This window comes from Vidua macroura, chromosome 6 (assembly GCF_024509145.1).
Source record: "Vidua macroura isolate BioBank_ID:100142 chromosome 6, ASM2450914v1, whole genome shotgun sequence".
NCBI classification, from domain to species: Eukaryota; Metazoa; Chordata; class Aves; order Passeriformes; family Viduidae; genus Vidua; species Vidua macroura.
Window position 1 is genome coordinate 27,540,561 of NC_071576.1, and position 144,179 is coordinate 27,684,739.

The 144,179-nt window shown below is 36.4% G+C and overlaps 1 protein-coding gene across 2 annotated transcripts; it reads left to right on the top strand.

Moving 5' to 3' along the window:
• Positions 1–2,003: 2,003 nt before the first annotated feature.
• On the top strand, positions 2,004–120,509 carry PRKD1 (protein kinase D1). Of its 2 annotated transcripts, XM_053981113.1 has the most exons (19): positions 2,004–2,272; positions 61,998–62,136; positions 77,145–77,276; positions 77,977–78,137; positions 80,874–80,897; positions 90,199–90,409; positions 92,046–92,123; positions 95,026–95,230; positions 97,651–97,774; positions 98,554–98,631; positions 99,205–99,484; positions 101,781–101,833; positions 102,912–102,984; positions 103,923–104,029; positions 104,457–104,618; positions 105,968–106,066; positions 107,125–107,392; positions 117,270–117,355; positions 119,543–120,509. In XM_053981113.1, exons 1-19 carry the CDS (start codon positions 2,084–2,086, stop codon positions 119,759–119,761), a joined length of 2,688 nt encoding a protein of 895 aa, XP_053837088.1. In that variant the 5' UTR covers positions 2,004–2,083; the 3' UTR covers positions 119,762–120,509. The 2 variants fall into 2 exon arrangements, with proteins under 2 accessions (XP_053837088.1, XP_053837089.1); XM_053981114.1 differs by lacking the exon at positions 80,874–80,897.
• The last annotated feature ends 23,670 nt before the right edge of the window (positions 120,510–144,179 follow it).

Genomic DNA, 144,179 nt, shown 5'->3' on the forward strand with positions numbered 1-144,179 from the left:
GGTTTTACTCAGGATCACATCTTGTGGTTCCACTGAATCCTTTTCTAAATGGCATTTGTATATGACTGGCTGGCACAGCACCGAAGAAATCCTGCCCTCATCCATTCTGATTACAAAGGTGTATTCAACACAGCTGACCCACTAAACAAACAACCCAGCAACCTACAGCTTTTAAAAAATACTGTAACCTTTCTTTTTGAAAAAAAAAGTTGTACCTATACAGATGATGTGGAGCTGCAGGTAAGTCATAACATATGAACTCTATCACTTGAGTTCATATATATGAGAACACCAAGGACGTGTAATTCTCAATATTGTTACTGCTACCTATGCTCTGGTTATCTGAGGAACTGCAAAAGACCTGTGTCATGAATGAGTGGTTTAGGTTGCTCAGAGAATTGCCATCAAATACATCAGGAAAAGTAGGTTTGATATGAATTTGTAAAAGCATAACTTTAAGACTGATGGCAAGGTTCACTATATTACTTACTATAGGGATGAAAGACACAAAAGAAAATCAATTTTGAATTAAGCCTGCCTAGAAGACACAAAAGGGTAAGGAAGACCCTCCCATTGAGTGCTTTAGGTATTCTTTTATATTCTTTAAGATATGAGCTGTTGACCATGTCTGAGTCAAAGATTTGAACTGGCCACATCTAAGCTCTCATTGGGAGTTTAGGAAGGAAGGGACTCTGAATCTCAGATTCAACAACAAAGCAGGGCTGCAGGATCTCCTAGTATATTTCTCCCATGTTGACTCCTGTATAAAAAAGCTGGCTAAGCCATGGGGTCATGGGAAGCTTGCAGTACTTCCCAGGCTGGAAATAAGCTGACAACAGTAAAATGGGTGCTACTAAGACAGGATCAAAATAAAACAATGCTGCAGATGTAAATTTTAGTCCAAAAAAATGCAATTTGCAATGAACAAGTTGTAAATCAGATCAACTGCTGAATTTTCAAACATACATGTATTATTTTCACACTACCTGTGATCAAACAAACCTACAGGTATTACGTATACCTAGCTTAAGAGTCTTTCCGTTGGTATTTTAAACATTTACAGCTCACATTTCCACTGCCATTGCACATCTTCAAGAGGAGGTGTTTAAGACTAAATATTGCCCTGCTACGAATGCTGCTTGTGCAAACGGGTGGGGCTTGCACCGATCCCAAAAGCTGGGAAGAGTAACTCATCCTGGTTTAGGGTGGCAGGGTGTTCCTCATTAACACACACTGTACCTGAAACTGGAAGCTGGTTTAGAAAAGAGGTGTGTGCAACCTGTCTCTTGCTTCTTCCCAAAACGCGCGGGGACTGCTGGAAGCGGCGGCACGATGCTGACCGGAGCGGCCGAGGCTGGGCAGGAGATCCGGAGACAGACGGGAGCTCCCGCTTCCCTGGTACTGCTTTCCGTCCTCGGGGGCAGCTGCCGCCCTGCCCGGGAAAGGGCACTGTGCTGCCTGTCAGCAAGGGAAATCTCCGACTCTCCTCAGGCTCAACCTCCACCTGCCTCTTGAGGTACTGCCCAACGGGGATCGCGGGGGAAAAGGACTCTCGCAGCCCCGCCAGCACCGCAGCCCACTGGCTGGCCAGGTGAGGAGACCAGAGCCGGCTCAGCCAAGCTCCGCCGCGGCGACCCAGCCGACACGGCTGCGCTCGCTCCTGCCCGGGCCGCCTGGCACGGGCACGGCCGCCGTTTGGCGGCGGAGCGGCGCGGCCCGGCCCGGCCCAGCTGGGCGCGGGCCCGTCCCGGCGGAGGGCGCGGCCCGTCCCGCCCCCGCGCCGCGCACGGCGCCAGCAGCCCGAGCGGCGGCACCACCTCGGCGGCGCTGGGCTGCGCTCCCCCCGCGCGTCTTTCTCGCCGCCTTTTCCTGTCTGCATCCTCCCCGGTCCTCCCCTCCACACCCCCCTCCCCCCCCCCGCCATTTTCACCCGGGAGGAGCTCGGCGGGACTTTCCTGAAACTTCGCGGGGAAACTCGCCCGGCGCCTCCGGGGCGGCCGCAAACTTTTCGCGGCGGCGCCCGACTCTGCCCCTCCGTCCGTGACTCCTCGGCTCCGGCGGCGGCTTCGGCGGGAAGTTTCCGATGAGTGCCCCTCCGCTGATCCGGCCGCCCAGCCCGCTGCCGCCGCCGGGGGCTGCTGCCGGCGGCGGCGTCGCCTTCCACCTCCAGATCGGGCTGAGCCGGGAGCCGGTGCTGCTGCTGCAGGACTCCTCGGGGGACTTCAGCCTCGCCCACGTCCGGGAAATGGCTTGCTCCATCGTAGACCAGAAGGTAAGAAGAAGGCCCCAAAGCGAGCCCCGAGCCGCTGCCCGCGGGCGCTTTTGTTGGCTGTGAACTTTCCTTTCCCGGTGGCTCTGCTCCGGGGATAAACGAAACCCATCCCAACTTCCCTGCCGCTGGCCCCACTTCTTTCCCCCGGCGCCCCACTTGTCTCTCTGCCGTGCCCCCCACGACCCCGGTGCGGAGGAGGTTCTGTGCGGGATGCTCGCATGCGAGCTTGACTTTTAATTTTGCTGCCAGGGATGTAAGTGGCTGTGCGAACCAAAAGCCGTTATTAAAAACAAACTCCGGCCGGATCTATCCGCTGCTTTTTTAATGCTGCGGAAAGGGGGGGCGAGGGGGGCAGAAAGCTGTCAGCTGTGATGGCAGCGCGGCGCCCCGGGGCAGTTCACGCTGTCCCGGTCTCTCCTGGGAGAGGAAAGTTTCCACTAAAAAAAAAAAAAAAAAAAAAAAGGCAAAGAGTAACAAGGAAAAGCCAACCCCGACAGTCCAGGATTCAAAGCGGCGCGCAGCGCTTCGCACGCCTTTCCTTGTGCCAGGCAGCCCGGCAGAGCCGCCCCGGCCCGCTGCACCCGCGGTGCTGCCCGGCCCCGGACGGTGCCGGCCGTGGGGGCGGGCGCTGGACAGGGGTGCGGGGTGGCGCTGGGGCCAGCCCCCGGGGCTGGCAGGTGGCCGAGGCGCGGGAGGGGACTGAGTCCGCCCTGGCTGGCGGCGGCGGTGGGTCACTGGGCCGGCGGGTGGGGAGCCCCGCTGCCCGCGGGGGTGGCAGTCACCGCGACCCCTCCAGAGCGGCACCGTCGTCAGGCGCCGTTCACCTACGCTTCGGTGGAACTCACGCTATACGCGGAAATCCACCGAGCTTCTGCCTGAGCCACCGCTGCCTTTGTCTTCTCTGATTTCTCTGTTTTAACAGTCGTGTTGTATAATAAAGTTTTACTTTATCCGTGTTTGTTGTGTGAAAGGCCCATAGGTAAAAGTATAGTGATTGCAAAGGAGAAAAAGGCAGCCTAAATATTCAGGATGATTATAATGGAAAAAAATTCTTCCTCTTCCCCCTTGTTTTTACCGAGGTAAAAATATTTCAGACAGAGACTGTTTTTTTTTTTTTTTTTTGTTCTTTAAGTTGATAGCTTTGCCTTACATCTCTCCGTAGATCATCAACCTGAACTTCACTGGATAGTGAAACTTCTTTTTTGTTGAAGAGCAACTAATGAAGTGTTTTCAAAAAAGTATAAAATATGCATCCTTTTTTCTAAATTTTGCATTCTTCATAGTTTAAGAAATGGCTACCTGCTTTTTTAAATCAAATTTTTTGAGAAAGGTGTACTCTTTCACATTACCGTATTTGTTTTTAAAGCTAGGCCAACACTTGCCACTTGATGACATATACGTCTGAAACAGCTTAAATACATTCCATATTTCACCATTCAGAAGTTATTGTGCTAGCAATAATAGAAAAGCTAAGATTGTTGTATTCATTGTTTATATTTACTGTTCTTGAGTAGTTTATTAATTAATGGGCTTACTGTAAGCTTGATTTTAAACCTCATTTCCTAATAATGTACCATTGTGTAAAGAAAATGAAATGTGCTGGCCTGTGCTCAAACAGTCAAACTTACTTGAATGAGTACTGACATAAAAATTTTGAACATTAGTTTGTTGCAGTTTCTTAATTGCATAAAAGAGAGCATCATGTAGCTGCTTCCCTGCAGGGCACACTTGAATGAGGAACTTTCTTCTAGTCACAGTTTCTCATGGCTGAAATATCTGCTTTCCCAAGGCTATTGAAAGGGAAGTGGCTCAAAGAAAGGGAAAACTGGAAGAAAGATAGGCTTTGGTTTGTTTGTTTTTATTTTCTTTTCTTGTTAAATAGTGGCCTCTACCTCCTCCACCCTGCAGAGCAATTCATATGTTATTTAGTCCTTAGAGTCTCCATTTTCATCTTAAGACTGCAAGTGTGTATACACTATATACATGATTTTATTGTTTCACTAAACCTGATGGGATTGTTTGTGTTTTCAAAGTTACTTGGCATACTGGCAGAGACTTAAAAAAATTATGTGATATCTAAAACTGTTACGAGGTAACTATTTGTATGTTGTAGGTTCATGTTTTTATCTTTTACTGAAATGATTTGCAGTGGTTGCTACTCTTGATTTTACAACAAAGACGTATTTGCTTATCACAATCAAGCAGGAGACTACACTATGAATAATTTTATATTGAAATCTCATGCTATTTTTGAAGTTTGTTTGGGTCTGTAGAGTAGTGGTCAACCAGGTAACAATTTCCTTTGAAACTTTGTATTTGGTCTGGACAGTTGAAGCAATATATAAGGATGAGAAATTGTGGTTTTGTTTTTCTCGATGGTTGTCATCTTAGACTGCTAAAATCAACACTATGTCTGTAGTGTGCTGTTAAATATTTAAGCAGTCCTCTTGCATACAGCTTTATTTTTAGGATTGTGCTGACTTTTCTTCAATATCAAAGTCAGATGATCTGCTTATAAGGAGCCTCTTGCATGGTGATGTGGGCATACCTGATTTCAGATGATTGTGACCCTTCCTCTGCGCAGGTTTATGCACCCATTTAATTTACTCCTGCTCAAAATCTATGTTAAATTGAAATAAACTCTCAAAGTGTGCAGAATGGAGCATATGTAGGCCTGAGTAGGATGTTAATACAGTGTGTATGTATGTATACATTTATGTGTGTATATACATATAGAGGCTCTATTTCTGTATCTTTATATAGTGTTTTTGTATATAAATAATATACATGTGAATTCACATGTATAAAACTCAATGCTATGTATAATTTAGAAGTTTACATTTCCTTACAAACATGTATTTGCATTTACTTAGGTTAACTTTTTCACTTCAGATGCTGTCTTGTTTTTAATTTTGGTAGAGAGTATAATTGTACTGATGGTCTAATGTACATGATGTGTAAAACAGAATGAGCAAAGTGTGGCTTTTTCTCTATTTTCTGTGAGAGGCATTCCTTCAGAAGTTTTATCCTGAGATAACTGTAAAGACACTTCCTTTACAAATCTGAAGATGAAATGATACATACTGATTTCTGGCATAAATTCAAACACATTTAAATCTGTTTAGAAGTGTTCTGAAGACAACAAAATTTGATTCCTTTGAGTTTGTGTGTTTTGTTTGTCTTGCTTAGAACCAGTGACATGAAAACCTTTAGACTTGTCAATGTGGGATTATTTTTTCTTCAGTTAAAATGGATCTTTAACATTTAAATGATGATGTAGTTGACAATACATGAGGATCAACTTTAAAATATATGCCAGTGTTTGACTTCTAGGCTGACACCCCCATAAGAAGAGTGGGAGGATATTGTAAAATACAATCTTTGTTTTCTGAAGACAAATAGTATGAATTATTGTCCTTTTTGCGTTAGCTGCCCACAATAAAACCACTTCTCCAGGACGAAAGTGTAATGCAAAGCACATTTTAATTGTATGGAATTACCATATTACCAAAGACTAAAAAGACAAAGAAAGTAATCTTTATGCAACTTTTTAATACAAATTCATGCAAGTTTGACTTGAAGGGGATATTTTTATTTATATTTTGTGTTTCTTGAAATTCTTTGTCATCGTTATAGCTCACATATAATGAGTTGGGGTACTGTAGTGGCATTGCCAAGTTTTGGAAACTTTGAGTTCTCAACTAAATACATAAGGCAGTGTTTTATGACTTGAGAATGTGTATTTTATAAAATAGCTCTTAGGTCAGCTGTTAAGATCATATGCTGGTTTAGGCCTTCAGCACTTCAGAACAAGACTTAGAAGTTGTGAGGAATACAAAAATCATAAATACAAGAAAAAAACGTGATCAGAAACAGAGGAAATGAGTTGAACTGCATAGACTGTGTAGTTCAGACTGATTTATAAAAGTGGTATTGTAGATGGTTCAGTGGTTTGAATAATTCTGCAATTTTTCAATGGGGGAAAAAAAAGTAATAAAGAGAAAGGCCATTTTGGGAAAGGTAAAGGACAAAGAGAAAAGTACTTGATTCAAGTAGCATACTGCAACTGGAAGGAATACTGTGCCCAGATTCATCTTTATGTAATATTACCTGGTGTTAAATTAGGCGAATTGCTACAAATGGAATCATGAGCCATTTTAAGAGTGTTCCTGAGAATTGAACCAAACACATTCAGGAACAGGTATGCATTTACTTTTGCTTCTAGTTGTCATAAAAAAAATGTAATTTATTCTCAAATAAATAAAAAAGGAAAACAAAAATTAACTCAGTTTTGTTTTCTCAGGCTGGAATCTCTTGTGGTCTGAGCAAAGAAAGGAGAAAACATTTTCCAAAGGTTGATGTGAAAATATATTTATCTTTTTCTGCAATGTTTTTAAGCAGTCGTGGAAAACATGTGGGGTTTGTTTATATCAATGATGGGGGTTTTGTTTGTTTGTGGGGGTTTTTGTTTGGGTGGGTTTTTTTGTTTGTTTTTCCCCCAAACCTACACATTCTCCTAAAATAAACAACAGCCTGGTGGTAATGAAAGCAATTCCTTTAGAGTCGGATAGGGACTCAGTGTGCATGAGGTACTATAGAGATTTTTAACTTCAGGATAAACAGAGAAACTGACAGGTGTTTAACATGCTGACCAAGAGTCATATATCCATCCAAATATACAAATGTAAACATGTCATGTATTCACAAAAGTGTTGTCTATGTTCTAGAAAAGTTATTACAGATGTGGTGTTTATTTGTGATAGTTAAATTCTCATGGTGTCTTTCACTGGTGTGCACTGGTAGCAAAACATTAATTTTTTTTTTTCCATGAAGTGAGTTTTTCTTAGCACTGAATGTTTTTCTCTGCCTGTGTTGTGGAAGTACCAAGTTGTTACACTGAGTTTGAGAAATGCAAGGTGCCTTGTTACTATGCACATAAACATTTTCCAAACTCAAGGGAGACTTCTGATGTTTACAGTTTAATCTCTTAAATTGACTTTACATTTATTGTTCTCCACCCTGAAAACTGTAAGTCGCTGTATGTAACATTAGTTTGTAGCTTAGTTATAGTTACTTTTGGACCATATCTAAGAAGATGCTAGTAAAACGTAACTTCAGTGAAAGGGAGTGGTCTGAATTAGTTTAAAGCAACTGGGGTTTTTAAGAAATGTTAACTCTGTTATGTCATCTGTCATGATAAGGAAAATGGGTTTAATACCACAAGCTGTGTAGAGCATTTGAGAATTTCCTAGCTAATGATTAAAGACTATTGAATGCATTGTCATAGAATAAAAAATAAGATGGAGCTTTAGATAGAGGACAGGCTTGTAACCAAAGCACTCTACATCTTAATTTTTAAAGGAATTACAGAAGGAATGTGTTGATCTTGTGTTACTTCCACTGATGCTTTCCCCAGGAAATACATAATTTCCATAATGATTTAAAGAAATTAGAAGATGAATAGGCATTTGAGATACTTCTGTCACTGCTGATGAGATTCATCTCTGTTGCCGGAGAAAGGATGGAATTTATTGAATGAAGTTGCAACATTTCTCAGACAGAGGTCCCATGTGGAAATAGTATGGTATGTCCTCAGTGAATTTGAAATACCCAAGGTCTGACTGTCCCATAGAAGACTTACTGGGTGTAAACCACATGATGACCTGAGAATGCACAGAAAGCCCAGTGTGTCCTGAAAGTAAAGTGGGTTTGTGAGATCTCTGCTGTGGATCGTGTGAAACACCTTGGCACGTGTCAAATCCCTGTAAGGATTTGCTCAGACTTTGACTATAGGTGTTTTCCTGTGATTTCTGGAGTTTGCTCACAAACATCTGAAATTAACTTGTTCTTCTTACCTAGATTTTCTTTTCCCTCCTCTGTGTTTGGAGAAATCTGCCTGTATGGTTACCGTATGTTTATACAGTGGTTACTTGCAAGGAAACAAACACGCTTAATGAAGTCTGCATATTGTTGCTTTTGATGTCTTATTTTTACTGTATTTTGCATATGAAACTATTTCAGTTAAAAATTTATGCCAAATATTTGTTTGCTTTTTTAGTGATTATGCAAGCAATTATTTTTAAGATACAGAAGTGTAGAATTAAAAATTACAGTAGAGACAATTCTCAGTCTCAATGTACTCGGTGTATATCTCAAGCAACCTCTGATAAGCACATGCATTGTTTGTAGATTTTTAAAATTACAGTTGTGTAGGTTATCTCTGGCTTCTTGACTGGTTGACATCAGACATGTTTATGTTGACATTGTGTAATATGGTTGCAGTTACATAGTTGCAATCAAGTATATAATTAAAATGTCTCTTTCAAGTGTTTATCCCAAGTGCAGGTGAACTGTCCTCTAAAATACTTGATTAATCTTCCCTGTAGAACAGTGTGGCTGTATATATGGTATACCTTTATGTATATCTTTAGTCAGTGCTAGCAGTTGGCTTGTATATGTTTCTTGCTGCTTGGAGGAAGATTTCCCTTTCTTCTGGAGCTATTACATGCCTTTTGCATACTGTCAAATTATCATTTGTAAGTCTCCCTTATGGTGTGTTCTGGTAAAATCATAGAATGATTAGTGGTTGGAAGGCACCTTAATGATCACAGAATCACGGAATGGGTAAGGTTGCTTAGAGTTGGCTTCTGGGCTGCAAGTGTACATTAGCAGCTCATGTTGAGCTTTTTGGTCCACAAACATCCTGAAGTCTTTCTCCCCAGAGCTAGTCTTGATCCCTTCTCCACCCAGGCTGTATTTATGCTGGGAGTGCCTCGACCCAGGTGCAGGACTTTGTACTTGGGCCTTGTTGAACTTCCTGAGGTTTGTACATGTCCCCATCTCAAGTCTGTCGGGGACCCTCTGGATGGCTTCCCTCCCCTCCAGCTTGTCAACTGCACCACACAGATTGGTGTCAGCAGCAAGCTTGCTGAGGGTGTTCTCAGTCCTGCTGTCCAAGTCACCGACAAAGATGTAAAAAATGCCCATTTCAGCGCCACCCCCTGAGGAACATCCACTCCTCACTGCTTTCTGATGGATATTGAGCTGCAACTCTGATTGCTACCATCCAGCCAAATTTTATCTACTGAAAGGTCCATCCATTAAATCTGCATCTCTCCACCTTACAGAAGAGGATGTTCATGCAGGACAGTGTCAACTGCTTTGCACAAGTCCATGTGTATCATGTCTTGTGCTCTTCCCTCATCCACTGCTGCTGTAACCCCGTTGTAGAAGGCCACCAAATTTCTCAGGTATGATTTGCCTTTAGTGAAGCCATGGTAGCTGTCACCAATCACCTTATTATTTTCCATGTGCCATAGCATAGTGTCCAAGAGGAGCTGCTCCATGATTTTGCTAGGCACTGAGGTGAGAAAATAGTTGTTTCATTTTTCCTTATCAGACTTGAGTGTCGCTTTTGCAGGATTGATTGTAGAGGTTCTGCTAGAAAGGCTACCTAAATTTTTTAGTTGTGTCTCACTTGCTGCAAAACAACCTGCTCTGCTCTGGCATCCATTTTGTTTACATTTTCCTTGCTTGTGGTTTTGGTATGAACGTCCAGGATTTTGCAAACCAAAACAGACTTTTTTTCACAGGTTTTCAACTTTTTTCTTCTTCATATACTTTTAGTACTGCTAAATGAGCTCTTGCTTTTTGAGACTTTTCTTTCTTTTTAAATATTTCTATGCAGGAAAAGGTCTAAAATGATGGCAGACTTGTTGTCACTCAAAAACTATGATTAAAATAAATTGTGCATATCAGCTTTTGATCATTGAAAGTATGGAATATTGACATAAGGACTTCAAGTCAGCTAGTTCATGAGGCAGATTTTTGCTTTCTAAATGCTCTTCTAGTTTTATCTGCCTAAACAACGTGTAAGGTTGGAAGGGTAATGTAGTGTATCACACTATGTTGAGGTAATACTATGGATATATTGCAGTGATTTATGCATAGACATAAAGTTAGGCATAAATTACAGTGTATATCTCTATTGTCTACTTTCTCTTCCTCCACTTATTTGTGGCTTCCTTTTTCTTGTTCCTTGTATGTGTGTGTTTTCTTCTTCAGCTGAGGAAGGTTTTGTCAAGAGGTAAGCTTTTCACTTCTCCAACTATACAATGTTTATATTTGTGTTGTGATTGTATCTCTTATGTAGCTTGTGTGTGCCTCGTCTGCAGTCAGAACCACATCAGAAACAGTATTACGGCATTCAAGATAAAACATAGGTAATTATTTTGATAAAAAAATATCAATTTTATTTTAAATTAAGAAGCATGAATGTACATCACCTAATCTGGTTCTTGGCTGTTTTCTAAGAGAAGTAAAGAGGCGTTTAGAGACTTTCATTACTGGTTGGCATAAAAAGGTTTTCCTAATGTGACTTTATGCAGAAGGTGTATACTAAGATCTAAATAAAGATCTATACTAATGATCTACTAAGAGAAGCTGCAAACCATGACCACAGTTGCCAGCTCTAAGCCTCTACCTTGTGCATTTTAAAAGAGCTGTATCTGAACATGTCCTGTGTAGTTAGAAAGAGTGCTTTATTTCTTCTTTCTTCAAATAATTTTTTAAAAGTCACCCTTGAGAAATAATTTTTTCCCAAGTGTTAGAAGGAATTTTTCTCAACACCTTGTTAGATGCAAAAGCACAGGCAAGACACAGCTGGATCTGGGAGAAACATTCTGGCAATGAGGCAATTTACCTGAAAGATACTTGTCCTTAAAAACATCAACTTACCTATTACTGAATCTTTCCTCCTGAGAAATCCCTTTACATAACAGTAGAAATACTATTGGGCCATATCTGTGGCTATATGTGGGCCATAGTGGTCAAGCATATCTTGCTCTCCCTCTCAGCAGTGCTGTATGTCCTTATCTAATTTATGGGTGCTAGGCTAGGGCCTGATGCAGGCTGAAACATTTCTTAAAGCCCCATAGAACCTTGGGCCACAGAGGATTAAACTTCTTAAATTGTGTTGTTAATCCATGGAGTGAGGGTTTGTGCCATGAAGGAAACCTCACTGATAAGGAGAGGACAGTATGAGCTGATGTTTTCTGTTTAGCTGTAATAATTTTCCCATTTTGCTCTAAGTTCAGCCCCCTTTCATGTCAATTTTTAAGGACTGGGTTACAGGTTTGCTGTCTGTTTATGTGACAGGTCTCCAGGTGTGCTGACCATGCTGTCTAGTGTTGCAAGTACTGTTCTTACCTCTCTGAGAATTATGTGTCACTACCCAAAATCAAGTACATCTAGGAAAATGTGAAAATACCAGAATAATAAAAACACACATACTGTAGATATCTGAAAGGTTGAACTCATGCTTTTGTTCTTTTTATTATACTTACCTCTAAATAGAAGGAATGCAGCGAAATATGTAGAATATGAGTAGGAGTTCATTCGGTTCCAAACCCACATGGTTTTCACTGCATTTTTTCCTAAAGAGTTGGCTGTCCTACCCCCCAAAAAAAAAAAAAAAAAAAAGTTGAGTGAAAATTGAAACAATCTGGTCAAAGTCTGTGTGCATTTGTAGGGATGGAGGGAATTAAGTTAGGGGAAAAGATCTCTTGATTTTAGACTATGTGATTTCCTGATTTCTGGAGGAAAATTAAGCATTGCTGTCTGTATGTTATCCTTCTCATGTTACAGTATGCCTGCAGACCATTTTGTCGCAAGGCAAATCAGGTAACTGTAACACTGTCAGGCAGAAAATATAGTAAAATCAAATAGTTCAGAAAATAAAAATACTTGTCCTCTACATCTAGAAATGTCTCTCTAGTATATCTCTAATTTATGTTTATGATCATGTATCATGCCATGTGGACTTGACCCAGGGATTGACATGTTTTTCAAACCTTACAAAGAAATGCCAGTGTCCTGACTTCCAGTTCTTAAACTAGCTTAAATGATTAATCATTTATGATAATATCACCCAATGTAAACCTCCTCTTTCTTTCTTTCATTTGACTACTTTTATTTAGCAACTCCCACTCTGAGCTGTATTCTGGTGCTAAATTGGTTTTTGATGTGAATCCTTAAGAGGAGTTTACAAAGCAGAGGCTGAAACTAAGAACTGAGGTTTCAAACTGAGGTTTGAAAGAGATTCAGATAGGACATTAGGTAAAAATCTCTTTGGTAGTAGTGCAGTATTGCAACAGGTACCCAGAGAGATGGTGGAGACTTCATCCTTTATTTTTGGACTTGGGTAAACAAAACCTTGTGTCAATGATAGTTCAGCTGCAAGAGAGAAGTCAGACTAGATAACTTCCAGAGGTTCTGATGTTTCTGTGATTCTCAGAGTATGCAGTGAATCTTTGTTTATATTTGTCCATTTGTTACATTAATGCCTGATAGATATAAGGTGTCCTGTAGTATAATAGAACCTTATTATATATTGCTATATTTTTGTGTACAGGGAAGAAGTCCCTCCCTTCAGTACGTTGCAGTCAAGGTGTACTGGACAGCTGGTGATTTCACCACATCTTAAACTGCATTGAATGATATCTCAGCATATAAACCCAGATGTTTATTGGCAGTATCTTTGAAAAAAACTCTTATGAGAAATCCATCTTAGGTGGTGGGCAAAAGCACGGTAATTCCTTAGGCAAAATTGTTAATAAAAACCACACCAACCCTTTCCATGTGAAATAAAGGCCTCAAAACTTACAGATTGGACATAAAAAATAGAGGAATGGCCTGCTGAGTTATCTGTTGTTATGGAATGGTGATGGATTGGTCTGTGCAGAGATTAAAGGAAGGATTGATACAATGAATTAACACACCCATCTGCTGCAAAATTTGTTTCAAATGGAGCAATGTACAACTTTCCAAAGAAGGAAGATGATACACTGCTTGAGAAGTGAACTGATGAGTACATGTTTGATTTATCTGTCTTTGCAGGGAGGACACGTGCATGTTAAAGATGTTTTGCAGGGCAGAAGATGCATTATTTATTAGGGCTTAGTGGGAAGACCAAGGTAACAGCCCAGCTAAAATTGATGTTTGTTGTATTGCTTCTTGTTTTAACTCCTCTTTCACCTGTGCTCATTTTTTCTGTGCTTAACAGGATCTTATTGACTGGTGATACTATGTAATCTAGGCATCTGAAGTTAATATCCTGGACTGGTAGACAGTTGAGTAAACTGAGGGCATGCAGTTCAAGCTAAAATTTGGCTGCTGATTTTTCAATATATTTTAATGTGCTGTGCATTCCCAGTTAACACATATGTGCAATTCTATGTTTAAATTGAAGAATGTTAACAACGCTTGGTAACATTCAGAGCATGGTTTCGTACTGTATTCACATAATTTTGTTAAATACATTGGTCTACCCAGAAGTAAATTATTTATGTTGTTAAAAAAGGGGAAAAAATTTTGTATTAGTTATATTAACAGTTGAGCAAGTCTCATTTTTTTGGGTATAGTATAGTGAAGAGGGTAGAAATCCTTTTGAAGATTGATGTGTGAAACAAGGATTTCTAAACTTTTTTTAAAGCTACTGAAAATCGCACCTGTTTTTTCAAAGGTGACTTAAGAATGAAAAACTTAATCTCATCAATTTAAGAGGTCAGCAAATATCTGCTTCCTTATTTGAGAGGTAAATAATCAGTATGTAAATACTTGATAGAATATATTTGGAGATGCCTCAGGAAAAGATCAGAAGAGGAAAAATACTTGTTTGTTGGTCTCACTGATATATAGAGTATATCTCTATCAATTGCTTGTGAGTGAAGCTAAATTTAATTTAGAAAGCATATGTTTAATTTAGAAAGCATATTTTTATTCTGTTAACTCAATTTTTGAGTAATAATGTCACCATTTCCCCCCCTCTATTTAGCAGTACAAGAGAGAGTTTCTGAAAACAACAAAAAATTGTTACATAACAAGAGGGGTTTTCCAAAGAGCAAGTCAAAGCTTTACTTCCATCTTTTGAATAGGAATGCATAAAATTCTTTCATTAGTGTGGCTTGATTGTTATCCCCTTCTTTTTCTTATGTGTTTCAAACAAAAATGAATGTTAAATGTCACTTGCCATGTTGAGAACATGCTTAAATGAGTACAGATAAACAATAGGACAAGAGTTAAAAAAAAATATTGAAACTGCATTTTAGGATTACTTATGATAACATTTATAAATATTACTATTTCCTTTTAATCCAAGAATGATGCTATTTTTTGATTCCAAAGTTTGCATTCAGATTCTTATGAAATGATGATTGACCAGCTCTGTGACAATTTGAAAATGTATGAAGCTTTAGATTGGAATAACCTGTATTTTTGTTCTTTCTCTGGACATCAGTGGGGGAATGGGAACAAATGACAGGTGAATTGAGTGGACACTATTGAAAGAACTAGATCTTGTTTTTTTTCAGAGAATTAAATTGTTTTTTATTCTTTCATCCCTGTCCTCTCATGCCCAGTTTTTTTTTTTTTTTTTTCATATTTATCAAGTTAGTTACTTTTGATGAAAAACTAGTAATAGCAAAGAAAATTTAGTTCTGTTTCTCTCAGAGGCCAACATCTGGGTAGAACAAGGAGCCAGGTGATATTACTGAAGGTAGGCTGCCTTGGACTTCAGGCTTTTAGTTTGGAGAGAATTCGTATGGGATTCAAACATTTCCACAGGCTTAAGCATAGAAAAATTTGTGTCAGAATTCACGAACTATTGTGAGACAAATACATTGGAAATCAAGCTTTATTACCAGGTTAGATGGGTGCAAATCATTGGACATCCTTGGATTTAGTTTTCCCTTCTAATTTGCCTCAGCAGATAACACTAAAGAAGCTTGCTACTGGGTTCTCTAGTTATATGTAAATTCTTAAATATTGATAGAACATTAATATGCTTTCCTAAATTAGTTGTTTATTATAAAGGCTTTTCATCACTGTGCTGCTGGGGGACTGTGTTGCTGTTGTACCCAATGCTGCATGTATACTCAGCTTACAGGACTGGCTCTATGGAGAGTACAGTGATGTTAAGATGAAATTTAACTTCTTGCAGGTTTTGACAGCTTTTTTGAGCTTTCCTGTGATACCTGCAGTGTTCGAAAGTTTAATTCTGAAATTAATTTGGACCAATTAGAGGTACAGAAAGAGTAGTCTTCCATGTTAATAAACAATCTAAAAGTTCTAATAAAGATCTAAGTTAGTGATTTGTTCTCAGCAATATTCTGAGTTTTTACTGTCTTACTTTTAGTCTTCCCCCTTTCCCTGTCTAGTCCCTAGTGTATTTGGGGACTTAAAACTTATGTTTTAAGTTTTGATTACTTGGGTTATGTATGATGTCAAGGATTTCTGAGTATTGTTTAAGTCATTTACAGAGCTGCTGAGTGCGAATGAGGTCTGGTGCACTCAGCCCAAGAAGGCTCTGGGTAGCAATTGTGTGGAGAGAGGTAGATAAATGGCCATGGGAGATTTCCCTTATTAGGTGTTTTACTGTAAGTGAACAGTATATTGGCAACTCTTGTCCCTGCTTTTAGGTAATGATCAACTGATAATGTTTGTTAAATGCAAAAAAGAAACCAAAAAGCCTTTGAATACATACATTGAAGTAAATTGTCATGGTGAGGGGAGGAAGTTTTTAAACTTTTTGGTTGTATTTTTATTCAGGAAAAAAAGTGAAGCACACTTGTTCTTAGTGTAATATGTATGTATCTGCTGTGTGTCTTCAGTTATGCGCCAGTTTGTAGTACAGCCAGGTAAGCAAGCTACTATTGCTACAAAGCCAAATTTCAGCTAGCAACTCTAGAAACAGAGGCATTATTTGGAAGTGGTTATTTGTCTTAGTAGATATTTGTTTTCTTCTGACAGAAGGAGAAAAAAAATTTTTCCACCACTTTACCTGTATTTATTTTCACATTTCTGTTTCCTTGTGTGCAGACTTGCTTATGTCACACAGTTTCAAACACTGTTTATCTTCTACCCTCTTCTTTCTGAAACTACATTGATGTGTCTCAGCTGTCTTTTCTTGTGCCAAATCCCTAACTAATGACAAAATGGTGCTTTAAAAATTAATCAGACTGTTTCTGGGGGAATGAAAGAGTGATCTGCTTGTAATCACTTTATCCAAAGAGAAGAAAAATAGTCAAACACATAAACTAATAGTATATAAAAAAGCTCACGACTTAGAAGTGTGTACACTGCTGTATCTTGTTAAAAGTTCCTACAGCTCCTCAATTTTATTTTTCAACCAACTTTTAAAATGTATTACTACAAGTGAATCAAATGTGACTTATGAATGTGAAGGCATATTGGATGTAGTTGTGTTAGAGTATTCAAAAATTTATTGAAATTCAAATATTGAATTTTGAAGTGTTTATAAAGCTGTGTAGCATCATGGTTTTCAAAGCAAAATGTTTTCATTTTCCACTTTTTTGGTCTTACTAGAAATTTGAAAATTAATTATATATTTTTATATCTTATCAGCAAGTACCAGCTTGCTGCAGGTAGGAAATAAGTGACTGGTTTGTCTTGTGTTATTTTTCCTACTGAATATATGTTGTAATTTTTTAAAGTGTCATTATGGCTATGCTGACCCCTTTTCTTAATAAAAAATAATAATAAAGGAAGTCTTAATTTCACTGTAACCAAGAGCCTGAAAGAGTTAAGAAAAGATGATGAATTTTATATTTTTCCACATGTGTTTCCCCTGCTTGGTTTTATATATGGATTTGAGTGAAGTTATGGATCATCTGAGACAGTAGATTATCTTGTCTGGATTATGTGGTGCGGCTTTGCGTTGTTTTCCCCGGTCCCGGGCAGCTCTGGAGAGCCCGGCTAGGGCGCTGTTTCTTGGCGGGACCGGGGATGCTGCGTGTCCCGGGCACTGTTGCGTTCAGCGCACCTGCGGTGGGGCTGGCCACGCTCTGTGGCCGGTGCTTGGGTGAGACAAAGAGGCGGAGGAATGTCCTGTCTGTCTGCGTAGTTGGCTGGAGAGCTTTTATTGTCACGTGGAGCTGCGATGGAGAACCGCGGCCGCTCCCTAGCGCCGCATGGACAAAACGGCGACGGGACCGAGGGCGCATGGGGTTTTATAGGGGGCGGGCAGACGTGGGCAGAAGCCCTCCCGCCCAATGGAGACAAACAACAGTGGAGTGACGTAGACTGCGGTAACCAATGGGGACATGACAGGGGTGTGTACAGATTCCGGGACGAATAGGGGATGCGGGGACGGGGCAACAGACACAGAACTCTCCGGAGTGGACAGGGGGGTGGTTACAGGACTGGCGTGGTGATGCTCCAATGGTGAGTGACCCAGAGAGGACCACCGCGGGGGGAACATGGGGGGTGCACAGGGGTACCCTGAACCGGCTAACTAACATATATCAGAACCCCTAATCTGAACCCAAATCAGGGATGGAACAATGTGGAAATCAGTTGTATTTTCCCTGAAGAATGCCTGTACCTTACAGTTTTTTTGGTAAAATCTGGCTGAACTTTTTGCCTACTGATGAAATGTGAAAATGTGCTAATTTTGCATGCTTTTTCAATGATATTTTGTGCAATCTCTTTAGAGGCCTTTTAAAAATAGTTTTAATATAATTAAGACTTATCAACAGAAATCCATCCATATATATGAAAATTATAATGTGATGTCTCCTCCCCAAAATCAAGAAAGTGAAAATCAGTTTAATGAACCTGAGGGCTACATGAAGACGTTTCAGTGACTTCTTATCCATCAGTAATATTCTCTGTAGGAGTTAAGTAAATGGGATGGTTGTTGAACAATGCTTATTCAGTCAGCTTGATATCTACAGCCTAAAACTATCAAATCTGTCTCTCAGTATCCTAATGGTCTCCTTTTTCCTATTTCAGAATAGGAAAGTTTCAGAAAAGTGCAGCCTTGACTTTTGCTAAAATATTTAGGATGTCTCCAAGATTAGACTTCACAATATTGTAGCAGATGCAGATATATTGCGTATGGTAAGGCATACTGTATTTCAGTTGTAAACTGATTTAAGTTTTTTGTATTTGTGAAGTTGCTTCTTAAAAGGTTGGAAAATCCTTCTGGTTGAAAACCAGCAAGCTGAAGTGATTTTCCAGAATATTCTGATGTAAACAGACCAGCACATCTAAAAAGAAAATTGCCATGCTTTAATAGGATAAATTGGTTCATGTTTCACATATATTGGGCACTTTACAATATAGCAGTAAAATATATATTTATACCCATTGGTCATATTATTTGTGCTTATAGCCATGAATCTGAGCAAAAACTAGATCCTCTGAAGTTCTCTTCAATTTGAACATTTTGTTTTTATGATATTAGGATGCATGAATGCTTATGAAAAAGGGTGTGCAGTTGAATGGTTGTATTCTTACTCATATACTAAACCTAATTTGTTTGGTCTTTGTCTCATGAAATGTGAAGGAAGTCTGAACTACAGTTCTAATATTTTCTGATTGCATCCATTTTTTTCCTCTCTCTCCAATTAAAAATGGAATTACATTTTGTGTGACCTGCTTGGGATAATCATGAAGCAGAAGCTGTGTTGTCATGACCTTAGAAATCAGTTGAGTAAGCAATGACCAGTGCAATTAGAATAAGTAACTTAATTTGAAAACTAGGGGGCAAGATGGGAAAAAAATAGCTGGAAATGTGTTTATGTTTTGGGAATATTTGACTGAGAGCTAGGGCAATTTGTTTTTGAACTACAGAAACTACAAAAATACAGGACTAGTTTAGATATGTAGCATTTTGGAGAATTTCGGTTTGTCTTTATGGAGAAAGGATTCTAGAGGAAGAATTCGGCAACAAAGTTCAAGATTCGGCTTAACAAATTAATTTAGTTCAAAATACCTTTACAACTCAATCTGAGGAGCATAACTGAGTATCAGTTACATTTTTATTTCCAGCTTTTTTGTTAAGAGGATGCAATTTATTCCCAAAGACAAACATAAATACTACAGTTCATGCAATGGACAGTGTATAATTAAACTCAGAAATAGTATGCTAAAAAACATACAAGGAAATGCTGTGCACAGTTTTAGTCTAGGATGAATCTTGTGTTTTAATCTTGACTGTATTTTTCCAAGGAGAACAAATTTGATTTAAATTGACTTGGAAAACACTGCACTTTTACTTTGGTTAGACTTTGAAGCTGTAAAACTTCAATGTGATTTGACTTTACATCTTAAGAATATAATTATATTTAAAGCAAGACTTTTACTGAATATAAACAGAGTAATGTCCTTAATGCTTTCTGTAGCTGCCACAGGTTTTCTCTTCCTGTCAGGACAAGGATAGTCACCTGCATTCCTTAAAGTAAATTAAGCAACAATAAAAGAAATACTTGAGCCTGAATGGAAGTGGTCATTTTAGATCTGATCTCAAAGACTTGAGAAATAGTTGCCTGTGAGCTTTTTAATTTGCCATACACTTCCAGTGTTAGGTTGTTTTGTGTTTGTTTTTCCATTAACTGTTTGCACATGCATGCTTCTTGCATAGCTCCCTGAGCGTCAGCCAGCACTTGAGGGCACTTGAGATTGTGTATCTACAAAAGGAATCTGTTTCCTGGGGAACCTGAAGTTTTTTCTTCTTTTACCGTTTAGAATTCTTTTTGTGTGAGCCCAACAATTGTTTCAGAGCTGTAGAAATACTTAGATACCAGTTTTAGGAGACACATGTAATGAGTGAGTGAGTTCTTACTAGTCAGTTCATGTCCTACTGTAGCTGCAAGAAACAACTCTTGGAAGAAACATTTTCAGAGCCTCTCCCCAGCATCAGATGAGTGAATAGGCTTTTTGGAATGAAAACTAGGGAACAAAAACATAGTGGAATTTACTGTCTGAAATAATGTATGAATAAGTGTACCCATTTAAAAAAAATAATAATATCTATTATTTTTTTTTTTAACCTGAGAATAAGATACTCTGTAAAATGCACATTCTGAGGTTGACCTTTGAAAAAGTTGAAGACAATTAGGGCAGAGCTGCAAAACTGTTGACATCTGGTTCTTTATGCAACACCTGTATCTGGAACCACTTACATGCTATGTTCTAATTTATTTGCAATGGTAGAGCAGGAAATCATGTTTGTACAGCTCACTGCACAAATACATTGAAATAGTGAATGTGTAGTAGATTTAAAGTGATAGGTCCATGCTAGATACTTCACTGGTAAAGAAAGCAATTCCCATTGCTTTTTTTTTTTTTTTTTTAAATGAACAGAAGATGAGCAGAATTATCTCTAGAAGAAGAGCAGTATCATGAACCACAGTACTTAACTAAACCAAAACTTGAAACACACACAGGAATACAGATGTGCATAAATTTTAGGGCTGTGGCTCTGGGGTTGAACTGGGACTGGATAATGAAGAAGGCCAACATGAAAGCATAGAATCATAGAATGTTATGGGGTTAGAAGGGCCCTTAAGGATCATCTAGTCCCACCCTGCTGCCATGGGCAGGGGCACCTCCCACTAGACCACGTTCTTCAACACCTTGTCCACTCTGGCCTTGAACACTGCCGGGGTTAGGGAACCCATCCTGGGCAACCTGTTGTCTAACTACCCTCACAGTGAAAAATGTCTTTCTAATATCACACTGAAGTTTCCCTTCTTTCAATGTGTACTCACTGCTCCTTGTCCTGTCAGTAGAGTTCCTGATGAAGAGTTCTCTCCAGCTTTCCTGTAGGCCCCCTTGAAATGCTGAGAGGTTACTGTGAGCTCTCCATGCAACCTTCTCTTTTCCAGTCTGATTTGTTGCAAATTTTGAAGTGTATCTGGTGAATAAGGCAGGGGAAAAAACTGGTCAAACAGAAGAGATAATGGCATAGTTTATAAAGTTGAGTGCCATTTTTGTGTTTGTGTTTATCCCCATACCTGCTGCTAAATTGTTTTGTGGAGCAAGTCAAGTAACTATTACTGCACTGTTGCTTTCTGTCTGCTCAATCCATGAGACCTGGCTTGCTGAAGCATTAGAGTCTGCAACTGCTACTTCAAGAATGCTTCATTTTGAATGAATAAACATGATGTAACAAATACAGACATATTTTGGGTGTAGGGAAGGAGCAAAAGGAAAGAAAGTGTTGTGGCTTTATCTTCTCAATTACCTTCCATCACCCTTCATCTCTATAACCATATATATTTATATAACTGTATATATTTTTATAACTGTATGTATAACCATATATATTTATATAACTGTATAAAAAGTGTTTTCCTTTAGTATTCATGCTGTGCCTCTAACCACATCCCTTCCTTATATTTTGTGACACAGAGAGTGTGCCACCTTAATTTCTTGGTTTGCATTTGCTACATATAATGGCAAGTACTTTGGAAGGCAGACAAATATGAAAGATCAAACTGGGCACAGGCAACTACTTTTGGCTTATTCTTCCTTGGACTAAGTTCCTGACAATTCACAAACCTAATCATATTTCTCATTTCATGTGCCTATTATTGCAGCAATATTTTTAAAAATATTAATATACTCTAGCAAACAGTAATTACAGAAGTAATTGAGAAATTTTTTTCAATTGTTATTAAAAAAAAATGATCAGTATCTTCAAATAAGTTGCTCCATACTGTATCCAAACAGTAATGGGAAAACAAACCAATTAATCCAGGCATGGATTGATGGAGGCATCACAAGTGGTATAATTATAAGTGTAGTGACTCAGTAGTATGGTCCTGTGGAGCAGATGGAGTTTTCATAGACAGCCTTAATTTTGGCACTTTGAATTTTAAAATGTCTGGCTTTGCAAACTTAAACATCTTTTTGTGTATATTCAGATGCATATACTGTTATACTGATTCAGAAACATACAAAGGGAATGGAAGTTATTTGTACCAATGTCCATGTGCTTTATCACTGGATTTGAAAAACTGAAATGCTTCTTGCAGTTTGCCAATTGACCTAATAATCCAGAGAAATGTGTGTAATGTTTTTGTTTTCATCCTGCAGCTGATCATATCGTCACATTCAGTGATGAAATATTCTATGTTTAGAAAATATCTGTAAATCCTTCACATTTAGAGAAATTCTGAGATAGTGTTGTAGCTAAATACTTTTGCCAAACTGGTTTTGGGTAAGTAGTTCAGGTGATCAAACTTTGTTTCTCTTTTACTGGGTCATTTGTTGAACAGTATAGCAGAAGAAAATCAGTGCCAGAAAAAAGACTCTTTGATCAAGTCATATAATTCTTATGAATTACATTATTTGTACATTATGAGATTCATACTCAGAAATAATTCTAATGTGTACTTAGGTTCTCTAATAAAAAAGTATATTGTATGCATTTGGTTCAAGAGCACTAGTATCTTAAATGAATGTATTTTATATAAAATTTTCTCCTAGTATATGGTATCCAACGCTAATGAGTGGCACAGTAGATTGAATCCAGCCTCATCATCTTAGGTCAAGTCCATCCATCACTCATTCCAATGACTTGGAACTACGTGGTGCAATTGACTTTACTTCTTCTAGGCGATTAGATGTGTCAGCTGTCCCTTCTGCAAATCTGTGCAGGCCTTCAACGTTTCTTTAAAATGGATCCCCAGGGACAACTAGGCAACTACTTTCTGTGCTAGGAATAAGGTTTAAAAAATTGTCTGCCTCATGAAGGACGTTAAGTGTGGATGCTATTACTGACATTCTTCTACTTAGAACATCTGCAGTAGGAATTCTGTTTTCTTTCTCCTCAGTTGCCTTCATTTATTTTTGCTTTAGGGGGGAACACAGGAAATGAACTGAAATGACCATTGCATATGTAGCTCTGGTGGTGAACAATTAAAATGTTTCTTTTGGGTTTTTAAATTTTTAAAATGATACTTTGTTTTTCTTGTCTCCATGCTGCACTCATTTACCTCTTGGACCTAAGTTTTTCAGTACATCAAAAATCTCACCAGTGAGACTGGCTGTTTGTCTACCCCAGTACACTGGTCTCCAGCAGTAATAGGAGAAGCTCATTAAGGAGGTGTCTCATGCCTGGCCCCCTCGTATAAGTTTATTTCTCATGCTGCCCCCCAAGTTTCTGTCATTTATTAGGGATTTTAGAGAGCATATCCATACTTCAGGATCTGCTTTGGACCTGTGGTCCATTTATTTGTGTAATGTGTTTTTGATTCTGTTTATACTTCTGCTTCCACACTTTTTTCATATAATTTCCAGAAGATCCCTATATGATCTGTAGAAAAAGAGCTTATACATTTTCTCTTAAGTCTTGTGTGCTCTCTGTGTAAGGAACCTGAGGCTTCACTTGCTAGAGTGGTATTTCCAGTTAGAGGGAAAGGGTTGTAACTGTGGGCCTGAATAAAGTGAATGATCAATGCAGCCAAATCAGTTGGTCTGTAATGTCAAAACCGTGCCTTGCACCCTGCTTCATGAGCTCCTTGCAGGTATTCAAAAGTTGCATGTACAATTTTAATATGGGGGAAAGAGCAGTCATCCTTTGCTGTGTGATGGACATTACTGGTAGGGTATGAGGATAATCATGTGTCTGAGGAGTAGATCAGTCTGCTTAGGTTGATTTGGTATGAGCTAGCTGGACAGTTAATGAAGCATGGTTAAATTTTCTTAGCCACATTTGATGCTGTAACTGTGTCTTTTTAGCTCATCTCAATTTCAAAATAAAACATGTTGTTTCAGCCATAATGTGAGCATTGATCATTTGTTTATCCATCAATCAAAATTCATCATGACTTGGGTTCTTTGGTCCTGAATTGAACATTGCAAGAATACTAGATTTTTCAGTGCTTTTTTTTTTCCCCAGGAAGCCTGAAAAACTCAATACATGTGATACCTCACTGTGGTAATATATAGAAGCCTCCTGTATATTTACCATAATTGTTGCTTCTGAACAGATTATGAAGTCTCCTTACATTTTTGGCTGGGTGGGGGTGTCATATAGGAAAACAATAGTTTCCAATTTGATATTTGTCATGCCTTTTTTTCCTAAGTTTTATTCTTCCTTTTATTTTGTATTTCTCCTGGATCTAAATTAAATGTTTCTTTAAATTTTGGAGTTTCTGTATGCATCTCTAAGGCATCCTAATTCAGAAAAAGATGTAGAAAGAGATATAACTGAACATATATACTAGCAAACATTCTTGCTTTAAAATTATGTTTATTAATGTAGGTAAAGAATGGAGACTGAATTGTTCAGGAGGAAAAGTTTCTGGATGGAACAATAATCTGCAGCGGTTTTTGTATTGTGACGTATTTGAAGTTTGCATTATTTTGCAATTCAGTTGATCTGCTGTCAAAAAAAGAGTGACTTTGACAATTACAGCTTTTTCAGATGAGGTAATAAGGGGAATGTCCACACTGCAGTAATGTAGAATTTGCCTTTTGAAGGCCAGTGAGGATATATGCTGCTCACAATGTGGTAGCATGACTGTACACTCTAAGTGGCAATGGGTAGGCTATCAAGATTTTTATGCATTTTTCTTTCCCCTCATCTCCCAAAAAAGGCCACCAATTAATTTTTATGTCTGTCTTATCAGACTGAATACTCTGTGATATGTGCTGTACAGATATGGTTCCACAGCTGAAAAAGACAATCTGGCAGGTTGTTTTGGTTTTCAGCTGTTTTACTAAATGCTATGTATATAAAAAACAGTAAGTGGAAATAGAAGTAGAACATATGAATTTTCATTATCCTGAAATAAAAGCCTCTAGTCAAGCACTGTTTTTTAGAAAAAACAAAAAAAAAAAAATGATTTTGCCTACTGATAGAGTGGTATTTGTTTCTTTCATAGTGTAGATTACATTCTTTCTTTGTATATTTAATGTGGAATTAGTGTCATATTATGACCTTTCAGCTTTTGAATCACTACTTGCTTGAAAAATAATTACTCCTAAGAAGTTTGGCTATGTAGCAACAAGGCATTTCAATATGAAATTACTGTATTTGGGTGGTTATTTTTTTTTAATTTTTCTTTTTGCTCTTGCACCTTACTGGGATCAAAACATACTATTTTATATTGAATCTCTTATAAAAAATTTTTTTTTCGCTTCTCTCCTTTGGTAAAGAATATTTATTTCACAAACTGTTTTATGAAACTCCGTAGGAAATTTCCTTAACTGTCTTGTAAAGATTACACTTAAAGAAGAGAATGTACATACTCTTGTTTTATATGTGTCTAGCTAATGTGTTTCAAAGTGTGTCTAAAACCTGTAAAAATTTTAAGACATAAGCCTTTCTTCCCTAGGTCTTTCATCTCTCTGTTTTGACATATTGCTGTAGATAGAACTGACCTTACATATGGACTGTGATGTCAAATGTGGCATGAAAGTGCTGAGATTAAGTTACTATTACTTTCAATATTTTGTCTCCATTGTGAAAATTTTGCTCTTTGACACTTTCATGTAAACTCTTTGACTCTTTCACCTTACATCATTCAGTGCCTTGTATTTATTCATGTTTGTAAATGACAATTATATTTCAGTCTTTCTTCAGTTGTGTACTTTGAGATCAATGGGCAAAACTTATGGGACCATTACTGGTAATAGTACTAGTAATTAGCTATTAAAAAAAATTATTTCTATTCAGAATAAGAATAGGTGGTTAATTAAAGGTGTAGAAACAACTAATGCTATTAGGGCAAAGTTTATATGTGGAAAATGGGTGTTTTAAAGATGTATAGTTAATCATTTTTATAGGAATACAATTAATTTGTTATGGTGCATATCAGGGAAAAAAACCTTTGAATTTTAGTTCATATCTGTTCTGAAATCATAAAAGGTAAAGACTGATGCTTTAGGCTTTACTATAACCAGGTGACATTTCTGTTTAGATTTTGGAATGCTAACATGTATCTTTGTGCTATCATGTCTCTTTTTGTTATAGGTCATGTACTTGATTCCTTGCATTCACACCTCTTTCAGTGGCGCAGAATTTAGAGTTTATATAAATTAAACTGGGGGCCAATGTCACCGTTTCTGCTTGTTTCACATGGTGTATTGCTAAGCAACGTGTACAAACAACAGTCTTTGCTTTCATTTTATCTCTTTCCTGTCCCTCTTCAGCCCCTCACTTCACTAAATAATAACACAAATTTGAAAGGTATGTATTAGCTTGTCAGGCAAAACAGTAGTTTTAGTTCATAGTCTGTGAAAAATGAAAGATGCAGTAGATAGTGAGGATTTCGGATGTTGTATGCTGTTCAGTTTCACTTCTTAAATGGTGATCACATTCCCAGCAATTACTTTATTTTCCTTGCAATCACCTTTTTTTTTCTTCTGGAAGCAATGACTCATTAGGATATTTTTGCACATCCTCAGCCATGTTCACTGAGGAAAATAGTTTTGGAATACTGTTGTTCTCATGTACACACCTGTTATATTGTACCTGTACAAGGTATGGATAAATTATAGATGTGAGTGTCTATTTTCAATATTGTTGAAGACATTTTATTGCACTGTCTGGATTCCTGAAGTGTAAATGGTAGAACATGATACAAATGTGTGTGTGTGTATATATAAGGAGAGAGACAGGATTTCTTGTAACTAGAGTTTATGGTGTATTACATTTTACATTCATACATAGCAAATTAGATTCTGGTGAGAGAATTGAGGAAGGGAACCTCAATAACCAGCTGAGTTGAAAAACAACTCATAGTCAACAGAGTTGAGAAAAATTGGAAGTAAAGGGCATGTTTTCTTGCCTGAGCTATCACTAAAGGCAAAACTCAGGAAGGGGATATATTCAAAGGTATTTCATCAATTTCTTTTTTATTTTCTGGGCAATAACTTTATTTTTCAGTATTAATTTTATTTGCATAGTGGAAAGAATATCAGATTGCCCCCCACTGTGTGGACTTCCCTGCTTATGTTTTGCTAGGTTTTTATATGGTGGTGTGTTCTGTCTACCTTGTCTTGTTTTTCTTGGTTTTCTAGAAGGAACTGTTTGTGAATTTCTGAATATGAGCTGTCATTGCTTGTCCTGCTAGATTTGGACTTGGAGCAGTTGAGTGTATTGTTTACTGATAACTTGCTTTGCAACTATGCTGGATTTTATATCTGGTATTCAAAATCTGAACTGCTTTCTCAGATTTCACCATTAATATTATCTTACAGAATTTAAATCTTGTACATATTTGATATTAATTTGCACGTAACATATAGCTAAAGGCAATCAGTAATAAATTTATTTGATTTACAGTTTCTACATTTATTGGGAGACTGCTGGTAGCCTTGTTCCTATTTTGCCTTTGCTTTTATTTTTTCCATTTTTGAGGGGAAAAAGAATGTCTTTCCCAGAATGTTTGATTATACAAAGGTGAACTCCATTATTCTTCTCATTTGATATTCATCAATTTGCATGTTAATGTTTTCAGTGGAGACTAAATATGCTAATTACATAGCTTCTTAGCAGATTCCTTAATCACAAAGATATTTATTTGTGTGTTTAAAAAGAAATGAGGTAAACTGCCAACATTGCTTCATAAAATTATGTTACAGGTCAATCTGAAAATTGTGACTGCTGCAGGGGCCTTGTCTCCATAGGGACTAGAACCAGCTATCACTGAAGTTAACTATAAGATTTGGGCTGGTTCTGGGTTGGTTGATTCCTCTGTCTTTTAGCTATGGTTTATGTAAACAGTTAAGCAAATGTTCGGTCAGCAAGTCAGTCAACAGGTCTTCCAATCTTTTTTGTATATGTTCTTAAAAAATATGTTTGTACACATAGTAAATATACGTAGCTTCTTTACATTCAGTTGTGATTAGATTGATAAGGACTTCAATGCTTTTGTCTGTTGTAAAATGGAGTTGGCATGATGAAAGCCAAGAAGCAATGTTTAGAATTAATATACATCAGAAAAACTAAGAAGGAGTTGGTAAGACTTTCAAAGCTCCTCTTATGAGGCTAACTGAATTTTTTACTTAGGGTGAAGTTAATTCCTTCCATGTCTGCAGAGATAAGACTGTAATGTCAAGGTAAAATAAGCTAAAATGCATTAAAATAGTAGTACAAGTAACAGGTTTGCTGTCCTGGTAGCACTGTAAGCAGGTCCACTGTAGGGTTGGGAGGATATTTGAGATATACCTAAAATACACTGGGCTCTTCTGCATAGTGATGGGGGAAGTAAGTTTCAGAAAACAATTTAGAGTACTTCTGTTAGGATTTGCCCTAATGGCCTGTATTACCTCTAATATAGTCATCCTTCTGGGCAGCTGGCAGTGGTGGGACTGAGTCCTATTAAATGACTGGGAACTCTTTTAAATATATTGAGAATTTTTTCAATAATATTAGATCATAGAGCAGTTTAGTTTGAACTGCTTGCAGAATATTATTTCTAACACTTGCTGGATATCGTTTGTGCCACATTATCATTGTATTTAAACTTGATTAATATGTCTTCTGACTTAATTTTCTTATACTGTATGGTAAATGCTGAATAATCATGTCTGTAAATTCATGCAGTTTAGACCTTATTCATTGCATTTCATAGTCAAATTTTACAATTGTCATTCAAATGTCCTCATTTCAATGAGATATGCATCTCATGAGGCTGTCCCAATATGAAAAATTTAAATAAAATATATGTTGTCTTGTCATGATGATCTCTATGAAGAGATTTTTCTCTTCAGCTGTATTTCAGTGTTAACCCAATTCTCCATAGTAGTTCCAGTAACATTGTTGTTTAGGAATAAAACATTAATTAATATGCTTTTTCTTTAAAATGTACTCCAACCTTTAAACAATCTATCTATAATATGTATTAAGCACTGTTGTTATTGTATTTATAACTAATTAAACCTTGACTATAGGCTGATATCTGGAAATTAATATTTTGGTGCCCGTTAAATTAATTAATGGTGACCCTTGTTGCAAAAAGATTACGAAGGCAGACTGATACCGTGCAGTCTCTTGGAGCTAAGTTAATATTTAAAAATGACATTTCTTAAATAGTTTCTTAACAGGAATAATTTGGTAACCTTCAGTAAGTAGATTCGATGAGGTGAATGCCCTTTTCCAGACCAGATTTCAAATAAGACTAAGTAAAATCAATACTTTAAAAAAAAACGTGTTCAGCAGAAATAAGTGCAGTTTGCAACATACACTGTTTCAAACTATTTCTATGAACAGACTAACACAGATTTTTATTCTCTAATCATATGTTTAGGGGGTTGGCTATTTAGCAGATTTTTAGCTTTCCAGATGCTCAAACAATGCACTCTTAAGTACAGTATCCATAGATTATCCCCAGAATGCTGTAGATTAGCTATTTTAAGATTTGAATTGTGACTAAAAGCTGAGAAAAAGCAACAGCAGTTGCAGTTGCAAATGTGTTGTCTCCATTAGCTCATTTAAAATGTATTTATCAGGGAAAGAGACAAAGTAGGCTGTGTCTGCATGTAACACTGTTACTTCATTAATATTTTACATACATATGTGTGTGTCTATAAATAAAACCTTTATGTGAATTCTGTCAACAACAAAGAGTATCCAAATGAGAGGCCGGTTTTGTTTGTTTATTTCACTAGGAGGGCAGTACAAGTTGTGATCACCAAGGACTGATTAGCAAATTTTGGACAATAATGAACATAGTTAAATTATAAGTAGAGCTTCTTTCTATTTGTTTAGATGCTCAGAATTTTACAGTTTTGGCAGATAGGTTATTTCATAAACAGTGAAATACAGTACTTTTAATTTGCCTTAATTTAGTAATTGTATCTCTTACAAAAATATCTTTTCATTGAATACTTTGTAACATGTAATTTTTAATCCTTAAAATTAAGGATAACATGTGTTTAATGTAAGATAATTGCTTTAAATGTTTCTCTTATTAACAAACCCTACTTACTGGATCTATGTCTTGTTGGGTTACCTGATTTAGCCAATTTAAGGCAAATCAAGTTTGAAGCTCTGCTTCTTAAAATATTTAGGTTGAAGAAATATTTGTTAATTAAATGGCTTTTCTGATAAAAATCATTTGCCTCCAAACCAGTAAGCTGCACAGATACTTTAATGAGAAATCAACAGAGCTGTAATAAGTCCTCTACACAGAGTAAAGCCAACCCAAATAATTTTTGAATGGCTTATGTTTGAGTTACTAAAAGTCTAAAGTGATACAGAGCTTAATTTCAATTATAGGAGCTATCTGTACTCCAGTTGAGTATGTTACCAAATACTTTTTTAAAATGAGGAATGACAGGCCATTCAGTAATGGTTTGATTTTATGACTTAGTTTGGGGAATAAAAATTGTATCTCAGTGCACCTCTCCTCCCTGATACATAGTAAATACATGTGTTATTTTAGCCTTTCTGAATTCAAGAAATTTAGAAAGGCTAAAATGGAGCCTACGCTCAAAGCGCATAGACTTTGAGTGGGTTCCTGCAGAACGTGATGGTTCCGGTACTTTTCAAATTGATGGAGAACAGCTGCAGAGCAGGGTTGCAGGCAGAACCAGCATATGTAAACCCAAAAGCGCTGAGCGGCATTATTACCCTGCTCTAGTGACAAAAATGGTATGAAAAATTGCTTTACTTGTTCATTTTTTTTTTTTAACCAATAATGTTATTTCAGAACCATTACTGGTTGGTTGTTAACAGCCTTGACAATGTTTTGTGTATGTTCCTTTGTTTCCTCTTCCTGATGGTTAGATTTTCATGTCTTACAGTCATAGAGCAGCCCAGGTTGGAAGGGATCTTGAGAGTTCATCTGGCCCAACATTTTATGGGAAAAGCAGCCTAGGTGACATTTTCTAGCATCCTCACCAATCACATCTCAAAAACCTTCAGTGATGTAGCTGGGGAGGTGGTTGCAGTGGGTTGGTGCTGGCCTGATGGCAGGCACCCACCAAAGCCACTCACTCAGTTGCCTCCACAAACTGGAGGGAGGAGGGAAAATGATTGAAAAGTTCATTACTTAAGTTCTGGGAGAGAGATCACTTATCAAATGTCATCATGATAAAAAAAGGCTTAACTTTGAAATACGCATTAAATTTATTACACTAACAGAATCAGAGCAGGATACTGAGAAGTAAAATAAACCCTTAAAAACACCTTCCTCCACCTCTCCCTCCTTCCCAACTCTACCTCTTGCCCCAGCAGAGCATGGAGGCAGGGATTGGGGTTTATGGTCAGTTCATCACTCGAGGCTTCTCCTGCTGCTCAGGGAGAGGAGTTGTTCCCCTGCTTCACTGTGGGTCCCTCTCACAGGAGACAGTTTTCCATGAACTTCTCCAACGTGAGTCCATCTCATGAGCAACAGCTCCCTGTGAAGTGCTGCAGTTTGAGTCCATCCCATGGGGAATAATCCTCTCAAATCTGCTGCAGCATGGCTCACTCTGGGTGCATGTTCTCCAAGGGGTGCAGTTCTCCAAGGACTGGCTGCTCCAGCATGAGAGCAGGGCCCCTCTATTCACAGATCTCTCATGGGGTAACAGGCTCCTTCCAAGCATCCACCCGCTCCAGCATGGGCCTCCTCAGGTTGCAGGTTGATCCCTGCATCAATGTGGAGCTCTATGGGACCAGCCAGCTTCACCATGGTCTGCACCACAGGCTGCAGAGGAATCTCTGCTCCTTTTCCACTGATCTGGGGGTCTGCATGTTGTTCTGCTCACATATTCTCACTCTTCTCTTCTCTGACTGGAATTAAAACTGTGCAATGTTTGTTATGATTTCATCTTAAATGTGATATCACAGAGGCATCTCCACCATTTCTGACTGGCCAGCCTTGGCCAGCGGCATGTCCATCCTCAGAGCCATAAGGGATTGGCTCTGCCGGACATGGTGGAACCTTCTGGCAACTTCTCACAGAAGCCACCACTGTAACCCCACAGTTCCAAAAAACACACCATGCAAGCTCAATGCAGTTTGACTTCTCTCACTGTAGAGAGCACTTAGGTTGAGGTGGAACATTTTCTCATGCAGCTTCTACCTGTTGCCCATATTTTTCTGCATGGCTCCTTGTGAAGAGGGACATTTCTGTCCTCATTGTACTCACAAGTTCATTGTACTTTAAGTACTCGAGTATGAAAGGGTAAGTGCTGTTAATGTTTTTGCCTCTATTGGAGAATTTTCACCCAAGTATCTGGGACACTGCAAAATATAAAAAAAAAAATCTCCAAGCAAAAAGAATATGATAATTAAGACATTTTTTGCACTTCTTCCAAATATAAGATTATGTAATATCACCATGCTGAAAGCTAAGCTTCGCTATTTGTTGAGCAGTCCAGCTGCAGTTACTGGAAACAATGATACAGATAGATCAGATTTGTCTTGTCAACCTATAAGCCAAGTGTCTTATTACCAGCTGTATCTCACATCCAGTACTGACCATGAGTTAAATGCACTCATTTGGAGGCAGCGAAATCTCAGCTATCAGTGCAGCACTGATAAAAAGTATTAAAAAAAAAAGGATTGTGCCATTTTTTCCATACCTCACATTCTCTAATATGGAAACATTTTTTGCTCTCTGTTGTTTGCTCAGAATAACACTGTAAGCACTGCTGGGACTATAGGACAATCGTTGTTGCAGATAACTCACTTGAAATGCGCATGGATTGATTAAACTGCTGAAGTGCCCTGAGCGCTGACTCCCAGCTGTGCTCGTTCTGATTGCTGCTCACGGTGTGCTGGGAACTTTGCTCATGGAGAATTGGCAGGCATTTGGTCTAACCCTGTTCAATACTAATTGTGTAATAAAACTGGTAATGGGGAAGAATGGGGTTAATATTTTCAGGTATGAATGGCCTTCTGAAAGAAAAGGAAAAACCTGGCATTGCTGCATAATTCAGTGTGGAGATGTTCAATTTTCATATACTTTCTAAATATAAATGCTAGCTGTATAACTAATAGCACAAACTAGATGGCTTACTGAATCCTGCTGTCATGGCTGAATTTTTCCTCAATTTTGCCTATCAAGACTAATTTTTTATAAGGTCTTGTGAGATTTTTTTATTTTTACTGGGCTGATTTTACTTGCATTGTTTACTGAAAAATACTGAAGGCAACATGACAGCAGTTTCTAAATCAGGAGCATTAGTTATTTGTAGTATTAACCATTACTATGAAATTGGAAATTACAGAAGGAATCCTGTTATCGATTACCATTTTTTATTATTAAGGTGCAAACTATGTTGCTGGTATTTAAGATGGGCAGGTGACTGTCAGTGATATCAGATTATCACATTGTGAGACTTAGGAGATCAAAAGACTGTAGTACAAGCCATTGTGTTAATTGTTGGAGTTACTAAATTTGATCTGCTGGTGACTGAGCTCTTCATCTTGAATGTAATGAATACTTAGCACGAAACAACTATGTATTATTTATTCAAATCTTTCATCCAGAAAACTAGATAATTTTCTATGATAATGGGAGAAGAGTGACTGTGAGTATAATCCATGAGCTAGATAGTAGTAGAAGCAGAGTCAAGGAATAAATATCCTTAAATATACAAAGAATTAGATTCACTAAGTTTTCAGCACTAGTTTATTACAAGTAGTTGATTACAAGTACGTATTTGTTGTACTGATTCTGACAATAAATTGGTGTGAGACGTGAGTGAAGAAAGCTAAGACTAGTCCTTTATTTTATGGTACGTTTTTTTGGTTTGTACATGTGCTTTGGTTCCAGTTAATTTTCTGGCTTCCTATTTTGTTTAGTACAGACATATTTCAGATTTTGCCCTTCAAAGAGAGAAATTTTATGCAAACTACATAGGCTTTTTTCTTTTAGAAAATCTAGCTATTGGCTGGAGTCACTGTTTTGAAATGTGAAAGATTTCTCGCCAACACTGGGTTGGATTTTCCACTTAAATAAGCTTCTCAGTGTTATTACTGAATTAATAGTAAACCTACAATCTAAAATCTGGTAACTATTCCATGACTTTATTTTTACTTCTACATGCATTTAACATTGAAGTTAAAGTAATTAAAATTAATGTTATATTCAAGAACTGTTTAGCCAACCCTCTTGCTAGCAAATGGCTGGCAGTACTAGTTCCACTTTCTTCATTAGCTTTTAAGGGAATTAGATTTCAAATAAAATTAGTAATGAGAACGAAGCCTCAGATCTCTGCTATAATGATCATATATGACTTAAAAATGAGTTTGAGACTAGCAGCTGTTCAATAAAATTGCTTGCAGTTTCCTGATTAGTAGATGAACTTTTTGGAGATCATCATTTAGTACTGTCTCCAGTGGACCTAAAACTGCAGAATGAAAGACGGCTCTTATTTCAGTGAAGCTTTGCTGTCGTACCTTTCAACTTTTGAGCCTGCCAGTGTGTGTGATAGAAGGCATCAAAATGTGTGAGAAATGACCCAAATGCAGAGCTGTTATTTGCAGTTATCAATACAAACTGTTATTTTGCCATAATTGACAGATGGTTTTGCACTCTAATATCTGTTTTTAAGGATATTTTTACACTGATTTAGACAGAGTTGTGTTGCGGGTTGTGGGGGTTTTGTGTGTTTTTGTGTGTTGGGCTTTTTTAGTTTTGTTTTGTTTTTGTTGTGGGAGGGTATTTTTTTTTTGTTTTGTTCTTTTTCCCTCTAACGCAACAGACACAAACCCCACGAATTAATGGTGCTCAGCAAGAAGGAATTGCACTGTAAAAAAATTGGGGGCATATAGTAACAAATTGGAATTTGTTATTTGAGCTGGGGAGCACAAAGGCTGAAACACACTCTGAACCCCCCTAAAAGTTCTGGTGAATAGCTGGATGCTCTAGTTTGAAATACATATTTTTCTTTCTATAAAACTCTGTAAGATCTGAAATTTATTTTCCTTCAGAGACAAAAGATACTTGAGAACTGATTTGTTTCTAGTTCCTTGTCAGGCTCATTTTGTTAAAGCAATAGCAAAGTCTATTGCTAAAGTGACTTCACCCAGTTCTTCCCTTCTGTCCAGTTACTTACTTGGAGTGAACAAATGGTAATTGTAGCTCTGCTTGAACACTAGCATTAAAATTAATGTGTTCTTAGAAGTTCTTATTTTCATACAGGGCATGTCTTGTTTTCCTTAGGTGTACAATTTCAAAACTGGTGTCATAGATTTCTCCAATTTCGTGTAATTTCCACTGGAATTTTCTCAGAACATTAAACTGTATATTTTAAAACTAAATTAACATTTTCTTGATTGAAAATCAACAGTTTACAGTCCATTGTTTGAGAACAGCAATAGCCAGATGTTTGCAATATAGAAAAGAATTGCAATTATTAGGGAGGTGGATGTTAGGGTTTGCTGGCCTGTTACGAATATTGCTGAGTTTCGGTGGAGGGTGTTGTTTTTGGGGAGCTGTGATTATGTTCTATTACAGAGAGTTTTATAACTTCCATTGTGCTCCTTGGATAGATTAATAGATGATCTTTTTGGCTCATGTCTTAACTGTTGATGGATAAGCAGATAATGTGAGCAGTAGAGCAATGTTTCTGCAACACCATAAAATTTCCATAGATCCTTTACTGGTGTTAATTACAGCAGAATTCTCCTATGAGAAGAATTTAAGTGACTGATTTGAAACATCAACCTCGCTATTAGCAAAGTTTTCTTCTAAAGGTTACTTCTGCAAAGTAGAAATACAGGAAGCTGTGTTGGCTGTGGAAGCTGTGGTGTTGCTGTGGCTCTTGGGTGAAATGGTGATGGAATAAAAGAACCTGCTGATAGTCTGAGGACCTACCTAAATCTGGAGCTTGGGAGCTTGGTATTCCCACCTAATTTTTTTTTTAATTTTATTTTATTTTATTTTTTTTTTTTTTTTTTTTTTTTTTTTTTTTTTTTTTTTTTGTAGAGAATAGTAGAAAGTTGATCTTAAGAGACATATAAGTGAGGTAAAATGATAGGGTCCAGGTCAGGGAGGCAACTGTTCGAAAGCAATCTGAGAGGAGAAGTAGAAGCAGAAAGGAAGAGTCATGTAAGATGAGAATAAGATGGTAAGAAATGTTAAGCTAGTGTACAACTACAGGAAGTACAAACAAATGAGCTCTGAAATGTTTTATTTTTGTCTATGAAACAAACCATATGAGGTATTGTGGAGAAGAAAAGACAAAGCCCACAAAGAAACTCCAGAAGTAGAGGGAGATAAGAGGCATGAAGGCAGACCATTTGGGAATACTGACTTGTCACCATTTCTTCATACTGCACATCCTCACAACTCTTATTCCTTAACATGGCCTTCTTGTATAATTGCTAGTCCAAAGTTGTTTATAGACAGATCTCTCCTCAGGCCCTTCTGTATGTCAGTAGAGCCATTTCTGGTATTTGAAAGTCCAGAAAATGAATTTCTGACTACACCTACCCATCTGTCCATATTCTAAGTCTGCAGCTTTGCTTACTCCCAGTGGGTTTTAGGGGTTTTCGTCAGCATTTGCTGAAGGTAAATGTTAGCATGTATCAGTGACAGTTGCGTGGAATGTGTTCATAGCAGCCACCTTTAAGCACTATTTGAAATTGTTAGATGCATTTCCTGAAATTTTAGTAGAAAACTGTCACCCAATATGTTTAGTGTTTTTTGTACACACATGCATATATATATATTTTTTTTTCTCTTTGTGTTTTTATTGCCTTTAACCCATTGAAGATCTAATGCTTGGAGCTGTCACAGGAGGTTGCTTTGTCTCCTGTCTTTTGCTATAAATATTTCTGTCATAATCTTAACAACAATCTGTAATGATACAAAATTTGCCAGTTTGCAAAAGTATTCTCAGAGCTACATTTATGAGCTATCAATGAGTTTGGTATTAAAAGAATAAAGAATGAGCCCCAGAAATAGCTTGTTTGTGATCTAGTATCACTTCCTACCCTTGGATTTTTTTTATACTGTGGGTTGGTTGTTTTTTCTTCTCTGTTTTATATACCTTCTGGGGGACTACTGGAACCTTTGTACAGGGATTAAAAAAGTGATAAAAGCAAGTGTCAAATATGTTGGTGCTTTATGTAAACCAGAGTTTTAATATGATGAACAGCAACACCTAGCCTTTAGGCATGAATGTTCAGCTGCTGAGAGCTTCAGCATTAGGTACTAATGTGGGCATTCATACCCATTGCCCTTTGCTGTAGTAATTCCCTGTAACTTATTTACTTTATCAAAGACACCAACTCTAATCTGACAGCATTTGCAATCTGCCAAAGTGTAAAACTGTCACAAGATGCATTTACATATATAGCAGAATCTGCATAGCTGTACAGGAGGTGAAAATCAGTCGATATAAACCTGTGTCAGTGAAGATGGGATTTTGTGTACAAAATCTGGCAAAACAATTTATCAAATTTTGAGCTGTCCTTGGTGCCAGATGAGAAATGGAAAATTTTACAAGGAAAAAAAAGACAGAATTTTGAATCAGTTTATTACAGGAGAAAGTACAAACAGTAAACTAGCCACTCAAGTATTGAAAGCTTACAGTACATGGATATTAATCACTGCCTAGAACATGTTGCTAAATTGTAATTCTCTTTCAGAGGCTAGCTATTTTTCAAGGTGACCATGCTTTCCTTCAAAGCTCTGACTTTATTTTCAGGTTTGATATCTTGATATAGTTGTTGAAATGCTCAAAGATAAAAATAAAGCAAGTGAGAAATCCCAAACAATTTTATGATACATGAGGATCAGACTAATGGTGTTGATTTCTATTTTGGTGGTGGTTTTTTTTTTTTTTTTTTTAATATCTTCTCTAAAGATGAAACTTGGATTTCTGTCACATGCACAGATAAAGGAGTTTATTAGCAACACATGTACCTCAAAATAAAGTTTAGTGCTATGAGCTGTTTGTGCTTACTTATATATAAGTCTCTCTTGTAAAATAATATATCAAGACAAAAAAGTTGAGGACATCTGAAGCATTGTGCCCCTTTTTGCAATAGAGGAGTTAAAGTAAGGGCAACTTCCATAATATACCAAATCACCGGCAGTTACCTTTCCAGCTGTTTGTTATTTGCTCCGTGTGGATCAGAAAAGATGGAAGAGCCATGCTCTGGATTTTAGTGCTCCTTCTCTGCTTGCATTTGGGAAGATGCTACCCTTTAATATAACCTCCTGAAACTCCTCCTGAGTTTATATCCTCCTGAAATATTCCAGTGATGCTCACAATATAGGATGGTGTCATGAAGGTAACTTAAGTTTAGACCCCAGGAGACTAAGAAATGGAACATTATTTTATGTATATATACACGGTCTATGCTGGTACTGGAAAATAGTGTAGAAACTTTGGCAGAGCAGCTGGGGGGTGGGTCAAGGCACATGGCAGCGCAGTCCTGGGCGATCCCAGTGGGGAGGCAGATGCAGCCATTGCTCAACACGTGACAGAAGCTATGTAGAGGAATGCTGTTCTGGTAAACTCTGTCATTACATCTGCCAGGAGCAGCTCTGTCTAATTGCTAATGAATTGGTAATGGACTAATAAGAATGAAAATGTTAGGGAATATAGAAGTAGCCTGAAGCTGCAATTTGGACAATGCAAGGCGAGGTGTAGGTTGCCTATCACAGATGTAAAATTGTTAAAATTGTGCAATAAAATGCTTCAGATATTAAAATACAAGGCACGTCTGTGAATCCTCTGTCTGGTAACATTAGCAAGTGAAAAATGAATGTTGCATGGTGGGACTATAAATACACATCTATTGTGGTAAATTGTCCTGGATGGAGGAGTAGCATGTGGAATTGCATAGAATCACATAGCATCACATAGCTTTTTAAATGCAAACTTGTGAAAATTGTAACTAATAGAATCATCATTAGTTTCTAAAATTACTATTTCTATTAAAAGATGTTGAATTCACTGACTTTTTTTTAATCAAAATGTGGCTGGTTTTGCTAGATAAAATTGTGAGTTGTTGCAGAAAATAGAGTGTCAGGAAACTGAAACTTTGGAAAACAGGAGATTAACCACCATGCTGACATAGGAAGGTCAAACCCTTAATTTACCCACAGTTAGCTTTACTTAGAAGGTGGAAATAAATGTGCTTTATATTGTAATGAGTATTCATGTAGATTTGTTCGACTCACTAATTAAGTACCACTTGAAATTAATGACTGTTTTGTGCTGAAAGCATATTTATATTTTTTCTTTTTGTTGTGGCAAGGGATAGTCTAACATGAATATTTATTATAACTTTTCAAGTTATTTAACGTGCTACACAGTGCTTCTTTTAGCAGTTTGTTTTTCCCATATCAGTTTTAGAGTAGGAATGCGAGAAGATATTTTTGTTGGGATAATGAAATTGAGCAAAAAGTTTATTTCTTGCCCCCCTGAGAAAACAATGTGAAGTTATGCGCTTGGTTTTTTTGTTTGCTTTGATTTATTTTAATGTTTATGGATTACATACATAATATTTTAATAGATGTCAGACCATGTGCCTAGAAAGCATCGGGGTTTTTTTTTTTACATAGCTAGATAACACATCATGTATTCACACCTTCAAGTTAGTAGTCATTGACCTTTCAATTTCCAGTACCTTCCATTACAAGAGACATTTAATGGCATATGCATTACTTATGGGGATTTTGAATGTATGTTCTTCAGATGTACCCTGTTTTAGATAAAAGCACTCAGAAATTGCTTCTAATTTTTCACTAACAGATATCTAAGAAGTGGGATGATAGATCTTAAAACATTCCTGTTTAATGGTCACCTTAAATTTAATAAACCTGAAAATTTAGGTAAGTTCTAGATTTGGTAGTGTAATATACTTACTAATATACTATAGTTTTTTCCAAGACTGCTACAGAGAAAAGATACATTTTGGTCTCTGTCCATTACTTTGGAATAAACATCTTTCTGATACTTTTAGGCACTTGATTTTGCAAGAATACTAGGTAAAAATTTGTGAGCAAGGAATACAGAGGAAGAGCTTACAGGAGAAGTAGTCAATATAATGCATAATTTATCTTGGACTGTGCTTTTAAAAACAAAAAAGATAATACTTTATTATTTGACACACCATTGAGAGGGGACTTTGGTAAGTGAAGGAAATAAGGATTTTTCTTCTCCTCATCCAGAGTGTTTCCATTGTGTTGCCTGTGTATTCAGCTTTAAAATCTTGTGCTTTGACAGTCCATGTTTTCTGCTGTTGGTTGGTAGAACTGACTTTATTTTTCCAAGCTATTGTGTACTGTTGTGAGACTCAAAATCTGTTTTACAGGTAAGCTGTGTAACCTGTATCATTGACACAAAATATGAGTGATAAATGCTTTCCCCAGCTACCAAAACAAACAGAAATGTTATAGTGGAATGATGGCTTACAGTGAAATCTAGTCTTGCGCAAATATGTCTTTGTCTTGTCTTAGCAAAATGAATCTTAAAAAGATGTTAGATTTTTTTTATTTAAATTCTGCTGCACTGGTTTTGGACCAGGTGGCCCAACAGGTAATTAAATTTGTTTGTTCATTCCATCATGCTTAATGTTCTCTTTTGTATCTCAGTCATGCTGTTAGAAGATGCCTCCGATAAGCGTCAAGCAACGTAAGTCCCTGTGGAGAGTTACATGTATTATAGAAGCTTACGATGTGAGGCTGTGGACATTATAAGCTTGGACCATGAGCTCTTGTATGGCTTCAGATTTGAAAGACTTTCTTTGGTGTAATAACATAAAAACCAGGTGACCTGACTGTCCAAGTATTTGTCATGTGTTTAAAGCATAACTTCAGTGAGTCTTTATGGTGGGCACTAGGTGTGTGGGACAGGTGAGAAAGGACTGGACTACCAAGATGTCTACTGACTGATGCTGTGGTCTCTCAGGCTGCTGGTGGATGGGTCATCAGCAAAATATTCTGCCCAGATAACACAAGGGCTTTCCCATGAACTTTACCCTTCTCCTTTCCCCAGTCTTTGATGAGGTGTGAGAGTGCTGGTCCATTTTGGCTACAAAGATGTGGCAAGCAAGAGACATCAGAAAGTGCCATCAGTGTGGTGTTTCTTATACAGCAGAGACAGAATAACCAGAGTTGGTGCTTTCCTACAGTATTCTGTGGCTAAAGAACCCTTACAATTCCTTTTTCTCAAACTTAAGCTGCAGGCTGCAGCCTGTCTCCTAGGCAGGACTCTGCTACTGCTCTATCCTTCTGCTCTTAAGGGAACTTGTTTGGACTTTCTCACTTGGACTTCTGGCACTTATATTTCTATTCAATGTAAATTTTTATGTTGATGTGTGAAGTAAGACCTAAGTGTTGGCATACCAGAAAGATGCCAGTGTCTTGGGGAGGCTGGACTGTGCATTGTGTTCTGGTTTGTAGTGGTTTGCCAAAGGAAAATAGTAGTCCTGTGCTAATGGGATCTCTTTCATCCCTCTCTTCATGCTTACAAATACTAAGCCTAAACATACTTTATTTTGTGTATACAAGCATGCATTCAGATGTAAATACCTATGTATATGTGTATATAACAATGTTTAAACTTTTGTCATCCACAAGAGAGGGCTGGGGGGGAGTGATGTTAAGATGTCACATATATTCCACTGGGAATAATTGGTGTTGGAAAGTCTGTCGGGTAAAATCATGTAGACAATAAGCTAAAGTTCTTACTAAATTATTTTTACTTTTCCCATAACTCTTTGTGTCTGATGGTACTTAAATTATTGGATGTAGTACCAGCGAACTCTGCTCTATGGTGGCATATATCCACTGATGGTGTTAGCTGCTGCATAGATGTTCACTTGTTGCTGTGGTAACCCTGTTCTGAGGAGTAGGAGAAAGAACAGGGAGAACTTTGTATAACCATAGTTTCTGGTTTCCTTGTGATGCTGACTATGTACAAATGTCAGAGCAAAATGAATATTCCTTAGACCACCATGGATGTTTTAGAGATCATATTCATTTAAAAGAAAAATGGGAGATTTGACTGTCTAGAAATTCAAACTCTATTTTGGTTTTAGTTTCTTAGACTGAAATGCAACATTGCTTTGCCTTTTGTTTGCTTCAAGGCTGAAGTTCCCATGGGGAGGAATTTCTGGCAGGAAGTGATTAGGTATTGTGTCAGGTAGCTTTAGCGGGCAAAGAAATACACTGTTTATTCAGAGGGCAATCAAAAGTTGTGTGATGTTACTGCAGCTTCTTTAGCTTGAAGTGCTTAAAACCCAAAGTGTTAACTGAATTCCCATAGAGAAGTGTAAACCCCTCAAAGATTGATTGAAACCCCTTATTGTTTCTCAAACTGTGACAAAATGCTGCTTGTTGTTTCTGTGCAGTGGTATTGCTAAGCATGTCTGCATTCATTGTGGTGTAAATACAGGATGTGGTTGTGCTACTGTAGCAACTTTCTTAAGTTTGGTTTGACTGTTTTCAGAGGTATGACTAAGATGGTGTTAATGCAGAAAACTGCCTTTAAAAAAAAACAACAGTAGATCACTCTTTGTGTAACCTTTTTTCAAATGCAAGGTTAAGAGCAGATACATGTGACTAAATGCAGTGATGCAGCTCTGTCAACTCTCAGTCCCAATTAATTTGCTTCATATTAGTTTACTTTGAGTCTCTTTAGATTACAGTTGCTAAGCATGTGGGGGGAGTTGTCAGTAGAATTGATGGAGATGAAAGATATGAGGTTATGAAAATAATTAGATAGGAATAAATTATTTTAAAATACTAAATAAATGTATGTTATAAAATTTCAAATTATTAAAATTATAATAAAATCAAAAAAACTATAAAACCATGAGAATTGTATAGGCAGATTTAATAAGTCTCATATGAAGAATGCAGAAAGCATTAATAAGAATTTCTTAACAGATGCCGATTGGTATGGGAAATTGCAATATCCAGCCCATTGAAAAAGCCATACTGTCACACTAGAAGAGAATAAAACTTAAAGCAGGATGTAATGACAATTTGAATATTTGAAATACCATAGAAGGAATGGATATCAGTGCTAGGAATGAAGCTTTATTGGAAATAAGTACTTAAGCCTGGTGAAGATAGCACCTGTGTTGTAATGGCTGAAGGCTTTCCAAAGTATGAGGGAAAATTTATGTTGTTTCATTGTGAAATTAAAAAAAAAAAGGACAGAAAACTGTGGTCTTTGACTGCTGTGGTAGGAAGCGGTGACATTTTTGTGTATATATTTGGTAACATCATGCCAGCCCTTCATTAGGGCTAAAACAACTAAGTGGCTGTACAACTAAGTATAACTGAGAGCATCTGCTCTGAATTTTTGTTAGTTATGTTAATCCAGTTTTAAGTGAAAAGAAGCTTGGAACCTGTGGGCAAAAAGAAATATTCGCAAAGAGAGTGGCAGTAAGTTTGTCAGCCTGTGTAAAAAAAGGGTGCAAGACAAGTAGTTATTGCTTGTACAACACTAAGAACTGTTTGAAGTTCTACATCATCACAACTGCAGCACTAATTTATTTTTCTTCACTTCTTTCTGCCAGTAGCTCATTTGCTAGCAGTGATAAGTCAGTCCAGTTTGAGATTCCAGATCACTTGTGGAATGGCATCTCAGAAATAAATCATGTGCATACAAAAAGCTCACTTGAACATTACTATTAACAGAAGTAGCTTGTTATAAAAATACCTAAACCATATTCAAACAATGTTTAAAATTTTCACTTAGTAGATAGATAGTGAAACGAGAGACTATAATAGACATATTTTATATATATTATATATTACCATGATGTAATGCAGCTAGGTATATAGAAGAAGGTTACAAAAGTTCTCAGGTCAATAGGAAAGAGTTTCTGGGCTGATGAAAGTAGAATTAATGAGTTTGGTTTTATATTTCTATTAATTGTTAAGATCTTTCTGGAGGAAAGCTGCATTGTTTGAATTATTTATCGTACATGTTAAAGTATTTGCACTTAGCAAAAGTTAATGCTTTCTACATTATTTCTTTGTCATAAGCCAGTATAAAACGTGAAAATTTAGCTCTGGGAGATTTCAGCCGATTTCAGCTTTAGTATTGGCATGATTCAAAAGATTTTACATTGCTTCAGCAGCTTATCTTTTATGCCTACTTCTAAGAGGATAAAACTGATTAACAGATTAGTAATAATTTAGTATTTTGGTAAGATTAATAGCAATGTGGATGTCTTGGGGTTTTTTGGGTTTTTCTCCTTCTTAAACTCTAAATAGGATCCTAGAACTGGCAAGGACCTCCTGTGTTTCTGCCTGCCATTGCAGACAACCGTGTCATTTAACTTGTGTCGTAAAATTGTCAAACTTGCTTTAAAGAAGATTTGGATTTCTACTCTTGGGGCTTTACTTGGAAAAACTGTCCAAAAGATAAATTTCCTTGGAGCTATGGAATTATTTTTAAATATGCAGCCTGATTATCTTCCTAGTCACCTGATAGTCACTTTTGTTGGCTGTATCATGGGTTTTCTTGTTATTTTCCTTCTGTTCTAGATTGCTACCTCTGGAAGCTTGTCTTACTTTCTTTTTCAAGTTCATTCTGACAGATTAACCAAGCAAAACTTTGTCTCACCCCATAAGATACGTTATGTATTTCCTTATTTCTGTTCATTTTATCTTATTCCCAAAGAATCTATTTGATATTTTATTTATTAATTTATTGGCAGAGGAGTTTAGGGGTTATGCATCATACCTTGAATTCTACCAATGTATGCATCATACATTGAATTCTACTAGTGCTTTCTAGTAAAGCATGAACAGATCACTCTACTGAATATACTTACAGTCAGAGGTACAGAATTTTTGTCTGTAGAGGCACACCTCCATTCTCATACTTAGCTTCTGTTGAAGGTGAGGTCAGCTGGCCATTGTTTAACAAGAAATTTCTGCTGGATATGAGGCCAAATGCTGATGTCTAATTTAGTAAGAGATTGTGAACACAAAAGTTGTTTCTGAAGGAGTTTATGATGTGTTCAAAAGAAGGTTAAAGAGGTTACTCAACATGACCTCTTTTTTGATTTCCCAGTCTAAATCAGAATTTTATTACTTCTGTTGGTCGTGATAGAGGGGGCAACAGTATCTCTGCAATGTACTGGTAACACATGTGGAGTATATGAGATGACAGCAAGAATCTGCTGAAGCTGAGATTTCCATTGCATTTCACAAATTATACAAATTATGAGACTTAAGAAACCTTAATGGTAGAAATCAAAATTATATATGGCATATATCAGAAGTCAGGGTACAGCTGCTGGAAGTCTTTGGATTTAGTCCATAAGTATGTCTGTCCCAGTTTCTAGCCTAGCATTTTATTTTCTTTTGAGCAATCTGTAACACCACTAGCTTGTCTTGTACTTTTATGCCTCATTCATTCCTAGGATATTTTCTATGCCTTGTAGCTGCTAGTAGCCATGCAAAAGATAACGCTTTCTAAATAGGTCTGGTGTGCTAGGATTTTATCAGTCTTATTAAAAAACAATCAAAGAGTATTTTTATGTTTTATTGCTGAGAGGATAGATTGGCTCATATAGTAGGTAGTGATGTGTAAAGGAAATCACTAATATTTTAAAAAGAGTAAGCATGGCATAAATGAAACAGCTAAATAAAAACATCAACCTTAGATGTCTTTGAATTTGAACTATCAGTGGCCTTTGATATAATATAATTGTGGATAGAAATGTGAAATTCATGCCCTTTTACATTCTCAAGCCTTGCAAAGAACCCTAGTCAGATGACAGAGTCTGAAATGTTTCTTCTTTAGGGGTAGGAGAGTGATAGTTGTTGAATATGAGATTACGATCTTTCTTCGTTGTAATTCTGAAATCCACGTTCAAGGAATTTTATGCCCTGTTCTCCTCGTATCACACTCATTCACTGGCATTGACCAAACTTAATGTTCTTGTTATTTAAATTCATCTTCAATATTCCTTTGTTTTTCTTCTTCCTCTAATTGTAGTTGTGGAGGTTAAACAATTAGAATTAATTAGTGAAAATAATCTATGTAGCAAGTTTGCTTTTTTTATTCTCATGGAAGATGCTCTTTGAGCTGATCACCTACTCAAGCCACTGTAAAGAGATGCATTGTATGCTTGTATGAAGACATAAACTTGCCTTTTTTAGTAAAGAACAATTAATTGTTAAAAGATAGATTTTAAAATTTTCTCATTTAATTTCAGGGGTCATTTTCCTGTATACATTTTTATTTATTTCAAAATCTTGAGGGAATACATTCATGTAAAATGCTGCTGATATATGGCGAGTTATTTAGCCATTGTGGTTGGCAGGCATGGGACCCTGTGGTTTCGTGGCTTCTTATATCTTTGTGCAGGCACAGACTTTGGAGGAAGGAGAAGGGGGAAGGGAAAAGTTCATTTGTTTCCTCATGATTATGTTTTTATTCAAAAAGAGTTTATAAGTTTTGTTTTTTTACTAATTTGCTTCTTGCTATTTTGAAATTTTATTGAAGACCCTGTTCCAGAGATGACTACTGCATTTGAAATACAGGATTGAGTGTCTCTTTGAAATGCCATTCTGTTTAGAAAGAACACCTACCATTTAAGTAAAATTATAGTGCTCTGAAAGCAAAAAAAATAGCCTTTTGTCACTCCTGTATATTTATGCATATTTCATTTAAAAAAAAAAAGGATAGTTTTCCCGCTTGGCAGAAGTAATCATTGGCAATTTTTTTTTTAATTTTTTTTTTTTTTACTTTTTAATATACCAGTGTGAAGACTTCTCTTTCTGTTTCATAATTAATCTTAACAGCATAGTTTTTTTGTTTTTTTTTTTTAACTTCAGCTTTTTCATAAACACAACCAGTTCTATTCAGAATTGGATGATTCCATTATTTTGGTTGTGTGGGCTTTTGGGTGAAATTAAATGCTTTTCTCTTGGATCCAGCTGTAGTTCAGGGGAAGGGAGGAGGGGGCTGATGTGATGTGGGGAAGTTGGCATGGACTCTTTGGTTGTTATACCAAGTGGGCAGACTAGCTATGACTGATTTGCCCAGCTTTTTTTTTTTTTTTTTTTTATGAGACAACCACTGCAAAGTGGTCACCTTCCTCCACTTACATGGTTATAAAATCTTTAGAACAAAAAAGAAACTGGACTCTATTTAGGATAAGATTTAACAAAATATAGATACGTTTGCAAATTGGAAACATCCTGAATGATGGTGAGGTATGACAGATGCATTATTGCACTAAAGAACATTAAACATTTTGTCTTCTTCCCTTTACAAGTAAATAAAAGTATACAGTTGCAAAGAATATTTCCAGATTATTTCTAGACTGCTCAAACCTTGCATATCTGTATTTAAAGCTGTATCATTGTAAGTATCCAGTTATTACAACTTTCTCTGTAATTTACCTTTTTCTGAGTGGTGTGTTTTTTGCATGTTGAGGGAGATTATCTGCACAGACTTCCGTAGGCTGTAAACAGAACTTTTTGCTGCAACCAGGTTTGTGGCTGTGGGCTGAGATGATCTTCAGTCTCTAATCAGATCAGTCCAAAGAGGGACCAGTGGGCAGGAAGGGAGGGAATGGTGAGGAAACAAGAAACACAATGTACATGTGCATGTAATTTAAATATGCACCTGCCCATGGTGTCACAGCTGTGCATGCAAAATTGTTCCTGGCCCTAGAAATTTGGTCTATATTCAGATTTGGCTTTATGTAACAATACAGGCATTTGATTTTTACTTCTTTTTGCTACGTGTTAATTTTTGTTCATTTTTTACTAGGTTTTGAGTGTGAATAAAAAAAATCCCTTTTTCCTCCATGCATAATTGCCAATCATAGAGATTATGATGCTGGTGAATTTTCTGTGGAAATCTTTTCTGGAAAATGTTATCCAATATACATAGAACCTTTGCTTATATGCTTCCATTTAATGGACAGGTGTGACTTTTTTAGCTTTCTTATTACATTTTAAATTTTAGAGTGGTACAGGTTATAATGCTCAGCACAGCAATAAGAAATGAACGTAAACCAAATGAATTTAGTTCCTAAAGGTCAATTTTCACTTACATACATAAGAGCAATGATGCTTTTAAAAATCATGGCCTCAGATATTATTTTACCCTGCTGAAGATTCCAGAAAGTCAAACTGGTATGTCAGTGCATTGTATCCAGTTTCTAGTGCTCATTTACCTTATTGGAGCATAGTAATTAATGACCCCTGTATGCTTCTAATGGTACATTGCATAAAGTGAATCAAAGGTGACGTATCCCGTGAAGCATTCTTCAGCAACTGCTTTAGGGTTTTAAAATGTCATTTGTTGTTACTGAAGCCATATATGTTGACAGTTCAACTCAGCATGCTGGATCACTGCAGTCAGATCAGTGCTTATTTGAAATGTTTATAGCTTTGTTCTCACACAGTTGTGCACTTGCTGGTTTGAAAGGCAAAAAATAATTGAGGCAAAATTTCCTACTATGTTATTAGTTGAGTACAAGTACTTGTTGGTGTGAGGCAAAAAAGAGAAGCCATTCATGAAGCACAAATGTTACCTCTTTGGTAAACATTGCAAGGACAACCCCCCCCCCCGAATTTTCTTTATGCAGGTACAGAGGATCTGATACAGTGAAACAAATCTGTTTGTCATAATAACCCATCCATCCATTATTTCATGGTTTGATTATGCGTAGTAAGAACACTGCCACTTACAGAGAATCAAAACAGTGGAACAAGTAATGGGAAACTACTTAGATTTATATGTCTAAATTATTATTGAAATGTTTTTATGGTAATAGTGACCCTTTCTGTGCTTGAGGAGAGAGTGAAGTATTGGAGCTGGTTGGCATGAAGAGTATTAGGTAGCATGTGGCAGTAGGTGTTTGTGTATGGAGCATCTTGAATGTTCAGTACTGGGAAACACTGGTGGGTTTCACACATAAAGAGTATAGAGCAGAAAGCACCCAGCTGCAGCCGGGCTGGCTTGGCTTGGACTCTGGCATATTGTCAGAATCCATAGGTCAGGAGTCTCCTTGTGAGGGGCACTGAGAATTCGTGGCTTGCTGCCATGCAAGTAAAATGCATATGGTCAGAACTAAATGGATTAACCACCACTGTTTTTCAATTAAAAAATGGCATTACTTCTTTTTTTTTTTTAACTTGTCATGCTACTTGTTGCCCCTTCTGCAAGGGCAGGGGAAAAAATGTGAAAGTTCAGACAACAAAACTCAGAATGGTTTTTTTGTCTTGCCAGGAAAGATGTGTGTCTCAGCTATGAGAGGAAAATTCAAGCAGCTTAACTGTGACTAGATTTTAAAATGGTGGTGAATGAGGCTAGCTGTGTTGGTCCCTCTGTTTTCCTTTCATCAGAAGTTAGTCTCCTAATGTTTTTACTCACATGTATTGGGTCACGCAGTTTACTGGACATACAGGTGTCTGCCCCCTTTGACTATGAACGTTACTGCCCATCTTCCTGCCTCTGATCTATTCCAAAAGACAAAGGTGGCCCAGGGACACCTAATTTTGTATATTCCTTCTCAGTGTATGAGATCTTGATCACTCAGCTGCTAGCAATACAATCCCCTGCTCCCTGCAGACTTCTAGTTGCTAGGATCTTTGTATATTAAGTGTCTGTCTTTCCACCCTGGCTGGCTGGGTGCCAAATGGCTGGGACTTCAAGCAAACAAGATTATTTTACAATGACTCGTTTGTTTTTAGAACTTAGAAGGGTTTCTTTATATGTTAAATTAAGGTCTAAAAAGTTTTCTTACTTCGTGACAGCTGCTTTTTCCCTGGCAGGAACAGAATTTTGACGTTGCTTGTAGTGCTCTTCAAATATTGTGGTTAATGCCAAAGACTTCAATTTCTCTATAAAAGGCAGGAAGCCATAATTTCCTTGCTCTAAGCAATGTATTTTTAATACGGTATTCTGTATGAAAATACCCTGTGAACCAGAAGCTTCAAGGAGCTGATTCACCTTTTTGTTCTCAGTGTAAATTTCTTCTTTGCATCATTTATAAGTCAACCATTCTGATTTTAAGTAAGAAAAAAAAAATCTTTATTTTATGGCCTTGTTTAAACAATTGTTAGGAAGATGACTATAAAAGAAGAAAAAAGAAGCTTTCTTAAAAAGGTCTAGCATCAGTTGTGGAACACAGTCCTGCAACTGAAAATTATAACACTGCTTAATGAATGAAAAGTGCATTAAAAAAACTTTTTTAAAATAAAGTTTTCAGGAAGGCAGGAGCCAACAGTTGAAATTAAATATTCAGAGATATGATTAAGTCAATATCTTTTCACAAAAGCATTTACAATTTTTTTAGCAGCAGGAGAACTTCTATCTCTTCAAAAACAATAGGGAGGAACCTACCTAAAGTCCAAAATCAGAGGGGAAGAGCCATGAGAAAAGTTCTAGTCCCTTGTTGTGCCTGAGAACAATAGTGTCAAATATCTTCTCTATTGTAGCAAAAGAGGTGAAATTTAATGAGGATGAAATTCTGTACTGGAAAAATTAAGTACTTAAGTAGAGCAATATAGAAGTGGATATTTGAACAACCAAACCCATGCAGGGGTTTAGGGCTGACAGTGTGTTCATTTCGTGTGTTAGATACATGATTTTGAAGATGCACATCCCAGACACATTGAACTCCAAGACAACTTTTGTGTTGATGTTCAAAAATATTCTTGAGACAGATAGGTCTGACTGAAACTAAACTGTCAAATAATCTGTCAGTACTAGCTGGATGGGGGTGGACATGTATTCACCCACGCTGAGATGCAAATACTTCCCTTGTGAAATGTGGCAGCTATTTAGGAGCTCTACACAACCGTTCAGGATAAAAAATGGGGAAGTATTTATCCAGTTGAACTTACAATGGGAATTTTAGATAATCAGAGAGGAAAGTCACAGGAATGTGATTTGCAGAAAGGAACATTAAACTGTAGGAATGTACATTACATAGTTTTCTTACTTTGCACTGAAATTTGGGGGTTTTTTTATGTCTTACAGGAGAGGTATAGGCTTTCAAAGACCCAAAAGGATTTCTTCCTATTTAAAGTCAGAATCAGCTCTGTCTGCACCTATCTTTGTCTAACCTGCTCTGGGAACATCTAGTGATGGAGATCTCACTCATGCCCTCCAAAAGACATTGCTGGTGTTTAAACTACCCTTTTCTCTTAATATTGATCTTTAATTCACTTTATATGCATGAATTACTGCCTGTCTAGAGGCAGAAGTAAGGACTGTCAAAGTTTCCTTCTGACTATGTTCTTTCACCTAGTCATTGGTTAGCCCTTTACATCTTGCCTTTTGTAGCACATTCTGCAAAATTTTTTCTGCTGATCCTTGGAATGTATTTGGACACACAGAACTAGACTGTGTGTTACATTTGAGGTGTTGTCAATGCCAAAATGAGTTGTATTAAATACCTCTTTTGTTGTCTTGAGACTGAAAGAAAAGGATGTTCTGAGAAGAGTCCCAAGAAATCTGTTAGCCAATCTCTCCAATTTAGCCTGACAATGAGTGTTGTTGCAGGATATAACATTATAGTAATTTGTTCTAATACGTTTTTGTATAAGAAAGCCATTGGAGTTGTCTAAATTAACTCCTTTTTAAATAGAGTATCTCTGTTAGAAACAAAAATCCTATCATGTGGAAATAGCATAGCCATATTTGTTTTTCAGTGAGCACTTGTTTTAGATACTTAAATTAAGCAAGAAAAGAAGTTGGACCAGCAAAATAATTGTTGTGTAATCTAATTCTACATAGCCTCAGCTGCTAGAAATTGGAACTTGCAGTTTCTTTGTGTGCTAGGCAGATGAATCAATAGAAAATCAGATTTCACTTTCTAGTACTGATGCTTATCAAAAATGATCAAATACTGATGTGCCTTTAGAAATTAGAGTTTAATCCCTTGCTGCCATGGATGAGAGAGTACGTCTTCCAGTTCCTTAATTATTCTATTAGTCCTTGCTGAATCCTTTTGCCAATGGCCTAGTTTTTAAAATTTTAAATGCCAGGTATGAGAAGACTTCTGATTGCATTTATATCACTGCCAAAAGCAGAGTTAGTAAATCTACATGCTTTTGATATTTCCCAATTTATGGCAAAAAGTATGTTCATTACATGTGTTCATGTTCACCTAATGATCTACTACACTGGCTAAATTTCATTGTTGCTTTTCAGAATAGAGTCCCTTTTACATCAGAGCAGTTTATATTCCATGTTTCCACATGTCTGAAATAATATTTTGCAAAGTCTGAGTCTGTGTCACTGTTAAGCCACGCTTGCATTTTCCTCATTACATAACCAAGTTATCTAGTTCTGCATAAGCCAAGGTAGTTAAATAGTAATAGTGTCCGTCATGTTTTCATTTGCTCTATCATTTTGAGGAGCCTACAGCTCTGTGTCCCTTTATGAAGAGCAGCAAAAAAGTTTTCTTCATCTAGATTACTATAGAAACCGATCACTGACTTTTCAGCTATTTCAGTTTTGCTTTTTTGGACTTGACAATATGTGTGCAGTTTTTGTGAATCCTCTTCAGCATATCAACCATAACAACTGATCCTAGAGTACAAAGTGTTTAATCATTAATATTCAATAATATCTTTTCCCCAAATGAGAAAGTGATTGATAAATCTTTGTGGATGGTAGAATTGTTAAAGTTCTTTTTGTTCCTAAAGTATTAGCAAAACTTTTAGTGTGCTTTAAGTGTGCTGACAGTGATATTTCCAAATTACTTTGGGCTTCTTCCTTGGTTTTCTACAACTCTAATGTTTCTATTTATATCTGTTGCTATCAAGCTTCTGTTTTGAACATTATAATTCTATATGTATGGGGGACATACCTTAAAAGCTCCTTTTTGCGACCTGTCAATTTCTGTGTTTAATGCAGTTATTTTTTGAAAGCAATAAAAAATGAAAATTAATTATCCTTAAGGTTTATTCATATACTTATCTTTAAATTGTTTTCTTCATTTTGTGTGTTTCTGGATTCACAGAAGGCTTAGACATATGTTGAATCTTTATGCCTCTTTGTGATGTGTGTTCCTGCAGTGAGTACGTGCGATTAAAGGAACCACTGGATATGAATGGTCCCATTACAGAGACAGAAATTTTGTTATGATCTGCTTGTGATCCCATTCTTCTTTCTGTGGTTTCCATTTCTTTACTGCCAGTGTCCTAGTATCATGATTAGGAGTCCATTCAAAAAGTTGTACACTCCACCTTTGAAACATTAAGGTAGGAAGATGTGGAGCCCAAATGGCCTCTCCCCAAGTGATTCACTCTCTAGAAGCCTATATATAGCCTCATGTTGTTTTCCTATCTCTAAACAGGTGTTTGCAAGGGAAATCCTTTTGGGTTTTAGACAATGAAACTCAGACTTCCTATGACATAGCTTACTCAGAGCTACAAAGTAATACTAAGTCTGCATAAAACAATAATTTACAGGCACTTTTGTCCTAATGTTTTTTACTAGCTCTTATGGACAGCTTCCTCTTAGTGTTTTGGAATAGAGAATTAATGTGTATAACATGGCATTATGAGTTGTTTATTCTAAGTTAGTCATCTGATGCCCAATACAGACCTGGTTCTAGGTATGTGTGCTCATGCTTAAACTGGTGTCTGACATGAGTGCCCTCAGCTTTTTCTTCTGCTAGAATTCCCTCCTGAATTCCTTACAGTCCTTACAGAATTAGGAAACCCAGTAATCCTGTTACTTGGTGGCGTCACTTTATGCTTTATTAAAAAAGGGTTCTAGATATTAATAATTGAAGTTTTATCCTTTATTAATAAGGATCCTAGTTAATAATAAATGGAATTAAAACTGACAACTGACTAAGGAGCAAACTAATTATTAGTACTAAAAACTGAACCAAGATGATCATTAAACATTCACATTTCTATCACATTCAGTATGAGAGTGCCCTTTACAACTATTTTTCAAATGACTCTTAGTATATTTCTTGAAATATAGAATCAATATTGGGAGTGGATGAAAGAGAACTAATTTTCAGATTCTCTCTTAATGCTTTACTTAAAATGTGCGGGAATACTTTTTCAAGAGTAAACCACATACTTGGGAATACTTTATTTAAAATAGTACTCTTGATCAGAGATACGTTGTTTTCTGTTTCTGTGCAAAACAAAAATTATTTTCAAGCAATTATGTAGACTGGCATCTATCTTGAAGGAAATGAAGTTGATTTTGAAAGTACAACAGAGGTATAAGGAAGTGAGAGTGATCTGTAGGTCTCTTACCTTCATTAGATCTTTTGAGATCTCTTACCTCAGGAACAGAAGCTTTGACTGCATGTAAGCAGTTTGTGTTGCTCAATCTGTAAAAAGATCAAAGTCACTTGTTCTACATCTGTGTATTCTGTTGAGTGAGGTACGTGACTGGTGACTGAGTCTCCTGAATTGATGTAATGCATCAATGATGCTGAAACGCATCTGGTGGTAGACTCTTACAGAAATGGGGGGTTTGTTTTGTTTTGGTTGTTTTAATCACAGTGTATGGAATTGGCTCTTGAATTGGTTTCCTTTCATCTTTCTTAAATTAGGAATCCCAGACGTAGTATATGGCATAGAAGTAGTAAGACTGCAGGTTGAGAAGCAGTCAATACTTGTAAGCAAGGGGCTCTTTAGATGGTTTTATGTTAATGGAACTAGAAAAAAAATCTTGATTTTGTTAGTGATTCATCATCCTTTTTCTGCCTGTTTGCTGAAGGGCATGAAAGTTTCTGCTCCATTTCTCAACCTCCTTGGTGAGAAATGCAATCTGTTCATGAAGCATTGACATAAATGGATGCCTGTCAACAATCTGGCACTTGTTGTCACGTTCTTCTCCTAAACATTTCACAGGAAGCTCCATAATTCTACACTGAGTTGGACAGTGTTGAGCGGCACAGAGAACGTGTACAGGAACTGTGGGAGCCTTACTGCTGAGGTCCCCCTGTTGTCTTAGAGAAATGTGGCATTAATGGATCAGTGTAGATCTCAAACTCTCAGCAAGAAAAAACCAAGAAGACAGAAACTCTTAAGTGGTCTCCCTCAGTGCTTCTGCCCGCAAAAATTTTCAGTTCAATAATGCAGTATATGCAGATGTAGTAGATGTAATAATATTTTTGCCCCCAACGGGATGCAAAGACCAGTTTATATTCTTAGTCTCTTTGTGATTTAATTACTATTACTTTTCTAAATGCGTCTTTTGAGTTAACCTCTTAATCTACATGACAGAGCAGTCAGCTGTACAAGTGTGCTTTGATTTGCATGGTGCATTAACTTCTAGAATTTTTATGTGACAAAATTGTTTTCTCAGTTTCTGAGTTATTGAATTCATTCTTTCTTTACATCTTCTTGACTCTGCATCGTCTCCATTGCATTGGAAGTTGTAATAGAATATTCACAAAATGCTGAGGAAATAATAGTAAAAAAGATTAGTCTTAGAGAAGACACATTATATCTGACAGTCAAAGGCTATTTTAAATTAAGGTAGTCTTTTTATGGTATTAATGAAAATCAACTTCCAACACATAATTAACATATTTTTGGTAACCCATTGCATGTGGTAATTCAGAATAAAGTACTTGCATAAAAGTTTCAATGAAAAATATATCCAATATTTTTAATGGAAATGGAGATGTATTTGTATCTTTTGATAGAAAAAATAGAGTGACACTAATTATGCTAAAGTTCTCTTTGTTTGAGAAAAAAGTGTTATTATTTTAGATTTTTCATGTTCAATTGCCGTGATGGATTGACCCCAGCCAGCAGCCACTTGCCAGACACAATTCAGGAATAGTGAGAGAAGACTCAGGTCTGGTTGCCCTGAACTGGGAGTTCTTAAGGTCTGCACAGAAGTAGCATGAGTAATGTGGTGCATACTCAGTAATTTTGGCAGTGAGCAATTTGAGTGACAGGAAGCATAGGTAGCAAAAGAACCTGTTTGTTTGAAGAAATACAAAGGAAACAACTCCTACCCTGAATGGCCACAGGAAACAACCTGTACTAAAAAAGGCTGGCGAATAGGTTGTTCAGAGTTCAGGCTCTCTCCAAAAAAGCCATATTTCCATGTTTCACCATGGCCACGCTTTTTCTTTTTCATAGGTAGTTCTGTGAAGGAGCTCAGCCATGTTTTAACTCTGTGGATCTTCATTGTTCCACAGCCAGTCCAAGTCAGTGTGTGTGGGCAATGTCTTCTGTTCCTGATCTAAGAGAGATGAAAGAATCTGATTTCTGCAGCAGATCACTGCTGCAGAGATAGAAAAATATTTGTATGTACGTATTTGTTAACTAAAATATGTTTACATCATAAAGCAGTCATTAAGAAGTTTCAGGTGTCCCATTTGGAAGCTGCTTACTAACTGCTACTTCGCAGGTAACAAGTCCTTTATAAAACATTTGTACATCAAGCATTGTAGTAAAAATGTAAAAGGAATAATGAATGCTGTAAATAAGGAATGATGCTGCCCAGAGTAAAGCATTAAGAAGCTTAACTCATGTTTGGAATGTACCACATGGTGATAGCTCTCTGAGGTTATATCTAAAAATATATTTATAAATAAACTGAAATGAGGATACAGGCTCAAGCACTGGCCTAAAAATCACATAAGCTTTTTAGTTGTTTAATTGCATGCTTCCTGATACAGTTTGAACTATGCCAAATCACATTCTTTCAGATGATGCTTAGACAGTTTTGGTCCTAGCATGTGTAAGAGACTGTTTAAAATAAGGAGTGGCAATGCCATCTCCCTGCTTCTGGGGAAAGAGGTCATCTGTGTGACTGTGAGCCACTTCAGTGCCGCTTAGCTGTGGATGCAGAGAATGGTTCCTGGCTGGTATATTCTTAGTAACTTGTCTGTTTCACTTAGCAGTTAGATTGGAAGAAAATTGCTAATATATTTTTTAGGAATGCAAAGGCAAAAAGGGATCAAAGACCTATATTGCTGTTCCCATTCACCACTTTAACCCTTGTAAATCTATCTCTTGGCTATCCTCAAGGGTCATGAGACAATCAAGGCCTTTCCTGTGTCTTTCTCCTTAGTGTATTTTCCTTGCTCTGGTCATCTCTTCTTCACCTTTCAAGATTACTTCAGTTACCCCTTTGCCTTTCCAAATCAAGATATTTGTTTATCTATCATTTGTCTGTTTTTCTGAACCTGTGACAAATGGGTTTGACCTGTGCCTGTCTTGGGTAGTACTGCAACATAGGCAGCATCAAGCCGATTGGTACTACTCCTTATATTTTCCTTTTCCTTTCTGTATAACTGAGGACTGATTGCCTGGGAAAAATAAAAAATAAGGAAAAAAAAGATAAGGAAATAGTTTGTTGCCTATGCTTGCTGTTTGTGTGCTTGGCAAGTGCAAATGCAGTTACTGGAAAGGTCTAGGGTGAGTCACCATTTCTGAGATGTCTTAAGCACGGTATGTGATATGCTGGATTGAGGTGGAGATGCCACTGCTGCTGGAACAAGCTCCACCTCCTGTTTGTACTCAGATGTTGCTACATATATTCTTCGTAGGCGTCCTGTAAACTTCTGTTTAAACTCTGGAGTTTGTGTTACTTTGGAGTAACTGTAGTGGTGTAAATGTGGATAAAGTCTTTGAACACTAACTGTTGTTTCTTACAACAAAACCATGAAGTCTTGTGGTATTTTCTTTATGCATAAGACTAATATTTTCATGATTGAATTGGTAAATACAGCCTTTTAAAAATCTCTTGAGTTTTGCAAGTGAGTTAATAATGACTGCCACAAACAAGTGAAAATTTAGGCAGTCCTCTTGATGAAACATTGGCTTTTCAGTGTCATGATTTTACTGTGTTCTGACCTCTGTAGAGAAAGGAAATTCTGACTCCTAAAAATAAAATGAACTCTTATTTTAGGAACATAAAAGAAAAATGTTTTAGTTTGGTTAATATGATTGTTGAAGTTTTGTATGTGTATATATTTATACTAAAACAGTGGTATTGATGTAAGACTATTTATTTACTTATTTATTTATGTACGTTAGGGTCAGGTCAACAGTCTTGTTTGGGTTAGATCAAGGTTACTTGTGTTTTAGCCAGTTAAGTTAACAAACATTCAGTGTGACTCAGCTTCTCCACATGCTATGAAGACATTGTTTAGCCCACAGCCCTTATATGTGCTGGATCAATATCTTTGTGCTGTAAAAGACTTCCAGGTTTTATCAAAGTTCTTGTTGCAGGTGCTGGTATGATAATCACTAAGGGCTTCTGAAAACCTAACTAATCTAGAAGAAAAAAAAACCAATCATCACTAAAAGAGACAGTTAATTTTAAATTTAAGGAAAAGTTCAGTGAGGACTGAAAAAATTAAAAAAACAACTGTCATGAATGAAGCAACAGAAACTAACCCTTATAGAAGATGTGCAAAATTGTAGTAGCATATAAAAAGACAAAAACAGGAAGATAACTTTTTTTTTCATTCTTAGCAGTGAGAATCCGTCTGCCTGTATGCTTCAATTTTATTATGTCAAAAGAAGTATTTTTGCAAAATTACACACACAGCAACAGACTTTTTTGTCTATTGGACTACATTACTAATTGCAATGAAACATCATAATTGTTTAGAGTATATGTTTTCCAGTTCTTCCAGGTTAAATTTTTCAGTGGAAAGAATTTATTTTTCATGTGGTTTTCATTTGACATAGCTACTATGCTAATCTTTCTAATACATATTTATTCAACTGAACTGGTGAAGAGTTGTCTCACCTTAGAGAGTCTTATCTTTCTTTGAAGTTAATTTCCATTCTAAATTGTGGTTTACCAGAAAAAAAGGAGGCAGAGTAGGTTTCCATTTGGATAACTATGTATATGATTTGTTATTATTAATTATTTTTGAAAGCTTCACAATTCAATTTGAAAATACGTTAGCATTTAGATATATCACTTCTTGTAAAGTTTCATTTTCTTATAATAAAACCGTTTGATTGTCATAATAAATAGAGTTTTAAATATAACTAACATTTTTTTCTGTCAGCTTCTCTTTGATCCTTGTTTTGAGAAAGACTGTTAGTAACAGGATGTACATATGGATATGTACATATGTACATATGTATGGATGTACATAGTTCAGCTCATATTTGCATGTGGAGGGACCAATGCCATTGAAATTACTGACTGATGTGATGGATACTGGATTAAATGAATTATTGAATACTTATAATTAGACATTCTAGTTATTGAAATTTGAGTCTACCTTTTTTTTTTTTTGTAGTAACACTTGAAGGCTTTTTAATTGAAAATCCAGAATTTGCATAATCATTTGGCTTCTATATATTAGTAAAATATTTTGGTGGATTTTCTTGAGATTTACAGTTGCTAAGGGTAAAAACACTTCATTGCTTTTGTGTTGCATCTGCTCTGCTGAGGAAAACTTAGTGCTGAGGCTCCTTTTACCCTGTGTTTTATGGATGATCTGCTGCCCACAATCTTGGCAATAACTTGACTTATAATATCTTGAGATCCTGATCAGCAGTCTTTTTCATCTGAAAACATAATTTTATTTTGTATTTCTTTAAAGTCTTATGGGTAGATAATTGTGATGTAATATTTTTTAGAAAATGAAAGAAGCACACAATTTCAGTTATTACAGGTGACTTCAAATGCTAGTAACATTTACTCTTTTTAACGTAAAAGCTATTATAATGTCATATAAGACATGTTCTATACGAGTGTTTAGACAGCATTTTTTTTAATGCTCAATGTTTGGAATAGAAGTCTGTTATTTGCCTGTTGAAGTTTCACTTGTTAGTAAATTTATTTTTTCACTTATATCTACACATATTTTGTTTCTGCTTATTGGTGGAAAGGGATTAGTTAAAACAAAGGGGGAGAACTCATTTTAGAGTGTTTCCCGTGACATTTTCTTAAACCAAGACACGACTATCTAATAAATAACATCAAGACTGGGGATAGACTTGAGTTGATTTAGAAATTTTGCTAAATTTTAAATCTGGAACCTAGAATTGCTGGTAAGTGATCATGTTAAAAAGCTAATATTTCTATTTCTAAAAAGGGGGAGGCAGGACATGTTTGAAATACACAGCTAAACTGTGGCAGTTAAGCAAGTTATTATGCTGTAAAGGTCATTTATCCAGTTTGACTTGTAAACTAAAGCACCTTTGACTGAAGCACACTGAAAGGCCATTAAAGTGATTAATTTTATTTCACACTTGGACTAGGCAAACAAGGTGTTTATGGACAGCTTTGATATCTTAATTGCTACTGATGACTTGTTAAGCAGCCAGAAATACATCCTGTTTCTGAACCCCATGTAAGCAAGTCTTCCACTCCTGATTCTTACAGATGTACTGTATTTCCTCATTATGGCAAAAATAATGACCATTTAACTCTGGTAATTCTGCTTTAAACAGCTATTATACTGAAACAAGGCCTTCAGATAGTACTGGGGAATTTAGCTCCAATACCATAGTTCTCCTGTTTTGTCTCGTGTTTAGCAAAACTCAGTGTAATACCTTCAAGCACCCTGGCTTCTTTTTGTTTACGTTGCTCTGTGCATATCAGCATTATTGTTGGCAGGAATAAGCTTAGCTGAGGGAATTTTTGTGACTGTTGCAACAGTTGGTCCTTATACAATGTTTGAAGAACCGCACCATCAAAACGACTGTTTTGACATGAGAGTAGTGTATCTGGGGAAAATGAATTCAAACAGAAGATATTTCTTGTATGTAATTTAACAAAAAATGCTGTGATTGAGTTTACTTTTTTCTACAGAATATAAAAACTTATACACATATTTCTACATACATAGTATGTGTAATATTGAAAATATTTTTTTTTAGGTAGAAAAAGTATAGCTATTTGAAAAGAGCAAATGGAATGGGAACATAAAGAGAGAGCAAGCAATTTAAATAATAATTTATTTACAGGGAAATGCCTGTGGTACTTCTGAAATCCAGTGAAATGAGAAAAACTTTGCAGTTTTTGAAAAGGATCAGCAGTTGCCATTTGGAAGAATAATATTTTACTGCCTCTATAAAAGAAAATTCTTAGGAATGCTACAGTGTTTGCGTATAACCTCAAAACATACCAGTTTATTTCTCTGGCTGTACTTGTCATTGTGTTTTTTTCATTGCATGTTGCCAAAACATGGAGTAGTGCATTGGTGTAAAATTGAGTGGATTCTTTTGTAACATAGAAGGGGTTTCTTGGTTGCGTTTTCAGAACAAAGTCTTAGTTCTTTAGGCTGGGAACATGAAGAAAAGTGCCAATCTTTTTGCTGCAGGAAAAAAAAAAGAAAAAAGTTATGTAGATAATAATATCCAGTGTATAACCTCAGTTTTTTTAAAAAAACTTTTTTTAGTTTAAACAGAATTTAATGTGATTTTGAAGCTCCAATTTCTCTGCATTGAAACAAATGATTATGATTAAATTTTGAAATACTGTTTTGAAACATGGTTTTATGTGCCTGGTAACTTCAGTCTCAAAAAACAGATATTTCATATTGAGTTGTCATTTAAGCATTGCATCTTAGGCAGAGCTGAAATATATTTCTTTTGGCTTCAAAGCATCTTTTGGGCAGACATCTGGGGAGAGATCATAGAATCCTGGAATGATATGATATGATATGATATGATATGATATATAATATAATATAATATAATATAATATAATATAATATGGCACTCCAAAGGACATCTAGTCCAAACACCTGCTCCAGGTCTAATTAAATCATCTTACTCATGAACTTGTGTGAGGAAAAAGTTACCAGTAGTGGCTGCAGGATACATTTACTTCTATCTCATTTCCTAGTGGATACTGCATTGTTCACAGGAAGAGAAAGGCAAACGAGCTTACTTGCTTGGAGGAAAAAACATTTCAGAATATAGTGATAAATATTTTCATAGATGAAAACATATATATCATATTTGATCCTAGTCTGAGAAGTGGCCCAGTCTGCCCTCAAAATTTCATTATACATTCATTGTGTTTTACATTTTTGTATTTTACAGTTATGTGTTTTACAGCATAGTAAATTCTCATGGGTTTGCATTTGCAGTTTCCCGAATGTGGTTTTTATGGAATGTACGACAAAATCTTGCTCTTCCGCCATGACCCTACCTCTGAGAACATTCTCCAGTTGGTGAAATCAGCTGCAGATATCCAAGAAGGAGACCTAGTTGAAGTTGTGTTATCAGGTAACTAAAAAACAATGAAAATTACTGTCATTCTTTTGCAAATGAAAATATCCAGAGTAGTTTTCTCCCAATTAGATTTTGACCCAACATACGTGAGAGTCCATACAACCAAAATTTCCTTTTTCTTGATTCCTTTCTCAGACATATATAGGCGTATTATGCCTTTTACTTTTTTTTCTGTTGCCCTGCATATTTTGTAACAACTCCTTTCATGCATATTACTAGTTAAGCAACAGGTTAACTAGTTAATAGTGTTAATAAGCCAGTTAAGTAGTTAATGTTAACATTAATAAGCTTTTTGCTCTATGTAGAGTGCTATGAAAATGTCCACTGGAAATAGAGTAATTGCTTTTTCAAAGTCCTGCATAATTATGCTTGCCAAAACTGCTCTGACTCTTCACATGATTTATTTTTTTTAAATTATGAGAGGAAGGGGAGAGCACAATTATGTGACTCAAATATAGAAGAAGTCTGAGGATGTCACTAGGTGTCAATAGGACTTGTCAAAAGCTTAGATGTAAGAAGATGTGAGCTTTGTGACTTGGAATGGTGCAAAGTTTGCATGGGTGTGCAGTAGAGTGCATGCTGGAACCTTAAAGATGTAAAGGTGCTATTTGGCAAGTAAAACTTGGAAGATGGTTGAAGGGCTGATTTTTTGCAGTTGGAACATGCAGTTAGAACATCTGGAAAGATGCTTAAAAGTACAGAGACATGTATGCCATATGAAAGTAAAAATTGCAACTGTAGAAGAGTGTAGGATTAGTGAAAAGAAAGGCCAAGTCCTCAGGAATGCTGAAAAGAATGGAAGTAAGAGTTAGGTCACATTATCTAAGCCAACTGAGCTTTTAAACATAGGGTTTTTTTTTGTGTTGGACCCTATTCCATATTCTTTGTTTAGAATAGGAAAAAGTGAAATAAGGAATAATGCATGTCATTCCTGTAAGTCATCATTCATCTTTTCCATATCAGGAGACAAGTTTTTCACTTTCAAAAAGATACCAGTAATCTGAAGGTAATATGGGATGCAGTGAAAAAAGTTAACAAGGACTTTAGTGCTTTATTTGGTATATTGTTTATATTGTTTATATGAAACGCAGATTCTTCTAGGTTGCCAAAATTAAGCAAGTAGCTGTATAAATCTTTAGGAGCAAAGGACAGCTAATATGTCATGGCCTGACTGATGGCACTATTACAAATTAAAACCTTCAGTTAGATGTCTCAAATTAAACACGTTTCCTCACTAAACACTTGAAAGCATTAGTGTCCTCCCCTAAATGAGCTTAAACTAAATGCAGCAATTCATTTTTGCAGACAATTCCTGTGTCATGTAAAGGGGGGGAAATATTCCCCGTCCTGCAACACTGAAAATGAGAAAGAAATGTACAAAAAATCTGTAAGGTTTAGGGAATTATTCAAACTAATGCAGGCAGTTTTTTATTGAAAAATATATAGACATAGTTTAAAATTATTATGGATTTTGGGAATAGTACCTATCAAAGTATCTGTGGATGGGTTATCTCCTTTTTAATTAAAGGACAAAGTCTATCTAAATACAGGGCCATAAGATGTCTTTTTCAGGATGTTTAATAATCACTGAAAATTTATTGTGAAGGGATTAAAAAAACTTGGAAACAGAAGAGATTGGCCTTCAGCACTACAGCGTATGATATTGAGTGCTTGAGTGGTGGAAGGACAAATGAAATACAATATGTGTTCAGATGCATTTGTTAAACTGATTGAAGTGTTTTATTTCTAGCCTTCATTATAGAGAACTAAACAGATTATACATTCTAAAGTTCTGTAAATTCAAGGTATATTATGGTAATTGCCTTTGAATGTCATGTCCAAAAGAGGCAGTAGTTTGGACATTGTTACTGCTATACCTTTGCTGCTGAAAACTCCTTGTGCTTTGGGTCAGCATCCCCCGAGGCACTGATATCTGATGTCAAAAGCTGTACTGATCGACTGCATTCATTTTTTATTGCTGAGGTCAATACTGGTCAGAGTAGAGAAAGCTGAACTGTCAGTCCTTGTATTCAGGGTTATACAATCAGTAGTATGCGTTTTCTATTTTTCATTGTTGTTTACTTAAAACTTTTATAAAAAAGGCTGGACCAGCCATGTTTTTTTTTTTCCTACTGGACATATGTTCTTGGCAGTTTAAGGATTAGTAAATATGATTGTTTTATGGTTTAGAGCTTATATTACAAGTTCCTGAAAGAGCTGAAAATTATCTACAGAAACTTACAGAAGAGAGGTGTTGTTCACTGTAGCTGAAGCACCTTAGTCCATTTTAGTGAAGAAAATTGTATCTGCAGTTGTCATGCAATGTAACTGAAACAGTTCGTGTTAGAGCAAAAGATTTCTGGTGAAACAAGAAATTTACTCAGCTTATATTGCAGCAGCTGCTGTGTTTTTGTATTCCTAATGAATATTATTACTTGCATTTTGCATTGGTACAATACAACGTAGTATTTTAATCGACTGCAAGAATCATGTAATGCGCTGAACAAATGTTGTGTGTCTGTCTGCTGTCTCCTCCAGAGGAGATAAGCATAGGCTGTTGCAGTCAGCCAGATGAATTGTGGTTCAATGCTGATATAGATTCTGGCATTTTGGAACTGGAAGGTCAGACATTATTATAAGAGTGGAAGCAAAAGTGTATGTTGAGTGTATGAGATTTAGTTATCTGCGAAAAGAGGAAAAGGGAACTTTTATTATGAATGTACTAGCCCTAATAAATATGGGTTTAGTTCTACTTCTATTATTTTTTTCCTTTTATGTATTTTTAAAAAGATCTGTTTGAACATTTTATTTATGGGATTCTGATAGTGTTTGTATAAGAATATGGGAACACTAGAGAAATATATTAGAACCAAAAATTTGTAGGTTGAACACATATGGTTTGTTAGGCTGAACTCCTGGACATTCTTTGAACAGTATCACTAATACCCACTAATATAACTCACCATGTTTCTGTTTTCTTAGCAGTATTTTTTATTTAATTTTTTCTTCAAAATACTGGAAAGTTCATCTTGTCTTCAGATGCACAAAGGAAGAAAATTCTTTGCTACTTCTGTGGAAATCTCCGCTAATGTGTTCATTAAATCCAATATATATTTCTATGCATTTCAGACTGCAAAGCATCTGAATCTTTGGAGAAAGGATTTTATCAAAGTGTATTTGTAGGAAGGGTTCCTTTTATTAGAATACCATCAAAAAGTAGTAGGCAGCCCAAAATCAGGAAGCAAGGTACAGAAGTTGCAGTCTAAGTTACAATCAAAGATGGCTGGAAATGAGTAGTCAGTCGATCATAAATACTGAAAGGAACAGAAACCAGAAGTTACATCTTTTTAGATCTCTCTCTCTCTCTCTCAAATGTAGTTTTCCTGTTTGCTCAAGAAAAGGAAGCATGTTTATGTAAGTGAGTTTAAGCTGAAAAATGTCCTTCAGTCTTGATGTGATCAAGTAGTATTTGCTGAAATCTTCAACTGGATCTCTGAAAAGTTAACTTTCATGTTCCACTCATGAAATAAAGGATGCAAACATTAATTACCAAAGTAACATAATGTAAAATTCACAATAAATTTGAACAGAATGGTTTATTGTGATAAACTCTCTTCTTTAAGTTAACCCCTAGTTTTTTGGAGATCTTCAGTGTTGTTTTGACTAGCTTATAAAAATAATTTATTTCAACTGCAATTTGTTGATGCATTGATATTAATGATAGATGCTGTCCTTCATACGCGTTCTTTGCAGAGAAGTTAAATAGTTAACAGGTTTTTACTTTAAGTTGTTACATGAGATCTAGAAAGTAGATGAGTTAGCCCCTTTCTGAAATTAATGATGTGTTGAAGATGTTATTTAAAGCTGTCTGTTGATGCAATTGCCACACTTCATCTGTGTATCTCTGACTTTTTTCAGAATAACTGTATTTGCTGTTTTTTTAAATGGAGGCACAGAGTCTATAGAACAAGCTGACAGATGAGAATTGCTGTGTTTCTGTACATCTGTATTCTCTTTTTGAGTTGTGTTTTTTGAGGACTTCAAGGAAACAATTACTTTAGACTTTAGACAATGTCTTTAGACTTTTTTTTGTCAGTGTAGTTTGTCCTCTTCTGTACGTTGTTCATGAAGTTTATTAAAAACTGCTGTGTAAATTTGCTGTGATATAAAAGAAAAAAATAGTATATTTACAGTTTTAATATGGGTTTGTTTATAAAAATTCTATCTTGTTTTTACTGGGCAAAGTTCCATTGAGATGTAAGAGGTTTTTGTCTGCTGCTGGAAAGCAGACAGTGAAACGTTAGCATCTTGTGTGAATTAGTGGAATGTACTTCATCTGCTTGCTGTGACCAGTTGTGCTCAACTTGGCAGGATTCCTAAAGCAAGAAAGTCAAATAGCAGCTATTTTACGTTCCCTTGCTGAGCTGATGAGGGCAGGAATTGATCCAGTGCTTTTGTTAAGAAGCTGTTTCTGTTGCAATATCACATAGATGGTAGATCACCTGATTGTTAGATGTGGACCTTTTATTTTGATTTGGTACAGTATATAGTGCCTATGATAAAATATACTGGGCTGAATAAAAGCTGTGGATAGCTGTACAATTACAGTAAATACCATTTATCAGCACATAACTGGATTGTAGTGTTCAGCTTGAGATGAAACACTATGATATTGTATCTCTGAACTTAATGTTATAGTATTTATATAGTTGGTCACAGTTTGTGATTCTGCTTTGTTGTGATTGAAGAGCATCCTTCTCTTGGTGCCTTCATGGCTATGTTAACACGCTGTTTTTTGGTATCTTGAGAAATACAAGTATCTTTATTCTGTCTAAGATGAAATTTTACAATTATTCTTCCTTTATGTCCTTTCAGTTTTCTCTTGCTGTCATTTTTCTTGTTTCTGTAGAGATAAGCCTCATTCGTGATTAGGTTAAAGTTGATTGATTTTGTATCCCTCACTTTTCATTAGTCTAACATTTTTCTTGGGTCACGAATTTCAGATAGAGGACTGTGTTTGCAGTTGTCAGGACTGAAAGATTCTTTCATTTTTTGTTTATGTTTGCCTCATTGCCTTTTTTTTTTTTCCCCATATATAACTGTGTTAATTGTTACTTTCTGGACAGTGCCTGTATATGAGAGGTCACTGTTCCGCTGCTACCTAATAGATCAAACATCCAACCTTATACATCTCTAATTGTCTGATTTTTTACGAGAATATGTTTTTGGTTTGTATGCTCTTTAATGAAATTGTCAGTTCATTTGAGATATTTCACCAGATTTAATGCAAACACTTTCAGTCCAAATGCTCATAAAGAAACGATGCTTTCATGAGAGAACAGGGTAAATGCTCAAATGGATGAATAACTGTTTATGGCTTAGGAAGCAAAGGGTAGAAGTGCATGCTATTTTCACAGTGGAAGCAGATTACCAGCAAGGTACTTAAGTCTGTGCTGTTAAATACATTAATGAATGATCTGGAAAGCATTACTAGTAAAGTGTCAGGTGTAGCAATGGAACTGAAAATGGCTTGTAATGTCACTGCCCTTGTGTCATCTGCCTTTGTCACCTTCTCTGCTTTAGAGAATGCTGATGCTGCTTTGAGAACTCCTTTTTCAAAGACAGGATTCCAGGCTTAGTGGATTTTTGTCTCATCCAGTAATTCTTATGCTTTTGTATTCCTATCACATGATTTCACTGTTAAGAGACATAATTCATTTCATACCACTTTAACAGGCCTCACCTCAATAAGTTGTACAGCCAGCTTTCCAAGAAAGGTGGAATTGAAGCTGATTAGCTACATTAATTGCAGTTAATGTGTTAAAAAATGCCTGTCAACTTCCAAAGTGGACCAAATTAAATCTTGGTTTTATTTGTATATTATATTTATTTTAAAGCCTCTGGAGTTAAACCCCCCCCCTTATTCTCCTTAAAGTATTCTGAGTTCAGTGAGGCATTTTTTTTACCTACCTTATTAATTTTTTTCTCAGTTTTCTTAATATGATACATATCAGATTTACAATTTAAAAAAAGATTTTAGATACTATAATTTTGACTGAGTTTAACACAATCCACTTAGTAACAGTAACTCAATATGTTATTCAAGATTTATACTTCAGCAGCCCTCATGTCAGCTGATCCTTTCTTAAAACACTTGAGGTGATGAATGAAACTTGGAGTCTGCAAAATTTGTCCTATATTTTAATGGATATTTGTGTGCTCATTTAGACTTAAAATGCAATACTGTAATCTGATTAGCATTCGGAATCAATATGGAACGCTTATAATTAAAAAGGCATTGATGGAAAAAAGTGCATGATAATAAAAACCATATTTTCATCAAAGGACTCTGTTTACTGTTTTACAAATTTATTTACTACTTAGTCTTTCTTTACATCTATGGTATGTGAAACTTGTGTATAGCTGTAAATTATTTCACAGGATATGCCTTTAACAGCACTTGAGCTTTTCTTAAAGATAGAGTGTCAAAGTTCAAATTCCTTTTTGTGCACCTCATCACTGAAAATCTTCAAGCATATACCTTCAATGTGTGTGTGTGTTTATTTACTTGAAATTTATATATGTAGTTGAAGTTTTAATATTTTCTTTCTATACCCTAATGGATTGTCTTTTGCACAGCCAGAGGTGTGTGCACCTCACTTTGGAGACTGCTGCTGTAGGTTCAGTTGAAGTTGTATATAAGGAAAAAAAATAATCTCTTTATGAATTTTTTTTGATATTTGGTAAGAAAACTTCAATTAATTTTTTTCTCCTTTTCACAGTTCTTCATATTCTGACAATTGTTTTTGCTGCTAACACAGATTTTAATTATAAAACTGCCACCATTCAAAGAATTCTCTTTTCCTCACCAGCCGCCATCCCCTTTCATCAAATAATTGCCTCCTCAGTAGGTAATTCTCACTAGCTACAGATTTAATGGGGAGCAAGCCTTGCTTCAGCTAAGCAGAAAACTCTTTTATTTGTCATACAGTTTAATTGATTTGTTCAATAGTTTCTTTTACCAGTACGTGCTTGATGAAACATTTGTATCAGTGTGTTTGTTAAATGACAGTAGTGGTCCTGAATAGAGAGTAGCTATAAATGATTCAGCACATTGAAAAATAAAGGGTAACCCACTTGGAATAGCTTGCCCACTTGGAACAACATAAGACAATTTATATCCATGGTCGACAGTGTATTCTACACTGCTCAGATATCAGGGAAAAAAATGTAGTGTTTGGAGGAGCTCTCTGCTTTTTTAGTTTTTCTGAAGTTGTTGTCTCAATAACTCAATGCTTCAGTAGGCTTCAAATTAAATATGGCTTATGTAAAAAATATATCTTTCAATATCAATATTGAACTCATGAATTTATTTTCATTGACTGACTGCTGGCTTTGACTTTGAAAGAGCAAATAGAAATACACAGTGTCATAGTAATTTCCTAAAAATTAAGTTTGCAGCCCTTTGTGGTAGGATACGCATCATCTTCTAGTAAGTGCTTGAGGTTTGTAGCTAAAAGAAGTCTGAGTACAAACAAGCAAGCCTCTTCCCTTGGGGAATATAACAATTTGAAATGGCAGCTAAGGGGAAGGAACTCAAGGACCGCTGCAGATTGCAGTCTGCTAGTTTTTATATCTCTATGGTAGTTGTGACTCAAGCCTGGAGATACTGTCATTCCAGCTGAAATCTGGCTCTGGCTTTTAAAGAGGCCCCAAGAATGTTTCTGTTTAATATAGTCAAGATGTGACTTGTTGCCAAAAAGAAGGTTGGAGAGCTTTCCTGCTTCTTAGGACATGAAGACTCCTATCACTCTTGTTTGGTAGTGCAGAAGGTTATTCTGCAGCAGTTATGTTTGTTTCCTGATTTGTTGGCGGTTTTTTGTTGGGTTTTTTTTGGGGGGGGGGGGGTTGTTTGGTTTTTTTTTTTTTTGCTTCCTCTGCTTCTTGAGTTTAGTAAACTCTTACTCATTTCCTCTCCAAACAAAAAAATTCCAGTCTTCCAGTCTTTTAATCTCTTTATATGCAAGTCTGTTCCATGCCTCTAGAGGTTTTCCTCATCTGTCACAGCTGTTCACAGCGACTGAACACAGAATGTCATATGGGGAATATTAGTATCACCATTTCCTAGTGTTAATTTATAGTTATTTATGTGCATGGGTGAAATATGGGGTAAACATCTTGTGAGTAGAACACTTCTGTTGTCTTTAGTGAGCAACTAAACATTTTGCTTATGTAATTTTGATCTTCTGATCAGGTTAGGCACTGGAGATGTTTTAATGATGAGTCATTATTGAAGTTTTGTAAACAATTTTAAATAATCAACCACAATTCAGAACAATAATTAATTTATTTCTTCTAGGTTATGTCATCTTGTGCATTTCTTTAGCATTTTTAATTTCCCTTTTCTAGTATTATCCTAGAAAGATTCAAGTGGGGCTGAGAAAACTGAATGGTTATATACAGTCATTCTTCTGTTCCATATCTCTGATAGTCTCATCAAAAATCTGAAACCTTAAGAAAGCATTATTAATCAGACAGACACTAAAGTATATTCCAGAAGTGGTCATACTAGGATTTGTTGTTTCATCACATTTCAGAGGCTTCAGGTGAGACTGTCTGGCATTTAGTTCCCTTGTGTCCTTTTTCTCACCCTTCTTGAAGTGGAAATGACATTTGCTTTCCTCTAGAATTGGGGCATTTCCCCCAGTCACCATGATCATTCAAAGATTGTTGGGAGTGGCCTTGCAAGGACATCAGCCAGTTCCCTCAGTACTGCTGGGTGCATCCCATTAGGGCTTGTGGACATCCAATAAAACTATGCAAAAAAACCCCCAAAACAACCCACTTGTATTTGTTCTGTAATGGTATATGTTTATGAATTCTTGGGGTAATTCTAAAAGATATCTAAACCTTTGCAGGTAGGTAACAGTATAGTTAAAAATAATTTAATGTATGCAGAGGTGGTTCCTTCGTTCCTTACTGAGTTCAACATAAGATTGCACTTCTAATTTCATTATACTTTTAGCCAGTAGCATTTATTCACCATATAACAAAAAGAAAAAAAAATCTTAACCTTTTATGAAAGAAACTTGTTGGAATTAAATATGTTTTACAAGTGCTATTAATTCTTTTTGAGCACCTCTTATTTTTGAGCTTTTTTTCATAATCCTTGGAAAATAACTATGAAGATCATTAAAAAAAAAAGTCAGAGGAAATAAAAATGTAAAGGACTCACAGTATTTCCTTTAAGATACTAATTTAGATTAGTCAGAGCATGGAAAAGGAGCAAGAGCCTTTTTTTTTTTTATTTGGGGTTGCTCCTTAATGCCAGTAGTCAGAATCAATTTTGAACACTGCATCCATAGCTCCAGTAAACCTGCAGAGCATTTAATTTTTTTTCCTATGCTAAATTGATACCTTTGCAGGGCCTGAAGCTGTGATGTAAGGTATTGCTGTTTTTTCCACTTGGGTGAAAAATGGGTAAATCCATAATGAAAGGATTGTGTGATGGGATTTCAAATTAACTTAAACCTAGTGAGCTATATAGTTTGTAAATCTAAAACTGTGGAATCATTCACAAATATATAGAAGTCCATCAAAACTGAACTTTAAAAATTCAGAGTGTACAGATGAATCAAGCATATTGACTCATAAATATTAATCTTTTATTATCACTTCTTAAAATTCTGAGCTAGCACTGGACAAATGCTTGCAAATGGCTTATTGTCCTCTTCAGTTTATTACTTAAATCTCATGTCACTGTTGAGACAGTGTAAACAACAGCCCATAGTGAATCTGCATACTGGGATTCAAGAAGGAAGGAGATGAGAGCCTTACTTGGATGCCTCCCATGCTGACTCATTTGCTCCCACTCAGCCTTACATTTGCCAGCTTCCACTGCCCCTGTAAGTAAGGAGGTAGCTGCTGGCCAAGGAAGACTGGGCACAAAGTCTTGTTTGTTCATGCTGTGCCACCACTTGCAGCTACCAACCTTGGGCATCATGGATCAAAATTATGGAGGAGGTTCTCTGGCCTCCATCTCTCTCTGATCTCTGGAATCTTCCCCTATTTCCAGCATCTTCCCCTTCTTTCTGGCATTACTGTTCTTTTTGGGGATGTTTCTTTTCCTTCTCCATGGCTTTCTGACACCCAAGCTCATTTTTCCAAATAAAATAGTCCAGGTGCAGCAGCACAACATTTTATCAGCCTTGTAGCAGGTGATTCGGTTTCTTGTATCTCTGTCACTGGAGGATTGAGGACCTGCAGCTTTTGATATGTCTGGTAAAAAAAATTGCAGCTAGCCTGTACCAGTTGCTTTTAGCAAGTAGCAGGCTTCTGCTCAAGAGTTCAAAATTCAGTTCTGAAAACATATCTTCCCTCTGTCCCCACCTCCTACCTGAATGTCAGTTTAGCATTCCTAATTAGAACTGATTTTACCTAAAGCATTGGGTTAAAATTATAATAGGTAAAGAAAACAAAATGAAATTTATTATATTTGAAGGATTTTCCCTGTATGTAAAATTTAGAGTGGCAAAATATTCACATTCATATCCAGAAAGGATTCAAATTTTCCATATCGAAGTTTTCCTACTTCAAAGCAGAACAAATAAAGAAACAGAATGATTATAAATGTGCACATGTATAGATTTAGGAAGTAATTATTTCTAATCAGTATTAAGGTTCTGATAATTTTAGTTTCGTTTTTAATTCAGATTTTAGGATGGAGATCAGATATGAAATCTTTGGCCTGTATGAACTGCCAGAATTCTGCTAACTTAAATGAAACTCTGGAAACTCAGACTGTATTTGATTGCCAAGTTTGGAACATTGAAACGAATAAAATGGTTTCCTTTCTCTTAGTCCAGCTGAGCTGTATACTCAGTCATTAATTGTTATTGTTTAACCAATGCCTGAAGTTTAGTAGTGTATACTTGTGAGTTATATTATTTTTTTTAAGTGATGGTTGCCAGCACTTCTTGTAAGTAAGGACTCAAGTTACAAATGCCTGTGGGAACTCAACCAAATATATTACTCTTAAATGCATTCCAAATGGGAGAAGGTAGCAGGAGAATGCCTGCTTTTTGTAGCTGCAAAATATTGCTAGTCTTGTGATTGATGGTTTCTTCTGCCGTGTGAGGCATGGATGCAAGATGACAGTGCCCATTATGTGAAGCTCTGTTACTGATAATAGCAGGATCTCACCTCTGCTTATAGTTTAGAGCACTTTTGGACCTGGAACACAAAATGCTGAAGTAAATAGTTTGCCTCTTTCTGAATGCAATGCTTTTTCTCTCTGATTTGCAATGTCTTCATGTTTTACCTTCCAGCTGTGCTGAATTATAGATCTGCTACCGAGCCCAGAACAAGGAGTACTAGCCATTAACAGCCAAGTCATTAATAGACCTGATGAAATAGTCTTGTCAAAACTGTTGCAGTTTCAGTGCCTGTGTTTTGGTGATACTAGGAAAGCTTAAATTGATGATGATAAGGTAATCTGAGAGTTAACAGTGTAATGGTGTCATATAAAGAACATAAAATCGCAAACTTTTCTGCAGAGTAATTAAGTTTCTTTGGATGTGCTTATAGGCATATTTGGAGGCCTCCCTTTTTTTACAGCACAATTTTACATACAGCCACAAAATTGTCTTCATCCCATCAGTACTCTGTCAAAGCAAAAGGGTAACCTGATTACAGAAGGTTTTTGTTACCAAGAAAGACCTCAATTTAATCTGGAAAAAATATACATATCTTTCTCTTAATCAGCAGGGCTTTTTTTTTTTTTTTGTTTGTTTGTTTGTTTGTTTGAGTGAATAACAGGAATATTCTGAAGGTTAAAGCTTTGAACATTAATGGCTATATGAAAGGCTTCCTAGACGTGTAATTTTAAAAAAGTTGACTGACTAGGTGGTAGGAAGGAGTTTGAAAGGAGGACCGAATTTATAAATCACTTCCTAAGGCAAAACTACTAATGGGAGATTTTGATTTCAGGTTTGATTCTACAGGGGAAATTATATATACTTCTCACAATCCCCAGGTTTTTTTAAGCTATTTTAAGATAATATATTTTTAATCCATTATCTAAATTATTAAACTAACTCAAGTTAATGGAGTTACTGATTTTTAATAGCTATTTGTGGTTTTGATGCACTGTTCATACTATTTGTAAAACTACCCAGTAAATCAATGTACAACTCCTCTCCAGTCTTCCAATTTAGTAAGCATTATTGATTCAAAACAGAACTTGACTACAGGCATGATGTTAGGTTATTCAATGCAATTGTAATGAACTTAGATACATAAATCCTTTGCTATATTGAGATGTAGACTGTTTTTATTGTATATATCCCTTGTTTTAATAGTGGTTTGGTTGTTTCTTGTATGCTTCTAGAAACAACCTCGGGAAAGTCTATTTTTATAAACAAAAAGTTTGCAATATTCTTCCTAAAGCTGTAGATAAATATGCTATGCAAAATCCATGAACAGAAGTCCGGAACAGAAGAGATGAGGCTCGAATCTCTAGATGGAAGGTCTGAAGGAGACAAGTGGAGAGGTGGGAAGGCTTAGTGATATGTTTATAGCTGAGTTCCTGAGCAAATGTCGTAGCATGTTGTAGTGTGTTGTGTGACTGGAGTTCCCAAAATACTGAAGACCATGTCTTCACATATATGTCATGATTTCATAGACCAGGCTAGAGAAGAGGTAGTGAATTATTAAGGGTCAGTATGATTTGCATCTATAATTTGATCTTATCCAGCTGCTGACCCATCACAGCTCAGCTGGTAGACATATGTGGTAGGACCAGAAAGGTGTCTGCTGCCTGACTGTGACAACAAGAAATCTGTTCAACATCTAAAATGTGTTCTGAAGGGAGGGTGCCAAGAAGCTGGAGCCAGCTCTTTTCGGTGGTGCCAAGCAATAGGACAAGAGGCAACATGCAAAATCTGATGCATGGGAAGTTCCACCTGAATATAAGGAAGAACTTTACTGTGCAGGTGACCGAACACTGGGGCAGATTGCACAGAGAAACTGTGGAGTCTCCCACACCAGAGATATTCAAGAACCATCTGGAGCAATCCTGTGCCACGTGCTCTAGGATGACCCTGCTTGAGCAGGGAAGTTGGACCAGAAGACCCACTGTGGTGTCTTCCAAACCCAACCCATTCTGTGATGAGCTGTGTTTTCTAGCAGACCAAGGAGACCATTGTCATTACAGGGTGAGCATTGTCTGAACAGTGAATTTGACAATTGTAGTATGGAAAAAAATAGAAAAATAATATGTTTGAACAAGTATTTGAAAGTCCTTGAGAGAAAAATATGCCTTACATTTTTAGATAAATACAAAACTATTTAATTTAGTTTCAGGACATTTCTAATATGTTGGACTTATGAGGTGTTATGAGGTCCTAGTGTTATGAATTAAGTAAACTTTTGTAATATAGGTTTTATTAAATAATCCCGAGAGAAGAAAGGAAAATCCTGAAATAAACAAACTGTTAAATGATTTGCATTGTTCTAGTAAAAACATTTTGAAAAAGTGAAATTTGATATGATTAGAATCATTGGATCCTACTTTTGGGATGGTATTCTAAATACTTTTGTTAACAGATCTCAAGACTGGTTGAGACTAGAAACTTATTTTTGTGTGGACAATTTTGGAGAAGAGTAGTGGGTTTTTGCAAAGAAGCAACTGAGACCAGGGCATAAGTCTTTATTGATCCCCTCCTCTTGTTAAAAGTGTTTTCTTGATCAGTATGCAGATTTTTGGTTCTCTTTTCATTAGTAGACAAGCCAGGGTATTTGGATCTTTTAGGAATTCCTTTGAATTGAACCATTAAAAAACAGGGCTGGAAGGGGGAAGGGTTGTTTTGGTTCTGGGTGGGGTTTTTTTTGGTTTTTTGTTTTTTCTCTCTTTCTTTCTGTCAGTTGCAAATCAGGAATGTATTTCTGTTGAAAGACAGTATTTCTGTTAAATGCCTACATACTTATTGTATTCATCCTGATATCTGTGAAGAGTAAGCACACAAATAACTTGTTTAAATGGCAGTCTGAGTGAGATCAAATGTTTGCATATGTGATTAGTATTTAACAACATTTGACAGATATTTCTTTAGACTATTTGATGTATGTTTGTTAATAAGAAAAGGAAAATATTTCATTTAAATCTGTTTTTCAAAGTGTTGTGGTACTGGTTGTCTCTGTATTATAAATAGTTTTTAAAACATTTTAGTTAGTTATTTTTAAAGGTTGCACTTATGCCTTTTACTAGCCCCTCTACCTTTTGCAGCTGTTACATCAGTTGCAGGCTCATGTCACTTCGTAAAGATTTGGTACTTCAAGAAATGCACAACCATCTTCCAGGCTGCCCTGCAAGGTTTTTTTCTCTATTGAAATTTGGACATAACATTACATGTTTTGTTTTTAAGCTCTAATATACGTTTTTAACTTGTGTGATCAGTTCACTGATACCAACAAAGGCTGCTGAATTAATTATACCAAGTGATCAGCAGAAACAGACTATTTTAGGCACAAAAAAAAACCCCCAAAAAAACCAAAAAAAACCACCAATAAAACCCCAGCCTTTACTGGATGTGTTCAGTTTATTTTATGTACATATTACCTTCAAGATGTAGCAAGTAAAGTCTGTAAAAGAGTATTTTGAAAAATTTCTGATGTTTGATTGAATTCTGACAATTTTGGTAAATACTGATATGCTATTATACTCCTGTGTTTGATTGAAAAAATGTTGTCAGAGATGTCATTGCTGCAGGTTTGTAAATGCAACTTTATGCTTTTTCCACTGGTCATTGTAGTATGAAGATATATCATCACTCTTTTTATCTTCAAAATATTATGCAGTGAACAATTCCAAATTCAAGGTTCAGCATCATAGTGGCCAAAAGGAGTTTTGTTTTGTTCTGTGGTGAAGTACCTAATAAGTGAAGAACAGTAGTTATGTTACTTTTTATTTATCTTAATTTTTTTGTATGATCTCACTGCTATAGCTTCTGCTACATTTGAAGACTTCCAAATCCGGCCCCATGCTCTGTTTGTTCATTCGTATCGGGCTCCAGCCTTTTGTGACCATTGTGGAGAGATGCTGTGGGGGCTGGTGCGTCAGGGACTCAAATGTGAAGGTAAACTGCAGTGAGATGTAATTTTTCAGTCTAAAGAAGAGACTTTTCCATTCTGCTTCTGTGTGTTGTGTCTAATGCTGCTTTAAAATTAGTTAGAGACAGTAAGAACTGTCAAAGGAATTAACTGATTGAAGAACTTATCTTTTTGACTGCTCTGAGGCATCTTAGATACGGCTCTGTAACCTTGAGTGTAAAAAGCTTTGGTTGATATGTAGTTTTAAGAAAAGGCTGCATGTCTTGCTCTTCCCTTACAATTTTTAATGAGCCTGTGTCTCATTTTGTATTGCAGTAATTCAGATTATTTAACTGAAGTTACTGTCAATCCATATGAAGTTGTAATAGCTAAGCTTTCTCACTTTGCCACAACTATTTGACTTCTGGTAGACTAAATCAAATAGAATATACCACTTGCAGTGAGATTTCTTTACCTTCCAAGTGCTGGTCATAGAAATTTCCTGCTCTTTGAGACCACAGGTTTTGAAAAATCAGAGAAAAACCACTGGTTGTAGATGTATCTATTTGGAGCTGATAACATTATCTCTCTAACAATTTGCTAGAATAAAAAAGCAGGGTAGAGTGAAAAGTTTCATCAAAATTAAGGCTAAAGTTTTTGAATTTGCATTTTTTTAGAAAAATCCAAAATTACTTGCTTTTTTGAGTAGTAAACCATAATCAGATGGTTTTAAATTTCTCTTTTCAGGATGTGGTCTGAACTACCATAAGAGATGTGCATTTAAAATTCCTAACAACTGCAGTGGTGTACGGAAAAGACGCCTGTCAAATGTATCCCTAACAGGACTCAGCACAGTTCGAACAGTTTCTGCAGAGCCCTCACCCAGCGTGACGGATGAAGCCCTTCTGGTATGGGATTCCCTAGCTGCAGAGGCCATGGGAGGAGCTGAGAAACAATGATATTTAGTGCTATAGAATCTGGTTTTGCCTGTTACAGTCTACTGAGGAGAGTGGTATGTAAATTATAAATTAAGAGAAGGCATCTTGAAGTAAAGGGGAGGTCACCAACTTAAGGTATGTGGGTTTAAGGTATGTGTCACTTCTGATACTCCCAGGTGTATCATTTGTCAAGAATTACGTTATTTTTAAGGCCTAAAACTGCTACCCATGCTAATATAAATAGTTGGATCTTGAAGAATCTCTTCAGGAACTAGTTGAATTTCTTCTGTATCGGACCATTATTTCCCTTGGCTTATTAAATAGGAAAGGTTTGCCTCATTAGAGCACTGTGACCCAGACACCACAGCACTAAACTGAGTGTCTGTCACAGTCAAGTCTGTTGTTAATTAGTTGGAGCCTGCATATTTAGCATATTTCTGGGTGTTCAGAAGAAAGTAGGAGAAATCTCTTTTAGATCCTTAAATGGCTCTTTGTGGTGAATGTATTTATATGTCTGAATTCAGACGTGTTGATGTATATATAGATGTACAGTATACACAAAAGCACATAAATATATGGTATACTTGTATATTCATTAATATATTCATTTCTGAACTAAAAGCAGAATGTTCATTGCAGTAAATGACAATTTTACCTATTTTTTATTTTTAGCATGTTTGTTCTTTTTAGCACTCATGGTCATAATATACTTGAATAGTTAAGATTTTACACAGTGTACAAATGAATCCACTCCTAAGTGAAGGTTTTGAAAACCTTAAGGTTTAAAAGAGAGGAAAGAATTTATAAGTAGACACAACAATTATCATGTTTTCCTCTCAATTAGAATATTAAACTTATTAAACTTGACATACTAAAAGGACACTATTGCAAATTATGTAGACATGGTGTTAGATGCAGTACCATCTACGAACCATAATTATGTACTTATCCTACTGATTATCATTAGTCTAAAGCTACTTGGAAATTAAGGTTAACATTATGAATCTGTATATTTAATTGAAAAGCTGCATAAATGAGTAAGGCGCTTAAGTTCTGCAAACTACAGCAACAAATGTTTATGGATTAATCATAATTCTCAGCAGGTTGTTTCAGAAATTACTTAGACCAAGACAGAAAATTTTGAGGAAGACTGGTCCTAATTCTGAACTCATTTTTAAAAAATTTTTGTTAAAAAAATTGCATGAGTGAGCATTCTGGTACACCCTCTATAAATATTCACTGCGCTGTACAGTTAAAATGCATCAAAAATTTTTCAGTTTGAAAAGATTTTAAATTATATGACTGTGTTGTTTGCTGACACATTCTTATACAAAATACCTGTTTTGCAAAGCTATATATTTCAAAATGTTTGACAGCATTAAAATTGCCAGTGAATAGATGTAGTAAGTGCTGTCTATACTGCAGGCTATACTTCTCTGAGAACTTGTAAACATTGGTGTCCCTGTGTTCATGATTCAGAACATCACACATGCTCACACACACGTGCACACCCAAAGAAAATATATTTGCAGTAGGTAAAGGGAGGGGCCTGGAGAAATCAAATAGTTTTCTTATCTCACTTTTATTTCATGGAATCCTGGTATCATTTACCAGGTTTTCAGAAATGCTCTCACACACGGCTTCCGTATGTCTTTTGTTCTGTTTAGTTTTTTTGCCCTTTAAATGTATTTCTATTCCTACCCTCCCACCCTGCTTTTTTTAAGTGGCATAAGCTTTGTCAGTTCTCATGTACCAGATCTGTCCTTTGGACTCAGTTCTTCTGCAATGCTTATGAGATAAGTTTTATGGCAGTTTATATGGTGATGCCAATCAAACCATGCACTTTAGAATATCTCATTTTTCTACAGTCTATGTGAATACACTGAAAAACGTCAGCCTTGTTCATAAAAGTGTACTATTCATTAATAGTATGGATGTGTTACTTGAATCACTGCTAACAAAATATAATCTCTGTTATATCTATCAGTTCTTCAAATAGGACTAAAATAGATGTATTTTTACCTCTCGTTACCATGTAGAGTCAGAGCAATTGAGAAGAAATAATTCCTGGAGATCTTTGATAGATGTAATTATCAAACTGAGTTGTTTCTTCTTTTTTTTTTTTTTTTGTTGATGTGTACACCTGTTAGGAGACACAGCATGTAAGCCTGCTTTCTGGAAATATGGCACTTATAAAGTGAATAAGTTATGCCCTGTCTTATGAAATTTTGTCATCTAAAAATCTTCGAGACAGGATTATGTGAAATCATGCAAAATGTACCTATACTTTAATTATCTTTGCATAGGGAATTACCATGCACATATACAGTTTCAGTTTGTATATAAATGTTTTCATTAGCCAATAAAACATCTCATTTGAGTTGAAAATTGAATGGGGACTGTATTTGAGTACAGCTTTAAAAATCTACTTCCAAAGAATAAAATCTTCTTTTGATTCTTAACTTAGTAGTATAAAACTCATCAACAGAAATGCTAAAAACAAAGTAGAACTGGGAGGATACAGTGCAACCCGGATTTTTACATGTCTCAGCTCAAATGCAGTTCTTAAGCATTTACTCTGTAAAAAAGAATGAGAGTATAATATGATCCCACATTCATGCTTGCTTCTAAAATAACATTATTTTCTGTCTTTTTGTCCCTCTTATTTCTTTGTTCTGTTTTTTCTTCTTTCCAACTACCTGTCAGTCTCCTGTCAGCCCTGGCTATGAGGTATGTACTGAATTTACTCCCTACCATGTTATTAGCAACATCCTCTTTTATGATTATCAGTATGAGTTTGAAGGCGTGCAGGACTTAATTCAGATTAGTAAAGTCCAGATTCCAAAGTGAAGATCATAATTCTTATGCTAAACAGTAAAATTAGTGAACACTAAAATATTTCAGTACAATAGTGACTTTTGCATTTCTTAGGTGTGAAAGAGGTCATTCGTTAGACTGAAGCCCTATTTTATAATGGTAGTAACACATAGGAAAAAAAAATTAACTTCACTTTCAGGACTTGGGAATTTGCTGGAGTAATTTGCTGTAGTAATATAATAAACATTATATTTTTAACCTGAACAAACCTCACATTCAAATTCTCACCAGCAATAAACTTCTGACACCATACTACCACTGGGGTAGCTCTTTCTTTCAGACTGTGGTGGAATTAAAAAAAAACCCAAACAGTCTAGGATTCTATATTTCTGTGGAAATAGCCATGAACAGTGTACAAATAAGTTACAGCTCTATATAAAAAGAGTGTCACGTCTAATTAAAAAAAAAAAAAATTAAGTGGGTGATTCATGTCAAAGGTTGCTCTCTTTGACTTTCACTGTGGATTTTCTAAAGAAGTTTGGTTTGTGTTTAAAGTTTCAAAAGCTTTTGAAACAAAGAAGAATTGGCATTTTTCCCTTGTAGCATGTATTTGGGATGCAACCAGAAAAGAGCAGGCTTTGCACATGTTAAAAATACAGCATTTTAGAAATATGACATAGTTAGTCTGAGGAATATTTTGTTATGGTAAAATGAAGATTTCCATGGTCAAACATCTATTTCTTTGGAAGAAATAACTTTATTTCCTATAATCATAGAATGATTTAGTTTGGAAGGGATCTTAAAGACCATATGGCTCCAACTCCCTACAATGGTTAGGGTCATCTTCCACTAGACCAGTTGCTTAAAGCCCCACTGAACACTTCCAGGGATGAGGTTTCTATTTCTTCCTAAAACACATACATTCTTACTGTGTGCTCCAGAATTCCAGCTCCACAGACTATCCATAAAGCAATACAAAAATGTATATATAAACCACAGTTTTTGTAATATCTGAGATAATTGTATTCTAAATATGGTGCTGTCTAATAAATTATGAATCCACCAATCTGGATGATGGTGGGTTACCCTAAAGTAGCAGTAATTAAAGGTAGACGTGAAAAAAAAGTATTTGGAGGAAAACCAAAATTTTGTTCCTATTGTGAAAAGAAAATGTGTTAGCTATCTGTAGCTTTGCTTCAAAATACATTTATATGACACAATAGTATTTTATTTCTATTTTAAATATTATTTTGGGAAGTTTTATTTGTTTTATAGAAGTAACAAATATAGTAAGGTCATTTTATAAACACACTTGAAGTGATTTCTCAGAAAAAGTCTACCTGAGCTTTGCTTTTAAAATAGGAAAAATGTGTCTCGTAGGGCATAGGTAAGTGGGATGTTACATATTATCTTTGCTTTTTGATGAAGAATCAGGATTTACAGTTATTTTTTGCTAAATAATTTAAAATTTAAAATGTATATAGTTCTAGTTGAAAAGACTATTTATATATCACTGACAGAATACAAAGCACCAGGTGTTGCTTGCCTCTGTAGATATGTTATAAGCAGAGCTGGCTTGAGGCTTTTTAGCTATATATAGAAGAGTGATTCTGCAAAACTAGGACAGTAGATGCTCTGGGAGGGAATAGTCTTGAGTCGTGGGTGGTCATTTTCTCTTTCTTCCCTCACACCCCACACTTAATACAGATGCCCTTTTGTCTTAGCCCACTGAAATAAGGAGTCCTTGTTTCCAGTGACTCAGAAATAGCCACTCTAAGAAGCCTTTGTTTTCCACACTCCTACAAAAGATGCATCTCCTTTTCCCAGTTCCAGTCCCTACAGAATCTTGTGTAGGGACTCCCTCCCCAGCTCACTGAACTGGAAAAAAAAAGGCCCTTGAGGGAGGGAATAAGAAAGAGCTGGGGTGATGCAGCTGAGAGCGAGCGTCTTGGTGCCTTAAACCACTTCTAATTACAAGTCCCTTTTTAATGGCTGAAGTAGAGTTCATAAGACCAAAGATCCTCAAAGGTAAAATTAATATTTTCTTTTGAAGGCACTCGAGTTAACTGTGAATTAATACTGTTCTGTTATGATTTATTCTTGTCACCCTCAAGTTATCTTTCCATGCTTCAGTGATACATGCTGCACATTCCTCTCTGAATGGGAATTTACTTACGGTGTGCCCATATGTTTAATAAAAACCCCTATGGATAGAGCTCCTGGAGTTTGCTCCAAAATCGAGAGTTCATTTAAAAATAATAGAAGGTGAAATAGAAGCTTTGAGTAATTAAACTGATCCTAAGTAGTGTTCACATTGATCTAGTGCCAGTTGCACCAGGTGAATGAATATAGGGTCATACACTAAACAGAACTAAAAATTGAGAACTCAGTGAATCTGACTCTGAAAGTTGAATATAGGAATTTAAATTCCACAATATTTTATGTATTTTTTAGTTTTCTTACTTTTTTACAATAACTTAGTTAAACATGCTAAAGGTCAAAATAAAAAAGTATTTCAAATGTAGTTCTCTTTTTTCTTGAAGTGTTGCAGATCTATGATCTATGATATTCAAAGTGGTACATCTAGGGAAGATTAGGAGCTACGTTCTTGTGGTTTCTAAGTACTAGCATATTGAAAATTGACAAATGCTGCAGCACACATTTTGCTTCCCTGTAGTATCTCTAAGACTTCATTTATGATCATTTGGGTTATTGTGAATTGTGAAAACGTTACTTTGAGGGATAATGGCAATCAACACAACCTTTTATCTCCACTTACGTAGCCTAGGTGTGTTCAGTGGTGCTTTCCCTCCCTTCTAATATATAATCTTGTTTTTCTGTATTGGTTACATAGTACTGCCCCCAAACTTACTTCAGGCCTCACCAAGTAGGTTTGTCTGTGTCTCCTCTGTCCAGAGTCAAAACTTTCCAAACCAGTGTCTGTGGTTAAGCCTAAAGACCTGTCAGTTATCCCTGATTTGGTAAGGATGGTATGTAGACAGTGACAGATGGGACACATTTATATAGGCATTGCCGGGGGAGACGGGGGGAACCCCAAGATTTTATATGATAGGATACGTCAGAATAGTGCAAAGACTATCCGAAGGATTTTGTATTGAATTATAATTTGGCTGTGATACCTTTGTGTCATCATGTGTGCTTTTTCTCTCCCTTTTTATTAGCTTTATTCAGCAGGCATAATGAAGCTGCCAGGTCTGGCTTCTGATGTGGACATTCTAATACTGCACAATACTTGTATGAAAATAACTTATTAATTAATATACTTAAAATTATGAAGTACATGATACAAGATCAAACTAAACCTAATATTTTTGAATTAATTTTTGTCTGTAAGATGCTGGAAAAAAAGCTTTGTGCTATGTAAGTCTTACTATGGCTGCTGGTACTAGCAAATCCAAAAATAAAGGGTTTTTGTTTTGGGAATTCCCTGGTTCTGAGAAGTCAGCATAGTCCCACAATGCCTGCTGAAACCCAGTAATCTTCTATTGCTACTTTCCAAAATAAGGCAGGTTACAGACAGAGCATTCAAACCACTGTCTGCTGCTATTGGTGTCTGAGTAGAAGAAAGGCGTATATAATAATAGCTGTCTGTGGATAGTTTAATATTAAACAGCTTGTACTGAAGTCAGTTCTTTGATGTGTTTACACATGTGAAAGTGAAATGTTTTTCAGACCATAGCTATCTAACTGTGGTGCTTGTAGGATTAAATCATACACTTGACTTAGAGAGTAGTGCAGGAAGCCTTGAAAGACAACGCAGTTGATTGCAGTCTAAGTGTGGTATTGCAGTATATTTAACTGAAGATTTGTTTCTTTGAATTCACTTAATTACAGTCACATAGTTTAATTTGTAAAAGAAAGTCAACATTTGCATTGCATTAAAAACAGAGTTCCTGTGGTTACATAGATATCTATCACCTCACTTGACAGTAGCTTCCTGTGAAGAAATTGTGTATGAACGTATTAAGGCTTTATCATCTGCCTTTAATATAGGAAGGAAATGCATGTTTCAACAAGTCTGTTTCAACACTAAAAATGAAACTTCATCCAAACATTTATTGCTGTTTGGTATTTTTAAAATAGATATCACTTTTCTCTGTTGTCCAAGTAAATAAAAAACCCTAGATTGTAATAGTTTATTCTTTTGTTGAGGCAAACATTTCAAAATTGTAGGAGTACTTTTGTTATTTCTGATTGAATATCTCAGTGTAGACGACGGGAATAATGTTGCAACACTACTTAGATATTGAGCCTGCAAAAGGTTAGCACTTCTTAGTGTAAGTTTTGAAAAAAACATATATTTAGGAGAGTATAAGTTGTGTAGCATGTTCTCTTTTGAGTGAAGGTTACTAACTTGAGCATGTTTCCACAAGCATGATTGCCAAAATGGAAGTAGTTGCTTTCTGACTCTTAAAAAACATGAAGCTTTTTGGTGAAACTTCTCAGAATCCCTAGGAAGTATTTAGTGGGACTGTCAAAACCTTTTAAAAGGAGTAAGGCAAACAGCAGTCTCTTTTACATTTTAGACTAGCCCATGCAACTGGACTGCAGAGCTGGTCCTTGTCTTTGTTCCTAAGTGGCCACCTCTGTGTCCAAGCAGTCAGCTTTTATTGCTTCCCATTAGTCCTTTCAGCATATCCCTACAGTTTCTTTGATTTCTGTGCCCCGAAGGAATAGATGTGAATACTACAAGATGGTCAAACTCATCCAGGTAATAGGAACAGCTAAATCCATTGGTGGGGAAATCAGTATTTATTTCACTTTCTTAATTGCATTTTGCAGTGTATTTGGACAAGGTAGAAAAAACAGGAAAGATCTGCTGAGCTATTTTTACCTTTGGGGGTCTGTCTTCTTCCTGCAATGACTGTACAATGATTTTATGCTTCTGGCTAATGTAGACAAATTGTTGTGTCTTCTAGTAGCTTTCAACAAAGCTCACCAGAACTCACACGAGGGGCTTCAGTATATTCCAAAAATTCAAAGAAATTGAACAAGAAGAGGAAGCAAGGCTTCAGTTAAACAAAAGTGATGAGGAATGCCCCATGTTGGGGAAAAGATTGGCACATCTTCCTTCTTGGAATTAAAAAACCAAAAAAAACCCAACTTTTTTTTTTTTTCCCCAAATAAGAGTAAGCAAACTGGATTATATTAGATATTCTTACAGTTAAAAAACATAATTGAAGTATCTGGATATGATCAGTGTGACTGGCTTAGTTGGACAGTCCAGTATTCAGTAAATGCACGCATTTCTTGGTATTTGTTGTCACTTGAAAAATCAGACTCTTGAGCTCTTGAAGTATAGATTACCTTGCTGGGATGATTGTTCTAAAGGACTGTTTAGTATTTGGAACTGTGCAGGCTGTTAGTTTCCATGGTGTAATCTGGTTAAGCAATCATTTCCTGGGAAGTTTCCAGACTTGCTGAGTCAGTAGTCTGGCTGGCTACCAGGAAAAACTCATTTATCTTTCTAACAAACCAGGCACGCCAGCTGAAGGGGAAGGTGCTTTGTGGAGGAGATTCTTGCTTTTCCAGTGAAAATAGGATAGTTCCTGGTTTCCTATGCTTCCAGGGGCTTAAAATTGTGGCATCTATCTGATGCTGGGAGTGCTGGAAGTTAGAGTTGAGGGATCTTGACAGGATTTTTGGACAATGTTGAGAGGAGAAGCTTATCTGACATGAGGGAGGAGGTGCTCCTCTTAATCAGTCAGTCATGAGAGGGTGTGGAAGATGCTCCAGCTGCTGCTGCCATGAGTTATCTGTCACCAGCTTCCCCTCCCCTGCTACCTTTGAGCAGGACCCAGGAGGCACAATGTCTCTGGCTGGAAGAGTGAGGGAATGGAGACAGGCATAGCAGGACTGGGCATGCAGGAGTGAGGCCAGATCCATGAATTCTGATGTCTTTTCTTGCATGGGAGAAGGTGAAACTTGGCGTTACCTCTTGACCTGAAGGCACTGTAAGTTGAGAAGTGCTGGTGCCTTACATGGTGTGCTACGCTGCTGGCACACCAGCAGCCCAGCACTTGTGGAATGGCAAAGAAAACCTGAAATACTTTTCTCTATAAATTGGACTTGAAGATTGACATCTTACAGTAGGTTTTCCAGTGTTTTATCTTTTGTTTAGTATCCATTACTGCTTGAGCTGTAGAGAACACTTACGATTTACTAACAAAAGCCTAGTTAATTGCCTGTTCAGGAGTACAACTTGGCAGCCATGTGAAATGAGACTTAAAGTAAATATTTCAGAAATTATAACTGTGCATTGACTTATACAAATTTTGAGAAAAAAAACCCTACCAAACAACATGACAAAAGCTTTATTAATGGTAACTCTATTTGATCAAGGTATGATGAGTAACTGCTTCAGAGTTATCTCAGAAGCAATCAACTCAATGTAGAGCATCTAGAATTCACTTTTTGTTCAACCTGACATTTTCTCAGAAACATACATTAGCACATTAAAACTGAAAAATTTGCCATCAATCTGAGCAAAAAATGTAGCAAATAATTTGTCCCACACTTGTACTGTACCACACCTGAGATTTGACCAGACATCTGGGTCAGAACCAAATCTGTAGGGAAGACCGTCTCTCTCTGTTAATCATAACTGCCCAAGATTAGTCTCAGTACATTTCAGCAATACCACGGAAGTTTCTAAAACCTGCAAGGCATTTGGTGAGGAAAACAGCCAAACCAGCTTCCTAAAATCCTTTAAGCATGAAGTCACCTAGGTATAAGTAATTTGGACTTTGCTTTTAGCAGTATTCGGTTGCCAAAATAATTTTTGATTAGGCAATTATTTGGAAAATGAAAGCAAAGTGTGATCATAGAAAATAGGTTTAATTTGGATTATATTAGTCAGGGTTCTAAGAGAAATGATGGCATTAGGAGATATTTGGATCACTTTTACTGCAGACAAGGATAAGATTGTCAGGAAATATCTCTAGTGCTAAGAATGGTAAACTGAAATATTAGTTTGTTACAGTGACATAATGAAAGCAAGCACTAAAACTCTTTTCCTTACATAATCTCACTCCTTTTCGATTAAACTTCATTTTAAGAGAATAGTATCACTACATGCAAAATATCCACCAAATGTCCAGATTCAAGAAAGAGAGAGCAAAGTGTTGTGACTAATGCATTGCAAGTCATGATTATAAGGAAGATGAACCCTTTAGGATTTTTTTTATTCAAAAAGAAAATATTTACATTAAATTGTAGTATGCCACAAGTAAAACTCTGCTTGTGGACACTGAAGAGCAAACTCAGGGCTAAGTCTCCAGTCATAGGGTAGGGTTGAGGCTGTAACTTTTACTGAGGCAGTAACTGAACTAGGACTATGAAATAGAGTCAATCTGGACCAAAATTGTTTCTGTTCTACACAGGCATAAAACTGAGAGAACTGCATCTCTGTTTCTCACTGTTCCTTGTGAGCCCTGTCCACAAACACTGAGGGTTGTAATTTCCAGGTGGTTCATACTAGCTGAACAATGCAGTTTGTGCAGAATATGTGTCCCATTCTTCTGTCCTGATGGTCTTCTGCTTCCCATTTTGAAGGCCTCTTCATGTGGACTTCATAAAACTTAGTGTAATCTGCCTTAGAAATATTAGGCAAATTTTATTAGTAGTTAACAAATACGAAAGAAATTTATTCTCAAATTGAGACTAATTAATTGTTTGGGGTTTTTTACTATGCATAAGTGGTTTGCAGAGCATGAAGATTTAAACCTCAGGAAGTAATAAACCCATAATATCAGAGTATGTACTCATACTTTTTCCAATTTTATTTGTGATATAGAAAAGACAGATGCTTTCTTATACTTTCAATCTAGTTTCTTTGTGGTGACCATATGTACCTGGCTCATACAATGTATTTTGCATATTTTTCCTTTATTTGAAAGGACTGCATTAGTACAGTGGATCTTTATGCTTCTTGGAAAAGACACCTAATTCTACAGTGTAATAAAAGAATTTTTCTTCGCAGTAAGAAATCTTTGTAAGGAATGGATGAACTTTGTAAGGAAGAAATTTATTTTCCCCCCATGGCAAATACACTGTGAAGGCAAAGCTGGGAACTAATTCCATAGGCTCTTCTGCCATTAAAATGACTTCTCAATTCCTTTTTACTCCAGAAGTCTCAGAAAGAAGCATCCAGAAATGTATTTTTCTATATTTTTGTGACTGGGAAATAGTAATCAGATGGAGGAATTTCTATAGCATTATGTGTTTGAATCTAAGCAATGTTTCAAGTTAATGTCTACCTGAAGCTTCAGCTACTACAATTTTTGAACAGTGCAGGCTCATTCTGAGTGATTTGTTTTCTAGTGTTCAGTTATCAGATTATTTGTGGATAGTAATGAGAAGATGGTGAGTTTTAATTAATCAAGCTGCATTTTCTCACTTTTTTTTCTCCTTTCAATGTTAATTGTGGGTGTAGTTTGTTTGTTTCTCAAGGGCAAGTATTAGGAGAAAGCAGTTTTCTAGGTGAGTTGTTTTCTGGGTTAATTATCATATGTACATCTAAATTTAGTAGAGAAAATAAGGTAACTCATTTATTCTAGAAATTCGTTGGATTTCATGCCTTAGACTGTGTATCTCACATCAAATATATATATATACACATACATTTATAAAATAGGTATTTAAAGGTGTGTGTGTATTTATATATATATGCACACATCTTTAAATACCTATTGTGATCCATTGTGTAATAATAATATAATCTAAATGTGGTGCAGTTAGCAATAGCAAAAATTATAAATAAATAGTTTTTCTATCATTAATCTATATGCATGTAGAATCACGTAATTTTTTAATGTTTATACAAAAAGTACAGCCTTTTAAATTTACTTTTGATGTAAAACAGAAAATAAGAGGTAAAAATGGTTTTTATCAGAATGTAAAATGCTTTTCTGAGAAATTTTAATGAGCATTTTAATTTTGATTAATTTTTTAAAATAAAAACCTGTTTAAGTCACAATATGAAGTATATGATAGTAGTATTGGCAAAGGTGGTCAGTACCATTCAAATTTTTCAAAAGCAATCTGAGAGGAGCATTGATGCACGTTATATTAGTATTTAAAGGCACTTACATGACTTTTTATGACATATGACAGTGTTATTGAACTGAGGGAATATATGAATATGAAATTCTTTTTAAAAATAATACAAAACTCCTTTTTATGTATTTTATAGCAAAAGACACCATCGGAGTCATACACTGGGCGAGAGAAGAGGTCAAATTCACAGTCCTACATTGGACGACCTATTCAACTAGACAAGATTTTACTGTCAAAGGTTAAAGTGCCTCATACTTTTGTCATCCACTCCTACACACGTCCAACAGTTTGCCAATACTGCAAGAAGCTTCTCAAAGGGCTTTTTAGACAGGGTTTGCAATGCAAAGGTAAGTGAATGTCCTTTAAGAACATAAAAGCTAAGCATAATAAAATTAATAAATTAGTGTTTGAGTGGTTACTATGTAGCCTTATTCATGATTTCCTCGCTGAATTGTCTAGTTGTAGGCACATGTACAATTACACTGTATTAAGCTGCAGTCAAAATTACAGTAATTGGTGTTCTGTAGGAGATGGCTGAAAGGCTGTTCATTCTTACCCTTTGGTGTATGTGCAGTAGCTCGCATTTTTCATTCAGGTGTAAATGATCTCGTATTTGGCATAGGTGAACCTGTGCTTACAGCAGAATAGTTAACATAATGGACTATATTCTTATCTTCATTGTTTTTGATGTACAAAGTCCTGTGTTTGAATTGAAGCATATGCCTGAGCCTCAACAGCTCAGTGTTTTGGGGAAGTTGTAATGGAAGTAAAATAAGATGGGGTTATGAGAATTTAAACCCACATTTTTTCAGTGTGACTAATGTGCTCTCAAGTCGCATGGCATTGTGTAACTTAGTAGGTGCTGAAGTGAGTCAGGCCCCTTGGATCGTAACCTAGATTGCTGGCTCACCTTAGCCAGCCTTAGCCTGTAAATACAAAGCATTGTGCATGCTATGGGGTTGGAATGTTAGCTAATGGATGCTTAAGATCACCTTCCTTCTATTACAATAAATAATAACTGTCAAAAAATTAATTACTTTGTGTTAGTTCTTTAAACCCTGCAAAATTCAAAGTTGTATTCATTTAACTTAAAAAAAGTTGTATTCAATTTAACTAAAGTAAAATATCTATCAAAGCATCCCTATTTCAGTTCATTTCAGAATCCTGGTGACCTAAGCAAATATTAACCTAATTAAAAAAAAAAAATTAAATTTATCTGTAGTTTGGCACTGCTGTACCTCTAGTTGGTGTTTGGATCAATCTTAATAATTACAAGCATATGGACAACCTTAGTATATTTTTTCCTTCCTGACCCTGGTTTTCCTGGTATGTTAGTAACTTACAGCTCTTAGTTTAAGTAAAGTGTGCTCATAAGCCAAAAGAAAACAATTCCTGTGACATCTAATGAAGTGCTACTTACACATATGAAAAAAAGTAGAAAAAAAAAAAAAAAATTGGAAAACAGGGAAAAGACTGAAGGAACCTGTAGTTGCAAGCTATCTAGAATTTGCCTTGTGATGTAAAAAACAAATATTTTCTCACTTAATATTGTTGGCTAGGGTTCTTCTGTTTCAATTTTCAGTCATCAGTATTTCCTATGTAGTCAGTCCCTTAAACTGCAGCTGATACACTACAGCCCATTCTTCTTTCACTGGAAAGGCAGCTCTGGCTTTGGAGCCAAGCACTTGTGTCTCCTCATCACTCCCCTAGATGAGCTGAGCATCTCTTTGGCTGCTGTAGTGCCACTCCACTCAGCTACCCTTGGAAAGGCATTTTTTCCCCTCAGAAATGTGCTTCTAGCATCTTCATCCTGTCCCTTCCACTGACAGGCAGCATGGCGCCAGGCTAGTGCACAGTCTCTGAACATATGACCTGTATTAATGAAATGATAGGGCTTAATATCTATAGGCTGGATAGCAGGAAAAATATAATTGTGTCACAGAAAGAGAAATAATTTGGCTGTATCCTTTTTTCACTTACCAGACTGTAGATTCAATTGTCACAAACGCTGTGCTCCTAAAGTGCCAAATAACTGCCTGGGGGAAGTTGCCATTAATGGAGGTAAGTTGCATTAACAATTGTTTCTGTCACTGTTTAAACCATCAGTTAAATAAAAGAAATACAAAACTGTGATGTGTACAAACACATTTTTCCTTTGCTTGGGAGTGGCCTTTCCTCTGCAATATTTCTGTTGTATATTGAAGATGAAGTGTGAGAGGAATGCTGTGAGTAGCTTATACACCATCCCTTCTGAGTGTTTCTTCCAAATGGGTAGCACTGGCAGACAGGCTAAGCTCTGCCACAGAGGTGATGTCAGCCCTGTGATAGTGCCTGGTAAATGCAGAATGCCAGAGGAAAGCCAAAAGCCACATGTGAGAAGTTGGCACTTACCTGTCAGCTAGAAGCACAAAAATTTTCTTTTAATGTGAGGGGAGAAAAAAGTGGTTAGGGATGATCTTCCTGAGAAGGGAAAAACATACCTAGAATAACTAGGAATGCCCTTCAGAAAAAAATTCCACCGTTTACTGATGGCATAAAAATAATCATACCAGTTGCCCCAAATCAAGTCTTGACTATCTGCTGATTTTCCCATGCATGTGCTACTGGTTTTGAGTTAAGTATAAGGGTGTATGGGTAGGCTTGACAGATGGTACTGGAGGAAAAAAGGAGTGGCTGTAGATGAGTTGTTGATTGCCTTGAAAATGTCACTTTCCTGTGTGATAAGGGAATGAGAAGTATGGTGAAGTGCTCAGTTTCTAATGTATATTGTGTGTTGTCAGCCTAAACTGCTTGTGAGGTTAATTATTACCTTATGATGCATTCTTTTTCCTTTAAATCAGTGGTCTACTTTATTGAAGACATATCAAGAAATTCCAAAATTAGGAATATTAACTAATATTTTTCATAGTATTTCTCATAGTAGTGTTACTGTATCACTAGGAAATTTTTATGTTTAATAGGAAAATTCCTACAAGTACTAAGTATTCCACTTGAAATGTGACAAAGTGCATGATTTTCTGGAAAGTAGATGATGTCTTCCTATTGAATGTCCTTTCTGATGCATCTCTCACTGGACTCTTGGAGTCACTGTTATTTTTTCTTTTTTTTTAATCTTGCGCCATTTATACCTCATTTAACCATTAACCACCCCACAACACAACTATTTCTTCAGGAGTGCAAGTAATGTTGCTAATGGAAATTTGTGGTTTGGTTTTCAAAAACTAAAATATACACTATGAAATGTTCATTCCATTGATAGGAGTGTAAAGTTTTTCCTGAGATTTGTAGTCTGAGACAGTACCTAAATCTGCTTATAAATTATAAACTTTTTCCTGCATAGATGCAGTTTTAGAGAGGAGTGATCTAAAGTGCTGTGAGAAGACAGGAAGGAACATAAACTTTGTTTCTGCACAACTGAACTAAATGAACAAAATTTACATTTGTTTTTGAATTACTCCTCCAAATTCCCTCTTTCCATCTGAGGCAGGTGTATTTCATCCCTACAACACATCCCCTCTTCCCTCTCCCCACCTTTGCTTCACAAGCAACATGCTACTTTTGTTTGGACTTTCCTCCTTACACGTGAATCTGATGCTGAGCTGATAGGAAGCGATAGTTTGTCTCAGGAAAGATTGTGCAGAGTCACTTGGGGTGAGAATACATATTCTGGGCTTACTCCAATTATAGTCCTTGAAGACTGCAATCTTAAAATTTAATAGAACTTGGCTTTTATACACCAAATAATATTCGTAGTATGATATACATAGAATCCTCATAGAACTCTGAATTGTGTGTCCTAAATGATTGATAGAGGGCCCGGGGATTAGCAAAGGCAATTTTATCTTGTATGTCATTTGTATTTTGACAGTAATTTGGTTCACATTATTTTCAAACTTAATAAACAAAATACAGTATCTGTCATTTTGTCCATCTGCTGTGTGATGCATTTTCCCTAAAATAGTAAGTGAAAAAAGAGTTGAGTAATGAAATTCCAAGAGTGGTGTCATTAGGAAATGCATTATATACAAACTGTAAGGAGTTATTTTTAACTGATTGTAGGTTTATTAAAAATAGATATTTTAAAAGTGTTGTAAGAATAGCAAAGAGAGAGCTTTGCACTGTGAAGTATCATTCATGACTGAATGACTGGTTCTGCTAGAGATGAAGTATGTGTCTCTTAATCACACATCAGTAATTTATATCCAAATATCTTAAGACTGTTGCACATGAAAACAAACTTTTCAGATGTGCGCATCTAATTTCAGTGAAATGCCATCAATTCCAAACATTTTGCTGTCAGACAATTCAGTGTGCTTCTTCTTGTGTTACATTGCCTACACTGGCTGTCAAGAGCCTTCCTCCACACAATTAGGCAAAAGTTGCTAGGAGAAACTATTTGATGTGTTCCATGTGATTTTAACCTTACTTCAAATTTCTGAAACACTGCAGCATCCCAGAAAAAACTAATGCTGTCTTTACCCTCTGACTGGACTAATGATTTTATATTCCAAATAAATCCATTCACAAGCAACAATGCAACAAAAAGTTGTCTCTTACTCTGATTCCTTGCTTAGGCATATTGAATTTGGAAACTGGAAAGTTTAATGTCATTTAAATATAAAATAGATTATGCTATTAAAGCCATGGTATAGTCAAATCAGTTAAACCCTAAGTCTTTGGTTTTGGTACTTGTTTAGTATTTCTTTTCTAATGGCAGGAAGCATTGTTTCAGTGGTATTGATTATTGTGCTGCTTTGTGCAGGCTTCACAGAAAACACTGTTCCTGTGCAAAGGAATATAGAGTTCACATTTTAAGTAATTGTCTACTTTTATTGTCTAGATGCAGGCAATAGACTTCCAAAGAGAACTTGAGTTTTTTGAAAGCTTAAAATATGCCAGGATGTTGTAGTTGGAGTTTTGTTGCACGTGTTTTTGGATAATAACTTGCGAAATGGTATTCCAGACCTTCTTAGTCCTGGGGCTGAGTCTGACGTGGTCATGGAAGAAGGGAGTGATGACAATGATAGTGAAAGAAACAGTGGCTTTATAGATGACATGGAAGAATCTATGGCTCATGATTCAGAGATGTCAATGACGGGATGCCATAGTGACAATGGAGAAATGCAGGATGCTGATCTGGATCACGATGAATCTAACAGGATGATCAGGTGAGCTGGGGACTGAGTGTACCTTCCATCTTCCTTTGTATTTATTTGTACCAATCATGTCTGGGGCTCAAGGGGGAATGTACATTGTCACTATTCTCACTCATTTAGAATGGGCAACACTGGTGAAACGTTGTGTGTTTGAAAGTGCAGTGAGAATGCTTTGCTGATTTTATGCATTAGTAATTTAAAGGAAGCTTTATTGTCAAGTTGAAGTAGCATTTGAAAACTTATGCAAAAGTAGTTCTTACAGGTCTGTTCTTATATGAAAATGATGTGAAATGATATGAAACTCTTTGCATAAGTACTAGTAAAATATTTATATATTGTTTACTTATTTTCCAAGGTGTTCTTTCCCTGGTTTAACAGTGCAATGCCTGGACATTTAGATAAATAAACAAAATGTATAAGTGGCTATGGTATAATTGGATCTAGATTGTTTGTATTTTTAGATGTCTTTATTAAAAAGGAAAGTTTGACAAACTTAAAGTAGTAATTTGAGGCAAGTTACAAAATAGATTAGTGCTTTGAAATGACTGTTCAGGAAGGAAAACAGGAACTGAGTTGTGCAACATACCTCAGAAGTGAATTAAGAGAAGAAATATTCACTTATTGGAACTGCCCAAATACTGTGGAAAAAATAGGGATTATTCATTGTCGGGGAGCCAAAAATATATTAAGGTAATTTCAGCTGTAGTTTCCTTGATGCAAGGGATCTATACCTTTAAGGGATCTATACCTTATAAAACATTTTTCTTTCACAGGTCTGTTTGACCGCAATTTCCTCTTTTATTTTGTTGTTGGGAGTCTCTCTCAGTAATATATTCCCCTTATTTCTGTGTTACTGTCCTACACCTGTTGCACTAATAGGAAGCAATCCATTTCAACAATATGCAGTTTTACTTTATGCAGTGGTAAATTACTGTCATATTTATCTGCATAGGTACAATGTGTATGATGTATAGACACCTTGTATAATTGGAATATGAGCCTGTGGTTAGATCGCGAAATCATTGTCACAGAACATTTTAGCTTTCCAAGTTTTATGAAGCAGACAGCATTGCAAGTTTTCAAAATAAAAATACCCAACTGTGCCAAGAAAACATCTATAACTAAGGTACATGTTTTACTTATGTAAGCGACATTCCTCCAGTAATACCTCTATGCAGTTATTTCTAAGGATAGTTTCCATATCCATGGATATTTTTTAAGTGATTATAAAAGGCAAATAAAAAGTAAACCTTTTGTCAGTACAGACAAGAATATCTAAATAGAAACTGCAGATGATTAAATAATTTTTAGGCAGAAAAGAGATGTTAACTATATGCTATATACTTAATTAAACTTTCAGACAGCACTTTCTGCATTTTGATGGGAAACTACCAATTCATAAAACTTATTTCCAGGATGCATTACATTGAAGCAGGGCCATCTGCAGACATCTACATTCACAACAACTTTGGGAACTGAATATATTATTCTTTTCCTAGACGCGATCGGCCCTTTTTTGTTGGAGTTGTTGCACCAATAGCTTTGCTAGCAGGGCATAATACAAGAGCAGTATTGTGCTCTGTTTTCACATACAGTGCAGCATCACTGTTTAAATTTCTGCCAGGAATAACTGAGTATTCATGATTAGGACTGAACAGATTGAGACCATATTCCATTACACAGAATCTGCTTTAGGAGTTGTCAACTCTAACAGCAAGGATGATGGGCTAGGTTGCTTCTGGTTACTACCAGATTTTATCTAATGGTGCTATCAGGCATGCTGTCACATTCCCATGGCTTCCCATCTTACTGTGTGTTGGCTGAATGGTAGAAAGTTACAGTGTGCAGGCAAATGGTTTCACCTTAAGTCTTTGAGCACAGAGTGGCTTAAATCTCTTTCTCTGAGAGGTTCCAGCAGATTCTCTGCTATGCCTGGCCAGGGTGGGTGCAGCTGGGCAGCTGAGATGTTTTCTGCTCTCTAAACTGGCACATCAAACACTGGTGTGTTTGAGCCTAAGCAAGATCACAGGACAGTAATCTGATGTACAGTGTCTGTGTAGGTTATGAGAGATTCAAGATTAAGTACTGCTCTGAATCATACAGGGCACAAGCTTGAGCAATGGCTTCCACAGCCTAGCTAAGGCCCTAGTCATTTGCCCCTTTTCTTAGCTCATCTTTAGAAATATTTTTGGAATGTAAGCCTTCAGAAGGTGTCTGACATTCCCTTGGTGTAGCCTTTTTTCTTTGGAATCTCAAGATACTTGGAATGACAAAACAAAATAATGTACAAACCAGATCTGCTAACAATGATAAAAATAAATGTGGATATTTTCTCTGTGTGTGTATACATGTATTCTGATTTTAAAGATTTTTTTTTTCTTTTTGTCCAAAGTTATCTTCTTTTTAAAAGCCTTTAATGATTTATTCTTAAGCCCTTCAACCAGTAACAATATTCCATTAATGAGAGTGGTACAGTCTGTGAAGCACACAAAAAGGAGAAGTAGCACAGTAATGAAGGAGGGTTGGATGGTTCACTATACAAGCAAGGACACACTGGTAAGAATTGTTACAGAAGACCTGTCTTCCAGTACATGTTATGTTATAGCATAGAAACAAATTCTAACAATACTCTGATAATTTACAGTTACTCATGTAAGGCATTTTTTGCAATTTTTATGATTCCTAAAGTCCCAATTCTTATCATAAATAGGACTGGCGCTGCTTGTAAGAACAGGAGACAGTTAAAACATGCAAAAACCATCTGAATATATCTGTTGTATTATCATAGGCAGCCAAATGTAAAATCATTCTTAAGGAAGTGAAACATAATGTTATGTAAACATAATGTTCTGTAAAATAGCTTTACTTTCCAGCTGCACTTTCCCTGATACATTACTGCCAGTTGAATTGAGACTTTTATAAAGTAGATTTAGTGTAGAAGAAGGCTATTTTCGTTTCAACCTGCTAGAACATGAATAAAGCCTTCAGTATGTGACCTTCAAAAGTGAGCTAGGGTGTTATAAGAGATACAAAAAGAAATTTCAGTTGTTTTAGGATCATATATATCAGCAAATTGTGCTGAATGTAATGCAGACATCAGAATGACATTTTAAATTTTTAAACCTTGTACAGTTTTAACAGAGCTATTCTGAAATAGCAGAGCATAATAAGAGGTCTATAAATTCTAAATTCAATTAAAAAGTCTTCATTAAAATCTTATAATAGTAATTGGGTCTTTATCGTTCACAGTACGTCTCTTCAAACTAAGGAAACATTTTGGCAGTGGTGCTTTTGCAAAATGACCATTTCATTAATTTACTTGTTTTTCATTGCAGAGAAAGCGACACTACTGGAGGCTGGACAGCAAATGCATTACACTTTTTCAAAATGATACTGGAAGCAAATATTACAAAGTAAGGAATATTTTTCAACCTCTTTTCATACCAGCAGAATATAAGGACAAAATTGCTAAATTGATGCTTACTAAAAGTACACTAATAGTGTAACTTCTGTCTAGGTTTCGGGGTTTTTTTATTTTTTTCATTATTTAAACTGCATATGTGTGTTCTGCTTTTCAAAAACAAGTCTCTGATCAGAAAGGTGTCAGCTAATGAGGACCTATGAGATGTGTGTTGTGGAAATGAAAAGTTTTTATATGAGAAGTCAGCAAGGTTTTATTTTCTAATGGAGTTCTCTTGATATATGGATGGCCCTGCTTTTTCTCTGAGGGTACCTCACTACTCTCTTTGATAAGCTCATTTAAATAATTAAAGTTCTATTTAGTCTTGGAGAGAAACATTTAGTATTTTGCCATCAACAGCCATCTGTGTCACAGAGTTTCAGGTTACAAGAGCCTTTTTGTTTGTACAAGAAGCATGTGGTAAAAGGCAACAACTGATATCATAAACTAATCAAATAAAGCTCATGCTGAAGTTTTTTATGTTGATAATCTTTACACAGAAAGTAAAATATTTTTTTCATTTTAGGAAATCCCATTGTCTGAAATTTTGTCTCTGGAACCTGCAAAAACTTTCACTTTGCTGCCTCAAGGAGCCAATCCTCACTGTTTTGAAATAAGCACAGCAAATATAGTCTATTATGTTGGAGAAAACATAGACAACCTCTCAAGTGTTCCACTGAATAACAGCGTTATCAGCAGCGGTGTTGGCATTGATGTGGCACGAATGTGGGAGATGGCAATACAGCACGCCCTGATGCCTGTCATCCCTAAAGGGGCATCAGCTGGGTCAGGACCCAGCCTGCACAGTAAGTCTGTTCATTTCCTCCATTTCTGATATTGAGAATCACGTCTCAAATGACATTGCTCAGTCTTTTGCACACATTGAAAGGATGTACTGCACAGCTGGTAAAGGCTATTCTGTCATGGCTTGTCACTTGCCTTCCATATTATTTTAAACACCACAATTTCTCATCCATGTGTTTTCAGTTTACAGTAGGACATCTGTATTGATATACAAGATGCAGATATTTTAGTAAGGAAATAGCTATGAAATTAGTAAGGCTTCTAATTCAAATTTGCATTGCTGGTGTGAGGAATAGCCTCCTTGTGCACAGGGTTGAAGTTTTCTGAGATCTACTTCAGAACTTATAGATGTTTTTTCCCATCCTGACTGTAATTTATGTTTCTAGCTGTCTGCAGAAGTAGCTCCTCACTCTTTGGGTCACTGCAGCACAGATGATATGCTCCCTTTCATTATATTTGGCTGTACAGCTGCCTCAAACATTGTCCCATGCTGAGATGAAAAGAGCTCAAGTGTGAAGAACAGCTATTCTAGGCACAACAAGGCATGTGTGTTATCCAGGACCAAAAGGACTGAATATATCTTAGCTTCCAATTTACATACCTTTGTGTAATTCTCTAGCAAAGTGACAGTTTATGTAAACCAAATATGAGACCTGTTTAAATCTGTCTTGGGTACTGATAATGAAGTAGCACAGAGCAAACAATTCCCTACTACTAGCCATGTGCTGCTGTGGTTGCTCTGTACTTCTGTTCAGCCTAGTGAGTGTAAAGAGAATTTGGATATGTCTACATAATTTGGATCAGACCTTTTGTTGCAATGTACACCCACTTTAGCACTTGACATCTGGATGCTATTAATGTAGCACAAAATGCTAATGAGACCACAAGCCCTTCAGAAACCAAGTAATACAACAGGCTGTGGCATTGCATCTCCAGGCACAAAAGCTCACATATCAGATTAGATCAGCAATGTCCTTTGCTTTCTCGAATGGGATCTTGTATAAAATAGTGTCAAATTCTGCATGTCATTTCCATCAGACTAGTTGCCTAGTGCTCCTGGTTTGAGTCCAGTGTAGCTAAACAAATCACCTAAAATACTGGACTGGGCATGACAGCTGTCTTATCTCCCTCTTGGGAAGTTTGAAAAATTTCTTTACAAGTTAGTAGCTATCTTTGGGTTATATGTGCAAAAATTAAGTTCATTTGAGACGTTTAGAGTAATTTCTTGTGGACAGTGAGAATGATAGCAACCTTCTTTCTTTTGCTCAAAGTCTAAGACTTGTCTTTGTCCGTGCTTTTTTCCCTGTAAACACAGCAGTACATATTTTTGAAAAGAAGTTGGCAATGATTAAAAACCTCTCCATAACTGAAACATTCTGTGCCAAAAGCAGTCCTTCTAAGGAAAGGGAATAAGCCATGTTACTCATGTTTACTTACTGCAACTAGGATTAGTGCTGATGGGTAGTAGCAAGTGTCTTCAGTGTGTAATATAGGCCTTATAATAGGAGACACTGGTTTTGAAATTTTTACTTAAACAAATGGAAAGCCAGCATGAATGGGATTCTACACAGAAGTAGGAGAAAGAAGTGACTGTGGTCCCAAGAAGCATGCTTTCCTTCCCAAACTATTTCCTTTGTGTAATGCAGTTTGCAGTAGGCATATTCTGAATTTTGCCTCAGTAAGTTTGCAGTTCAAGTGCTTGTGACATGCTTATAACATCCTAAGCTCCACATTGATAGAAGTTGAAGCATGTGTATTAAAATGCAGGTGCAAGGTTTTGTTTCCACTATGTCTGTTTTAATTTTTAAGTTTTAATAATGTTTGTTAAGCTAGTTGAAATGTGTATTACTTGTAACAGTATGCAGTCTAATTTGAATGTGTATTTGCCTTCATCTGAATAGCATCAAATATGTTGTAGGTGACTAAATAAATCAAAATTATTATTAAATCCACTAAATAAAGCCAGTTTAGTTGCAGTTGTTACTTGGGAGAGATACAAAGCATCAAAGTAGAATTGGAAAAAGCAAGTAAGAAGCTTATTATGAGATTTCATTATTAAAAATTTATTAATGAATTGTATAATTCTAGTTTTTCCGTACACTGCAAAGCTGTTGTTAAATTCATGTGTTTGTGGGCTGTTATAATTTTATATTAGCTGGTAGACAAACAAGCTGACCTAATTGGTCCAATTTCTAGAGCTGTCAGTAGATACTGATGTAATATGAATGTCATTTCCTATTACTACACGTTTGAACTAAAAGCACAGCAATCTAAAGTGTATTTTGCTTTCTTCCCCAGGGGATATATCCATCAGTATTTCTGTGTCAAACTGCCAAGTCCAAGAAAACGTGGTGAGTGTTCTGTGGATGCTGGTGCTAGACATGCTATGATTAGGCTGGCAAAGTCATTGATCTGCTTTTCAAGAGGAGTGTTAGGGGAATTCCCATCAGCCATTTCTCACTTACTTTGAAGAAATTAACAAACAATTAACTTTTTAAACTTTTGACGAAAACCATCTTCCTGGCACCTTTTCTCAAGATGCAAGAATTATGTATGGGTAATTTCACAGGCTTTAACTGTGGGTCTGTGTAGGATGTTAATTACCAAATGGAAAAGCGAGGTGTAGAAATTACTAGTTCATGGAATTTGTCAACTGAACTTCGTAAAACTGACCACAAACCTTGATAAATATACTATTTCCTGTCACAACTGAAAGATCAGATTTTCTTTGTTGTACAAAGATGAAACTCTAGCCAAAGGAATAGTTGTATATATCAAAACACATACATAGAGAATTCTGGGCTTCTTTTACTCTAGGACAGTTAGACATAGGTCATGTGGACAAGTTAAGCAGTCACACTGCTTGCTTTCTATCTCATGGCAGATGGAAAAAATAGATATTCCCTGCAGCCAGCTAAATTTTGGGACAGTTCTGGTAGTTGTCAGAAAAAGTTTGCAAAAAGATTGCCTGCTAGGGATGTGTCCATTTGTTTCCTAACAAAAAACAAGACAGCTTTTATTATGAATTAGACATTCTTTTACTCTGTTATATATGCTGCTGGTTAAATATCAGGAAAATAAAGCTGAGCTGCAAGGTTTGATGTTTGTTTGAGTCTCCCAAATGAATCTGCTAACAGCTTGTGCTTTAGCCTGTGTTACAGCAATGAGAAATAGTGAGACATGAGACTGCCTCTCTGGCACAAATGGAATATTTTACTCCTCTCAGTGAACCTTTTGAAGATTCATCAGCTTTTACAGCAATTACAGTTACTATGGCTTGTAAGAAAACACACCTGAATTTTTTGGCAGATAATATATTTTAAAATGTACTGTACTAAAAGAATGCAACTTCCCACTAGAAAAAGCAAATGAAATACAAATTTTCTTTTCATATTCTTAGGGCTTAATATCTATTGTTTGTATAAACAGGATATTAGCACTGTATACCAGATCTTCCCAGATGAAGTATTGGGATCAGGACAGTTTGGAATTGTTTATGGAGGTAAGGCTTTGGTGTATTGTACAATTGTGCATAAATTGCACAATTTATAAAGATAAAAATTTTCTTGAATGGGGAAAATATTTGGACTCTGAAATGTTTTGTTGCAGAAATTAGCTGTCTGTTGTTTCATTTAAGACACATATGTTCAACAAAATATATGTTTGTGTTTTATGTTGATGAATCATTTGTAGATTGAAGTTTTCTGACCAGTGGTGGGTCAATGTCTATCAATAGCTTCATATTCTCTGTAAGTTCTAATAAAGCTGTTCTTTTTGAGAACTGTAATACATGAAAAAAAAAAAAAAATATTCTCCCTCTGTGTTTCTTTATATATTCCAGTGAGGCATTTTTTTATTGTTTCTTCAGTAGCTTGTTAGAATTGTTTCTCTTTTTATTTTCTTATTAATTTTTCCTCTCTCTTCTCATTTTTTCAGCAGTTTTTTGGGGGTGTATTTAGGTACAGCTGTTGTTTGAGACAGTGTGAAGTGAGAACTAACAACAAATTTCTCACTGAGATATCTCTGACTCTCTGATAAACCTGGGACATGCACTAACATGCCTAAAGGCTATCACATATTTCATTATTTGCTAGTGTGGAGCTACCAGTGAAGGACTAAGCCAACTACCAGCCAGTTGCACAGAATGGAGCTGCAGCTTACACATATATGAGAAAATTAACTTTGCATCTATACTGTTGAAATGTAGAGCTAACTTTCTCATATGTTTTTTTCTTACATGTTTAAATGGCTTTGTCAGGTGATAGTAAGTTCTGTTGTCAAAGGGTAGAAAGAAGAGAAATGACAGAAAACTTTTAATGTCTTATCTGCAAACCAGCTCTAAGGATTACTTGGTTACAGCCATTTGTACAACCCATGAAAAAGAAACACTTTTTATAATGAATCATGTTAATTGACAGAGCTTTTGTTTTATTAATGCAGGAAAGCATCGCAAAACTGGAAGAGATGTTGCCATTAAAATAATTGATAAACTAAGATTTCCAACTAAACAGGAAAGTCAACTTCGTAATGAAGTTGCCATCTTACAGGTACTTTTCTGTTCTCTTTTACTGTATTAGCTCCATTATTTATTTCTGTAAATACCAGATAATAATATAATGATTTTAATTTATAATCAATGGGGCTTTTGCAAAAATATTAGTATTTTTGCTGCATATTTTCCATAAAAAGCCAAAATCAAATGTATCAGCAATGTCACACTAGGAGTTACAATTTCTGCAGTTTTAAGCACCAGACACAATAAGGAAAATTAATGTCAAACTAATTTGAAATTCATAAATTCTCCTGTACTTCCCCTAGAAATTTTGTCCCTGTTGCCTACAGGTTAGGCACACAGTTTAAATTACGGAATACTGAAACATTGTCTGGTTTAAGTGGGGGTGTGAAGTCTGAATGTGTAATGATAAAAGCTACTGATCATATCGAGAAATCTAGTGCTGTATTTATCTTTAATAGAATCTTCATCATCCTGGGGTTGTAAATCTGGAGTGCATGTTTGAGACACCAGAGAGAGTCTTTGTTGTTATGGAAAAACTCCATGGAGACATGCTGGAGATGATCTTGTCAAGTGAAAAGGGCAGATTGCCAGAGAGAATAACTAAGTTTTTAATCACTCAGGTAAGAAATTAATTATAGACCTAGAAAGAGATTTGAGGTCAATTATTTTCACTGTTTTTTTGTGTTTTCCTTTTGACATAATTTTCCTGACTGGTTTATGAAAATCTGAGTAAAACAGGGGTGGTAAAACAGTTTTCTTTACATTATTGTATGTTACTATCTACAGTATAGATAGTAAACCATTAAGAGGACTTAAAACTGGACACATGTAGAGCTGTTGGCTGCTGGATGGAGGGGACATCAACCTACAGTTTCTCATATGATGGAAGAATTAAGCACAAGAAAGGAAAGTACTAAAAGCAAACTATTGAAGAACAACAGAAAGAAATTTGAGCTTCTTGAACTGCCTGATATCAAACCACTGCAGTTCATACTATGCACTGTTAAACCTATTTTCTGTGCTGAGATTGTATCTCAGTGCTACCTATGTCCGAGTCTGGATTCCATTATTACTTCTGTTAACAATTTGGTATGGGATTTATTTGAGCTTCCTGTTGTTATATTCCTGTAACATTATCACACTGCTTCTTTGGCTGCCCAAAATACTGGTTTAAATTTAGATACACACATCGGTAGTGAGCCACCTCACAGTCAGAGAAGCCCATGTTTCAGCAGTCAGGAAAAAGGAAAGAGCAGGAGCAACAGTATTACGGTGTTTATTATTATCAATTCCTTATTTGATGTAGAACTTAACAGGTTTCCTAGTTTCCAGGCTTTAATGGGCAAAACTGCCACCAGCTTTAGAATTTGATTTCTTCTGTTCACAGGTTCATTCGGCCTCCTCACTGCTCACTGCTCTAATGCAATGGCAAATTCTGTTGGCCCCTAACCAAACACAAGGAGTTGAGTTAAAGCCACACAAACAGGATGGATAGCTGTCACACTGTTGCTATATTTATATGTATGTAACAGAACAGTAATACATTCAACAGTCTCCATTCTTTCTGTTGTCAAGAAAACACTTCAATTGGATCGTATAATATTTCTGTGAAATGTGTTTAGTTGAATCTAGATATGAAAGGTCATTCTGCAAATGTTACTACATTCAAATATTTCATGCACAAAAAAGTAAACAAATACTTAGAACCCAGTTTTTAAAAGATGTTTATAGTGTAAACTCTTGGAGAGGGAAAAAATATTTGATGCAGTGAAACATCAAGAAAACTTGAGGCACAGCATTTTGGTTTTTGTTGGGTTGTTTGTTTTTTTTTTTTTCATTGTTGACATTCTTGTAAAAGGTACGTTCTTGTTGGATTGTTTTTCTTCACATCAGTCCTTGCTTCTCTGGTTACTGATACTGTTCAAACAATATAAAACAAACAACCATAATTTGATTTGTTTATTCACAGATCCTTGTTGCTTTAAGGCATCTTCATTTCAAAAATATTGTTCATTGTGACCTCAAACCAGAAAATGTGTTATTGGCATCAGCTGATCCTTTCCCACAGGCAAGTAGAAAATGCCCTTTCTTAAGGTAATTTATTGTAATTAAAAAATGTTTATGTAACCTGTCTGCACAGAATTTTTAGGTAAGAAAAAGTTCATCACTTATTCAAGCTACTTCATAAAGAAGTTATGTCTGAAAATCCTTGACTCTTGTCATTTGTTGAACTAAATATAACTAAAATATTGAATTAGATTTTCAAGTGTGACATAGCTACTTGTGTGATCATTTCTAATTTGCTCACTATTAAGCACAAATTACTTGGCTGGTTGATTTGCTCCCAAAAGGAAGTTATTTTTCTGAAAGTTCGGGTAGGGCTCATGAAGAACAAGAGCTGCTTCTTTAATTCTATACATTTAATTGCCATGTAGATCACAGGATATTTAAATACACGTTCTGACTGGTTATATTTCTCATTAAAAGGTATTTTTATCAGCTTCTGTTACCTTCACTCTACAGTGTTCATCTATAATGTCCCTCAATCTCCCATATTCAAAATGAGTACTACTGATAATTTAAAAACCATATCAGTATCAATAACTGGAAGCGAAGGATCTGTACTGAGCTGTTTTAAGTGAGATTTTTCAAGCTGCTTAATCTGTTACTTTGTAGAACTCAGACAAGGAAGTTTGCAGAGAGGCAGAGTATAACTAAATCCACAATAAAATAAAAATGGAAATTGAAGAACTAAATTTTGTCAAGTTACTTGTTTTAGGAAAAAGCCATAGGTAAAACATTTTTTCTGTTTGTTGTGTTCTTATGCTATGAATGAAAAGTATTACTATTTATTACAACTTTAATCTCGAACCTGAGTTGTTGAGCCTATCCACAACTGTGTTTTATTCATGGAATGAAGGAACAGAAGAGATACTATGGACTGGTATTCCAGTCTACTGTTTCAGTGGAATAAGAATATTCCTCTCAAAGAAGAGTTTAAAAAAAAGTACCCTTGAAGGAACAGTAGAGATACATTTTGCAACTAATTGATGCTAAAAGTTCCCCAACAATGTATTGGATAATAAAAATAATGTATGTATTACTATAGCATTTTTCTTTAAACAGGTAAAACTTTGTGATTTTGGCTTTGCCCGAATCATTGGAGAGAAATCATTTAGGCGTTCAGTTGTAGGAACACCAGCCTACCTTGCTCCAGAGGTTCTGAGAAACAAAGGCTATAACAGATCTCTGGATATGTGGTCAGTGGGTGTCATCATTTATGTAAGCCTCAGTGGTACCTTTCCATTCAATGAAGATGAAGACATACATGACCAAATCCAGAATGCTGCTTTCATGTATCCACCTAATCCGTGGAAGGAAATTTCTCTTGAAGGTAATATCTGTTTGTGTCTGTTCTTATTTAAGTGCTCAAAAGAGTAGATGTATTTTGCTTTTATATTTTTTCCTGTATGAAACAGAATTTAAAAAAAAAGAAAATCCAGTAACGTGAAGTGTCTGTTTTGTGTTATCAGCTGCTTTAGACATTTCTTACAGAGCATGTATAGACTGCATATGGCATAATCTCCTAGCATGGGATTGCTCCAGGAGGTGTTGAAGGAGGCACATAACTACCTACAGATGATATTGCTATAGAATCTGTGGGGAGTTTAAGCTGCTATAATTGGTCTTGTATATGTTTATTTATCATTCAGCTGTATTGCATCTGCAGCCTGTTTTCTTGTTCTACTTGTTCCAGTAATTGAGTTTGGTTTCAATAGGGTGCTGTACTCTGATACCTTTGTGTGGAGAAGATAAAAGTGAACAATCCCATAGATGAGATTTCAGGAACAGTGTGAGAAAATGTCATACAAGAGACTTTATGCAGGGGCAAAAGGCTTGGAGATAACTGTGAGACCTTTGAAACTCGAGTTCTGGTCAATGGCTTCAAAGACTTTTGATAAAAATCAAAAGAACAATGTGACTAGTTCACTAGGAACGTCTTTAAAGAAGGTTAATTAGTTCTATTAAAAATATGTCTAAACACAACTAAGTAGGGCATTTAAAAAAATAGGCACTTCTAGTTTCACTAACATTTTCACGTACATAACATTTTCAGGCAATTTGATTTTATTTGAGATTTTTTTTTTTTAGTCCAGAATTCTGCAGGATTATAAGTCTTAAAGCAAAGAAACATTATAAGTATCAGACTCTTATATACTTTTCTGAATTGTAATATGTGCCAAACTGAATTACAATATTAGCATTTATAATTTCTGGTATTTATAGTACCATTTTTCTGGTTTTCAGGTGATATGTTTAACATACCCATTAAGCATAGTTTAGAGCAGTGTGCCTAATGCTTACTATAATATATATTACAGCCATGTGAGATTCTGAAAATGCTCTGAGAGCATTGTTTGTTATTTTATCTCAGTGGCAGATGAAGTTTGAAATCTGTTGGAGGAAAAAAAAAGCTATAAATCTGCACAATTACACACTGAAGTTCTCCTGAACCTCCACACACTTTGATATGTAAGCTGACAGAATCTGTTGGCAGCAATGCTTTATCTGTCGCTAGAGATAAGCAAACAGCAATCAACACAGGGGAAGCTGCAAGAAATTGTCTCCCACAAGTTTCTACTGTGGTAGACAGAAGATCAATTTTTGCACTCAGAGGTGAAGATTCAGTAGAGCACCTACAGAAAACTCACCTACTTGGGTGTTATCTCTCCATTTGTAGAATCACAGCCTTCATTAACAGTTGATGGATACCAGGCTGCAAGCATGCAGAACAGAGGGAAACACACTTTAACAATTTACTAAATTAAAATCTGCTTATACATTGTGATTGTATTACATATTTTGGATTGCTAGGTCATGAACCACTCTATTGTGTTAAATGAAAACCTGGAAAATATCTGAAGAGATTCCATTACATCAGGGAGTTGAAGTCTGGATATCTGTCCAAGTATTATTTGATAAGGCTGATTTTTAGAGCTCAATTTTGAACTCAAATTCCATATTACTTAGGGAAAATAAAGGAATGTTTTTCTCATGTCCTGCTCCACTCTCCTGCACAGCTTGTGAGAGAGCAGCTTGTGAGGGGAGCTGCCCCTGTGGACCTGCTGGCTCCATCCAGTTTCTGTTACCTCTGACAGTGCAGCATGGTTAAAATGCAAACCTGTCCTGGTGTCCTAATGCTTCTAATCTGGATTACAGGTCTGAACAGTGCCATGTTAATTAATGCCACAAATGATTGGATCATTTAGAGGAGAAACACAGATTATTTTAAAGGTTTTATGAGGGAACTTCTGCATGCCTATTGCAAAGACTGGTGCTGAGGAAACAGCAGTTAAACCCTTTGTGTCTTGTCCGTGATTATTACTGTGATTCAGAGAGCCAAATGTCTAAAACTTCTTGCAACTGTAGCTATTCCAGTGCTCTCTTCAGACCACTGCTCATGTAAAAAGTTTAAGAATAGCTAAACTTAGTTATTGCCATCTTCTATTTTTATTGTAATCAGAGAGGGGAAATCATATATTTCTTTGAATTCAATAGTGCAGCAATTAGAGTGAATTATGCTGTGTTTACCACCACTTCGGTTTTAGTGCAGACTACACGCTTTTCCTAATACTTGCTAAACAACATATTAATTTGTGAGCTAGAATGCAGAGGGTAGCAAAATTTTAAAGGAAAAAAAAAAGAGTCTGATCATGTTTAACAATGTGACTGGAAAAGTAACAACAATGGTAAAGTAGCCTAAATATTCCAATATATGTTACTTAGTCAATTACTGGTCTTTTAAGTAAAATTGGCTTTTCAAATTTTAAATTGCACTGATGAGGTGATAGATTTATAAAAAAACACATGACCCATAACAATTTAAACTGCATGGTAATATAAATAATATACTTAAAGTCTAACAGATTCAGAGGAAAAGAACATGGAGATAAGTTGTGTTTTGGAGGAAAAGTGTGTCATATTGGGTAATATTCTGGTCTGTGTTAATTTTCTTGATAGTAACTATCTCTGTAGCATTTTAGAGCAATTCTTAAAATCTGCAGTCACAGGCCAAGGCAAAATACAGAACCTATTTGAGGATAATATTTTCTGAGTGCTTAATGTTTTTAAGTCACTATCAACAATTGTCTTCTTTGCCTGTCATTTATATGGTCTAGTCCTCTCTTTCCATAATGTGTCTGTCTGATATCATAACTCCTGGATTAATTTCATCAGCTCTTCCTGATGGGAAATTTAGCTTTTTTGTGTAGTGCTTTGTCCTTCCTTTTATCCATTACAATGTAACTTACAAAAATGAAGACCTTTCAGTTTTGTAGGTCTCAGATTTCTCCATAGGGAGTTCTGATTTTTACCTAAGTGGCTGCATTTTTCGATATTTTTCCAGTAACTTCACTCTTTCAAAAGAACACATCCCAAAACCTGATTCTGTTTTTGGATGTCTAGATAGGTAATACATTACTGGAGATAGGTTGTTTTTGTAGTAGATGTTTGGTATGTTTTAGAAAACCAGTTTTTTTCAGAGCCATTCAGCATTTCATTGTCCAGTCTCTTTCTGCTCTCTCTTCAATGTTTGTCAAGCCAAGCTGCATTTCTTAAGTCACTGAATTGCTGTATGACAATTTGAACTTAATTCAGTCTTCATTGTGGCATTTTGCTAGATACTGATATAGAGTAATCTACTTGCAGAATTCCTATCTATTTTATAGCTTTAAATTTCACATGTCTCAAACATGGAACCTGTTTTCAACAGCTTTACTGTTTGTTTCCAGTTTTGACCTTCCAGTCTACCAAATTTGCATCATCTCAAGAGATTTATTTTTACTTATCTACGTGATACAAGAAATAAATGCTGCTAAATATAAAGATAGAACTCCATGATGATTTTTTTTCTCTCTACCTGTTAGTATATTTTATGTAATGTCTTCACTGTGGTAGCTATTCTTTTGAATTGTATGGTCCTAAAATGTGCTGTGTCAAGACTGGAATTATTCATAGTGTGTTTCATTCTGCTGTCATATTTTCATAAAACATTGTCTTTATAATTGTTTTTTCATCAGCTACCACCAGCACAACTATTGCTACTAGCCTGATGGGCTGTGTGATATATGTCACACATCATTGATTAGGTTCTTCACATTACTTAATATTATTAAAATAACTTGGGAAGAAACAATACAATTCCTATCATGCATTAAATTTGATCATGATGTCCCTGTTACAATGCTTTGTAGTCATAAATAAATACCACAGCTGGCTTTGAGTCAGTATTTATTTATACTTGTTACAACATAATGTGAATAGAAACTCTGAGTGCTTCACACATTAATGAGAAAGTCACATGAATGAGTGAACATTGAGTATGAGGAGGTCAATGCATGTTATAGCTCCAAGATGCTCTCTGCCTCTGTAAATGTTTTGCTAGCTGTTGAAAAGGAGGTCTTGACTCTACTTACACATTTGCTTGGATAAATTAGTATTAGGAAGCCTGTCTTGTAGGGTACAGCTTAGAATTGCCAAGGATTTCTTTTGAGAGTACAGCTGAATCTATGTCCCTGAAAATCTCAGCCAGCTGAAGATAATTTTATGCTAAAATAACTGCATGTACACTAGAGCATTTGTCAACAAAGCTGTATTGACCAGCCGCAGGAAAGGGATTTGTGTGTATGAAAAAATTATAATAATGATGACCTCTAATCAATTAACCTATTCTTAGAAAAATCCAGGGCCTAGGAGGTCCTGGACCTTCTATATTAGTGGTAGCGGCTTAAATTTGTACAAATGATGGCAGTAATAGTAGGTAGTATTCTAGATGTACTTAAAAGCTTCTTAATCAATTATAAATTTATCATTAATTTAGGAGTGCTTTTTAAATATCCTTAAGGTGATTTCTTGTTTATAACTTACATAAAAAGTTTAAATCTGTAGGGAAGGACTAAATGAATGATATGTGTGTAAATAGGGTTTTCAGATATTTCATGGACTTTTGCATTTATGTGCAGGTCACATCCTAATTGAGTTAAAGCAGTCATTCCTTTGAAAAGCAATTATTGTGTTAATTTGATACTTAGAGTGAAAATTTTGACTTTGTCTGCACTACAGTTAATTGTTTGCCATATTAATAAACTTGCATAAGCAGTATAGAGTAATGAACCTCCTGACTGTGGAGGTTCTTTCCAGTGAATTGAAACTAAAGAGCCATCTTTCCTAAAATCAAAGGGATACAGAGCTTTCTGAAGTTTGCATTTTAATTTTTCTGTTGGGGATTCTGCTGAATGATCACCTATCTAAAAGGCCAGTATTCATTCTACTGGAGTAGTTGGCTAGTTTATTCCCTTTAACAAAGTCTCCAGCTCCTGGAACTTTAAGTCCTCAACTGACTGCTTACACTATCGTAGAAGGTAAGCAGGAGCCCATAAAAGTGTTAGTAAAAGCACTTCCATAATCCTCTCAGAACTTTCACTCAGGTTGCCTTCTTGGTGATAACGTGGTGCATTCTCATAGATTGTGTGCAGAGCATAGGTGGTCTTCCTTAATGCTCTGAATTTATTTAATTATTGATTTTACAGAGGAATACTATAAAATTTTATAAAGCTCCTAAAATGTCTGATAAGGATTGCTTGAAAACCTGATTTTAAAAAAAATCAGTGAAAACATTTAAAAATACTATGTAGTTACTACCCTCTCCTCAAAACTGCTTTATCTTCATAGACAGAATATTTAATTTTGTAACAGATGATGCCCAGATTTGGCCCCCTTAAGTTGTATGTCTAAAGTAAATGTTAATGCCTTCCAAATTTTTATCTTCAGTGTTTTTAAGCAGTGCAACTGAAAACTTAATTATCAATTACGTGATTTTTTTTTAATTCAAAAATTGAGTCAACATGAATCTAACTATTCATTCATTTTACATGAATTGAAGCCAGACTAAGCTTTGTAAGATAGTGGCTGTCAGGATCTGTCAGAACAGGATGGAGGTTTTGTGAGTTTAAACACAGAGAAAAACAGTGAACTTTCCACATGTCTTTTAAGCATTTTAGTTCCAGCACTCACAATGTCATTATTAAACTTCCTAGATTCTTCTTTGCTTTACACTGCACTGTTCTTTTGTTGCCCTGCTTCTATCTATCACTTGCATCTTGGATTCTGTTACTCAGACAGAACTCTTACAAGTTCAAGAAGTGGCATTTCTTGAATTGCATGATTCCTGATAAAAAGTAGGAAAGACTCTTTGCTGTTGGAGCTTGTATTTTCTTCCTTCACCTAAGTTTGAAAACTTTGAGTAATAAAGCAAATAAAATTGTATCAGATAGTTTGAGTTTCTACTTCATGTGTACTTCTAGTAGTCATGTTGCATTTCTGCTTATTTATTTATTTGGGCTTATTTCTTAAGAGGCAAGGGATAGGCAAAACTTTCCTGACAAAAAGAACTCTAGATAAAAAGCTAAAAACAAACAGCAAAACTGGCTACAGAGAGCAATATTCCAGTGGTGAAAAAAAAGACTGTCTGTGTAAACTGTTCGCGACTGCTCAATACTGACAGTTATAACCATCCAGAGGAAACTGCCTTTTCACTCTCATCATAGTTTGCTTCAACAAGGCATTGGTAATTTCCCCCAAGAATACAAAGAAATGTGTTATTACATGTAAATACATCCTTGTCCTGAAGTGAAAAAAGGAGCAAAGGGGCCCCTCGTCCTGTTGTATCTTGAGGGAGATTGAATAGCTCAATATGTTTTCATCACTTGTGAGGCTCACAGTCATATCTGCTTCCAGTGGGTTGCACAGAAGGAATGTAATAGAGACATTATCAACCCTCAGTGGCAGGAAGAACATTCAGTAGGTACTTGACAGTTACTGAGACTCATGCTGGGATATGTGCACCTACATCGCAGCAGTTACCAGGACAATCCACCCATTCATCAAGTTCTTGACCTATTTTCCAAGCTGAGATTCGTAGTAAATGATTGAAAAATGAACTCTGAAGATCATACACTCCCAAATACCACTAAAAATAATAAAGAAATGGTAGCCCTGCTAAATTCACATTCAGCACTGGCTTATGTATCAAAAGACAGACTGAAGTCTTACAGTAATTCTGCTGAATTTAACGGTAAGTTGGACAGTGTTGCAGAAGATGCTGATGTTTGTTGATAACCAGATATACTGCTGTAGGTAAGGGATTATGTTTTCCTCTTTGAAACATGAGATGAAAACAATGGTCACTACTTTTTGATAGGTGGTATCAAAACCATTGTGTATGACTGATTCCCGATCTCTTCCCCATAGCTTGAACTTGAGAATGTCTCCTGTGAATAAAGAGGAAGAAGATTAACCCCACAATTTTGGAAAACAAATGAGTTTTAAGAATGATGCCATCTGTCAGTAATGGTCCTACTGGATATCCACTGACTTTCTTATCTCACATAGAGTTCGCCAGCATTTTGAGAGGGAACAAAATAAGCACGAGTTAGAGAATTTAGCACTAACTGTACTTGATACTAAAAGAGTCAGTAGATAAAAATCTGTTTGTCCACAATAGAAAAGTAAAATTAGGACCATCTGTTCCAGGAAAAGAATGGCTCAGAGCCTGTGGCAATGCTTTCTTTGTCAAAAGTCCTGAGATTTATTTTCTATCATTCCAATGATTGCTTTGATTTCCAAGACAGTATTCATCACCAGGAAGTCAGGGCTGCTTTAGTGATAGTCTTCTATTGCCAAGAATAGGCTTGTCTGTCAAACTAACTGCATAAATTCAGATAGACTGCCATGTGCATTCCCATTTTCCTAGATATTGTTTTCATTGTGCTCTGCCCTGTGGCAGAAGCACACGTAAAGCCCTAGATGGCAAATGGAGCCTGCAGAGAGGAAGTCTTTTGTCAGAACCCAAGGTGTCCCTCAGACACTCTTGGATGTTCTGGGTCCAGGGCAGAAGCCTCTGAGACCCTGGCAGGCAGCCAGAAACCCCTGTGGTTTTGAGTTTGACCCATGGAACAATTTACCAACTTTGCAGGAAGAACAAGAAATCACAAAAGTTTAGATATTATAATAGAAGTAAACACAAAGTAAAAGGTAGGATTTTTGAGTGCTGTACAGGGGGGTTTTAGGCCTTGTACAGAGGGGTCTGAGTTTTGTACATGGGGGTCAGAGGTTCTAAGATGGAGGGATTTGGGCGTGCCCTGTCCTCCTTCTTTCTCCTTCCTATTCCCCATGTTCTTGGTGATGTTGGCACTCATAGATTGGTTTAGAGTAGAAAGTCACTGTTTAACATAGGTAATAGGCATTGGGGAAAAACTATAAACATTTAATACGTAATGTGTGATATAAAAGATGGCACCAGCCCCTTGGGCGGGGGAGACGAAGACGAAGGGAGACGGAGAGAGACGCAGAGGGAGAAGGAGTCAGGGAGAATGTCAGGAAGTCTGTGTGCCTTGAGATAACATGCAATAAACTGCCTTGAGACCAGACTACTGAGTCTTTCTTTGAAGGCACGGGTTGGAGGAGAGACTTTACCACCACCCGGAGTCACCCCAATCTGGGGGAGACTCCGGCAGTCTTTGTTAAAAAAGAAAAACTTTTCCATATTGTTGTACAAAATACAACCTCAGAGATAATTGGTTTAAAGAATTCTGTCCCATCTCATACTCTTAAAACAGGCAAGATGGTTATTCAGCTCCTTTAATACCCAGCTGGCAACAATATCCATCTGACGTGTTTCAGACCCAGTGCCCCTCAGTGATGCCGTGTGTCTGTGTTAATTTAAAGACCATCTTTCCCTGTCACCAGGATATGAACAGAGAAATAAAGATGTAAACCAGCACACTTTGGACATGCCAAGGGATAATGTGATGAAATGGAAAAATTGCAGGAATATTATCATTCCTTGTGGCTTGTCAGTTATTCTGGAATAACAGTAGCTTTAGCTTTCCACCAGAACACATGCTGAACATTTAGCACCACGTAATAGGATTTAACCTTTCATTATAGTCTCTTTTTTTTTTTTTTTTTTTTTTTTTAATGTTTTTCTGTGATCGCATTCAAAGCTCATCAGTCTCATTCCAGAGATTTTTCCAAATGACTCACTCATGGCAGTTCCATGCACTGGTCATTAGCTCATGGGTCTCATCCCTTCAGGCACCACAGCGCACATTTCTACAGGATGAAAGAGTTGGGTTTGTTCAGCCTGGAGAAGAGAAGATTCCAGAGGAGACCATGTAGCGCCTTGAACTACCTAAAGGAAGCTACAAGAGAGCTGAAGAGAGATCTTTTACAAGGGCATGTAGTGGTAGGGCATAGGGTAGTTGTTTTTAAATGAAAGAGGGTAGGTTTAGGTTTGTTATTAGGAAGGGGCTGGATATCAGGAAAAAATTCGTGACTGTGAGGGTGATGATACAGTGGGACAGGTTGCTCAGAGAAGTTGTGGATGCCCCATCTTTGGATGTGTTCAAAATCAAGTTGGACAGGGCTTTGAGCAATCCAATCTAGTAGAAGGTCTCCCTGCCCATGGCAGGAGAGTTGGATCTTTAAGGACCTTTCCAACTTAAACCATTCTGTGATTCTGTGTACCTCAGTGAGTCATTGACTCCAAAACCATAGAAATCATACCATTTTTAAAAGAAGCCCCAACTGTCGACTAGCAAGCAGAAACAGTGCTCAGTTCAAAAGAATAGTATTGCAAGACTTGATGACTTACAAAACCAGATTTCTCCACTCAGGGACTAGGAAGATGCTGCTGTCAGCTAAAAGTGACACTGAAAGTCTCAGAAAAATATCTACATATATATTGTTTACTGTGGTACCTGAAGAATACTGTTCTTGGGAGGGAAATGTTAAAGCTGGAAGATTTGGCAATGAAGAGAATATTTTTACTCACAGTAACCTTGCACCTTGCTGCTAAAAATGTTGGTGTAGGAAAACTCCATTTATTATGCCAAGTTTTGCTCATCCTCTGCCTCCATGTGTCAAATCACACAACTGTAAACCTCACTTAAATGAGTTTTTTTTTCTCTTGAGCAGGATCAGTTTGAGACTTATTTTCAGGCAACAGTTCAGTAAAACAGTTGTAATCCCATTAGGAAGGGTTGCATGGGTGCCTTCAGGTACATCAACATTGGCTGAAATTTGTAAAAAGGAATAAGAAGGGATAACTTCCCTCTTTTTACAACTACCATGTCTGTGTAGCTCTCTGTTTGCATGTTCTAGTTGAAACAAATACATTTGAGCTAACATTTCCCAATATTATTTCCTTTCAGCTATTGATCTCATAAATAATTTATTGCAAGTGAAAATGAGAAAGCGCTACAGTGTGGACAAAACGTTAAGCCACCCATGGTTACAGGTATTTCTGCAAATTCCATGTTTTTCCTTTTGCATTTAGACTCTAAACATATAACAAATCTTCAATTTTAAGCACAGTAGAATCTACAAAAATCTACAAACCTTCGGATGTTTTTAGGTCCTTAGAACCTCATGCTCATTCACCAATTTACCTCATTAATTTCTGAAGTATTAGATTCCAGTACTAAACAGTCTTATGCTGTCAAAATACATTTTAAAATATTTTATCTTTTTTGTCTACTTAGAAAATTATGTATATAAAAAAACTCCTTGTAGCCATTTGATTTACATTATTTCATTGCCTACAGTTTACTCTGATACACTTCTTATTAAAATTATTCAACGGGCTTTCACTTCACAGTCATCACAAAAACTAGTGAAATTGTGTGCTTGCCAGGAAAATACATTTACCACATTCAACTGAATTCTTCAACTAAAAGCTGAGATATAAGGAATTTTTAAGATGCTAGCAGTCTCTGTCTTGGGCTCACCATATGATATGGTAATTTTTTTTATCCTGGCAGCAGCAAAATTGCTGCAATTTTTAGGCCTAAGACAAAGCAGGGAAGAGCCAGGGCTTGTTCTAGCATCTGCAGCCAAGGAGCAGGGAAGCCTGGGGACAGCCCAGGCTAGGGCATTGTGTCCCTCCCTGGAGATGAGGGCAGGATGAGGCCAGACAGATGCATCAGCCTGTCAGATCTCCCAAGGGAGCTTTATTTGGATCTAGGAAAGTAATCATGGCACAGGCATGGCATAGACCAGATACATAATCCCCAGTCCCAAAGGAATCTTTATCAAACCAGAAAACTGAGTCCTACTTCGATATCTTACAGCTGATGCTGTGTCTCAAAGTAGATGGTATAGGAGAAAAAGGGCTGTAACTGCCCATGCTGCACACCCCCCCCCCCCCCCCCCCCCCTTTCTCAGGGACATTTATCTGGAGCTTGCTTTCTTCCTTTCAGATTTCCTGTCCCTCACTAATTTTTTCCTCCAAGACTGTTCTTCTCCCTGGCAACCATTGCAGGATGCATTTGCTTGAATCTTTGAGAACCAGACGTGTCTGGGCTAAGGTCTTGCAGCAAGGATGTTTGCTGTCTCAGGTGACAGGACAGGGTCCTTCTCTTCTAGATCCACTTTTATTACTTGTGTAGTAATAAATGGAGGTCAACTAAGATGAGGCAGTTCAGCAGCAGCTCTAGCACTAGGGATGGGATGAGTCCTCTGTCTACAAGAGTCCTAAATTGCAGGCTAAGGAAAGATAACTGATTATTTTTCCTTACAGGACAGTGAGACTTAGTGTTGTTCTCTGAGAGGATGACTCTCAGAAATGGGCCAAAGTATATGAGATAGTAATGATGAAAGCTTTATGCATTTACTGTGTTTGGGCTTTCTGGTGCTTTGGCTGTGTGGTTAGGCTGAGACAAGATGAAGGAGAAAAAAAGAAAACTGGATACAGGATCATGAGAGATGAGTCTGCATGGGACTAGGATTGGATCTATTACTGCAGCTTCATGCGTGCTTTGAGTGGGAATAAGAAAAGAAATTTTTAAACTTGCATACTTTGGACAGATGAGAGGCTGCAGTGCATGATGGTCTAAACAGCATGAGGCTCAAACTAACTTCCATCCTTACATTGGCTGTCAACATGGAGTTCCAAACTACCTTATTGTTTAGATGTATACGTTTCTTTGAGCAAACCAGTAAATTGCCCAAGTTCAGAAAGGGAGTTTTTCCTAGCCCAATGTGAATTTATGCTCTGCATGATTATACTGAGATACAGACTTGACTGTCTTGACTGATACAGGTGCATCAGAATGTACATATATGATTTAAAGATGTTTCTTCTTCCTTATTCATCTTGTGGCTAGAGGGAGGAATTGCGTTATCACCATGCCTTAGTTAGATATTATGGCAATCTATACATATCTGTACATTTTGCAAAACAACCTGTAACATCTCAATACTATACTTGTGACAATTCAATAAAATCAATTTATCAAAAAATCCGCTAGAGATGAAATTTATATTTTTAGGCAGATTTCACATTTATATAAGATTTTTTCCATTCTAGAGCAATAGGGATGACCCTTAGATAGCTGAATTAATAGCACTTTGAGCGTTATTGATAGCAGAAGGGAATATAATTTATTTTAGGAAATCTAGAAGTAATACTGTTATTCTTTTTCAGGACTACCAAACCTGGTTAGATTTAAGGGAACTGGAATGTAAAATGGGGGAACGTTACATCACCCATGAAAGTGATGACTCCCGGTGGGAACAGTATTCAGAAGAACATGGATTGCAGTATCCAGCACACCTTATCAGTCCAAGTGCTAACCATAACGAAAACACCAAGCTAGAAGAAACAGAAATGAAAGCCCTCAGTGAGCGTGTCAGCATCCTTTAAGTTGCATCCCCTATAATCTGTCAAAACACTGTGGAATTAATAAATACATACGGTCAGGTTTAACGTTTGCCTTGCAGAACTGCCATTATTTTCTGTCAGATGGGAACAAAGCTGTTATGCTGTTACACTGTTGATATATCTGAGTTGCCAAGACAAATCAACAGAAACATTTTTGTGTGACCAACTGTGTTGTATTTACAAAAGTTCCCAGAAACACTAAACTTGTTATTGTGAATGATTCATGTTGTATTTAATGTACTAAAACCTGTCTCCACGGTGCCTTTGCAAACTAGTGTTTTTCTTACTTGAGCCTCATTTTGGTAAGAGAGAACTTTCCCGTGAAGATCTCGGGGGTATTTTGTGCATCGTTAGTATTGTAATTGTAAGCAAACTCTTGAAGAGTAGATTATAACTGCTGTTCTGTGAACAACTTCTACCATTTGGATAAAAGCTTTATTTAGTGTTCTAAAAACAGAAAAGGCAAAAAATAATGAATTGCATAGAATTGTACAGTTTCAAATCAGATAACCTGTGTGTGTGTATTTCTGTGTTTGTGTATATAGATAGACATGCACACAGCATAACTTGCTCTTAAGCCTAAATGCCTTAGTAAAATATAAACTGCAGCATGTCAGTTTTATTTCCCCTTTTCTTAAAATATTCTTCTCTGTTATGAATATTCCCTAATATGTACATTCAGAAGCTAAATAACGTGTTGACTTTGTGTATGTTTTCAATAAAAGTCTTGTTAAAATAAGTTCATTGATGAAACTTTCTGTTTAAAGTAATCCTGGAGTGGCATCAGAAGTATGTAGAATAAATTAATTCATCATTAAAGAAGACAGCGTGGAGGTAGGTCGGAAAATGCTGCTGGATAACCTCTGTACCTATCACATGTATTTTATAAGAACCTAATCGGACTGATTTTGTTCAGTTTTGAAACACATTGAGGGAGTGGGGAAGTTGAGGATGCATTAAAAGAATTTTAGTTTTTTGAGGAATGTGCTGCTTCTGCTTTTCCACTGAATTATACTGAACTGACAATGTATTGCAGATCTTTTTTGCTCTTCTTCCCCTGAAAACTTTAAAGATACTAACTGTCATTTCTAACAATTACTTAGACTACCAATACTAAGCCATTTAGTTTTAACACTGGGAGATGTTCAGGCTGCACTATAAAAACACGTGACAAAGGAACTCACTGAAAAGCTGAAATTTATTCTACGCTGTTGTCTGTCTTGGAAAAAAACCTGTTAATGTATAGGTATTGAAGACTGAGGTTAAAAATGTAAAGATGCATTGGACTAGAGTCAGAAGTAAGCAAAGATAAGAGCTAATAGGCACATATGGTAAAGCTCCACTCCTCAAATATTGGCTTTATGTTAGAGTCATGAGCTCTTCATTAGATAAATCCATTCTTTCATTGAAGAGCTTTGTCCTGAAAAAATTTTTGCCAGATATATAACATCACTAAAGCCAGAAGAATTTTTCCTCTGTATTTTGCACCTCTGCTGGATAGTTAGTATGTACTGTAATGGAAATGAAGAAAAGGCACCTCTATTCAAACAGAAAAAAATGAGATTCTAGAAAATTAAAAAGTATTGTGAAAAATTTATAAATCTCTTCTCCTTCCTCCCCACCTTCTTTCCCTACTCCCACTTCCAAAAAAACCAAAATCCTTTTCTGCTTAAGGTCTCTCATAATCATGGCCTTTTAACATGTTCTGAAGCAGCTCTTGTTGGGCAAGGTCAAATGTGTCAACTATTCTGCCATGCTGTATTTTCTGCCATATTTATATTTTCTGTCAGGATGTTCCCACAAGGCTAAAAATTGGCTAATCATTGGCCATTGTTTCTTTTTCTTTCAGCCTTACGCTCAATCATCAATTGACTGTACAGTAAACATAAAAATAGGCTTGAGCTGAGTATTAAATTTTCTGTCAGTAAAAGTGTATGTACTTGAGCATATTTAAAAGTAAGTGCACTTATAGGTGCACTGGTGGACTCATTATGGAAGATTATATCTCTTCCATTCTATGAGTCCTCCAGGAGTCAAGTCAAAGAAACTAACTTTTCTAGAAGGAAATTAGGAGAATTACCAGAGTCATATAGACTTTTTTCAGATGCTGATATCATGACTGCTCATAAGGAGCCTGGACATCATAGAAGTGCTTTAATTTTGTTGTGTCATTCTCTTGGTATTAACCAGTAAAAGATTTAGAACTCTGCTTTCATATTGATCAATTTAGGTGAGTTGGGATTTTAGTAGTGACTTGGTTTCATTTACAATTAATGTACTAACTCTTGAGAAAAGGTAGTTTTCAGCAACGCAGATAAATTCTTAGAAATATCAAATAACATACTGGCACTCTGTACTTAAGCGTGGACAGTAGTGTAGAAATTAAGTGAGAAAGCAAACCATTGTAACTTTCAACAACATGACTAAGAAGGTGGGTGATAAAAACTACAACTTTCAGTGAAGGAAGAAGAACATTGAGTACTTCTACTAAACCCCAATGTCTGCTGATTTCTTCCATAACCATGCTTGGCATGCATATGAGTTTGCTAAGCACAGACCTATATTAATAAACTTCTTCAATCTCATGGAGCACTTTCAATATGCTGTTTGCCAGTGGAGCAGAGACAAAAGTATAAATAAATTTCTATCCTGAGAAACAGATTTCTGACTAGCTACTAAACATGGTTTCCAATGAACTCTTATTACTAGGGGCATATTTAACTCTTTTTCCTCTCCATGCCTATTTTGTTTTTGCGAGGGTTTTTGAGTGCTGAAGCTTGCTTCATTGTTTTAAGAAACTTGTGCAAATATTCATTGCTTTTCAAAAAATAATCTGCCTTTAGCTAATACAATACATTAAATTTTTCCCTGCTGTTGTTCAAAAATATTACCCTGTGAAATTTGAGCTGTTTGCATTTGAGCCAGACAGATGAATTCACTGATTCCTAACTCGTAGCCTAAATGGAACATCAGCATCAAAGTGTACTGAAGCAAATCTGGGGTTGTGTTGTCCTGTATAAATTTCCTTTTTTTTTTTTTTTTTTTTTTTTTTTTAAACTCAGGAAAAACTGAATTATAAGCTACTCTGTGGCAATATTTCCATGGTCTTTACCATTTTCCATTAGGCCAACAGTTCCTGCACATGCATCATGGGAGCAAAACCAACAGTGGTTATGCTGCATGTAAGTGTTGACCTGTTGATGGTATTTCCTCTTCTGCTGCACCATATCCTGTGCATATTGAGGACATGTGTACAGGTAATCATACATCTGAAGACACATTTATTGTGTCAAAACTTAGCTGTGGAGTGCAGAGAAGTATCCAACACATACTTGGAAGTCAGAATTTCTGATTTATGTGAAGTAGCCATTTTCACTTCTACAATCTTTGGTAAGTCAGAAACAGTTTATCCAGTGTCTTGTCCAGTTTAACTAAAATAAGGTGAGCAAAAGCAGGCACTCGTGCAATTTGTACAGCTCAAGTGTCATGCAGCTGCTCAACCAAGTGTCACCATCCATCCATCCATCCATCCATCCATCCATCCATCCATCCATCCATCATCTTCACATCGTAGGATGGAAAGGAATTCCCATCAGTATGCCTTTCTCTCCCATTGTCTCAGATATGAATCAGACCCCCTCATTCTCATCTTAGCAGGATCTCTTCAAAACCAGTTGGATAGTCTACTTTCCTTGGTTTTCATCCTCCCTACTCTTACCCTTCTACACCTCACTCCTGAAAAGCCTTCCTAGAGTCTCATCTCTCCAGGAGTTAGAAAACAGCAAATCCTGTTCTCATGTCAAAGCAGTAGCTATCTTTTTTTTCTTAATAACAGGGTTGTTTTTTTGTTTGTTTGTTTGAAAGATTATTTGTTTCACATTATTAGATAAACCAACACCTCTTCTGCACACCTGAATTTTTCCTGGACAATGAAGTAATAGACATGATAGTGAAAATACTAACAAGCCGATACAAATATTTGGCATCCTTTCAAATTAGGGAGAAAGGAAAAGGAAAAAAAACCTAGTAAGAAAATTTAAAGAGTTAATCACTAGGCAAGTTAACCCCCGTATACTACTTCAGTCCGTAAGACTGGGCAAAAGATTAGAGCTGGATAATTATGAATTATGGTGCAGTATTATTCAGCTAGATGTAGCAAAATATTGGCATCCTGGAAAAGCTCTACTTCGTGCAGATACTCCAGAGACCAGTACCTGTAGTTGTTTAGCACCCCAAACTTAGCTAAACTTACCACTTTCATGGAGAAACTAGTTAGGGTATTTTTCCCCCTAGAAAAGTATATCAAAATGTATTCAACAAAGGAAGTCAGGCACATACTGCACTGGCCATCTTCTGCCTCACCAGACCTGTGGCATCTGAACTAAACTCGCATATTCCTGGGGTTTTCCATGCATATGCCAGGTGGGAAATAACCAGATCAAATGTAAACCAGAGGAACTCTCTTGGTAGATCAAGCACTTTCCAGTGGTGACAAATTTGACATGTGAGTGGGATGCAATTTCAGTTTGCTTTTTGCTTACCTTGTTTCTAGCAACTGGAGTGAGTCAATGCTGAAATTGGAGTCTACTGGTCGAGCTAATATTTGTCTGTGCTTCTTGATGCTTCATTGCTTTATTTCAGTGAAGAACAGGGAGCACACATAAGAAACGTAAACTACTTTGCTGCCTTACTAAGCACATCTACACACTTGAACATCAGCTGTTCACAAATAAGAATTTAATAGAAGTCTACTTTAGTTTCAGACTGAAGCTTTCTCTTTTGAAAGGTTCTATGAAATGAAAAGTTTTGCATGGACATCCAAGCACTAAAGTCCTAAACTAAGGGAGTCTATCTCTTCTGTGAGTCTGGAGAACCTGAGGCCTCACTCTGCAGAAGTCTGCCAGGCAGGGTGCCAACCAGGGGAGCTACAAGGAAAACAGGCATGATGAAAATGTGTCTTTAAGGCAAATGCCGAAATCTGTAAGCATGTGTGTGCTGCCAAAGTTTGACAAAAATTGGCAGATTCTGTTGAAGTATTTCTACCAAGACAAACTATTTTTCAATATAAATTTATGATACATTTGCCAACTATAACTTAAATAGTTTTCTGTATAACTTCCAAAATGAATAGTGACTTATTGGTTATGACCTCTGACACTTCTAATGCAGACTGTTTTTTCAGAGGTCCTAATGACTACCCTGTGAAAAGCAAGTAGATGTTATGGTTCCTCTGTTGAGTTAGGCATATAAAAACATGAGTTATTTGAGCAGTTAGGTCACTGAATTTAATACATGGAAACTTAACTGACATATTCTTAAAAAAATAAAAATTGACTTGAGGCACCTGGCTCACATTTACTAAGTAAACAGCTGCAGCAGTTTAAGATGTTACTGTCTCAGCCTCCAGCTGTTTGTTTCTGGCCTTATAACAGAGCAAAAATAGAATATTCCAACTCTTCTGACTAACACTCAGAAGAATCTAAGCACAGTTTTTATCTTAATGTTTAGGTGAATTTTTCCAATTGTGAATTAGAGCTATGATGCTTCATTCTGCCATCTCTGGCATCTGGAAAAGGGTCAGGCAGGAGGGTGAGGGCATTGTGTTGCTGTAGCTGAGTTTGCCAGAAGTCACAGGTCAGAATGCTTAACTGTATTTCTCAAAAGTGAAATATGCTTGCAAGCATGAATCACTGAGGGTTTCTAGGTGTTTCAGACTTTCTGATTTCTCTGAAATAGGATTTAAGGTCTTCAGAGACTAATTAGGCACTGTTGTGGTTTCTAAGCTTGCCACTTTTGCTCATGGCATTGTACTCTATGCTCACCACAGATGACCACTACGTGTTATGAATAGGAACCTTAATAAAAACAATAACAAAGGTGATTTTAAAAGCTCATGCTCCTGTAAAATGTATGTGTCCACAGGCTTTACTCTGTCGTCTGCCAAATGGAAGTACAATCAAGAATATGCAAGAATATGCATGGCACTAAGTGGTGAAAAGTTAGAGTAGGCATTTGGCTCACAGCTCCAGACTGGAAAACCTCTAATATGAAAAATGAGACCTACTAGTAAAACATAGTGACTGTAGTTTTTCTTAGGGAAATAAGGAAATCTAAATAAGGAGCACTTTTAATGTTCCCGGGTTGAACTTGACTTCGCCTTTATCCTAATGGGAAATTTTGCACATCAAAATTCCATCTGGAAAATGGGCCAGTTCAAGATTAACAGCTTTCACTCTGATAATAGCCTTTTCATATTCATTGTGGCCTGAAAACAGCCTTTCTTGGCTAAAAAATGCAAATGTATGTATATGCATATACACTAACATTAAATCTGGGAGAGAGTTCCTACTAAACAAACAGAATCATCAGAAAGTATTTATTGAAAGCTCAAATACCCCTTCTTGTTCTCAGAGCTCAGTAAAACATGAAGGAAAAAATGCCAGAGACTGTTGCTTTCAAGATCACTACATTTCAGGAAATTCAGAGAAAGTTTTAGGATTAGGAAGCTGAATGCAAACATAGAAAGAGAAGAGGAAGAGCACAAAGCAAGACTGCTAGGTATCCAGTATACCTGTTCCCCTCTTTGCAACAACTGAGGTGCACAATATTTTTTACATATTCTAAAATTTTATGACTATTAGCCCCTTGCTTGTGAAGAAGAATACAAATGTTTGAGCTTCAAAGCTGGGGGATCACAGGACTGCATGCATAAACTGGCTTGTTCTAAGCAAGCTCATATTAATAAAAAATCAGTCTCAGTACAAGGGTGCCTTCACAGATATTATCCTGACATATCTTAGTCTTCTTATGGATCACTGACACTTGGAAAATGCAATATTCAAAAATATGCAGGAATGTACAATATTCTCAGTCAGCTCCTCATTATGTTTCTATATTTAACTACATTTGTAGATGGCAAACTGACAAAGAAAGTAAATGAATGACTTGGGCACAGAGACCAGTAACCTTGAACCCAAAGCCAATAAAAGGCAAGCATACTGAGTGATATATTCTCACATTTCCAGTTAGCTTAGATGCATCCAAAGACCCTCAGATGAAATGTTTTGTGGGAGGCAAAGGCTATACTGTGTCCATAAAATGTGAATTATATTCCATTTACAAAAAATCTCTTTGTCACACATTTGAAGTACTCATAAATACACAGACTCCGTGTAACTACAGCCACAGTTGCCTCAGAGGTCACAATGTCTGTAGTGTGGCTGCTGAATGAAGGCACAGCCCTTGAAGTCCTAGTGACAGGCACTAGTTAGTCATGGCAGATCCATTTGTTTCCAGCCTTGTTTAGCACAAATCTCTCAGCACATTGCTAATAAAGTACTGTATAAAATAAAGTACAAAGTAGAATATAGTTTCATAGTATGTTAGATTAAAATTCTCCTGTGCATATCCTGCCTCTGTGTAAAATGTGGAGCTTGAGGTAGTAAAGAACACACGCACACAAAGAGACTTGTCTGTCAATGATTGGTGACAGCAGTAAAATCCTTCACAGTGCTATATGGAAAAGAAGCATGGTTGCATGACATAATTTACTCTTTTGATCAAGAGGACAGAGGTGTCAGCAACTGTACCAGAAATACAATTTCTTCTGTGTCTTGTTTCCCAGCCTTCCAGTCAAAACTGACCTTGTTTGTCACTGGAAGCATCTTGTTACTGGGCTCCAGTTCCTGGGGCATGGGGCACTCCCTGCTTTTCCTTTAAAAGCCCCAGGGCTTTGCCCTTGCTCAAGCCCTTGCAGTGCCTTTTTAATCTCACAGACCCGCTGTTTCCACATTTACTGTAGATCTGCTTTTGCTTGTGAGGAGGCTCAGGAAGCTTTTGGACCGAAGGAAGGAAACTGTCTTCCAACACTTCCACTCTTACAGCAGACAGAATATGAAGATAATAATTCCATGACTCTGAGAAGGAGACAGCAGAGTGTAGGCAAGGTACTGCAGAGGATGCAGGACTAGTATTATAAATGCTGCAATATTCCGCATACTTAATAACTCTCCTATCACACGCATTTAAAATCTTGATTCACATATTCCCTGTCTAATTTGTTTTGAGCAGATATATTCATGTATTCATAGCCTTAAGGGTGATGAAATTAATTTATTACTCTCAATAATCCTCTCTCAATATTTGTACTCTTTTGTTGGCTAAGCTAGGGCTTTTACCAGTAAAATTATATTGGCACAGCTTCTAAAGTAGACATATTTATATGAGCACAAAAGTATCTTATAACTATAGTGGTTAAATCCCTACTCAGACAAAAATAGATATACAAGTATGACTAGATCCAGACAATATTATCACTTGAACTAAATTCTCATAAGTAGCCCAGCTATACTGTTCAGACAAAGCCTTAGCCTCCTCTTTCAAATCGCTTTGCTAAGTAGCTGTCATCATTTTATGATGCAAACAACCATGCATTTGCCTGACACCACCAAAGCAATCTCTTTTGAGCCAAGTGGGTAATATCACAATTCTAGATTGAACTCAAACCAGTGATCAAAGACAAAAATGCCAGGGCACTGCCAATTTTCTGAGCCACCCAGTAACTTAATAGCTTATGTTGTCTGATTTGCATGATAATTGAAAAATAAGAGGCTGTGTGATTTTACTCCATTACCTATATATTTTCATACTTTGGGGTTTTTGAGGTGTGGGTTTTTGGCTTTTTTTTTTATTTTTTTTTTTTAGTAGATACATATTAACAAGTTATTCCCAACCCCCTGCAGACTTTAACTTTTAAACTGTAATATTCGATAAGGAACCATCCTCAGAGAAAACAGAGCGGTGGGCCAGGCTGGGACGTCTCGGGGGGAGGCGCTCGCAGCCGAGCCCCGCGGCCGCGGCAGCCGCGAGCCCGGGCGTGCCTCGCCACCTCCTGGCCAGCCCCGGCACCTGCCGCGGGCGGCTCCGGTCCCAGCGCCGCCGACTGCGCCGTTCTCACAAAGCCTTAGGCATAGAGGAGGGATGTAAATGCCTACCGGAATATTTTCAATGTGAAAACGCAGTAATTCGCGTTAAGATAGGTACTAAGTTTCCTTTTGTCTGATGTCAGAATGCTTTGGAGTTTCCACTGCTGCTAATTACTCTGTGTATCAGAACAATGAGGTTCCCCCTGCCTTCCGTTTGCATAAAAAGAGCTGTAAGTTCTTTTTAAATATAGAAGCAAACGCCAACAGCTAGAAATGGCTATAGTTGTTCCGGCAGCTTTTTGGTCATCAGAGGTCACAGAGCAGTGCTGCCAAGCAACTTACAGGCAGCCACTTCCAACTAAATTAGAAAATAATGCTGCACAAGAAGGCGGCTGAATGTCCCACTTTCAGTTCAGAAGCCTTAATCCATAGGACAAGAGTAAGATACATTCATTGAAATGATTAGTGGTTTATTGATAATTGATGTTGGGCAAAGGGTGGCTGTGAAGTTAAAAGCTTAGCTTAGCATGAAAAAAATCTTTAAACAATTTGAACATAAGTAGGATCATGATAGGTCCTTAGAAAAGTTGTGCAAAGAAAAAGATGTATTCATGAGTAAAAGTTATTCTGGTTTAATTCCATCCAGAGAAGGCAAACACAATTTTTTTTTTTTTTTTATCTCTACATCAAAGTGATTTTTCTTTGACATGAAGAAGCATATTTGGAAAAGCAAGTTAAAAAACACAGCTAAACCGTAATGAGATATACTTGGGAATATAAAAAAGAAATAGGATATTCAAATACCTACAAGTAGATGGCAGCTGATTATTGCTCTTAGACTTCTTTTACCTGGTTACTTTTTACTTCTTGATTTTCTTCCTGTTTGGTCCCACATCTCTTTTGCCTTCAAACTCTCCAGTATCTGGCATCTAATATATATTGAAAATGTTGATTAAAAAAAAAAGTTTAATTTTTTTATTTACCATTCTGATTGTAATGTCTCCCTAAGTATGTTTTGAAGTCTTCAGCTGTTTTTTGCACAACTAGATACCCAACAGTATCAAGTACTTTAACATGTAGCTCACATCTGTCTATCATTAGAGTTCCCCAAGTAAAAATTCTGCCACTTACATAATTTGACCTTTCCCAGTAGATGTGCAGTTCACTTCTTCATTCCCTTGCAAACTGTTCTGTTGTAATCCACACACTATTTGTGGAAACATTTTCCCTATTTCTTTTACTACCATTTCAGCTCGTCTGCACATTAGGCATCACATGGTAATAGAAATAGTTTCTTCTGGAATATTTTCCAGCATGATTCTTGTGGGACTGCTCCCAAAACTGGCCATGGTTGGGTTCCTTTATGAATTTATTGATTAAGATCTATTTTCTGCAAAGCCTTTCTGCTGGAGAATCTTTACACTTGTCAGGGGAAAACAGCCACAGCCTGGAAGTGGTTGGTTTGGTACTGGATTACCTTTGTATCTCCTTCTGCTCTTTGTTGGGGAAGATTGAGAGGATGGCAACAGGATGGAAGCATGGAAAAACATAACCAAATAGGTAGCAAATTAAAATTCAAGACTGCCTTCCTCCAGTCAAAAAGACAGAGATTTCAGCTGATTAAATTGTGGAGTATGATAACACTGTTCAAGTCCAGGATAGAGTAAATTTAGTGCTGGCTTCTGAGCATAGAAATGTGAAGAAAAACAAATATTACATCAAAATGGAATCTGCAACACTGAAGTCCTTACGCAGAATACATACATGTTAATTTCAGCTTGTAAGTGGAGGTTACCCACACATTTCAGGAGGCTATGTTTCTGCAAAGGTAGCTAACCTGTTATCCTACAGAAATCTGTGTATCAAATCTAAGGACAGTAAAAGTCAAATTCATGTTCACTAAGAAATTTTCCAGTTTACAGACACTATATCACAAGTTACCTGCTGTGTCGTTCTGAACTTAGGAGTATATAAGCCCTTTGCAAATTTTATTTTATCGATCTTTACAGAAGTCATGTGAAGATCAAACTGCCATCACTCCTGTTACATATTCTTTCTGTTTCTTAAAAGCATTGAGATGGATCTCAGATAAGCATCTTTTTTCACAGTAACAGCCTAGTCTGGCAGAACCAGAACAGAAAGAGCACTATAGAAAACAAATCTACAGTATCTTTGCCACAATGCATCCTTACTAATCATTCTGTATCAGTGAAAGAATTTACTGATTAAGTTCAGGAAGACAGTTTTCCCCAGTGTAGTATCATGGAATTAGATACATGTATATTTCACTTATTCTGCTGGGATGTCTTATTGTTTCTGAGTTCCACCACACTTTATTTCTTAGATCTGAAAAGTGAGTCCTTGTAAGGCTCTGGACACAGCTTCAAACATTACTAGTCCTACTCAAAATCTGAAGACATATTTCTTATTGATTTAAGCATGCCATCAGCCTCTTCCAGTGTACAGTTCCTTTGTTTGTCAAATATTCTCAACCCGCTCTGACTTGCACTATTGCTTCCCCAAAATGTGGTGGCTTAGGGCCTGCATTGGTATGCAGATTCATTGCTTTCTGTCAGCATCATCTAACTTGATTTTATATTGTTTGATACTTATGGAAGAGATAAAGAAAGTAACTTGAGCAGGAAAAAAATAATCTTTTCCAAAACCACTGGGTCTATATCCTGAAAGTTCTGTTCTAAAATACACTGTTGTTTAATAAAAGCTTGTTTCCTATTTGAATATTCCTTATTAAATAAGAAAACAGACATTAGCAGACAAAGAGATCTAAGTTACTTTGTTTACCTCTCTTCGGGGCTATGGTATTAAAATAGAAAGTGTAAGAAATTCGTAGGTGCAAGGATTAGCTTAGCAAATTGCTACCAGGAGATGGCACCATTAACAAAATAATTTGAATGCCACATATAAGTTCCTCTCGACCATCTCTATGTCTGAATGCTTTGGCAATTCCAGGTGTTGTCTGAGCGTGATCCCACATATCATTTATCCAGGCAATCCCAGGAATGGTGAAAGCATCACTGCATCACTGGTGACTTTTTTGCTCCTGTTGGCAGATCAGGACTTACCAAACACAGGAAGAGGCTAGGAGATTCTGGGCAGCATTTTCCTCTCTGATAAGTACATACTGGTTTGGAAATAGGATTGAGGGGATATAGGGGTGTTATATATATCCATATGTAATAGGTTGAGAGTTTTATCTATTTATTTTTAATTTTTTTTTTCTGCCACATATAGGCTGCCACTAACTTGCATGAAGACCTGAATGCAGTGTCAGAGAAGGGCTGATGTGAAGTAGACTAGCTCCAATCACAGCTGCAAAAGCCAAATGCAAATATTTAAACACTCCTTCTTAGAGGCTGAAGGTATGACATTGTCATCCTTCCAGTGTCTCTAAAGAATAGGATTAAATTATTTTATATTTGCAAACCTGCAGGGAATCCAACTTAAAATGACAAGAATTTAAAGGCACTGAGACCTTACCCTACCCTGCTCTGAGAGCATCCCTGTGGTCGAATTGGCTCTGTGAAAGGTGAAGGAAAGATTTTGGTTGATGACAACAATGTCAGAATTTCACCTGTTAACTGCAGATGAACTGGAGCTTTGCACTCACACAGCTTGCAGGATCGAATCCCCAGTGTGACAGGAAGCAAAATATTTGCCATGTGTTTCATTTCAGTTTTAAGCACTTCAGGTTTTGAATCCTCTTGGTTAAGTAATTGATGTTTGAATGCCCTGTCTCCTGCTTGGTATTTTAAAATAAACCTTGCTACAGCACAGATTATGAATCAAAACAGCTGCTGAAGCTGAAAGTGTACTTAAGCAGCAAGATGGTTCTTTGTGAATCATAGTAACTAGTCTTCCATATATTTCTTCAGCATCCAAGGAGGTAAATTTCATGTATTTTGGTTTAAAAAATTCATTATATATATCTGGTGTTTACAGACTTTTTTTCCTTTTTTTTTTTTTAAAGTCTCCCCCATCACTTCCTGCCAAAAAAACATGAACTAAAAAAATCCTTTTTTAACAATATCTGTTGTCAAACTTGTGCTTTTCATATGCCACAGCATATGAGATTATGAATAAATCTTTTGTCTTCTGCAAATACAACCAGAAGCCATCAAAAATCAATGTTTACAAGCATTCCAGTAAGCTGTTTGCAAGACAGTTGAACTCTCTCACAGAAGCCCCTCCAGGCACGGTTAAAACACGTTCATACGTTCATTGATTGCATGGTGGACTTTAAGGGGGCTGAATGAAGAAAATGAGGGCTCAAAATTTGACTTTCTCATGGGGTTAGGTTAGGAGCTGTGTGGATGTTTCACTGTAGAGAAGCCAGGTCATGAAAACATGTGGGGGTAATCAATTTCTCTGCATTAAAAATTGTGATGAAAATGCTGTTGTAAGACTAGATACAATTTTCTTGAAGCATGCAAGTGCCCATATGAATTCTAGGTACAAAAACTTCACTCCTCTACTAAAACAGAAAGGGAGGTAATTCTCTCCTTCTCCTCAGCCCTGTTGAGGCCATGTCTGGAGTACTTTGCCCTGTTCTGGGCTCCCCTGATTAAGAAAGACATGGAGCTCCTGGAGACGGTCCAGCAGAAGCTACAAAAATCTATTAAGGGACTAGAGCATATTTGTTATGAAGAAAAGCTGAGGTGGCTGGACCTGCTCAGCCTGAAGCAGAGAATGCTGAGAAATCTTATCAATGCGTAGGAATATCTTAAGAGCAGATTTCAAAAGAATGGGGGCAGAGCCTTTTTCAGTGGTGCCCAGCAACAGAACAAGGCACACTAGGCACAAACTGAAACACAGGAAGTTCTGTCTGAACATGAGGAAAATCTTCTTTATATTGAGGGTGACAGAGCACTGGAACAGGTTGTCCAGAGATGTTGTGGAGCCTCCTTCTCTGGTCATATTCAAAATCTGCCTGGAGGTGGTCCTGTGCAACCTGTTCTGTGTGAATCTGCTCTAGCAGAAGGATTGGACTAGATGACCTCCAGAGCTTCCTTTTAGACCCAACCATGCTATGATTCTGTAAAATCAGAAATTATAGAAGCCATTGCTCAAAACACACAAATTCAATCAAAAGATATAATAAAAGGAGCATAGTAATTGAAAATGAACACTAGGCACTGAAAGCAAATTAATGTAGAGACCATCAGGAGTCCAGGAGGCAAAATTACAGTATGGTACTATTTTATTCATCAAACAAACAGCCTAAATAAAGTAAAAGCAGTGTAATGATGTCAAAAATTAAAGAATTGGGGCAAAATTCAACAGCTAGATAAGCAAATATAAGCAAATAAGCAAAATAAGCAAAAAAAAAGAAAAAGCAAATATAAGCAAATATAAGCAAATATAAGCAAATAAGATATGAGCAAATATGTTCTCAACTTTTTGTTATCTACAGTGAAAAGGGAAATAAAAAATTGTGCATGGTCTTTGTAATCAGCCAGAACTCAGAATGCATTTTTCCTCCTAGCCAAAAGCAGCACACAGAATGGTCCCTAGCTTCTCGGAGTCATTAATAAATGTTTTAGTATTAATCAGTCTTTTGACTGCACAGTGATGAGCTGCAACCGCCCTTGTCTTTCCTAACTTATAGTCTTACTGCTGTAGCTTACTAAACCTTGTTCTCTGAGCTTCAGCAAACCCTTTAAACCACATGTTTTGAGAAGCTATGTCCTCTAAAAAGTTATATTTGTGCAAAATATACCTTACTGCACACATTCATGGCAAAAGGCAATGGAGTCAGAGCTCTCTGTACATGCATTGGGTTTATCTGCATTTCTGCTTGCAGTTCAACATATAGGGAATAAGGCTCAAAGACATTTGAGAAAATACGGGAGTCTTTTTCCTTGCCTATTACTTTTAGTGGAATTATTCTTTGATTATTACATCAATTTAAATGAATAAGGGAGGGTACAAGTTACAGAGTTGAAAGCAGGACCAGCTTTAGTTCTTCGTTTCCACTGGCCATTCATCTGAATGTCATGAGGGAATCCAGCCACTGAATGCCTGAATGTTTGGAGTATCTGGAACTGATGGGAAGCCTGAGCACTGCCCTTTAACCTTCTGGCCTCTTGGCTTACTCTTAGATTCCCTCAGAAAAGCTGAACCTTGCTGTTCAACTTCCTATCCCAGCAGTAAACTCAAACTCCATTATTGCCTAAAGTCCTAGAATCTCTCTGAAAAGTGAGCTCTCTGCTTTACAATTTAACCCTTCAAGCACTGAATCAATGATGCAATCAACTTCCACTGGAGCAAAAGTTTTGTCCTCCTTTTTTAAAATCAGATTGGTTTTTACTTAATACAATGGAGGAGATTATAAAGTTCTGGGGAAAGAACAAATATCCTAAATGTAATGCCATTTTTTATCTGTCCCTTTTTATGAAAATCTTGGAAATTCATCTGTCTTCAGAAAGATGGGGAAAGACTATGTCTTCCGTCGGCAGAATGCCTCATCAGCTCCATGCCTCTCATTCCACCTGCTGCAATTTGCAAGCAAACTGCTATCAAGTAGGGATTCCACTGTTAGAGCAACTAGAGCTTATAGCTGTAGGTCTTGTGTCTGCAGTCCCTAGAATAAAAGTAGAAGAGTGAAACACATCTTAGACTTGAAAACAAGGTGGATTTTGCAATCTAATGTGATTATGTTTACATTCTGGAAACTATGCATTGATAGATTCACATATTATGTGCATTTTTTCCAAGGAGAATATAGAATTAATAAAACGCTCCATCAAAGCAGCAAATAATTACAACTAGACAAGTCAAATTGAATACTGTGTTGCATACTAAAAAAGCTGTAAGGGTTTTGAAACAACTAGGGCAACCTTGCTATGAAGAGTCTTCACTGTGGTAGCCTGAGTTAAGAGGGAGCAGAGAGGCAGTAGTGTGCAGAAAGTGCAAAAGCAAGGAGGTAGATTCTCAATGAGAAATCCAGAAAACAACAGGAAAAAAGAACAAGGACGAGGCTCATAGAGATGATTGAGGTTTTTTTAATTCAAGAAAAAATGATACATATAGCCACTCTAATTTCTTCCACATGATAGATGTAGAATCTCATCCTAGTTATCTTCCCTATCAAGTGCAAAACCTTTTGATTGAATATTGTACAAAGAACTTCAAGCCCCCCATCCTCCTTGATAGGCCGGAAGTTGTTTGGTATAGTACCTATGACCTATAGTACCTCTATAGGTACTATATACCTATAGTACCTATGTTTGGTATAGTACCTCTTCCACAGACTTCAGGCATTAACTTCTGTCTGATTAATTTTTCTGTTCTCATGTTTCTGTTTTAGAGTTGATTCGAGGAGAAAAGGAAAAAGAGAAATATTCTACATGCTGGAATAGAACTGCACTTCTGCTGACCCTGATCTTCAGGTCTGACAAAGAAATCAGCTGTGCCCTCAATCATCCCCCAAGCTGAAAGCACTTACATCCAAGAGCTTCAGTGTGAAAAATCAGCTAACCAACAAACAGGCAAACAAACAAAACATTTATTGGTTAATGGACTATTTTTCAATTAGTTCTTAGTCTCTGTAGTCCTGGCCAAAACCTGATTTGGAGACCAATCTAACAGTCATGAAATGTTCACCAACAGTAGTGCAAGTTGTATCTGAAAGCCATTGAGGCACAGTTTGATTCCAGACTTTACATAGACACACTTTGAGGCACATTTCCTTGTACTCCAGACATTTACTAACCAGCCTACTAAGCTCAGTTTCTCTCTAATTTTAGTGAATTGTCACATTTACTAGTGCTGCTCCTTGCTTATGTTTTGATGTAAATTTTAGTCTGGATTGTAAAACTTTAGGTCCATCTGCCCATGCAAGGTTACCAAACCCTCTGACTTTAAACAGAGATGCCTAAAAATAACAGAACTGGGGTAATGTTGAAAGGTTTTCCTCTCTAATTCCTGCCCAATTCACTGAGAGAAACTGATGACTATTTTGAAAAGCAGATCACCAACATCTAGAACTCTGGAATGACAGGTCAAATCTCTGAGTGTTCACTCAACTGTTCATCCTTCCAAAGTAACTAACGTAAGTAAACATGGGGCATGAAACTTGAAAGAGAAGCACCTGCCAGCACTAAGTTAAAATATCTCCTAAGAGTTCAGCCCTAAGCAAGTATTCTGCTGGTGGTCCTGAGCAAACTTTCCCTTCCAAATTTCACAGTCTTGGTAAAGGCCCCTTTCTCCCTTGTAGAGGTCTGTATGAATGTAGCTCTTCAAATCTGTAAATAAAAGTGGTCAAATATTCAACATGTAAATAGTTTTTGATGTAGAATTTTGTTTTCAAGCATCAAGAGTACCCTTTCAGAAAAAATTAAAAAGCCAAACCACAAGCAAAAAAACCAACCAAAACAAATAAACAAAACTCTATGAGAGTTTAACAAACATATGTTTCTCAGACAGATTTAAAAAAAAAATCAATTTTGTTTTCCAAGAAACAAAGTTTTTGACAAGCAGTACTTCATGCTAGTTATAGGTTTAGTTAGATTTTCTCTGATTACTTTAATCGAAGTAGGCAAGCCAGTTCATTAAAAGGGGCATGATCATGAAAGGCATATATGGTATATCTGATAAATATCTTAAGTATAAACAAATTAATTATTAGGAAAAAAATTCTTCTGAAAGAAAAAATTGGCCTGAAACTGAAAGCATGGCCAAGCATTTCAATAGGCTACCCAGGAAAGTGGTTGAGTTACTATCCCTCGAAGTGTCCAAAAAAAGTGTAGATGTGTCACTAAAATACTTGGTTTTGTGGTACACTCGGCAGTGTTAGTGTTTGGGCTTGATGATCTTGGACATCTTTTCCACCCTTAAAGATTCTACGACACAGTCTTTCATCATTATTTGAAATGGGGATGGCAAGACACACCTTCTAGCAAGTGTTGTAGTGGGACAATAAAATGTCAATTTTTTCCCAAGGTTTACCAATGGGATAAAATTAAAGGTAAGAAAAATAAAACCCTTTGATAATATCAGATCCAAGTTATCAGAATTATTTACCACTTATAGGCAGTTCAGATACACTAAGATCTGAATAACTTCCAGAGAAGTGACGCATTCTTGTTTTTACAAGGTTCCACATCTGTATTTTTTTTTTTTTGTGAAGTACAAAGAAAAGCATAGAAAAGAAAAGCCAAACCACTGGGATAATAATTCTTCTAAAACTGGATTAAAATCACTAAAGCAATCAAACAAATTGTAATTGAATCAGTGTTTACCAATAATTTTGCTATATTGTACCTTGAATTTAATTTCTATTCTCTACCTAGAGAGCTCTCTCTATTCTTTTTTCCTGTGTTTTGTCCATACCAAATATTTCTTGTTTCTTCAGGCTCTTTATCCCACAGTGTGAGGCCTAAAAGCTCCTTCTAAACCACAAAGGAACCACGTGTACATCACTTCCACATAATTTAATGGAGAATGTTAAAATGAATATTTAGACTTTACTCATCAAATTGTATCTAAGATATATCTAAGATGCAGGGTTCTGGGAAAGGAAGGCAAGGTGGGGTAAGGCAAGTAGAGGAAGGCATGGAAAGATAAGGCAAGGCAAGGCAAGTAAAGGATATTCATTCACAACTTAGAGGGCTGAGTGTCCACCTTTTCTTCTTAAAGGTGTGTTATTATTATGTGCAAATAATGCGTTAGCCTCAGGGCAGCTGGTCAGCAGAAAAATATTTTTTTCCTGGAAGAATTTGAAACCCATATAATAACAGGACCATTTTAAGTTCCCTCTGCACATTTTCTTTATATTTGAAACACCTTGTATGCAGCTATTCTGTGACAGATATAATGCTCTGGTTCTCACTAGTTTATGATATTTCCATTACTCCAGAGATTTTCTAGAAACTGGAGAAACCCAAGGATGGAGAATCCAATGGCAATGCATAACAAACAACCATCTTTCTCACTCTTGTATCAGCACAAATTGCTTTTACCACTTTACCCTAGGAATTAAAAATGAAGTAACTTAAAAAAACTCATTACAGACAGAATTTTGATAGCTATGCTCATTATCATATCTGAGTTTGTTCTGTGTATTAGCAGCACCAATGCTAGGCTGAAGAGTAGCAAAGAGCACCTGTCAAAACAAAAGAGCTTCACGCCTCACAAGTTTAAGCCCCAGGTAAAAAACTCGGCCTTGTGGATAGGTTGAAAAGAAGGTGTTGCAACCTGAAACGAAATAGACTTGTAAGAGAGAAAATGAGATCCCTCTGGGTGCCAATAGTCTTCTGTTTGCCATGATTAAATCCTCTTTGTTTCATTACATACATCAGTGGAGAAACAAACAATGAGATCAAGATAAAGAGCTTGCAACACATCTTTCTCTTTCCCTCTCCATCAAAATTGCCACCTTTTTCCTTGGACAGGCTTAAAAGAACTGCATTGCTCAAATGAAATTGATGAGACCTCTGAGCAGGTGTACAAGACAGCTTTTGGCTTTAAAAATGTGCGAAGCACTTATGTCAATGACCTGATCAAATGATAAGCATGCTGGTTTCCTTTGCTCTCTAATTAATTTTCTTGCTTGAAGAGAATACCTAGCATTGCATGATTCCTAAGCTAAGTCTTTAACACCAGCTAAAAGTCAATGAAATAATGCTTTTCTAGGAAAATAAACCATTGTGGAGTATATGCACCTAACCAGAATTACAAGAATATAGTAATTCTCCAGCTTGGACCAAATGTTTATTTCAGCAATTGTCTTAAGTATTGTTAAAACAACATAGAGTTTCATTGTTAATGCCACACAGAGTTTCTTTGTCTAAACATAACAAAGATGCTGGCAGCATAGTGGCTACATAAAGCTGGCAGGAACTGGAGTCAGATAGACATACATTTTCATTCTCTCTTTGAATCAGTAACTTCATTCAGAGACATTTATTATCATGTACTGTATTGTAAAGCAATTACAAATAATTGTGCAAGCTCTTCACAAACACTGATTTCTCCCTGAAGAAGTGGTATAGTCCAGTGAGGGAGTGACCAGATCAAGTAATGAGTATACACTGAAATAATAAACAACCCTTTGCACTTTATTTTTATTGAAGTGGAAGGAGTTAGCATCAATACTGTTCAATGGTAATGTATGTCCTATAATGCTGAAGTGCGAAGCCAAATGCTAAAAATGAATGCTTCTTTAGTGGAGGTTGATTGTGAAAGAATAGAGTTAACAAGCAATTTGTACTTAGGGATATTATCTTTTTGTTTCGTGAAGTTAAAGTAGTTTGCAAAGCTTCCTCCTCCTTAACCTGTTTATATTCTACAAATGATATGGATGTACTACTTCTGTTAGCAAAAATGTATACAGGACAGACATCACTGCCGAATTAGTGTAGAACTAATTGCAGTAACAGTTTGTGTTATTGAAGTTAAACTGATACTCAGCTTAGGTATCCTCGATGAGGTGAGATAAGAGTTCACTCAGGTGCAGATACACAATACAGTCAAAAAAAAGAGAAGCTAGGCTAGTCTGATAATTACACTTTTTTTTGTTGATGACTTCCTCTCAATGGAAGAATAGGATTCCACAAATGAAGTATGCCTTACTGTGTTTATTTACCCACACACACAGACACACCCCACCGCAAGCACCTGGATATAAACAGTTCTTGCTTTCAGGCTATGGAGCCTTTACTTGCTTTGGCCTCAGCCTATGGTTACTTTTGCTGACTCCAAAGAGCTTAGGTCATTAAATATTAGTTGTAGAAACATCACCAACAACAGAAAAGCATGCTGCAGAGTTAAAAGAAACATGCAAATGAAAGAATAAGAATAGAAAGGGGACTTCAAAACTTAATTGATGATAAGAAGAAAATTCTCAGTGGACTAAGCTGAGCAAACTTTTGGTCTTTCATTACTTTAAATGTCTAAGTCTGAAATCACATGTTTATATTTAACGAAAATTTTTTAATCTAATTTCTGCCCTCAACACAGAATAACAAACTTCTAAAACCCACCTATAGTTATGATTTTAAACTAATATAACATAAAGGACAAGGTTGTGGTGATCCTCCACTGTTATTTTATGTAATTTCTCTGATCCACTGAAACAGTCACTACATGCTGAAATAAGTGTTTCATGGTGAGTAAAAGTAGGGCATTCATGCTGAATCCAGTGGGATGTGGCAACTTATTTTCCTTGGTCTGTTTTGCAGTCTACAAAGGGACTAGAGATTCAATAGTTTGTGGCATCAAATATTTGGAATTTCAGCTTTGGATTTCAGTTCTCTTGGAACGCTGAACTGACCCAATCTCAGACAGTTCTTACCCCTGCAGTGACTTAGATAGCAGACAACCACTTATGACCAGGCCATCGTCCAGCTGTATCACTGCTGTGTTGAGATAAGAGTGCTGAAGCAAAAGAAATACAACATAATTACATATTTTCTTTATTATTAGAGGGAAAGATTGGTTGTTGTGAATTTTTAAACTAGAAATACTAATCAAACAGAAGAGTTTTAATTCTGCTGTTGCCATAGTCAGTCACGCTCAGAATTCATACTTGATCTCTCTGTAAAGGCATAAAATAAGAAAAATTTAGATTCTCTCTCCTTACAGCACACACTTACCCCCTAGTGCTGTCCTGCCATAGACACTCCCAAGACATAAGGCAAAAAGGATAAAATACTTCAGTGGGCATAAACTAGTAGCTTCTTCAGTTAGGGAAACTGGTTTTAATATGGCAGCCAACACCCAACCACTCTGATGCGAATCTCATGGATTGTTTTGTTCCCACAGGATGATCCAACAAACTGATGGATCCATTTCTTTTGCATGACCCTGAATAGTCATGGAAGCTTCAATGTTCGTTTTACAATTCCTGTTTGTTTTACTGTATCTACTGTAGGGATAATCCATTATAGAAGTGAGCACTTCTATTTCCCCATGAAGATGCTGGTATTAATACGTACCAGAGAAGACAAAGCTTATGTAAAACATGACATGAGAAAGAGAAATACTGAAACATGTTTTTAAAAATGATAAGAATATCAATCACTTTAAAGTAGAAAAGGACCAATATTTGCATTTGTAACAAGAAAAAGTTATGGGTTTCTTGCTTTGTTTTTTTTTTTGAGTTTTTTTTCCTTTGAGAAGAAAGATGCAGAAAAGGGCACTGTATTAGCTAAATATTGTACCTTGGAACATCAGTCATTTTCTACTCAATAATACTGAAAGGGTCTAATTTATAAGTTTTTCCATTTCTCTGTTATGCTGGTTTGTAAGTTCTGACATTGCTACTGGTATGTTAATGAGAAGCTAGTGTTCCATTAAGAGTAAACCATATGCTCTACCGCATACTGTGAAAGAGAAAGCATATAATGTGACTGTTGCCTTAGTAACACATTAATTCATTTTGTCAGTGTTGGCACAGATCATTTCATTTATAAGAAAACAAGTATAATAGTTTACCACATCTATAATATTTACAGTGTTTCTGTTACAAAACAGTGACAAAATGAGTTTAAAAAATAGAGTTGGGATAGTATTATTAAAATATGGAATTTGTGGTAAAAATGTTCCCATACAAATTAAAAATAAGATTGGTGTAAATTTCTTTTCACATTATAGCACCAAACTGTTTGGTTTTTTGCATATTTGTGTTCCACTAATAATATGAATAAAAATATAGTCCATGAAAAGCCACAAGTACATTAGCAGTTTTTAATGAATGCTAAACAAAATATTTCATACAACAGTTCTGTTAAGTTACAACCATTAAAACCTAATTGTATGTTAGTGTGTTATTCATAACAAAGCTAAACATTTCTCTCTTTTATCTGGTCTTCCAGATGTTTCTTAGAATTTTAACACCACTAAAATGCTGTAATTAAAGTATCCTGTTCCTTTAAGTGGTCATATCTTATATTTTATTCATTTAAGACACAAGTATATATGAACATGTACATGTGTGTGTATAGACGTAAATGATACTTAATGTGAATTGAGGGTGCTGAAAATATTTGAAAAGGAAAAGAAATGCAGAAGGAGGAAAGGTAACTCCTCTCATTATAGTCTGCACCTTCAGAATGGTCTTGGCCCTATTTGTTCTTAGATCATAGTACATCTGTAAATGCATGTTTTTAGCAAAAAACCCTTTACATCTGGAATGCACACTGAGAACCTTATACTAAAAGACACAGCATTATATTTTAGATACCACAGTCATGAAAGAATTATTTTTCTACTGCAACTACTCCGTTGCACATCCCAAAGAAGCAGTTAATAAGTCATCATCAATGTTTACAGCTCTTTAGTTGTTTGGACTAACGCACATATCCTATAAAGGTTCAGTACAATTAAATTTCCTGTCACAGTATAGATAGTGGGGCAATTTACTTTCTCAAAATTAAAGAAGTAATAATTCTAAAACTGATTTAGGACCATAACTGGCAAATCTACTGTGGGGTATTTTTTTTTTTTAAGAGGATTTAGTTAAACACAATTATGGAACTTTCTAATGTATCTCATAAATTATTTCCATCCAAGTCTTCTTATTTCCATCCATTAAGTCTTCTGAACAACTTTGGAAAAGTTAAAAGGAAAAACATATGGTAATATAATGCACAATAATTTGCCTCTGAAATACAATAATGGAAAATAATCAGAGTCCTAGAAAATAACATTAGAACACTATATTTAATTTTTGTAACTACTTGATATTTTATTTTATTTATTGAAGAATAAAAGCAAATCTTTTAAGTCTGAAATAAGACTTCTTTTAATTAAAGGCACCATAGCAATTAAAATGCATTTGTCAACTGTACAACCAAATTCCATTTCAAGACTAAAATCTTAATATTTTTTTAGATTAACATCATTCAATTCAAAGATTAATGAATATGTTTGCTCATATTGCATGGTTCTCAAACAATATAGGTAGTATATTTAATAATCTCCAGATATAGCATATAAACCAGCCATAATCATGAGAACTAATAGAGTAGCTAAAATCTCTTGCTAGGTGCAATACTACAACCCCAGTTCTGCATTATTGGTAGCTTTTTATAGATGTCTGCTAACATCCAGCACGTGGTTAACTTGGCTGAGGAAATCAAATTTTACATTTTCTTAGCTTCTAAAATGAAATTCCATGCTGGAAGCAAGATGTTGTACTGATATAAGATCACATGGTAACACTGAACAGTCTATTTTTTTAAAGACCATATCTATTAAGGAAAACAAGAAGGAGAAAAGCTTGTGAGCATGGGTGTTGAAGAACTATTATGGGAGCTATGCAGTACATTTGATCCAAGGACTGTGTAGCATACTCATTTTCTTTCACCTCATGATCAGGCATCACACCACCAGTATGACAGGAAAATCAAATCAATAATCTTTTCATGTATATACAGAAAGTATGAAATAAAGAGTGGTGACATATGGAATAAATAAATAAATAAATACTTTACCTATTGTAGTGTGCAATATCA

What these genes read in the sequence shown, in the direction of transcription:
- PRKD1 (XM_053981113.1), top strand. Translation starts at nt 2,084, where the DNA reads ATGAGTGCCCCTCCGCTGATCCGGCCGCCCAGCCCGCTGCCGCCGCCG. An exon ending in CTGTCAGCCCTGGCTATGAG is followed by an intron (nt 80,898 to 90,198) that starts GTATGTACTGAA and finishes TGTATTTTATAG; the next exon opens with CAAAAGACACCATCGGAGTC. An exon ending in CAGCTGATCCTTTCCCACAG is followed by an intron (nt 106,067 to 107,124) that starts GCAAGTAGAAAA and finishes TTCTTTAAACAG; the next exon opens with GTAAAACTTTGTGATTTTGG.